This window comes from Ptiloglossa arizonensis, chromosome 4, assembly GCF_051014685.1.
Source record: "Ptiloglossa arizonensis isolate GNS036 chromosome 4, iyPtiAriz1_principal, whole genome shotgun sequence".
NCBI lineage: Eukaryota > Metazoa > Arthropoda > Insecta > Hymenoptera > Colletidae > Ptiloglossa > Ptiloglossa arizonensis.
The window spans coordinates 13,568,157-13,712,335 of NC_135051.1; the positions used below are offsets into that span (position 1 = coordinate 13,568,157).

Sequence of the window (144,179 nt, forward strand, 5' to 3'; positions counted from 1 at the left end):
TTACCTCGGGGAAGACGACGAATATCGAATTTCGTTTCGAAATCGAACTAAAACCTGAGTATGTTGCGGAGTTTGGGGCTGGGGGTGGTCGAAATACATTTCGATAGGAAGCAGAATCTTGTTAAGCCTTAAACATTTCCGTTAGTCGTTCGTTGCTCGCGCACTCGCCGACCGAACGGTCGGATGGATAGTGACACTTTTAGTACCTGTCGTTCTCGGTGCTTTGTGTGCGTTGCCCCCGTCTATCTGCAATCGATTGTTATACTCCTCGATGGCGCTACTGAGTCGGACGACGGACCACCGTAATGGGCCACTTAATCCTGTCCCTTTCTTCTTCCTCCCTTTCCTACATTTTCTATTTTTCCTCTTTATAAAAATAAAAAATGCCGAGGAAAGAAAGAAAGAAAAACGGACACCTCCCTATCTCTCGCGTCTCACTCTCGCTCTCTCTCTCTCTCTCTCTCTTTCTCTCTCTCCCTCGCTTCCGCATTCGCACGCAGACCGACGTAACTGACGTTTAAGCATCGTTACGCAACAAGAATCTCGCTTGGATTTTCTCACGGACACACTCTCACGTTCGCGAAAGAATTTGCTAAAAGTATCGTGTACGAAATGGTTGGGTGACTCGGGTAAGGGGTTACGGGGTTAGGAGCTATCGGGACGTGGGTCGCGGGGAGAAAATTCTTCGTTAACTTACGCTTACAAACTGATCTAATAATTTCTCCTCTCTTATTCTCGTCTCTTTCTCCTAATTTCTTTTCTCTCTTAATCATTTACTAGTCTTGTTTCTTTACAATACATATATGCGGACCTCCCGGTAGCCAAGGAGGTCGGCGCTCTCTGTATAATTTTTTCTCATTTTTTTTTCTTTTCAAAGTTTTTCTTCAACGCACTCGTTCGGTCGTCCCTCGCGTTCGGACCCGTGACTCGTTCGATTTCCCATTCGCTCGGTTCCCTGTCGTCCGTCATCAATCTCTCCCTTTCTCTCCCTATGTACTCGTTCTCTCACTCTCTCTCTCGCACGTTCCCTCTCTCTCGCACGTTTCACTCTCTTTCTCTCGCTCCCTCAACTAGGATCGGTTTGCGCCGAACGTCTATCGCCCGTGGCTCCGAACTCAGTTCCGAAATCGCAATTCGCATGGATTTCATCTCAGCCGTGACTTTTTTGCCTCTCTTCCGTTGTCGTTCCCTTGATCTTCCCCATTCCCTGCGGCCATTTCGTAGCCGCGAAAAACCTCCCGGTATCGTGGCGTTCCCGATTTTCACCCTCGAACCGAACAAAAAAAGATCACCTGTTGAGATCGCGAGATTTCGTGGCTTCAACGACGGTCGCATCAAGGACACTTGGCTCCCTACACGCTTCTACACCGTTCCCGTTTATTTCGTCGGTTCTCCGCCTCTGTCCCGTTCGACGCCTGTTCTCGGCATCCCTGCCCACCCACCCACCCACCCCCGCAAACCCCACCGACTCGAACGGATCCTCGGTCGCGGTTGACGGACTCCGAGAGGTTCCGTTTCTCCGAGGCGCTTCCGGGCCGAGAAAACTGCTCGATCGCGATGGTAAACCTTTCGTCCACCGATACGCGCTACGAGATTCGAGACGGGGCTCGCCGTAGGGCGGGATTCGCGGCAACGCGGGTATCGATCGAGGATCGTTCGATTTCTTTCGAGAGCTGGAGTATCGACAGCCTCTCGTCTTGCGATCCATGGACGAGAAATACGCCCGATCGATGGAACCGAGTAGGTGGTTCGGGTACGAGTCGAACCCCTCGAGGGCCGTTTTAGGTCGCTGCGGGGTGCCGTCAGTGGTTTTTCTAATTCGAGGTAGTTGAACGGCGAATCGATGTACTCGTGCGGGAACTTGGATGGTTGTTTATTTAAAATGGCTCGTCGAAGTTCGGCTAGAAGGCTAAGCGATAGGAACTTTAATTTAGAATTTTCGCTACCTCTATTCATTTTTCATCACTCTCGCTTCTTCTCTCTCCCCCTTCGTTCACGAAATAGTTCTCGAAAAGCAGCCAAAGGTAATTTCACTTAAACTAATTCACTCGATCTTAGTCCCTTCGTCGTTGCAAAATTTCAGACCGAGTAGTTTCCGTTCTGCTTTCAAATAAACAACCACCGATTGGAAAGCAACGATAAACGTCTCCGCGGTCAACGAAATCTATTGCACGATTAACCGTAACTCATTAACGAAATCTATCGAAACAATCGAGCGGACAGAAACGAATCCAGTTGTGAAAACATCACGGCCCGCGAGGGATCGAGTCTTGCCAACGAATAACACGAGACAACCGTCGCGAACCTCGCTTCGATCGGGGACGAACAATTTTTCTAATACAACGCGTTCTACTATCTAAAATCAAAGGAACTAATTCCCTACGTTAATTCGACGAACCGGAGTAATCGACGGCTCGGTCGAGTTCCCTGCAACCAATTAACACAGGAATCGATATTTAATATACACGCGATGATATGTCGATTGCCGACGGGTAGATCGACCCCCCGTCGACGAATTTTCCAAAGGACTCGTAAACTGTACTGTGCAAAACGCCTCTCGAAATCCTCGACCGGAGGGTCCCACGTGTTCTTCATCCCTCGCCTCGCATCAATTTCTTCTCGTTCGTCATATTTTTTTTTTTTTTTTACTTTTTTTTTTTTAAAGTTTAATCGCTCTCGCCTAAAAATCCCCTACCGAAACGTATTGTAGACTTAACGCGCTACGTGTACTACGAGATTATCACACAGAAAGTTTGCTCACTCAGTAATCAGTGTCAACAATCAGTAATTCTTCTCCCCTTTCCCACAAATTTCTTCATTTTTTTTTTTCTTTTTTCTTTTAATCTTCTCTTTTCGCGTTCACGTTTTATTTTCTTCGCATACGCACGCGCTCTCTCGCATAAAAACCTAACTTCTCCTCTCTCGTCTACATTCATCCCCCCTTTTGTCCGACTCTCGTCCGCGTTTTCATTCACTGTTTCTCTCTCTCTCTCTCTCTCTCTCTCTCTCTCTCTCTCTCTCTCTCTCTCTCTCTCTCTCTCTCTCTCTCGCACACTCTCTCTCTTCGTACATACTCTCGTTCTTTCGTTCTCCCACTATTTTCCCATCTCAGTCGCACGTTCTTTTCTTCGAATCGCTCGAATTTTCTTTCCCTTGCGTCCCTAGACTAGAAAGTTTAACGTCGCGCGCTCGTGTGCGCCCAATCCGAAAGGCGCGATTTCTGGTTCGCGATGAGACCCTACGGAGAAAAAAAAGAAACGTTTTATGTATCTCCCACCTTTTTCGTGTCTTTCTCTCCATAACTTTCTCAATCTCTCTCTCTCTTTCTCTCTTTCTCTTTCTCTCTCTCTCTTGCTCTCTCTGTATCGCGCGCGTCCCATATCGCCACGTTATCATCCATAATCGCGTATTTCGTCATAATGAGTTATACCCTAATTACATTTCTAATAGTTTGAGGAATGATTATTCTCGATGAACGTACTTCGAAGTATTTTCAGCTTCTCTCTTTTTTTCTCTCGTTCTCTCGCTCTCACGTTCTCTCTCTTCGTCTTCCTCTCGCGTTCGCTCGCACTTTCTCTCGTATAGACACACGCGCGCACACGTTCTCCGTGTCTCCATTCTCTCGGTATCTCTAGTTCCTCCGCATTCGCTCACCGTTTCATCTCTTATTCGTACGTTTTTATCATTTTTTTTTTTTTTATCACGACGATTCTCGAACTCGATAGTAATAATCGTAATAATAATATATAATCATACAATAATAATTAGTTTATTAGTGTGTGTGTGTCTCTTTAGGTTTCTGTTATCCTCTCCTCTTTAGTGGGTTTTTCTTTTATCCTCTTCCACGGCAGCGTGATACGACCTTCCGCTCGGTTTTGTTTAGTATTTTTATTTTTTTGCATTAATTACCTTAAGTTAATCGTTTATATAATAATTAATAGCTTGCAAGTGTTAACGTTAAATACTATTACTTAATTCTGCTTACACGTGTGTTCCTTACGCGTTTAGGTATGTACGCGATTAGGTATGTACGTATGCTTATTATTCCATTTCCGTCTCTTTGAAAAATTCTACCGTTTCCATTCTTTTCCCTCTCCCTTTCTCTATCTTTCTCTTTCTCTTTCTCTTTCTCTTACGTTCCGTTTCTTTCTCTCTTTTTCCCATATCCGTATTCGAAAAGTCCTTTCGTCTCGTCCTGTGTACTCGTTCTTCGTGCCTTAACCCCGCTGCACGGAACGTAATAACGGCGAGTCGATCGGCTTTCGTTCGTTCTCTTTCTTTCGCAATTTCAACCTCCACTAGTCTCGTACCTCAAACAGGATCGCGCGGACTCGTGTTGTCCGTGAAGTTTTTCGTCGGCACGGGAAATCCCTTTTCGTTCTCTTCGGTTTTCACCCCACCCCTCCCCTCCCCCCGCGCCCGTATGCTCACCCCCGACCCCCTCCAACCACCCCCAGCCAACGACGGGACGGCCGCGTCGTCCTCGAAACGCCGTAACGGGGCTGCTGTACGCGGATCCTTCCAGCGATCGAGAACGACCGTGTTCGTTCCTCCTCGGGAACGAAGACGGGCGAGCCGATCGTCTCCCACGCGGAGACGAGGGGCGTGGGGCGTGGGGCGTGGGGCGTGGGACGTGGGGCGGGGGTGGGCGGGGGGCAGGGCAGAGACGCGGGTTATTACGGCTCCGTTCGCTCCGTCTTGGGCTCGAGCGGGTTATTCGCGATTCGTAACCGTGATCCGTGGGCGGTTCGTCCTTCGCGCCGGGACCCTCGATCCTCGATCGACGGAGACAGAAATCGAAAATGTCTTCTACCTGCGAGTAATCGCGCCGCGATGAACGCTCGGGTGGAACGGAAGCGTCGGCTCTGGCCGCGACTTCCGTTACGAAGACGCTCGCGGTAATCGGCGAGCCTCTGTCTCGCGATGAGAAGGACGACTCGGGATTCTTTTTCTTTCTCTTTTTTCTTTTTTCATTTTCATTTTTCATTTATTCTTTTTTTACTTCGGAAATGGATTTTTCGATCGGACGTTTTCTTCGGTCGGTGCTCTCGAATCGGCGCCGGGTGCACAATCCCCGGCTGCAAAATCATATGGGTCAACTGTTGGCTTGTGTTTACTGGTAAGCGTGTGATCGGATCGAGTTTCGGTTCAGCTTGCGTTTGCTCGAACAAATCCGGTACTATTGACGGGCGACGGTTCTCGTCCCTTCTTCGGGACGTTTTACTGTAATTCTGTATTTCGGTGGTATGCTGTTGATGCTGTTGCTGGTTGCTCCTCTGTCGCAAGAACGACGGAGTATGAGGATTGGCGACTCGCGGGATTACTTTTTAATCGGATCGTGGCGCGATTGATCGTTTTGCGAATATATTTCGGTGCTCGAATTTCCGCGTGGGTGGTTAAAGTTTCTCCTCGGTCGCAATGAGAAATCTTTTCCGAGAAAGACGTATGGCGCGTAAGTCGACGATCTCGCCGAAACTGGCGCGGCTTCGAGCCACGTACGAACGCGTCCCACCGTGAAACCGGAAGGATCGCGATCGTCGCGCTCGAAGAGGCGCGTTCCGGAGAACGTTGAACGAACCTGCGAAAAATAACTCGAACCGTTCTTTTTTTTTCTTCTTCTTCTCCATTTACACTAATATTCCTCGACTCGTTAAATAATTTCTCGATCGTGATAAACGATCGATCCGCGTAACATCGATAAAATCCACATTTTGCCTAATTAAACGCTACGTTTCGCTCGCCGTCGATCCATCGCGCGATGCGTTGGACGAACGGCCGTGGAAAATCGGCCGGAAAACAATTTTCTCGGGCGAATTTCAACGTATCGACGAAGCGTTTCGCGAAGCGTCGATAGATCGAATCTCACTCGAGATTCGTTACCAAATTTCCCCCTGGCAAACGTGGTGTTTCTTGTAGGTGCGAGTAACGTAGGAACTGAAACCGAACGAAACACAAAGAGTTCGCGAGCACGGCGCGCGTTTCTCGGCCGGAAATCGCGATCCCGAGCTTCTCGAGTTTCTCGACTCGACCGCAGGTACGTAATCGTCGTTTTTTTTCATTTTTTTTTTTTCTTTTTTTTTCTTTTCTTTCGAAATTTCCTACACCGTCTCTCTCTCGCTCCCGATTCCACGCCCAACCCTCCCTCCCCTCGCGATTCTAATTTTCTATTCCCCCCCGTGAACATTTAGACCAAAAATCTTTAGGCCAGCGCCGAAGGAGATTACTAATTTTAGGCCTTGACCAGTCCAGTCGTCTAGGAGTCGAAATTTTCCAATTTTCCCACACGCCCCCGCTAAATCAACTTCTTCGTGTTTCCCTTTCGCTCGGATCGCTCTCTCCTTCTCACTTTCTTTCTTGCGCGTGCGTGTGTCCCTTTCGTCTCCCACCCCCGATTCGACTCGACGATCGTCGGTTTCCGGCCTGAAGAGCGTACGCGCCGCGTTCCTCGAGAAGAGCTTCGTTCGTTTGGACAGAAGATAGGCCAGATCGGCAGTCGAAAGTTCGAAACGTTTCGGGCTCGAGACGATTCACCGGGAGTCGTGTAATTTATTAATTTTTCTTCTTTTTGGTTACGATTTTTGAAAACGGATGGGTGATTGGGGCAGGGATGATGGTAATGGTGGTGGTTGTGGTGGTGGTGATGGTTGTGATGGCCGAGGATGACGCGGGGGTGACGCGTGCCGGGTACTCGTCGAATGAAAACAGAACGAACGAAAATAAAAGACAACTCGGGTCCAATGTCTCGCTTTTATTGTCGTAAATAATAAATAAAATAATAATCGATAAATTGATCGTTAAAATTAAAAAATAGTGACTCGTGACTAGGTTAAGACTCACCGCTTACAAAAACGTGTGTGTTCGTGTGGTATTTCTTTTTTGCTTTTCTCTTCGCTGTGTACACTGCATAATACATGCTTAATAATAATAATAATAATAATAATAATAATAATGATAATAATAATAATAATAATAATAATAATAATAATAATCGTCATAATACAATAACTAAATACAATAATAACTAAATGCCAGAACATAGACGAAACGTCTTTGAGGGGTGGCAAGGACTGCGTAAGAGGGGCGGATGGATGGTGGGGGAGGGGGGTTAATCTTAAAATAGAAGGAAAAAGGGAGACGCAAAAGGGGGACGCAAGAGCTTCGGGAGCGGGAAACGGGCGCGTCGCTCGCGATATTCTCGCGACGCAAAAGGGATGGAATTAATGTTTCGAACTAAGGGCGGTTGTCCAACCATGGGTATCGGTTGTCAACGATAATTGTGATTCGAATAAAATAGTCACGTCTAGGTGGAATGCTCGTAACTAATGATAATAATAATTATAATAATAATGATGGTAATAGCAATGATAGTAATAATAATAGTAATAGTAATAATAATAATAATAATAATAATAATAATAGTGCACATAATAGCGAGAATAATAATGATAGGTAATAGTGAAGAAGGTAAGCAGGTTAAGTTACAAGGACTTGCTACCACCCGAGATATATTTATAATTATAATTATTATATCGTAGGATAAAATTATCTACAAACCGTCTAGCGGAAAAGAAACTGTTGCGGTAAGAACGCGTACTTCGGCGTCGGCACTGATTTCCCGCGCTTGCCTGCGTGCGTGTACCGTATACGGGCACGGTACGCGCACGTATGCCCGATGTACATCGTTTGAATCGTGTTCGTGTGCCTCGTGTACGTGTATGGACGTGTACGCGCGTGTGTCTTCGTGTAACAGGTCGGGTACAAGAGGAATAAGGGAGACACGGGTGTCTAAACCCTCTGTCACACAATTTCTTTACGCAATTTCAATTCGCGCCAACATCCGTCTTTCGTTTCATAAGTCTCTAATATATGTACGTGTAATTTCACGCAATTACACGTATATATACTTCCCCAAATTTCTTCATATATATATTTCTATATATATGTGCGTATACACATATGTACGTATGTATGTACGTGCGTATACATGTATATATATATATATATATATATATATACAGACACGTGTATACATACATAGATATGTACACGTATACATATAGGTTTTTATAATAAACTACTTTGTATATGGTTACGCACCGGCTCGCGGTTATTAAATTTGTTTTCTTCTCTTCCCCTTGTTACGCGGTGATTTTTCGTTTCCCTTAGCGTTATCATCCCCCATTCATTCGTTTAATCGTCTAACGCGGTAAGAAAGCCGCCGGTGCCTTGGATACGTTTCCGAATGATCGTTTCGCCCGTACCTTTTTTTGTCGTCCCTGCCACTCGTACTCCTGTCACTTGCGACTAGTCTAACCTCGTTTATATCAACTAACCATTAATAAAAACACATCGTCTTCCTTCTGCGTAATGTCGCGCGGAAATATCGCGATCCCGTGCACCGTACACTCTCGGTTCAATGCAAACGCGATTATCTCGGACTTGTTCGTTTTCGTTTCGTTCAGCCGTCGGCGAGCGAATCTCGGGCCTAAAGAACACACGACGCAACGACAAAGGGAATATTGACCCTTTCCAGCGCGCGGTACCGAAGAATTACGCTTATATTCTTCGGGTCTCGGTTCGGTCGCTCGAACCGCGACACGGTCGTGTACACCGGGTCGCGTTTCGCTCGATTTTTCGATGTTCGCGTTCACGCTCGTCCGACGTGGAACCTCGAGGCTCTCGCCCAGAATTATCGTAGGAATTCTCACCGTAGGATTATACATTAATCAATTTCCGTTTCGATCGAGCCAAAGCATCTTCGAATCTCGAACTCGCCCGTTCGACTTTGCACGGCGCGATCATCGAATAATTATGTACAACTTAAGAGAAAGGATCGAGAGATCCTCGGTCGGTTGTTTCTCGTTCGAACGATGCTGCTTCCCGCCGAAGGCTGGGGAAGTGTCGCGCGCTGGGCCCACTCGGGAAAGATTCTCGTCTTCCCGAGAATGCCACGGCGCGACTCGCGCGCGTCTTCGAATATCTGCTTCGAAGCAACGAATCGTCGAGACTCCGCGCTCGACGAGCGAGCGTCTCGGCGATCTGTGAGTGTCGGAGATACAAAAGAAAAAGGAAAGAAAAATTTGAAAAATGAAAATTGCCACCGGGACGACGCACGACCGGCGACGGCAGTTGCTCCCACGAGGTCGACGCACGAGGCCCCTTTTCGTAAAAGAGGGCGAGAAAAGAAAAGGAAAGAAACCACACACACCACGAGGTACAGCGTGACGAATGCCGTGTGAAACTGGCCATCGTTGTTTCTGCGCGCAAACGGAACGACCCGCGACGAAAGGCGGCACGCCGTTCGTCCCGGGTCGTTCCCGAAGATCCACGAGAAGGGTTCCTCTTCTGCCTCACAACCGGAAGCTGCGGAGGATCCGTCCAGCGGATCTCGCTCCACCGTTAAACACTTAGATTATCGGCTCTTTGGAAAACATGGAGAAACGGTACCGTACGACCTCGTTACCCTTAACCCCGGACAAAAGCCCTGCCGCTCGCTCGTCGTCGCGGCCCTCGAAACTGTTTCCTTATCCTCTACTCCCGAAAACACCGTGTGTCTTAAAATTAGGCGGTAATCGTCAATGCGTACGCAACAAATCCAAATGATTACTCGTCGCTCGAAGCTGTGTGTGCGTGTGCCTGTGTCTGTGTGTTTAGGTGTGTATCCTTGCCGTTCGTTGACCACGCTTTCGTCCTGTTTCTTCGCTTTCTCCCAAGACCGTTGTTTCGATATCGGTGGCGTCGCCGCCGCGGCGAGAACGGGGTTGGACACAGGTTTCGCGGCCTCGCTATTTTAGTAACTCGAGGTGCCGAGACACACTGGGGTGATCTCGGTCAGGAATCGAAGGCACGAAGCATAAAAGTTACATCCACCCCCGTCTCGCGCGGGGACGTTGTCTCGTGATTAGGTCACAGCCTGATCCTTTGTCGGCACTCCTCATCGTCCCCTTTTTTCGGTGATGATCGATGCCTCCGTACATCGCGTGTATCGTTCGCTTTTCCTTGATCACGCGCGGTATTCACACATCCGAACGCTGCGATCTTCCTTTCTTCCTTGTAATCTCCCCTAAACGCTTTATCTCACGTCTCTCTCTCTCTCTCTCCCTCTCTCTCGCTCTCTCTCTCTCTCTATCACGCCCGTTCTGCGATATGTTAGTTTAAGGATACCTGAACGCGCTTCGCGCGAAGGACGTGTACCTCCTGGCGGATGCGATCCTTCCTCGCTGGCCGTTCCTGCTTCTCTCGTTACCGTATTTTGGTTTTACCGGGAGCCGACGAGCGCTGATGAGCCCGCGCACCACGAAGAGCAAGAGCCACGCGACCTCCTGATTCATTCGAGTTGTTCCAGGAAATTCGGGGTCTTGAAGTACTCCGGCACCGGGTCGTCCAGCCTCGAGATCACCTTGTAGATGGCCTTCTTCCAGCTCTGTTCGCTGTCCTTGCCGATCTGGATTGCCTTGAAGAACTCCTTCAGCGTCTGCTCGACGACGTACATGAAGTTGGTCGGTACCTGCAAACATTAAACGAATCGTTAATCTAGTTTTTCGCACGCGAGATCGGATTCGATCGCGTCATCGTCCAACGTCTAATCGTCAGCGATTTTTACGAAAACAAATCTTTTTTCTACTCGTTTCCGTGAAAATTATATTATTTTGCTTTTGAAAGGGCACGAGTTACAAATTACGTCGAATCTTTTTCTTTCGGTATTTTCAGATAGAAGGTCACGTTCGAATCGATAATTAAACAGCTCTCGAAGAATTGTTTCCATGAGTTGTGAAATAAAGATCGCGTGTCGTAAATATTCTTTGGAAACGTATAAAAAGTTTACAGACAAGTTTTCTTACAGTTTTTTCGCAATTGAGAAACTTTCTACAAAAAGGAATTGTCGATAACCATCGATCGCATCATTGTCGATTAACACCTTCAACAAGAGATGATAACTTTTTGAGATTAGAATCTGATGAATTTTCCATAGTAGATCGTGTCGTATTTTTCAAATTTTTGAAGACGAAACAAATCTAACAAAATAATCTCGTGTACCATAAGTGAGTGAAAATAAATGAAAAAATCTTGCGGTTTCTCGAATCAAAAGCTTGCAGAATCAGTCTACATTTTAAAGTAATTGATAAAAAAAAATTATTTTTCCCACTGCTTTATCACCGGATCCGTTTCGTTTTTTATTAACAACGATATTGGCTGTAATAGATACGAAGAATTCGTACAAAATTGGGGTATTGATTTTCAAAAATTAAAAATCACGCAAATATACTGCGCGTAACATAATCGTAAATATTCGAACGATCGGTTGGATAAAAATTCATTCCGAGTTATGCGACTAATTCCGATTAAAGACTACCGAAGAGTTACATTATGCATGTTTTCTGACAAATCCGGCTGTATTTTACCAAAAGTATCCGGATTGGATCCGATTTGTTTCGATCAGATGTTCCTTCTCCGATGTAATAATTGACACGTAACGGGCGTCAAATTAATCTTGTACGACCGATGAATAAATAGGTTCGAAATTCCATGGTTTCTTAAAACTTGACGCAATACCGTGTAAGTAAAACTTGCGAATAGAACAACGAAGATAGATGACCGTCGAACGAGTGAACTAGATCAGAAAGTTAGTAAAGTTGGGTAGTTAACCAGAAATTTTGTGTCTTTGCTTATTAACTAAACTCTGGTAACTTCGATGGAAGATGTCGGTACAGTATTGAATGTTTAGAAAATCTGTAGAAAGAAGTCGTATACAAACGTATAGTGCATCTACTGAAAGGTCTGAGAAAGAGAAATACGAGTGAGAAGATGAAGGAAAAAGATACAACATATTGGAAAGAAAATGGACTTTCAGTGTGCTAGATAGGCACCTTTTAATTTATCGTCATCGGTGTAAGTTTCGTCGAATTTACTGTCTTGTTCTGGTGCAGAGACCACTCTATAGTATTTTATGTGTTTCCAAATGTGTCTACACTCCTTTTAGCAATACGATCCAATATCATCGTTATCTCGATCGAGACGTATCGTCACACTCGTTCGCAGCTTATCGTACTCACCGCGGCAACTACAAAAGCAGCGAAGGGAATAGACTATTTACAACGAGACGCGAATGACGACTTATAACGAGGCGTACCTCGTTGTGTCTTCAGTTTGTTCGAGTTGCACACAAGAAATCTTGAGTACATATCTAAGTACATCCTACCAGTATCAATTCGACAACGGATTTCGACATCTGGTCGATATCTTGACACAATGTTGCAATAATGTTTGCGAATCGATACGTGTCGTTCATACGTCGTTGAATCGGTCCCATCGTTACACTTAACAAAACGAACCTATGGACCGTGTTTCTTATTTCTCACGTAGAATCAAAATAGTCAACTTTTCTAATACAAGTGTCTTTGGTACGTTGACCAATTTCTTGGACGACGAGAGAGCCGCGAAACTCGAAATTCGTAATCGAAGGAGCGTCGATGTAAACAATAAACGATCCGATAATTTCTTCGAGTTCCATCATGATATTTTCGTACGCAAAAAACAGGGAATGTTATCGACTTCAGTTTCTGCTGCACGCGCGTCGATGTTTGCTCGTAAAAAGAAGAAGAAAAAAAAAAAGAAACCAAAATGAAAGCCGGAGCGATGGGGTAACTTCCCGTTTCACGCGAAGGAGCGTCAAAGATTTAATCGACAGACAGTTTGCTGATGGGAACGCAGAAATCCGGGCGTACAAACGAGAAAGATAATTTCTCCGCGTTCATTACGGTCCACCGAAGGAGCCGTGAATCCGAAGAATTAAAGCGATGTTACGTATCGCTTAACGAGCGACGCGAGCGCGCGCTGAGAGTTTCCACTTATAATTAGTACGTTTGGGTTATTAACGAACACGAGTAATTAATTACGCGTCAAGCGGCCCACAATTGTAACCGCCCCGGGAAGAATGGAGCCTCCAGGTTTCAGCGGAGACTCGTTAAATAATATTAAATAGCTGCTTTACGTGAGCACACACGCCGTCACGCGCCCGGTGCAAATACAATCAGCTTCGTTACCAGCGACGAAAATAAATTGCGGCTCACAATGGATAGTAGGAGACCTACGAGTGATCCGCGAGGAAACGCGATGGCCAGCGACGTGTAAACGGAATGTTTACGAATTCGTGTCACTGGAAACGCTCGAAACGGACAAATCCGGTCCGAGGAAACGCGATTCGACCATACGGAGAAAATACTACTCGACTCGAAACTTGCAACCCTTCGTGCTTGCTTCAAAATGACGTGCAGTGTGCGTTTTATCGGTAGGCCCGAAAATACGAGCAGCGTGTGTTCGAAAATGAAGAAGTGGTGAATTAAATTTTTTTTTACGCGAGTCTTTGCTTTCGAGAAAATCTGTGTGAAAAGTTTACGGGGAAGAGATCGAGTATGATTTCTAGAAAATAAACGACATTGTAGCATTGAAAATAGACAGTTCATTCGACGTGAACGTTTCGATCTGGAATCGAATACTCGAGTTTCCGCTGTCTTCGCTCAAAGTCGTATTTTGTTCATTCTTCTTGCTTTTATCAAATTCGTTGATGATTCTAGATTTACACTTTTAACGAGTAAATTATATCGAAGAGGAGTCGATCTTGTTTATGCTACGATTTTCGATGTATATATTTTTATAAGCGAGGAGCGATACGTGCGTATCTATTATACGTTTCGATGCAATTTAGGTAACGCGTTCGTAACTCGTTATTTCTACTTGCGTCGGTGTGCGCGAACCTCGATGATACAGCATCGACCGTTTTAATTGATTCTAATTAATTACAAGATAGTAAGAACGACGGAAAACGGATAATACAACGTGAAATGGACAGACACGTTTGTCAACTCGTGTACGTGTACTTGACGAATCTTGGAGATCGATTTTCTCGAAAACGGAACCTCGTACGAAGATACTTTATTTAAAATTTTCTATTCGTCTCGCATTACGGATCGTTCTACGTCGGTTTGTACCGTTTGTTCTCACCCACCCTGCGCGATACGTCGAAAATATACGCGTACCACGGAAATAAAATGAAATAACGATGATCGAACAAGATTTTCGTCTTCGTTACGAAGATCGTACAAATTCGAGCTACTTATCGACAGGATAATGTACGAGTGTCAAGAATCTCTTACCTCGATGTGGTTATTTCTGTTGTAGTGGAGGTTGAGAACCCGATAGATTTCCGAGTCACCAAGGACCCGAAGTTCATCAGCGCTCTTCACACCCTCCGCGACCGCTTGCCTCGCGTATTTCTCCATTTGGATGTAGTAAAACTCCCTGAAAAAAACACAAGCAAATTAATCAGACGATATAATAATTCTCCGTTACGTTTTATCCTCGTACGCGCAACTTTGCTATGAAAAACAATTTATCGAATTCGTTGAATTAAACTTCTAACGGCACTCGGAGCGAGCTTCTCGGGTCTTTGGAGTTTTCCTTGATATTCGTTAACAATCGATAAACGAAGTCGACGTTACTCGAGAGTTTGCAACTAACGAAGCTTCTGTACACCACCGCTGATTATTCTAGTTCAGTGACAAGAAAAAGTTGCATTTGGCGCCATTCAACGCGTTTGAGACCTACGTTTCCTATTCCTGTCATGAACGTAACTTCGCGTTCTACCCGTTATTTAGGTACCATTTTCTGATCTCTCCGGAATATTTATATCTACATGAATTGTCGACGTTTGTACTTAATATCACGCTTCAGTGCTAACCATGTTTGTACATTAATTTCTTGCACACAACAGGTAGTTCCTTTTCGAACTACGTGATCTTTCCCTCCAAAATATCGCCATTTCGCAAGATTTCAATTTTCATTATTCGTCCCGGTGTAACGAACGATCGAACTTGTGCTCGCGAAAATTCGATCGTCTGTTCCAGCTTCTGGAGGCAAATTTTCGTTTCGAAGCGTTTCTCGAACCGTTTCTCGAGAAACTGTTACTCGTATTACTTCTTTCATTTCGCCTTCTACTCTAAAAGGTTTACCACGTAATAAATACAACGATATTTTTCACCGATAGTCTCACGACACGAATGGGCGTCTCTTCCCCTCCCACCCGTTCGCCAGGGACATCCTAAAGGCGAAGCCTCGGCGAAGACGCGAGATGGACGACCGATCGTGTCCGCCGCGTCGTCGAACGCGTTAAACGGGCGTCGAGGTTTCGCGAACGGATGATTAGAAATGGAAAAAGGTTGAAAAAGATTGCTCGCCGCGCGAACGATAAATCTCGAGAGCGGATGTTAATTAGTGTCGATGCGAGGGCCACCCTCGTTCCTTGGGTATCCAAGTTGCTCGTAGGTAGGTAACGGAAATTTCCGGTCGGCGGGGCCGCGAAAATAATTTTTTCCTTGGGAACCGTCCGCCACTATGCTCGACGTTAATTCTCGCGGAACGGAGAATGCTAATGCACTACCGATAATTAATTAAGGGTCGATACTAAAAGTGGTCTGACGCAAGCGGGAGAAGATGAAGGAGGAAGAAGGGGAGAGAGTCGCAAAGAGGTGTGTACAACTCATCGTCGGCTGGCAAGCGACGCGGTTCAAAGAGACTATTAAGAACGTGTTACAGTGTATCGTCCAAGAAGATCTCGACACCCTCGTCGGGGCAACCGTCGACTTTCACGGCGAGCGAGGAACACACCTGCGCCTGCGCGAGCTCCAAACATTGCGGGATCGCGGCGTCGCGCTTTTTCTCCTTTCCTTTGCTCGGTAAAGGAAAAAATCAAGCGCCCGTCAAGTTTCCCGTTTACGTTCATTAATTAACGCAGTTAAAACAAGCACAAGTCGCTAATTGGCGGGTAATTTGTATAGTAATAGTGACCCGCGTCTCCGTACGGGGAGCCGAAAGGGGGCAGCGCGAAGGGGTGGATCCGCTTCGGTGGATCTCACCGAAAACTGAGGAAAGAGTATGGGTACGACGCGCCACGAACCCGCCACGAACCCGCCACGACGCGTCGCGACGCGACTCGCCGCACCGCGCCGCGCCGCCAGAGAAACGAATGCAACTTTGAACGTCGCGGCCCTTTGTGCGACGTCTTTGCGCGCAGGATTTCAATGCGACTCCCACTGATTAAGAAATTAATTATTTTCTTTCAATTGAAACGCCGAGTTTCCATGCCGGGCTCGTTCGTTTTATCGCGAAAAGGGGGGAGAGAGGGGGCGAGAACGCGGAGCTCGCCGTAGCGAGCAAGGCGCGTGTAAAGCGCGAGGAAAAGGATCGTTTAACGATCCCATTGTATTCCGTGAAACGTTCGCGCAACTATTCCCTGTCTTTGACGCGCCACGTATTCGAAGCTCGTTTCGTTTCCTCGGCTACCGAAGAATTATTTACCGTACCGCGATAGAGGCAAACATTCGAAGAATCGGCGAGTAGCGGCGAGTTACCGTCATTTCGATCGTTCGTGAACGCGAACCGACCCCAAAGCTGGAACGTGCGACGTGCATCGTATTCCGTGAAGCGAACGAACCGAGGTTAATCCTTTGCCGTGCTACTATATTTAACTCGACGAAATCCGGGCCCAACCGGTAAGAGACAACAAGCGCTAAACGGGCCAGAGTGAAAAGCGCGGGAACACTTGCAATGGTGCAGCTACAGGCTTATTTGCTTCGCGCGTTAGAGTTTACGTGGGCGTCGATACTAATTCAATTCTTTTTCCTTTTGTATATTTTACGGTACGAAATTTTATGTTACACTAAAGTGGACCACACGAAAACAATGAATACCTTACGGTCGATTAATTCTACGCAATAGATAAGAAAGTTTGAAAAGTATATTTTATACATAAACGCTACGTTGATACTGGAACTACCAAAGGGGGCAATTTGACTCGTTCGAAACTGAGGGGTTGGAGGAGAGAAAGTTTTGAATATTCCTTCGTCATGGGCGGTATTTTGTTCGAAAGTACAAGTCCAAAGGAAAAGAGACTAAAACCGAGTCGAACGCGAAAGGAAATCGTACAAGAAGATGGCATTTGGTCAACAATGAATACTTATCGAACGAGTTGATAACTGCGGAGTATTTATTGATACTGCGGGTAAAATTCTAAGAAAATTCTAAGAAAAATATTTTCTTAGAAGTTAATCTTAACACTAGAACTACCAAAGGGGTCAGTTTGACTCGTTTCAAACTTTCTTTTAAAATTACTCAATTATTAAAGGTGTCTTTGCCCACAATATTCATCGACAATTATCAAAATAGACGACTAACGGTACTCGTAAATTAATTTGCCCTTTGCCCACCTAACTTCGAAGATACGTACGCGGTCCGATACAAATACTAATACGTTCACCGTTGGTAGTTCTAGTGTTAATAGGAATTAGTCTTTCGAGCGTCTTCGAGTGTAACTTCGTCAAAAGAAACGCAATAATGCGACGCCTAAAAATAAATAGCACATTGTAAGCGAAAAATTTAATTAAGTTGTTTACTGCGACAATTCTTCGGATCTCAAATATAGTATTTCGACCGTTATCTCCTCCATAGAACTATTTCTAGTATACTAGGTTCTTCAATAAGTTTTGTCGTTCGATGAAACTTATCCAACACTATAGTACTACCTTTAGGTTTAATCGAACGATAAAACATATCGAACAAGCTATCGTATAGCCCCGATCTTCGTTTCACGAATCAAACTCGCGAGGTTCACGTTTGGGCCGCGTACAATTCCACGTGTTCGACTCGAGACAATCGTGGTTGGTTCAAAATTGTTATCACGAGTCAGATTCGTAAAAGAACGACAAGGGTTTAATAATCCCCGTCGCAGACCGATCGAGACGTACCCGGTGGTCTAGACTATTGTTCCTCCGCATCATCTTCGATCACACTCGAAAAGGGAAAGCAACGAGTCAGCCGTCATCGGGGCCGGTTACGAGGGGGTAAAAGACGCGGAAAGACGACGACGAAGAAGAGAGCCGTCCTCGTATTTTTCCGTACCGCGAGCGAGCAAGTCGAGCGAGGTAAACACGCGAACGACTTGACGCGACAACCGAGAGAGCCGAGAACGGGTAAGCGGAGTCCGCTACTTGCCCGGATATTTTTCCATTCTTCTCTTGATCTTTCTTTCCGGGGTCCCTATCCTCCTCACCCTTAAACGCACACAGAAGTCGGCCCCAGAGTGGTGGAAGTATCCTAGAGTAGCAAGCCAGAATGGCAGCGAGAATGGCAGTCAGGTTGATCTTGCACTTTGGATCCCGAGGGGATGGAAAGAAGTACGGTTCAGCGGGAAACCAGCCGGTAGTGCTACTGCGGCTTGTATAACTCGAGGTTCCTGAATGCTCGACAATGTGAGGCAACCAGTTTCAACCTTCGGGTCTTGGTCTTCGCTCGGTGCCGTTGGGAGCAATTTTTAAGATTGCTTCCGCCTGGCGGACTCGCGCGCGACTCGTCAAACAGAGAATCGACGAACGTTTTCCATATCCGTTGCGGTTTACGAGAGAAACGAGCCGCACCGTGGACGATGGAATATTCCGTTAAGCTTTTTCGTTCTCCCTTTCGCGGAAGATGTTCGCCTCGTATCGTTCCTCGTTTGCTCCGTGGGTCCATTCGTGGCTGATCGAGCGAAGTAGCTGGTCGTTGCTGAAATACGCGGGCTCGGGGCGAATCTCGAGCAACCTCGAGCAACCTCGAGCAACCACGAGAACCTGGTGGCCCTGGAAATCGCTATCGACGGTTCGTGTAACGAGTAAGACCGCGAGACAGGTAACGACGAAAACAGGATCACCAGCCGTGAGTGGCACTCGTCGATCGAACGCACTCGAACCAACGAAAGAAAACAATGGGATCTTTCGTGCGTCGCGTCCCGATCTATACGTAGCGACCCGAAGAAAGGGCAAGAGGAGGAGTCAGGTGGCAGAGACGCGAGAGGCTCTTCTCATTCGATCACTCCAGATTGGCTCTCTCGCCAATTAAGACAATTTCGCGTGCTCTTATCAGCAGTCAGTCAGAGAAGGTTATGCACACGAGAGGAGAATTGAAAGAGGAGTGTGTCTCTGCAGAATCGTGTCCCGCGCCCTTTCTCTCGCTCTCTTCCTCTCTTTCTCTCTTTCTCTCTTTCTCTCTCTTTCTCTCTCTCTCTCTCCTCTCTCCTTCCCTCCCTCCCTCCCTCCCTCTGTAGCGCGTTCGCGTTTCACTTTCGCCCTTCCTGGTTGCTCTCCCTTTCGCGCGTTCTCTCTCTCTTTCCGTCTCTCTATTTCAACGTCTCCTTGAACCGTCACCAGCACCCACCCATCAGGACCGAGCCACCCCCGACTTCAGCCTCTCGGAGGTAACGTGTATGTGTCACCTGCGTCTATAATCCTTACTCAACCACCCATCAACCGCATTCAAGCTCGTCGGATCGCCGAGTATAGGCGGAATATGGTAGGCAGACTGGGCTAGGTCTGGGCTGGGCTGGGCTGGGCTCGGCTGGGTTATGTACCTACGTAATACCGCGTGGTAGATACTTATATATATCCGCGAAGTGCCTAATTAAAACAGACACCAGGAGACAGAGAGAAAACGGGACGAGAGACGAGGCTGGTCGCATAATAGGGTGTAAGGGCGCGAGGGAGACGGCACTAGTTCCGTAGTCGGTTTGACAAAAAGCCCGAGTGCTAGAATTGCCACTCTTCGACCACCAAGTGCAGAGGAGAAGAGCAACGGTGAGCGAGAAGAAAGGAGAAGGAGCGAGAGGGAGAAACCGAGAAGGAGAGGAAGAGAGAGACGAAAGAGAGACCAGAGAGGAGAGAAGAGATACGAGAGAAGAGAGAAGAGAGTCGAGAGAAGAGAGAGGAGAGAAGAGACAAGAGAGAGAGAGAGAGAGAGAGAAATAAAGAGAGATAAGAGAGAGAAAAAGAGAAAGAGAGAGGCCACCGGGAGGAAGATAGTGAGAGTAAGGGCTAGAGGGTGAGCCGCGGAGTCATTCATTATAGTATTGTATAATTAGGATAATAATAAGCTCTTCAGGGGCTTGGGTTTTCTTGCGCCCCGTTGCAACGGGGCGACGTCGACAGAGAAAGAGAGAGGAACGACAGAGACAGAGGAAAAGAGCGCGATCCTCCTGGAGGGTGCTGATTATTAGCATCTAATTACGAGCTGCTTTTGCCCACCGAAAAAGAGAGAAACAGTGAGGGAGGTGGCGGTTAGAAAGGAGACGAAGATGCGGGGTGTCTTCGAGGAGGGAATAATTAGCTCTTGCCGCGAACGGATATCGTTACCTCGCGTTTTTCGCGATCCTTGCCAACGCGAGAGATTTCCTCCGCGATGGAAAGGGCAACGAACGACCAAGGTCTAGAAGCATTCTTCTTTACCGCGATTTGTACGACTCCGACGGGAACGGTTTCGCGCGCAATTTAAACGAGTTCCGTAATCTTTCGTACACCCTTTCGACGATTCAACGATCCGTACCCCTACCGGGTTCGGATTTCCCATACCCCGTGAGAATACTTCGCCACGGTGGTCGGTTAGTCTTCGACGATTCCTCGAAACCCGTGCATCGATTTCTCGTGCATCTCCTCTCGCACGAAAGACCACCGAGGACCGCTGAATTCTCGAATTCCTTTCTCGCGAGGATGCCGCGCATCGCGACGCGGCCGATGCGACAATGCGAGCTTCAGAGGTGCCGCGTATCGAAGCGTTTAATGGCAATGACGGTTGTCGACGTGACGCCTCCTTCATACGTGATCTTTATCGTCGCGAGTTGCTGTTTCGACGCGTCGCTTTTGTAACGGTTTGCGCGCCGTATAGGCGAGAGCACCAATTAAAAGGGGGAACACCGGCACTTGGTCGTTTTTCCATTTTTTTTTCTTCAATTTTGCGCCGCTCGGTACACACTCTGGTCGATTTGCGGGAACAAAGACGCGCCTATGTATATTTTTCTTCCCCCCCACCACCTCCGTACGAAAATCAATCGTCACCGAGACGTCTTCCGGCGGTTGGCACGCTCTCGAGGTAGACGATACTTCGACGGGCTAATTTCGTGTTACTCGTGTCTTTGAAACGGTCGGGGGGTCGAGACGACTCACTTCCCGGCCCGTTTCACGAAGAATCCCATTTGCATACCGACTCGGGAAAACCACGAGACGGAATCGCGTGTATTTTGAAAGCGCGAGGTGACTCTGGGCGTAACGACGACTCGCGTCTTCTCGTCTTACGGTCTCCCCTTCGTCGCTTCTATTCAAAGATCCACGATCGTGCTTCTTGAGCCAACCAGCCGGCTCCCTTTTAACGGTTATGCCAAGTCGGTCGACCTTCGACAATGCAGAACACCTCAACTCCCCAAGACCGGAGCTGACCCTTAAAATCTCAACCCCTCGCGCGGCTTTCTTGGCGGAACTTTCCCACGGACGACTCCCTCGAAGGGGAGAAGACGCTTAAGGAACGGCCGACAATCCGCCAAGATTCGCAAAGTGTCGGCTCCGGTGTCGATCACCTTGAAACCTTTGTCCCGTACTGCGAAACAGCTGTGCTCCAACTGGGAACGAACTTGGCGTCCTTTTAAACCTATCCCCCTCGAACGTTCGCGATACTGCGATCGATTCACGAGATCGATCTCGGCGTCGATGTTGACGGAAAATCGAAACGACAATGATGAAATCGTAGCTAACAAACGCATCGCTATTTTCCAGAGAGAGGATCTCGGAGGGTAGATTCGTTTAAAAAAAACGCGTTATCAACTGGTCGACAGTGGTGTACCCTGGTGTTCGCGTTGCGTTAATCACGGATAACTAACCAGTGAGACTAATTGTTTATAAAATATTCTTCGAGACTGCTCTAATCTTTATTAGAAAGTATTAACCGTTTTTGGTAATTAGAATTATTTTTCAAGTGTCTTCGAGATTTATCCAAGATTTTGCTAATTTCCAAAAGCATTGGAACGAATGCAACGAGTCAACAGTTGAGGTTAGTCTCAAGAACTTCCATTGTATCGGTGCCAAAGGGTCGCCTGTTACACGGTCAAAGGTTTGGCTACTTTCCTTTAGGTTTTCAGCAAGGTACTATGTTTCATCACTCTACGTTTCTTTATATACTTTGACTTTACATTCTTACGTTCACGATTCATTACGCTACTGGACACGCGAGATCTCAGCGTATTATAACGAACTTTGTATTATAATCTGAATGTACAACGTACGAATGATTAAAGAATATACAATTACATACTTTGTATCGTACTTGTAGGTTAGTTTTAATTTCTACGAATTAGGTCGGGTTAGTTGGGCTAGTTTTACTTTTGATCGTTGCTTATCAATTTCCACGAACACGCGCCATAACTAGTAAAAATTAATACCGTTTCGGTAGTTACGAGTTGTAAGAAGGAAACTCCTCGATCGAAGTAACTCGAAGAGGGATCACTCTTGAGATCCGATCTTGAGCCCCGAACACCGCGATAACGCGTCGCGTAGATTAATTTTTTTTCCATCTTGTACGTTCGGAGAATCGGGAAAGCACGTGGCCGGTGAAAAGCCCGGAGTCTTGGGTCCAGGGAGGTTCAAAGGGGCATTTAATTCGTATCGCGATGAGCGTCAGCGCCGACAACGGTCGTCCGCGTATTTCCTTATTACCACGGCAGCAGGCTTCTTTCATACTGTAATTATCAGTGGGCAGAAACGGGTCCATTTACAGAATACCGGCGCGTTCAGCACAATTAACAGAGAGTCATCGCGGGCGACGTTTACCGGCGCATTCAGCCGCCATCAGCGGAGATAAATTCACGCGTGGCCGCTTTGTGCGACGACCGATGGCGTCACAGCCAGCTGGAAAAACCGTCGCGGCCGCGGCGAGGGTGCGGAAGAAGAAGCTCGCAAAGAATTCGAGAGGAACGTCGTGCCACGCTCTACTTTATCCTCACGGGTAACGGGCACGAGGCGTGAAAGTGCATATAACGAGAGAACATTAAGCATCTGCGCGCGCGTGTTTACGTGTTTGCGGGCGTTGCGCGCCGTCTCGCTTCCTCGCCTCGCGTCGCCTCGCGTCGCGTCGCGTCTCGTCGCTTCGTGCCGCGTCTCGCGCGCGTGCAACCGAGTAGACCTTCCACAGACGCGCGTCCTCTCTCTGGGCAGATCGCGCCCCGTGTACGTGTGTCTACGCCTGCCCGCGCCCGCCCGCTCGCCCGCCCGCCCGCGTCCGCGACCGCCCGCGCCCGCCCGCGCCCGCGCCCGCGCCCGCCCGCGCGCGCCCGCGCGCCCGCGTGTAGGCTTGCGTGGCTCATGAGCGCGCGGATGGATGGGTGAGTACACGCGTTTGCCCGTCAGGGCGTAAACGTCCATTCAGAGGGCGCGTTCAAAAAGGTGTCGCGCAGGGTCTTGATGCTGCACCCTGTGCACCCTTCTTAATTAGTAATTAACACTTTAACGCCATCTGCACTCAGACTTGCAGCGGCAAACGCGACGACGCTCGTCGCGGCTGACGGCGTTGGACGCGGTGTTTCGTTGTAACAGTCGACGACTGGCTGGCGGTACCGGAAAATCGAATAATTAAAATACAAGTTAACAAGTGATTACTCCGTTCTCTTCCGTCGCGGCCACTCAGCCAAAGTACGATGCATTCCGTGAGCGCGGTATTACCGACGCGAGCTTAAGGGTGCGCCGACGGTGTTGTTGATTGCGACCGGCGAAACGGTGGTTGGACTCACTGAAGGGTGCCAGGGGGTGGGGTGGTATCCGGTGCCGCCTTTCGGAAGGGGTGACGGGACGCGGCTCGTGAACGATGAACTTTTCCGCGGTACCTACGGGGGCACCCAACGAACAGATACGCGAATTAGATCATTTTCTCGGGGTGCGCGCCGCGCGTTTAAATTACGCCGGCACGTAATTGGAGTTTCTTTCAGAATACCGGGGAAACTCCGTGGATTGCCGCGACACGGTGCCGTTACGCTCGTCAATCTCCCTCGCACTTGCGGTCGTCTTTCCCGGTTATAAAATATTCGGGTACAAGGTTAGCGTTGCGCGTTGTACTTTTTTATACCCGGTTAACCCGGACGTGGTGTTTCTCGTGATTTCGATTTTATTTCACCGATCGTTTTTGTCGTTTGGGCACCGTGAATGCTCGAAAGCTCGTCGACGCAACCGTGGGTGCGGTGAACGCCTGAAGGCGTTCCAAGTACGTGTTAAGCGAACGCAACTCCGAGGTTTCCGCATGCGACCCTCGTGAGTTTGAATTTCTTTCGAGTAGTGTTTGCAAAATTATAAAGCAACGTTCCACGCGTTTCTTGGCCTACCCGATGCATTGCAGCGGGTAAACGAATTCAACAGAAACGAATGTCTCGTACGAATTATTATTTAACGCATAAACCCTTCAATTTGAACTCTTCCCATATCTATGCGTAATCGCTGGAAAAGTGAGAAATATATTGTTCAACTTGTCGAATTTTTGAGAAATCTCTTTTTTCGTTTACCAACAAGATTCTCGGTTCTCGCGTATTATTTCTCTTTACCCTGATCTTCCGCTTTGACTTGGTTCTTCTTGTGATTTTTCTTTTTTTTTTTACTCAATTTTTTTATTATTTTCGTAGCAAATATAAAACCGTCGACAACACGAGAGTTATCGATTTTCCGTGTTCCACGAGGACAATAGAAGGCTATAGTTATAGAACCGGTGTCTCTCGATAACGAAAGTCAGAGTCAATCGACAAAGTACGAACGCGATAAAATCGCCGTTAAGTTCTATACTTTCGTAGACAGCCATTGATCTTTAACGCGTAACGTGTTTCGGTTACTCGACATGGTGGAATGTTCGAGCGTTTCGAGTACCAGCGACGAGGGAACATAAGAAAACGTGTCTACGAATGGTTCAAAGTTAAAGAAATTCAACGAAACCGGAAACGAACGATTAACGACAAAAATCACGGTTGGACGAGTGCTCTATCATCGAGAAAGACTACGTTCCAATTGTTACGTACTCTTTCGAATATTCCCTCGAGTAGACGTTTACCGTGTGCGTAAAAGACGATCTAACAAAATAATCGGTCAAAGTACATCGAAATTACTTTCGTTCCGTATGAGAAAAAAATCGTCCGCAAGCGAGGTTAAATAGAAGACGTCCGAAAGAAGATGCGAGTTACCAATCTACGGATAGGTATCTCGCAAAAGTTACATCGCCGTTTCGAAAACAGCCGTCCCTTCGGGCAACCCCACAAAAGGGACACGCGTGTCCGTGTTTCCACCGCGTGCTCCATCGTCCCGCTGCTAAGCTACCTTTTTTCCACGAACAAGTTTCCTAAGCTTGCGAGACAATCGTTCGGCGATCGCGCAGCAGATGTGCCCCCGACAATGAGCTCCTGGGCCCTCGCCCTTCATAAAAGAGGGAACTCGAGAAACGGTGGCACGAAAAGGTGGAAGGGAGAAGGGGGCCCCGTAGTGAACACGGGGGTTCCACGACAGGGCATAGACTTAGCGGGCGAAGGTTCCGCGTGCCGCACGCGCCGATCTTACAATGCACACTCTTCGTGTGCCCCTTGCTTTTCGACTCCCCTTACCCCTTATTCCCTCTCTCGCTCTCTCTCTCTCGCTTCATTTTTTCTTTTTTTTTTTTTTTTTACATCTGGTTGCCTTAGACACACGTCCCCCGTATTTTCCCCTCGTTGATCCTCTCTCTTTTTCTCGGCTCTAACTCGTTTTCATTCTCTTAGCCATCGACAGGGGAGCATCGCTGTCGGCAGACAGATAGACGAATAATTCCGCGGGTCGCGGCGCACGCTCGACCGATGCAAATCGCGCTGAATTTATTATGCAAAGCGTATTAGGGCCGAAAGCGACCAAGGAGACTCGTCCGCGCGCGAGTGTTCATCGAAATCGGACCTAATTTGCATACCTTGTCCGACGAGGCGTTCCGGTAACCGATAGTGCGCGCGAGATCTTTCCTTTCGACCCCGGTTTGTTCCAAGAAACGCGCACACTTGGTCAATTTGTTTCGGTACGCGTCGACGAGTACACCAATTCGCGATGATTTCGAGAACGAAACGGATAGTAGATTAGCGAAACATCATCGCGAATCGTTGTCCATCGAAGAAACGTGGATCTTGAGGAAGAAGAGAAAGAAAAAAACACGGGACGGAAGATCAATCGGAGAAACGTAACCCGGTTTCTTCACCGCAGCCACATGGAGACTCTTACCGCGGGGTTTCGGGCTCCCTTAAGGGAGCGAGCGAGAAGAAGAAAAAGAAATCCGGCGAGAGGGGCGTAGAGGGGGGAGGGGGAAGGTAGTGCAGGGCTGCACGATACGTCCAAGCAGAGAGGGGTGGATTTCAAAGCTACGAGGAGTAAGAGAGAGTCGAGGTTCTGGGGTCGGTGGGTGCACAGGCCGAAGCTAGCGAGGATCAGGGGCGAGGAGGAGGAGGGTGAAAGGTTGGGCGAGAGAGGGGGTGGGTGCAGCTGCTTTGAGCGGTTTCACTCTTCAATGGTCCCGGACTATCCCTCCTTCTGCTGCGGTACTAAGCCCCCGTCCGCCTTCCACCTCTCCTTTAACCCCCGCTGGCGTCCTCGTCCTCCTCCACCTCCGCCTATCGGCCGCGATTCGCGTCCTCGTCACACGTCGGCATCGGCCAAGCATTTTTTTATTCGATCGATTTTTTCCCTGGCGGCCGAGCCGCCGCCGGTGCACCGGCCGTGTTGCACTATGCATGTGCAACCTCGCGTGCATAAGGTGCGAAAGCCGGACTAGACCATTTGGGTGTACGGTGCTCCAAAAAGACCGAGCTCTAACGTGGATGCACTTTCAGTGTGGCAGTGGCGGCGGAGGCGGCGGAGGCGGCGGCGGCGGAAGCGGAGGCGGCGAGCTGCTGCAACGCCTGGGGGCTGGACGCTAGAGGGGATGTCAGACGCGGGGGCCAAAGTGCCCGGTCGCTTTGCTTTAAAAGTATTCTTTGATTATGGAAGATCGAAGCTCGGATCGAACGAAATTTTTAATGGTTCAATTACCGGGTTCCGGTACGATGCATCCTCGAGCGTCTTACTTGACCGTGGAGCGAGGAACCCTTTCAACGGGAATTCGAACCCTCGGGGGTCGTTGACCTTCTTGAACCGATTAAAACGTTCATCGATCGGGAATCGCAGCGCGGAAGTCTCTAATTACGGTTGTCGTGAAAATTCGAACCGTCTGAAAATCCACCGTCTACGATCGTTTCCAATTGGCGATCTCGCGGTTGCGTTCCTTGCGAATTTCCTCGAACGAAACCGATCGACGTTTCACATCGGCGACGGTGCAGCCTAGCTCGAGAAGCCTTCGCGCTCTCGTCGTCTAAACAACTACGAGCATCTCGGAGATTTTTCGGAAATTGAATATTCCGCGTTTGTTCAACGATTATCCAAACCGAGCACGCGAGAGCGAAAGTCGACGAATTTCTCGGCTACGTATTTACCGATCCAATCCGTGGAAACGCGTCGGTCATCGACTCCCCATTCAGCCGAGGAGCGAGGGGGACCGTTACCGCGAGAACCATGAAAGAGTCTGAACGAGCGAGTCGGGGTCTCGACGTCACCGACGATTTCTCTGGTATTCTAACCTTAAATTTTGCACATCTGTCCCGAAGCTCCGATGCCTGCTGGGACGACAATGAGGCAGTTAAGTCCTCGGTGCATCGGCTGAGTACACATGGCGTACGGGCAGTGAGAGACGAAAAAGAGGGGAAAGAGGACAAGCGAAAGGGAGAAGGAGAGAAAGAGTAGGACGAACCCCTGGCACACACGTCGACGCAGGGGCAAGTACACCCACGGACTCCGGGTAGCGCACGGCAACACGTACACATCCGAGAGAAGCGTAGGAGAAGGGTTACCTAGGTTAGGGACTCGGAAAACATCCTTTGTCGAATACCCTACCGGGACCGCTCAACCGCCCAGCAACTCGTTCAACTCGCTCAGAAATAATCAATAATTCTTTGTCGTCAAGTTTACCTCCTGTCATGCCACGCTAAACCACATTACGAACGCGACTCGTAGCTCGAAAGAGCCGCAAGACGGAACAGAGACGCGCGACCGATCTAGCTTCTGTATTTTCGAGCGAGTCTCTGCGCTCTGTCGCGTCACTTTGCGCGTCTCTCGTTCGTTCGAACGTCTCGCGGAAGCTTCTCCTCGCAAAATATTTTCCCTAGCGCGGAAAAGACACTCGGTGCATCGACTGGTAACGCTCGTTCCCGAGGAAACCGAAGAAAAAGTTTTGTCCGCCGACTGTTTGCGAATTAACCGACGACGTTTTCACAATTTCTCGCGTGTATTCGCGGGAATCGATGTTTCGTATTCGGGACGATTGACAGAGAAATCGAAGGAGTGCGGAGAACTGTTTTCGCAAGTTTTTCTTAATTTTTAATTTCTTTTTCCATGTTTTCGTTACCGTAGGGAATACGTTTCCGTAGGGAAATTGACGTGGTGCAGAAAGTATCGCGTTGGTTTCGCTGTACGTGTAATCGTTCCTCGAAAAGAACGGCGCCGCCCTTCGTGATTGGTCCCACGGAGAGCGACGAGTATCGTGAGATCGTCGCGCGATCCGATCTACGAAGGACCGTTACGCGTGCGATGAAAGATGGGCCGAGCTATACCGTACGGGGGGAGGGGACACGAGACAGGGGAAAAAAGCAAGAACCCGACCACAGTGAGAGAGAAGGAGGGAGACGGTGAACACGCGCGCAAACCGGCGAAAGAAAGAAAGAAAGATACGAGAGACTCTCTCTCAGGGGTGAGACTCATGGCAGTAGGGCAGTAGGTTAGCTAGGGGCGATAGGCACCCCCCCAACATCTCTAGTGCACATAGTCCGTTGGGTAACAGTAAATAGGATTTGCTAGACAACTGTCGACCACCGGGGGACGGGCCGGAGCTACCGTAAATATTCGACCGGCTTACGTTTATGGCTCTAAAACGATTCCGTCGGGCCCAGGTATACCGGGAGGGGCCTCCTCTTCCATCGAGAAAGGAACGAGGATTACTCGGATATCGGGTTTCGTGTTTTCTTCGAGTTAATTGGTCTTGTAACCGATACGCGACTCCCCGTTCTTCGGAAGCTGACGAACCACCGACGATCTTTTCTCTCGAAACGAGAATTACGGGCTGAGACTCCGACGATGATTTTAAGAGTTTTAATACTCTGTGTAAATTGTACGTTTCTCGTATTACCAAATCCCTGTTTCTTGAAAGCTAGAAGCGAACGAGACGATTTGCCATTTTCAAATCGAGGGTCGCGAGTGGAGAATTCTTCTCAATTAATGCACTTTAGAGTTTCATCGTGCTATAAAAATTGTATACTCTTCATACTATCGAATCTCTGTTTATTGGAAGTTAGAAGTATACGAGATTTTCTTTACTCAAAATTAGGATCGTGAGTAGAGAACTCTTCTTAACAATGTATACTGTACTTTAGAGTTTTATCATGCTATATAAATTGTATATTCTATATATTGCCAAATCTCTATTTATTGGAAGCTATAAGCAACAGAGAAGATTTTCTTTCTCCCAAAATTAAGATGGCGAGTAGAGTTCTTCTTAGTAATTCATACTGCACTTTAGAGCCTCATCGCGCTATAAAAATTGCATACTCTCCATATTTTCAAATCTCTGTTTATTGGAAGCTATAAGTAATCGAGAAGATTTCCCATTCCCAGATCGGGGATCGCGTCTAGAGAATTCTTCTTAGTAACCCATACTGCACATTAGAGTTTCATCGCGCTATAAAAATTGTATACTCTCCATATTACCAAATCTCTTTTTATTGAAAGCTATAAATAATCGAGAAGATTTCCCATTCCCCAAAATGAGTATCACGAGAGGAGAACTCTTCCAATTTATACACACGATACTTTCCAAGGTTCGTTGCTCCACAGAAAATGGATAAACGATCTTCTCTTCGTTTCCAAAGTTCTCGACGAGTCTTCGACTATCCATTCGCAATTGGGCCACGCGTTCGCAGTCACGATCTGTTCTTTCGCGACACCGAGTGTCCAGCGCTTAAAGACCATCGTTGTTCGTCGCACGAACAACAGACACGGCTTCCTACATTTTTCTCCGCAGACACGCTCGAGGTTGCTATTCCTTTAACGACGCCGGCCTACTTGTCACCCGTATGGTCGTGTCGTAAGATAGTCGTGCTTTGCGTACTTCGTTCGCCCGCATGCTTCCAGCGTGCTCAAGAGTCGACTCGGCATATGGGCGATTTACATACGACGCCAATAAGAGTCCCGTTCGGCGGCCATTTGCCCGGGGTTCGCGGCCTCTGTGCCCGTTCGAACGCGTTCTTCGAAAGGATACGATTAGTTCTTCGAATTAAAAATACACGAGCTATCTGAAACTCGCATACGGAAGATTTCCACGAGGCGTTCGTCAGCTTTACCCGCGTCGCGCGCGGACGACGTTCGATCGTAGCGGAGTAAACAAACAAAGTAGCGGAAACAAAGTAATAGGTTGCTCGATAACTTTCGTCGTTCGATAAGAAATTGAGCTATTAGGTTCGTTGTTTTATTTTTCCAAAGAGGGTACTACTGTTCGATGAACGTGTGTGATGTTTCATCCAAGCCTGTCGACTCGTTCGTATATTTACAGTTCTTCAAAGATGAAGTGTCATAGTGTCTTTTTACAATGGAAAATTCGACAAAACTTATCGAACAACCTAGTAGATGGTTCGATAAATTCGGATTCTTCGCGTCTCTGGAATTACCGTTTACTATCGCGGTTCATTTTTCTAGTTACATAAGACACTCGGTTATAAACGAATGTCGATCTCTCGTTAGCCACCGAGCGACGCAAATCTGCATCTACGGGTTGCACGACATTGCATAATCGCTGGAAGAGCAAGAAACGTATCGTTCAGGTCGCCGAATTTTTCTGAAGCCTCGTTATTCGTTTACCAACGAAATTCTCGATTTTACCTATTATTTCTCTCTGCGATCTACCGCTCTGGTTTTCTTTTTACTCAATTTCTCTATTGTCTTCGTAGGAAATGTGAAACCAAGTGTTGGAGATATCCGAAAGGAACACGGAAGACTTCTCGTAGGCGTTGGCGCGTACTCGCGGGGACGATGCTCGATGGGAAAGACGGAAGGTAACGGGTAAAACGCGCGTTGTCCGATCGACGCGTTCCCGAACGCGGAAACAAAGTAGATCGTTCGATAAATTTGAATTCCTCGCGTCTCTGGATTTACCGCTCGGTCTCGCGTCCCCTTTTTCTAGCGTCGAAAGGCACTCGATCGACGCCTGACTGCCGGATAGGAACGAGAAAGTGCAGCCTGGGACCGACGATGCCGAGGGAAGAGTAATATCCCGGGACGAATACCGTTTGATCTGGCTCAGAGCCACCGTGTAAAGGACAGATGCAATTTGCCTGATATCGTTTTACTGACAAAAATATCGAATGACGTGGCGCCGGGACCGGTGACACCGACCCTCTCTCCGTCTTTGAACGGACGACGGATATTATCGGTTGGGCCGTGTTCGTTGTTGAATTTCCTACGAATCTTTTTTCCCCTCCTTCTTTTTTTCCTTCCTCGTACAACTAGCCCTTTCGTTTAACCACTCCGTCCGTGTTCGAACGAGCGCCGGTTTATTTTGCTCTCATTGGCATCATCGAGTCATTCGCGTTCATTGATCTCTCTTTTTAGCTCGCGTAAGGTTCATCGATTACCGGACTCGAACGGGCTCGTTGAATTTTGAGCTAACCGCGTGTTGCTCTATTATTTTACGATTCGCTCGTTTGATGCACCGCGAACCGTAACGTTTCGCGCCGTATCGGCCGCGACGCGAGAAACGCGGACCACGGACCGGTTTCGTGTTCCGGCACGTGGGGAAATTTCCGTTGCTAGCCGCCATTGGTCGAACGATCGAAAACAGAGCCGGAAGCGATCGCGTTCGAGGGAGACTCGCTCGTTTTAAATTCGAAAGTGTTTCGGCAACGCGGAGAGGGTAGGGGGAACAGTTCCGGCACCAAAGAAGACAGAGAGGTGGCAGGGGGAGGAGGTGGCGGAGCAAAACAAAACGGAGAACCTGCGGAGGTTCGTGTCAGGTTCGAGGACTCCGCGAGATCGCGACCGCGAGCGCGGGCGCGCATTGTTTCGCAATCGGTGGGAGAAATTGCTGAAATTTCGACGCGGTGCCGGGCGCCGTGGGAACACCGACGCTCGTTATTGATTGCGAAATCACTTTCTCCGGTTTACGTGTATCGCGTTCGTCCGGCTAATGTGTCTACCTTTCTTTTTCCTTCTATTTTCACCTGGTACCCACCCACCGGCCATCCGTCCCTGTCCTGTTCTCCCCGTCCCGGTTTCTTTTTTCGCGCTTTTCGAACGCGAAAACGCAGATGTGACCGATAGAAAATGGCGCGGATTGAAATGCATTTTGCCCGGCCTGTACGTAGGCGTCGCAGACCCGGACGAGATTTGAAAGCGCGGAGGGAGGGGGAGGAGGAGGAAGGGAGGGAGAAAACGCGGGAGAGGGACACGCAGGTAGGGCAAATGAAAGAAGAGAAGACAGAAACGCCGGTGCGAGCGAGAAGAGAAAGTCGAGGGTGGCGAACAACGATCCGAAGAGAGAGCGAGAGAGGGACCGACGGAGAGAGAGAGAAAGAGAGAGAAAGAGAGGGAGAGAGAGTGAGAGGGAAGGAGGAGGGTTAGCGCGGCGGACGCGGAAGAGGTAGAAGGGTCGTCGGGGGGAAGCGGAGGGGGATTAGGGGGGGGGATGGGATTTCAAACGAAATCAATTCAGAGTCGCTGTCCAGTCGAACGTTACCCCCGCGAGTGGCGGGGTAAATGTTGGCCGAAACAGTAATTTTACGCTCGGTCCGCGCCGATTTCGAATCCCGACGCTTTGCCGCGAAACGTCACAGGAGGCATCGAACCGATTCCCCGTGGGATTAGCGGGAAATTTAAAGTTACGCTCGGCGAGCCGCCACCCCACGAGCGTTTTCTGCGTCACGGGTCACGCGCGAGCGTTCTTCTCGCACTCGGAGCCACCCTGTGCCCGTTCGATCGTTCGTCGAAATTTTCGAGCGGAACGAGCCGCGATCGTTGCAGTCGGCGCGTCGAGCCGAAAAACACCGCGAATCGTCGATCGGGAAAGAAACGTAACCACTGTTTGCCGAGAGAGAAAGATAGAGAGAGAGAGAGAGAGATAGAGTAAGCGTGCGAGCGATGGAGGAAGTGAGAGAACGATATAAAATTAAATCGGTGTTTATCTCGCGAATAATAAAAGAAACCTCCAGAAAAAGTCGTGGCGTAATAAATGGCAGAGGTGTAAGTACTCGCACGAGCTAAGAGGTTTTATTAAAAAATACTTAAGTGCCATTTTAGGAGCGGTGAATAAATGATGCGCCGCGCGATAGAGGTAGAAGAATGGACATGTAGAGCCGAGAGAAAGAGGGAACTCGGAGGGCGGGGGGAGAGACTAATTCGAGGGTATAACGAAGTCGACGGTAATCCATGCACGGACAATTTCATTTCTGCCGTCGTGAACCCTCTTTCTATCCCTCACTCCCTTTTCCTCCAGCATCTCGTTCTCCTTCTCCTCCTCCTCCTCCACCTCCTCCACCTCCTCCTCCTCCACCTCCTCCTCCTCCTCCTCCTCCTGCTCTACCACTGCTGCTGCTGCTGCTGCTGCTGCTGCTCCACCTCCCCTCTTTTTCTCTCTATCTACCTCTCTGCCGCCGGAGCCTGCGCGGTAACTTTTTTGATAAACTGTTTTCCGCGTTTTTCGCCGGTGGATGTAAATTAAATCCTCCATGGAGGCCGGAGGAGGCTTGCATCTCCCGGCTGCCCCCAGGATCCGACCGCCACCCCCCTTTAACTCCCGGCGTCCCTCGCTCGGCTCGCAGTCCCCGGGTCCACCTGCCATCGCGGCGGATACAAAGCCGATTAGGGCGGGATACCGGCTACATTATCATTTCGCATTTTTCGTCCCGAGTGTCCAGGACAACGCTTGCTCGGTATCTCGTCGATGACGAGACGCGCTCGTGAGAATCCTGGGCGTCACGGGGGTTGCGGATGTCGTCTAGGCGAGCGCTTACGCGCTTCCGCGCTCACGCGAAAATCCTACGGACGAGGATGGAAAAAATTACGCTCGACTCGGCCGGGCCGAGCGTCGCCGACGAACCGAGCGGACGCGACGACGACAACGACGACGAAACAACGCTCGTTCGAGAATAAAAATTTATAACGAACGCTCGATGCAGCGTTCGTCGAACCGACGCGTTTTCGACCGTGCGTGTACCCTCTTCCGCGCACGTTCCAATGTGTAACGAGCAAAATTGCGCAATAATAAAAATTCCGACGTCGAGAGTGTACTCGGCCACTCGTAAAAGTTAAACGCGTCGACAAAGTAACCGGAAAGCGCTATTTACGAACGATTACACCCGCTCGAGAGAAAATTACGATTATTGAAAAACAATCGCCACGGATGCGATTCGACGACCGTAGAAATTTACACGTCGATGTTACAACGATTGATAAATTTATATCGGAGAGCAAACTTAAGGCGTGTACGTTTTTATTCGACCGATGTCCAAGCGGCTGCTAAATATTTATTTACAGTTTCTTTCATCGATTTCTTTCCCGACAGGTACTACATTTCTCGGGTCGGATAAAAGTTGAGAAACTTGAAATATTTAGAGAAAGGTAGAACAAACACGGAACGTAATTATTCATTCCTTTTTTGCTGATATACGATAATTTATTCGGTGAAGATCGAAAAAGAAATATCTGCGATTAAGTAAGGACGCTTTAAAATGCTTATTCGCTCGTAGATGTTAACAGGAAAGGGACGGATACTTTTCATCAAAGATCGATCGTCTTTGTTCGATTTTGCTTCTAATTCTTTGCAGGAATCGGATAGTTGCGCGTAAGGTGCAAACAACGTTTCCATCGGCGATTGGTAGAGCACGCGTCTGTTTCAACCAATAGGGGATCTCCTTTCTTCCGTGCATCCGAAATAATACGAACAAAATCGTTCGAACCGAGTGTACAAGCAGGAAACAACGATACAAAGGACGAAGATAACTTTGGAATCCGTAAAGGAATTCAAAGTGTCGGATATACATTGCAACCGATAAGATATATAGCGCAAACTATGACTAATGTTACCAACTATCGTACATGTGCGTTGTGCATCGTTGAAATGAGTATTGTTCGTCCGTGCTCCGCGAATCTGCATTCGTCGCGATCGATCGTTATTTTTTACTACATTTCTCGAAAGAGCTAAACCTAACCCAAAAACCCAAGGTAAGATCTCCAATAAGGGTCGGATCTGACCCGCGTGAACCCCTTGTCATACAATCCGAGTTTCAACTCTCACCGTCTTCGCGAACGCTAAATGTTCTTTTCGAAGACATTGTGCGAAAGTTTCTTTGCAATATTTAAAAAAAAAAAAATACATTTGAACGTACGAGAATGTGACCAAGACTCAACCGTGGTTCTTACGTCTGGCTCGGTTTCCTTACCCCGATTCTCGCACGATATTCTTAGACGAGAGGGTTAATTTCTCGAATTATATTCCGGGGATCGTGTCTCGCGGTAACGATGCACAAAAATCACCGCGCTCGAATTAATTTATTCGAAAGGCACGCGACGCGTGTCCGCTCGCTAAGCAGAGACCCTGCCGCGGTCTAGTCCCCGGTCTTACGGTTTTAGAATTTCCCTCCTCGCTGCGTCTGAAAAATACCCGAGCGCCGGTTTCACGGGAAACAGATACGCAAAGTCGGCGAGTCCGCGTGTACTTAACGACGGTGAAACGGGGAGAGAAAGGGGTTGAAGGAGTGGAATCAGTGTCGCGAGAAAACCGAGCCCGGCTCGGTAATAACCGCTAGTCTCGTCTTAAGGCAGAAAAGAAGATATTCGTGTCAGTTGGCCTCTCCGGCCGCAAACGGCACAAAAGGGATCGCAAAGGAGAACGATCAATATTTAGTTACTCCGAGGCGCGGTCAATATCGCATTTTAATTCCGTAGCGAGCAGCGTCCCTTTTGTACCTGCGGCGGAAGGCGATCGGGGTGCACGGGCAAAAAAAGAAGTCTCCCACCCTCCCCGCCCCCTCCCCATCTAACCGACGCTGAGACGGCGCATTCATCGGACGATGAATTTTTTTTTCGAGTTCGTCGGTGCTTGCACTTGGCGACTAAGTAATGCATCGCAAGTAGCACACATCCCGAGCAAAGCCGCCGAGAGGGAAGTAGGCACGGTGCCAAGTGTTTCCTTCGCGGATCGGCCAACTATTTCCAATATTTCTTAGGGAGAACCTGATATTGTACACTAGCCGGGAGATGTTTCGGAGTAATTTGCGCCCGGCAGGAATGCATTCGGCAAACAATGGGAATACGGATAACGAGCCCTCGGACTCTGTTCATACGGCCAGGACAATGAAATTCTTTATAACGTCACCAGCGTTTTTCTCGAGATATTAAATACCCGCGGTAGGTATGATGAAACTCGGAGGCTTTACGTAATCAGGCCACCGTGCAATGTCGCGTTTCACGGGGATCTAATCAATTGTCGCCGTTACCGGTCTTCCCGTTTAGACCGATAGGAGTCGTAGCGGCGAGAACGCGTTCGTGGCCGACGTGTACTACGTCGTGGGACTTCTCTTTCGGCGATCGCTCGTCCGGAATCCACGCAGGGACGGGTAGAGACGCGGATACACGGGGAGAGACGGGGAGAGACAGGGGAGAGACGGGGAGAGCCGGCGCGGCGTCTTCCGCAGCTCGCCGGAGTCGAAATCACTCGAGATCGCCGCGCGGGCGAACCCACCCCCGCGGGCAAGAAAACAAGGAAGAGGGGCGACGTCTTCGTTCGTCCTTTGGCGTGCTTTCTCTGCGGGCAAGGTCAACGAACCGTTCCGTTCGACCAACAGGACGACCGAAAAGAAGACTCCCTCAGGGGGCGGCGAGAGGGGGCGGTGGCAGGGAAGAGGGTCTTTGGCAGGGAGTGTACCGTACTCATGCTGCAAGTAGCAGCTCATAGTGGCGGATTAGCCTTGCAGTGGCGATGCTTACATCCCCTATAAAGTCCCCTGCCATCACCCTCCACCACCCCCTTTTCCCTCCTGTTCCTCCTCCTTTTCTCTCCCCGCGCGGAGGCTCGCTCCCATCGAAACCCCGTCAGCCAGCCCCCGCCTCCTTCGTTGTTCCTCCCGCGATAACCCTGCGGCCACCGCATTGTCTGCCACCCAGCCAATACCAGTCGTGTTTCTCGTACTTGTGTTCATTATCAAAAAATTCGAAAAGGAACGATGCTGCTGCTGCGGCTGCCGCCTGACTGGCTGCCTGCTGCAACGCCAGCAGGAACCCCTTATGTTACGGCACTGACATTTCGCGAGGGTGGCGAGCCCGTTCGCTCTCTTCCTCGCCTGCCTGATCAGGACTCCCATTCTTTCTGATCGAATCGCGCGGTGGAGGTGTTGCGCGCGATGGAGCCGTCCAACGGCTCGTGGATTTACTTCGAGGCGGTTTCTTCATTCGTGACGAGTCCGAGTAAAGGGCGATCGGCAAACGTCGACTCTGGAACGCGAGTCGCGGACCGTTGCGTTATTCGATTACACTTTACACCGGCGCGCGAAAGAAGAGGAAACCGAGACGAAGCACTGGTTCGAACGGAATCGAAACATCGAGAACGCGAATAGTTTTCCGGGGCTATCGCGCAAACGGAAACGAAAATATCGGTCGGTAATCTGGAGAGGAGCGAGTCGTGGAAGAGATTCTCGAAAAAAAAGGTCCGCATCGAGGGAAATCCTGTGTCGTAAGTGGCTCGTTTCCCTAAGATAAACGAATCGCGTCCGTATCTCCCGCGTCGAGGTTCCCCTCGGGTTATCAGCGGAGAGACGCGGATAAAGAGTTGCTGCGCGAGTATGGCATCCTGGGAGTCCCAAAGATGACTCCGGAGTCGCATACCCGGCAACAAAAGGGTAATCCCGGAGGAAGCCGGGTCACGGGGGACGGGGGCGCGGAGGGGCTGGCAGTGCGTGAAAACCAGGGAGAAAACCGAATAAAAAGAAAAATAACGTTAACCGGAAGTTTACGGCGCTTCGGGTAACTCGTTGCTAGTCTGACTTCCGGCGAGCAGGGAAAGAAAGGGGGAAGAGGGAGCTGGGCGGATTGTTGGCGGCGGCGAGGAGGACCGAGGGGCTGCCGGCACTGCGGCGGCGGAAGAGAGAAGAAGAATGCAAACCAAGACAGAGATTTCGCTGCCGGCTGGTTGTGAACTGAGTGTAGAAGCGAAGGAGGGTGTAAGAGTAGATGGAGAAGGTAGCTAACGGACGAGGAGGGCAAGAGGGTTGAAGGAGGTCGTGGTGTGGGCGGATCGAGAGAGAAAGAAGAGGTGGCAGCGGTGCCTAGGCAGTCGGGGCGCTCGGGTGAGAGAGAGCCAAGCGCCACTAATTAGTGCCAAGAACGTAATTAAGTAATTTTTAATTAAGTGACTGCCGTTTACGCGCACAACCACCGCGTACGGGGTAAGCTGGCTCGATGCAGGGTGCTTCATCCAGGGTTCCACCGCCATAAGCCGAATTACCCTTCTTCCGAAAAATTCGCTTTCTCGCGAGCGCGCGCATCGCGTTCCTTCGTACCGCTCGAAGATATTTCCGCGTCCGACCGCTCACGGAGGTGGAAAATAATCGTCGAATCCGTTGTTCGTCGATTCGGCGTCCAATCCGCGGTATTGACAATCGATACGCCGGAGTCAGACAACGGTCTCTGTCAGCGAACCGTTCGCGTTTCGGTTGTTCGAAACCAACGACGAGCTCAATTATAAGCAACGTGGAACCCAACGCGATACCGCGAACTCGATAATTAGGAATATCGTCGATGCGAACGATGGATGCAATTTCGTCGCGTCGAGTTCGCGGTTCGAAATGAGGAACCCTGGCCGCCTCGGAAAGGAAGTAAAAGTCTGCTGGCAGGGTAGGTCGGTATTGTAGGTACCTGTCTACAGAAGGCCACCGTCAGCAACGGTGGTAGTAGCAGCAGCAGCAGTAGCAGCAGCAAGTAGCGGTACCCAAAGAGTTGCCACTCCATTGTGCCGTGCACTGAGTTTTTAATTAAGGAGCTGGCGCGAATTTCTCGAGATTTCCCAGAGCTATCTATATATACATACATATACATATACATATACATATACGTATACATATACATACATACTTACACACACGCATATATATTTATATATATATAGTGTGTGCGTGTATGTGTAAAATATACATTATATATATATATCTATAACTTTGGCTGTCGCCGTTTACGTCCGTGCGTGTACGTCTTTGCACACGCGCGCGTGCAGGACAACTGTATACAGACACGGGAGAGAACACGAGGACGGGGGCTCCTTTGTGAACTTCAAGGGCCTCGCGGCGGCTGAAGAGATCGCCGGCGTCTTCTTCTTTTCCATTCCTTCGTTCCCTTCGAGGACCAGGTATAGCCATCAGCAAGGCTGCGGCCCGAATATCAAAAACCAAAGTTTCCTCCTTTTCATTAGAGGGTCCTGGTTACGGGGCTACCGCGATACATTTTCCCGTATCCCTGTTCCTTTCTCTTCCTGTTTCCCCTTCGTCGTCGTCTTCTTCTTCTTCGCGTCCCTTTTCCTCTCTTTCCACTTCTTGCCGGTATTCCTGCCATCCCCGACTCTTTTTCATGTTCGATGTATTACCTCTGGCCCTACCCAACGCCCGTTCGCTCGTCGTCTCTCTCTTTCTCGACCGGCCTTTGTCTCAAAGAACTCGTACTTGCTCATTTCGCCCAGGATCCTTTCTTTCTTCCGAGGGTACCGATGCTCCGCGCGGGAGGAGAAGAAAATCGAAAGAGGACTTATCTCAGACGCGAACTCTTGTGTTGTAGAAAGAGAAAGAGAAAGAGAGAGGGAGAGAGAGAACGTCGATAGTGCTCGATGTCAATGATCCCTAGAATGGTGCTTGTTTCTCTCGAAACGAAGAACGTCTAGCCCCGTCGTCGTTGTTTTTTTCCCCGAAAGGGAACATCGGTCCGGTTCGAACGGGACGAGAAACTTGTAAAAATCGCAAACTCGAAGGAGAAACAGTCACGACCGTACGAACGAGAGAAAGATAACGATCGTTTTGTCGCGGTAAGGAAAGTTTGTCCGTTCGAACGGATTCTCGATGCAGTACCCTGGCCTGGATTTTAAAGTCTCGCGTCGTATCCGAGACGACTCGGTACGCCTCGACGCGATCAGGGACCTTGTTCGTTGGAAGAACGTAACGATGCACGCGCGAGCCGCGCGGTAATTTCCCGCGTCAACGTAAACGCGCAAGTGTACACTCTTCGTGAAATTCGATAAATTATAAAGCGACCCCAATTACAGGCACCGGCATCGACGTGGTTTCGCCACGCGTCGCTCGCCGAAAAAAAGGAAAAAAAAAAGAAGAACGAACGTAACGAGAACGTCAAAAGACGAACCGGAGAGCCAGGAGACTCGCGAAACAACGGAACAGCGAGCAGAAACCGGTAAAAAACTGAAAGAGGAACACGCCGGAAGAAGCGGTTGAGGGGAAGCGGGAGAAGTAGAAAAGATTACGAGAGCATAGTAATTACAAGGCTCGCGTTCTTCCGGCTCTACCGCGGAAGCTCACATACTCTACGGGAGAACGGTCCGCTACCTACGAACGCAAGCACGCGTTCGCGTCTCCTCCACCTACTTACGTATGTACGAACGTCTGCATACGTGCGCGAGACGCGCGTACTCGGCCCTCTCTCTCTCTCTCTCTCTCTTTCTCTCTCTCTCTCTACTACCGGCTGTCAACGTTTCTCTCGCGCTTATTCCCGCGTGTGCACTAACTCAAGGCTCGAATTTTCTCCGACCACCCTCTCTCCCCCTTTCTTTTCCCCCGGCTGCAGTCAGCTTATTCCTCACAATAAGAGAAAACCGGGGCTCGGTCGTCATCGTTCGCGTATGGGTGCACGCGCGTGTGCAACGCTCCCGCGACCACGTATGCGCGTGTAGGAACACGCGTGACGCTCGCGTCTAGCCTTCTTGCTAAATGGCCCTCGCCTGCTCGCTGTTTACCACGCAGCCGCCCACGCACGCCTTCCACTGCCAACCTGCCCCCTCCCCCCGTCCTACTCCGCACTTCTCTCTCCTCCTACGAGGCATGCACAATCTTGTGGGATTAAAACACAAGCCGCCGCCGCCGCCGCCGCCGCCGCCGCCGCCGTCGCCGCTACCACCGCCGCCACCGCCGCCGCGGAGGAGCGTAACACACGCGGTCCCGTGCGTGGAGATTGCCTACAGTCACCACGGCCCGTTTGTAGTCAAGATTTCGGTGAACCCGGGGCGACCCGCGGGTTCACTTTTCGAGACTTCGTCTCCCTTCCCTCTCGTTCCCTTTGCCTTTTCTTTCTATCGTCGTTCGATGGGCGGTACCTTCGTCGTCGAAGCTTGCGTATCCGAATGTCAACGATCGTCGACGTTGTACCTTTGTCCATTCAACTTTCTTCTCAACCCCTTCGCAGTTTAGTCCAACCGCCAAGCGACAACGACAAACCGTTTAGATCGTAAACTCTCGGTTCGTTGAGGATACATTTATACATTGTACAGGAGAGGTACGACCAAAATCGTTTAAGTTATCTTATTCTTCTCTTTGGCTACTTTTAATGGATACTAGTACTAGAGTTTATTTTGATTTTAAGGTAGGTGGACGAATTTGTTTGAAATGACTGGCCGTGGAAAAGGAGGGAAAGGTTTGGGCAAAGGAGATACAAAGAGGTATACGGGAAAGTATTGCGTGATGATGTTCAGGGATCGTCTAACTGACTATTCGAAGATTGGCAAGAAGAGGTGGTGTTGAAAGGTTTTCTTGAAAATGTGATTCCAGATCCAGTCACTTACTGAACGTGCAAGGAGGAAGACAGTGACAGCTATGTAGTATATGCATGAAACGTCAAAACAGAACGTCAAACAGTCAAACAGAGAAGTAAAGAAACGGAAGAAGTTCAATTCCGATGTTAACCCTCGTGTCTGTATCCAAATTGTTAGCAATTGTTCGAATTCTGCGCGTAAGTCTGATATAGGCAAAGTGAAAGGTCCCAAGCTGTTTAATCGGGAATACGAACAAACTATTTCATCTGCGCCTTAAGTGATAGAGGTAAAGTTTAGATTGTAATATCTTGGTTCGTGAAAAAACTTATAGTGTTTGTATAGATGAAAAATATGAAACAACCGTTTTTGTTTACCATTAATAGAGAATGGTACGTTTTGCATGTACTAGTTCCCTTTTGATCCCTTTACACTTTCGTTAATACATTGACTGTCCAGCCCAATTTATATAATATTTGAATCTTCCAGAATTTATACTTTGACCAAAAGTTTCTGCAGGAACCATACTCCTACACGTGCTCTGAATAATTTATTTATATACTCTATGGTTCCGTTTAGAATCCAAATGACTATAGCTTTCTGTATACGGGTACCCATGAGTATATCTCGGCTATTACACAAGAGTAACCTCGTTGTCCATTAAACTTTCTTCGTAAACGTTTACTCGAAAAACGCGAGTCGACGTAAAATTATCTAAATTTCGAAATCTTGGAAATCGATTATCGGTACCCAAACGTTGAAGTTGCACGGAGGACTTTTATTTTTTGCATTTTAAATATTCAAGTAGGTGAAGAGTAATTGTTTTTCTAAAGTCGTAGAGTAAAGTGGGTCGCGACGAGTGGTAGAACTGGCAAGGGACGAAATTACGCGGAAAATGATTCGAAAATTGAAAATAACATTTTTTCGTATAATGCTCCGTTTTCGAGGTAATCGAATTTGAAAATTTGTCGGGTGCGCGTGCTCTTGGCTATCTCCCGACGACGGATTTCGCTATACACGACTAATCCCGGTTGTTCTTGTGTTTATAAACATGGCAATAGCGAGCTTAACTACTGCCTATCGGGCTGTTACTCGCTATCGGATTGGATTATCGGTATCAACGAAAACTCTTTTCTGCTAAAAAATAAAATCGTACAGGCCTTTGAACAAGTAAAAGTTCGAAATACTATTGCCAGCGGTACACGCTTCTTTGATTCATCGAGCAACCCTTTGTACTCGAAAACGAGCGTTATTAAAATTGCTAAAATGCGTTGTAAATTAGTATCATTCGTAAAGCTATTAACGTTGTCGTATACCTTGTAATCCGTTTAGTCGAAAGTTATCAAAATACATACGTAACCGACAAATATTCAAATTCGATTATCTCGAAAACGATACCGTAAGAATTTTTCGAGGCCAAAGTATAATTCAATCGTATTATTTTTCCTGGAAAAATTGAAATTGCGCAAACGAAGAAAGAACATCGCGTTACGAAGTAACAATTATTCGATCCATAAGTAATACAAATTGATCAAGTTACAGTCGACTATCGGAGATCGTCGTTACTTATTCAGACAAACCTGATTCTACGAATAAATAACAATCTCGATTTTACGTATTACAGTTCGAACTCGTTGTCTCGCCTAGAAGTACCAACAGGAACCAAGATCTTCCCAACTCGGTAATAACTCTGGAAAAGGGCGATGCGTTGACAGTTCCAGTGAGATGCCATTTACGTGTACATTTCCTAGTGTGTTACAGGCAACAGCGCGTAGCACCTAATTATAGATTGTTCTAAAACGGTGTACCATTTCTCGGAGTCGAATCAAATATTGGACAGTTTACATCCGATTAACGGAAGAGCCGGAGGACTTTGCACGAAACCAGTTACCAGAGAGGGCAAGAATACGAACGAAGGTAGACGCTAACGACCGGTCACGTGCTCGACCGACAGTTAGGGGTTGGAAAAGGAAATTCCAGTTTAGAAAATTACCGCGTCATTACCCTAACCATCGTGGCCAGTGGGGACAGAGTGGGGAACCGGCTGGTAATGTCCACTACGGGGCAGATCGTCGATTGATAAGAACGAGGCAAGGAAGAAATTAGAAAGAGAGACACGAGAAGGCAACCCTCCGTTGAAGAATTATCGAGGATTTCGAGACGATAAGCAACCCCTCGAAAGTGTGACTGGGTAAATTCATCGTCGACTTCATTATTCGACCACTCGACCGGCTTTCGATTCTTCATTTACATCGCGCACCTCTTCTTATTATTACTTTGCCCGTGCTCTAGACACTTCCGCTGCTCGGCCATTAACTCGCGCTCATGCTTATCGAGCCATGCTTTTGGGATCTTTTTACGGTACACGCCACTGCTGCCCCTTTCTTCGCCTTATTTTATCCCTCTCGATTACGGGGTGTGAATGTTTTAACGGAATAACGAACGAGGGGTATCGACGGATGTCCCGATGAAATATACCACATTCTGTCATTAAGCGTCGGTTTAACCAACATCTGGCTAAGAGAAACTGAAAGTGTCCAAGCTGCTACGAAATTAAGCGATTACCAATGCTGTCGAGCCAATCATCTGTATCGTTCATCTTCGTCGATATTGTACACGCGCATGGAACTTACGACAGGGATAGTTTCTGTCGGGAGACATCGATGCACCAATTCCTGTTTAAACGTTTCGCTTCCAAGCACGCCTTTCTCGAAGTTCTTTTTCCCGAAAATGTTATTCTAATCTTTCATTGTCCTTATTCCAAAACTCTCGACGGGAGAAAACACCTGCAGATGGATTACTCGACTTTCGATTTACAATTACAGAACTCGTACTTTCAAACTGCGCGAGTTTTATAAGTCGTAAAGAAATGTCTACTCTTTTATTATATAATATATAATATTATAATATAATATAGATTAATTTAATTTTTCTAACAATAATGTAATTATTAATCTAAATTAGTATAATTATTTTTAATGAAGTTTGTCCTGAATTTTGTCAAAGTTGTTAACGATATACACACGAGCAATCAGATCCAAATCTTATAATATGCCTATAGTAAATTATATAATTATAATATAAAGAAATATTATTTATCCGATCTTTTATTTAATCTTAATACTTTTTTAATATAAATTATAAAACATTTTTTTCCAAAACTATTTACCATTAATATACTCGAGGCATGAAGATTATACCTACAAATCTGCTTATAACTGTAATAATTGTAATTTCACCGATTTTCACCAATTCGATATAACGTCAAAGAAGTGAAAAAGAAATATATTATTTCAAACGCCTCAAGTACCAGAGACATTGTATACATTGCAGTTGTACTCGAATCGCTTCCCACAATATCGTGCAAAATAAATGTATCACTGAATAATTTAGTTTCTCGTATATCTAGTGTATTGTAATAATTGTTTGGATTAAATAACCTCTAATTCTACACGACTAATGTACTAATAACAATACTTTCTTTCTGCGCACACTCTGGGCGACTCGATTACTATTAACCGACTAATCGTCTAAAATCCCGGGAATCGACACCACTCTCCCCACTCCATTATCAAAGCTCGTACTTTTACATAGTTGTAACTATAATATTCGTATAAATAATTGTCCACAATAATAACTTTCTATTTCCATTCAATATTATTATAAATATTGAATAGAATCGTTCGTAATAAACAAAATAACAATTATCGATTCTTTGCTCTTTAAAATCAAAGAGTAGATAAGCGTCGATTAAAATATTTCATTTGTCCGATCGGAATTGTTTCCTCAGTTGCGAGAATTTTCATCCAATTCGAAATACAAAGAATCCAACAACGAGATAAAGATACGCGCGAGGAATGTATTTCGACAGGGGAAAATCCACTCGATAAACGATGGGAATCGTTCGGAGTCGAGTAACCGAAGCAGACACCCGCGAACGTGTGACGGGACACCAGCGGAAACTCGCGCGTCACCGAAACATGGCCGACGCTGTGCTCGAAGTGTTAAACGGAAGATCGTCCCCGGTAGCGAAGGAATCGCGGCTGGATTCTCATTCGCTATCGAGAAACCGTGGCCCCCACGCGACGCAAAATCCATCGTCTGGCCGGTTCTGTGTCGTGTACGGTCGCTGTCCATTATACGACATAAAATTGCTTCCATCCGGAAGATAAGATCTCACGGCCGAGTCGCGTGTCCTACCGTAGGATCTGATAACGAACTAACCCGAGTCCACGCGGTTCTCACCCTTTCTTTTCTCTTTGTCTCCCTTTTTTTCCCCTTATTTCGCGCACAAACAGACAGACGGAGGCGGAGATGCAGGCAGATAGAGAGACCACCGCGTATATAGGCGCGCGAATGCAGCACACGTAACGGGCGCGCACAGGCGTCGCAACCCTGTCATCGACGACCCCAATCATCCCCCCCGGCAAACTTCATCGAACGAAGGCTGTCAATATCGTCGTCGGTATAAGCAGATCCGATGATGTACGCTCGACGTCAACGAGTCTCCGTAAGATATCGGACGTGCTTTCGATTCGACGCGCGCGTGAGAAAATAGGGTGCGAAGAATCGCTTTGTGAAACCTCGTCCTTCTCTCTCTCTCTCTATCTCTCTCTCTCTCTCTTTCTCTCTCTGGTGGACGCGCGCGCGCGAGCCTGATCTCCTTTCGTTCCCTGTTCCCCCCGAGTCCCTTTACTGTTGCGCATTTTCGCTTCGGGACCGATTTTCTCGTTCGCGGGGGAGCGGGAGAGGTTTGCAACTGACGACGACGAAAACGCTCCCGTCGCGCGAGTTGCAAGAATCGTTTCGACGCAGCGGCACCATGCGTGGTATTGCTTTTTTTTTCGATTCCAGGAATCTGATTCCAAAAGGTTATTAATTTCTCACTCTTCTGGACTAATTTTTCTCGAGGAGTACGATTTTGCGAACATTTTTTATATAAAGTCGCGGAAATTTAGAAAGCAACGATGGCAGACATTTATACATTACTTTGAAACATTTTTTTAAGAGTCTACCGATACGTAAATACTTCTATAGCTGTCGCTTGTTTGATTTTTTATTCATCGAAGAGTAGCAATAATTTTCCATGGAACAACGAACATTCATATATGTGTATATGTTTTTATAAATTGTAGAAATCTCGCGTTACGGTAATAAGGTATCGAATAGTGGCAAGTCACGAGCTGTTCTCGTAATAATTATCGTATTCGACGAAGGTCGAGCATAGTTGTAAATTTTTCTCGGTAAATGGCTGTCGATAAGATACATTTGACTCGGGAGATCAAAGGTGGAATCTGTTGTACAAGAGCCTGACGAAGATTGGACGAATCCAATTGACAGATCGTTTCGAAACGACACGACAGAAGGGTTTAAGGACGCGTACGTACTTGCGAAATCTGTAAAAGATCTTGGAATCATATTTATCTTATCACGAGTGTTCCACGAAGACCATAATTTTTCTTTCTCCACGTTCTTGCGTCATATGGCGTAGAAAGTCGGGAGTCGTATGAATAATGATGATCGTAACTACGAACACAATGCAACGTGACTTGGAATTGTTAGTACGAACAGCAAGAGCAACCGAGCTATTAGTTTTCCGTAAAGTACCAATCGGGGATTATTACTTGAAAATAAGGCTTCCTTTGAGTAGAATTTCCAATTTGAATCGATCGAATAAATAATTCAATCTTTCTGCAATCGAAAGAGTACTATCTCCCGTATGAAAATACGAAGTTTTAATATCAATCGGTAGAAGTTAAATGTCTGATAATTTAAAAAAAAAAAAAAAGCAGTAAGCGGAGCTCTAGCGTTACTATACTCCCTATGTAGACTTTTTATCAACCGTGTCGATCCCTCGAACGATTCTCCGATATTTAACCGATCGATCCAAAAATTTATTCCCCTGACAGTTTCTTATCATAATCTTGACCGTAATTCACGGTGTCGGAAGCGATTTGACGATTAAAACGGAGCGTAGGGGGGAGAAGTTCGATCGATCGCGTATTAACATCGCCGATTAATAGTTTGCGTAGAATGCGCAACGTCTCTGCTCTGCGTACGAATATAACGCTCAGCTCACATCGTTTCGACGATTTTGAATTTTATCCAGAAAACTAAAGGAGGAAAGAAGAAAAAAAAATTCTGGAAATCGTGATATCGATCGAGAAACAATTTATACAAGGTCCAAGGAAACCACGTTTATTGACCACAATTTTCAAGGCTTTGCGTCGCGTACGCAGCGTTCATTTCTTAACGCTATGTACGCGGTGTCCTGAAAGCCTCGGCGTACTTTTAAAAAATGACCTGAATTTCGAACATACATCTTAACGATGCGCTGCACGAAGTGCTCGTACAATTCGTGTGCTGGAAAGAGGAACTTTTGGAACTCGAATGGGTCTACAATTACTCGATGGTTTATGCTGTAAAGAATCCTCCAACGCTTCGCACTACACTCTTCGCGTATCATTCTTTTCTCAATAACCATTTGAAATTCGACAGACTGGTTCATTTACGATTCATTATTACTTATTCTTTCACCTAGAATTTGTTACTTTCCACCGTACTTTCCGTATCATTTACTATTTAAATGTTCACTCATCTGAGCGCATATTTCCCCGTTTGGCGGTCACACCCTGTAATTAATACTTTTTCTTCCGCGAATAGTCTCTTCTTCGGGGAACCAAGCTTGCAATGATCAATGTTTCGAGCCATACAAGTTCGTTATTTTCCCCGTTAAACAACGCTCGAGAATATACGCGTAAACCGTTAAGAAATGCGGTCGAAATTCATCTTACTTTACAAAAATATTCGACCATCTTTCAGATTACTCTGTACAGCGAAACGTTCTTGAAAATTCGAAGGATATTTCCGGAGTCGCTGAATAAAATCAACGTCTGCGTTTCGCGAAAGTGGACATCGAGGTTCCGCGATGACTTTAACGTCGGGCTGGCAATGTTTTCGCTAAATTTGTTTCCCGTGGTCGAAAATTCGTAGGGCGTCCGAGTTTCTCGGGTAAGAAGCGTTCTCAGGTCGAAACGTTCGGAAGATTGGGAAAGGATGACCGAGAGTGTCAGAGACCGGGGTGTTCTCGTGACAAAAGTACAACGACGAGCGGGTGACACGGGAAGGGCGAAGGCCGAGGGGCGAGGGGTGGCCGGTACACGTAGCAGCGTAGAATAATGTGGCGAGGCATTTCCGCATAGGAAGCCGTGCATTAGGCTATCAGATCGAGCACGCTCAACGACTGTCGGAGAGCCAGGAGGAAAAAGTGTCCCGGGGTAAACCCTTACGTGATTAGCCGTCAAAGGAGAAGGTCCGTAGGGTGAAAGTGTGCCTAATGAGCCGCGAGATTGGCACCTTCGTGTCGTCCTTTAATCGCCATTTTACGGGAAACTTGTACGAAACTGATATGCAAGGATTATCAAGAGGAAAGTTTCAATTTCTCCCTTTTACGATCGTTAGGGTGGCCGCCGGGGTAGACGTGGAAATTATTTATGGACACCGGCGGCTAGAAACATTGAGATTATAAGCGGCACGGTTCGAAGGGAGGATCTTTTCCACCCCTGGCGGTTAATTCTTCACGAACCGCAACAGTTTATCCGTTGCGGACGGACCGTTCCCACTAGCGTTAATTTTATCACGGGGGCACGGGGTGATCCGAGTTTCTCCACCTCGTTCATGGGGACTCGATCGTTCCTTCTATTGCCCAAAAGGAAAGAAAAGAACGCGTTTTTTTTTTTGCCCCCCGCGGAGAGTGCTCTGCGAGGGAAATTCGAGAAAGACGACCGCGAAGGGGGCAAGTGGAAATGGTTAGGTCGCGAACGGAGCGTTCCCACTAACGTTAATTTTATCACGGGGACACGGGGTGATCCGAGTTTCTCCACCTCATTTATGGGGACTCGATCGTTCCCCGTATTGTCCAAAAGGAAAGAAAAGAACGCGTTTTTTTCTTGCTCCCCGCGGAGAGTGCTCTGCGAGCGAAATTCGAGCAAGACGACGCGAAGGGGGTACGCGGAGATGGTTAGGATGGAGGATGGCCCGCTCGCGGTCTCACTCGTCGAAAGAGACCACCGAAGAACCCCTCTGCCGTGTTTCGACGGTTTGGTCTCTCGTCATCGGGAGCACCGGCTTACACGAGACGTTGGAAAAAGAACGGAGAAGAACGAGGGAGTGGGCAGCCTCGAGGAAGAGGGAGAGAGAGAGAGAGAACGAAGATCCCTCCGGCCGACATGACAAAATGTAGCGAAATATATTCAGCCGGTAATTAGCTTTGTGCTTAACGGCGGAAGCCGGTCGCCGATGCAATTTTTGCTGGACGTTTGAAACTTTCGCTAACACGCTCCGCGGCCGGTTCTCTCTTATCAACCGCTCTAACCGATTCTCTTTCCCGCTGCCTACGATGGAATTGTTTCGAGGAGAAGGAAACAGGGCCAGGGGGAACACGGGAGGAGGAGAGGTGGTCGAAGGGCGACGTACCGGGAACGGCACGAGGGACAACTTGTTCGCAACTGATCCGCGTACCCTTTGGCTTTTCAGTCGGCGCGTACACGTCCGTGATTTTTTTTAATGCTCCGCGCGCGCGCGCGCGTACGCACGCCTACACTCTCATCCTCAAGCTTCGTAAGTCCCTCCCCTCTGCCCTTACTTACCCACCTAACTCCCGACGTCGTCGTCGTGGTCGTCGTCGTCGCCACGTGCCTAATTCGAAACGAATCGAGACGCTTCGCGAGCCCGATTCGCTTCCATTATATCGCGCAGGGTAAAAAATTTCGTACGAAGTTTTCGCTCATTTTCGCGGCAGGATTTTAAGTGTGCTCCTTCCTCGTTTCCGCGCCGGCCGGGGAACCGGGCAGGCCGTGGAGGGTGGGGGCCATCGGATTTTAACGGACCTTTTTCCGCGTTAATTAAATTCTGTGGCTCGCCTCCCCGGGTCGCTCGAGTGCCTCGAATATTTCGCACGAGATCGACGATACGGACCGTCGCTGTGATCGACATATTGAAAATCGATGACAAAGTCGAGCGCGAAATTTTCGGAGCTGGTGTCAAGTTCGCGACAAATTTTACCGGTTTTAGCCCGGATCGAGGTTCCGGTACCCTCGTGGCGGTTTACGGAGAAGAATCGAGATTACGATCGAAGAACGACGCGAATACGTAAATCGCGTTTCGAGATATCGGAGGAAAACAAATTTTCGGGCTACTCGAAACACCTGTCGAGTGTGTACCTCTTTTGCAACCTTCCCGACGCCCGCTTTTACGAAAAACGATCGATTCGTACGAAATTGAATTTCGAGTCGATCGACGCGCACGAGAAATTCTCCCGCGCGAATGGACGAACGGAGAGTAGGGGGAGAGTGACGCGACACGGTTAAGAACGGAGTCGTCTACGCGATAAATGTCGGTGTTGGGTGAAAACTTATGGTCTCCGGGAGGACTGGGCGTCTCTCGCGATAAGAAACCGGCAATAATGTAGCAGCGTGACCACGTGCGGCCTCTTCGACCGCCTTGTATCTCGAATCTGCACTGTACTCAGGCTAATTATAATCAGGCTAATGCCTGCCGGCCGGTATGTGTCGGTACCCACCGCCTCCTACGTTCCATACCTGCGGCAATGTAGCCGCGTTACTTATCCCCGACCGAAGAGGAGTAATTAAGATTCGGACACACCCATCGTGACTCTCGTCTCTTGGGCTCTGACCGTTTCTACGCAGGGAGTGGTCGATCCCGTAGAAAGCTCGTTCTCGTTTGCATACGCGGGAACGTGATCGCGTACCAGAAACGTCTTCCACGATCTCGTTCTTTTTTTCGATCGCGAGACGAACACGCCGACGTGTTCATTTCAAGTCGACGTACCATTTCCGTACGAGGGTTGGAGGTGTAACTCGACGAATTGGCGAATTTACGAGTTCGAGAACGATTTCTCGCATCGATGGTCTCGCGTACGTCCTTCGACCTTACACGAGCGTTCTCGTCGACGGTTACGGATCGTCGGCCGTGTTATGCAAATCACCGTGTACCCGTAACCGTGACAATTTCTTTTTCGAGCGTTACGGGCACCGAACGAACGCGAAGAGCGCGCGAGTACGTCGAAGGAGGGGGATCGAGGATCGTTTCGTTACGAATCCGGATAATGGCCGTTTCTCCGAGCTCGAAAACAACCCCCTTCGTCGACTTCCCGCGCGGGATCGTAAATACTCGACAATCGTACTCACCGAAAATTGGAGAACCACTTGACCAGCTGCGCGGTGTTGTTCTTGTTGAACTTAATATCGGGGAAGTACATCTTGAGGACGGACGAGCTGGGGTACCTGACCCAGAAGAACATTAGCTTCGCCTTCCTGAGATGCATGGGCGTCAACGTCGTCGAGTTCACTGAGGTTAAGGTAATACTCTTTGCAAGTGTTGAATGCATTCGGTGGAAATTTCTGTCGTGGAATTTGGTTATGAAAAAAGTACAGTTTGCTGGACGACTTTCGGAACGTTCTCGCGGGCACCCGGTCGTCCTTTCGTCGATCACGGGAAGAGTACGAGCGGTTAGGGTGACGGAGCAGGTCGTTCCGAAGAAGGACGTTTCGCGATGCAACCTGTTTCTGTATACGCAACTATCTCAAACTTAATCGTGTTTCCTTCGTATCAAATTGGATTAGAAATCGTACAAGCTGTGGATATCGCGAGGGTAGCAGGGGTCTAACGTTCTCGGCGAGGTTGACCCACGATTGGCCGTATCCTCAGCGGAAGCCTTACCGACTCCTTATCGGTAATAGGATCTCTTCGTGTGGTTTCATCGCATTCTTATTTGGCTAATCCGTGTGTTCAATCTCTTGCGAATCGTCTGCGACTTGGACTTGCTCTTAAACGATCAGCTTCCCCGAGGAAGCTCTTCGTCTCTTTCGAAACGATGGAAACCCGTCTCGAGAGTAAGAACGGTACCCAGAGACTTCGACGTCCGACTCTGTCGCGCGAAACTATCGAGAAGAGATCCGGGAATTTACATTCGGAACGAACGATCGCGGAAAATCCGCGCGACCTTCCTCTCGGACCCTCGATCCGCGCAAACCCGTCTAATTCCGTTACGGAGGAAAACACGGGTCGTTTACAATTTTTCCCTGAACGCCCATCGTCGTCGGTGTCACTGTCAACGCGCGAACTCTCGTCGCGCGAGCGAACTCGTCGTTCACGAGCGAACGGTTCGACGAGTGTAGTCGTTCGCGTCAAACGTGCGCTCACCGGGCGTCGCATTTTGCCTTCGCGGTAACGTCGATGGGCGATAACGAGATGCCAGACTGTAATAAGGGTTATTCCGCCCCACAGTCACCCTTACATTATCGAGCTGGTCCTTCCTCGTACCCTTGTAACGCGCGCCGCCCGCGCCTACGCGTCTGCTGCGCGCTTATTATACACTGCGCAAGTGACGTACCGCGAATGTTGAAAAAGAAGCAACGGTTACAGGCACTCGCGGTCCTCGCGATAATTAATCTCTCGGTAAGTTTTCGAAAAAGTCTGACGAAGGAAGATTTCTTTGGTACTCGATGGAAATTTGTGAAACTGAGAATTTTGAAAAAGAAAAGAAACAAGGTCGATACCTAGATTGTACTTTCCAATACCATCGATACCCAGGTTTATAGGCAGTTATTTCTTAGCGACTTATCGAAAAAGGGAAGGAAGATTTCTTTGGTAATCAATGGAAATTTGTGAAACTGAGAATTTTGAAAAAGAAAAGAAACAAGGTCGATACCTAGATTGTGCTTTCCAATACTATCGATACCAAGGGTTACAGGCAGTTATTTCTTAGTGATTTTTCGAAAAGGGGAGGAAGACTTCTCTCATACTTGATGAAAGTTCGTGAAACTGAGAATTTTGCGGCTAAAAAGGGAAAAGTTCGGTACCTAGATTATGCTTTCCGATACTATCGTTACCAACGTTTACAGACACTCGCGGTCGTCGCGTTGATTAATTTCTCGGCGACTCGTCGAAAAGGCTGGAGAAGGAAAGTTTCTTTCCCATTCGACGTAAATCCGACGGAAGCTGGGAATTTTCTGACCAAATAGAAGCAAGATCGATATCGTCCGGATCGCGTTTTCCGATAGCACCGATACCGCGAAAACGAACAGGTCCTGTTCGCTCCTAGATACGTAGGTACCGAAATCACCGTCGAGCGTTTATCGCGTGGCAATTATCGCGATTTAACGAGAATTCGCGAGACTGGGAATTTCCTCCAACCGCGTTGTATCCGAAAGAAGAAACGAGAAAAGAAAAGAATCGTCGATATCGTCCAGATTGCGATTTCCGGTAACACCGACACCGTCGACCGAACGGTCCACGGTCTCCTCGTTTCGAGGTACGCACCGAAACCGTCGTTCCCCTTGTCGCACCGTAACCACCCTCCCACCGTAGCGTTTATCGCGAGAGTACCAACCCCGTTGTTTCCCCACGTTGAACGCAGAACCGGGAAGGAAACTCGGACAGCGTGAAAAGCATATTCGGATACGTCGAAGGCCGGGCACTACCAGTGACAGACAAGGGTGAATCCAGAGGAGAATGGTGAACAGCAGGTTGTGCCGCGGCCATGCGCTCGACCTACCCCAAGAGGAGGGAGTGAAAAAATGCGCCATTGATTTTACATCAAAGGCCGGCTAAAAAGGTGCCAAAGAACGCCGCGCTGCCGATCGAACGACCCGAACCGGCACACACACACATACAGTTGCATTTTCCGACGTTGCATCGTTGCCGCCGCGTTTACACGCCCGCCACCACCACCACCTCCTCCTCCTCCTCCTCCTCCACCTCCTCCTACCCTCACGGTTCCGCGCGACACACGTCTTTTTTTCCCCCGGATCGTAAGTCCGATATTTGTTAGCGCTTTCGGCAAGTGAGAGAAGGCCGCCGCGAGCCACCGAGCCGGGTCATGCGCGATAATCGAGCCGCTGAACTTTTCGCGCTGGTTGCTCGCGTTTACCGACGATCGCTCAGATGCGTCTTGACTCGGTTTCTCCTCGTTTCTTTCCACCTTGGCCGCGTCTCGAGGCAAGAGTATCGGTAGACGATCGGTGCTTCGAATTGCCAACGAGGAGTCTTTCGTTCGGGATGCAACAACGACGAGGAACCGTGCAGCGGGTTGGAGTGCAACAAGAGAGGTGTAAAACACAGGCCCCGATACGAATCGTCGGATACGAGTCGAGCCTGTAGAAACCGAGTTCCCGTGGATTCTCATACGCCGGGAGAAGTAGCGGTAGAAGTGGCTTATCTACGATAAGTCGAGGAGACGCTTCTGATGGGAAGTTCACGGACCGCCTCCTCTCTCGTTTCCGCGGTTAAATTCCGAAATTGCGGGACAGATTATTGGCTTGCGAAGTTGGGTGAGACTCGAGGCAGAGGGGTGGGCCGAGTAGGCAAAGAACTTTCGACCTCGCGCGTTGTTGCCGGACAAACTCTACTCGTAGGTGCAGCCAACATTAGCCTAACTCCGTGGCAAACTAATCTAACATTCGTCCGAGCTTCCTCCCGCCTCCTGCCATTCTCTCTCGGCTTCCTTCTCCTTGTGTCGGCGGGGTTCTCCGAGTTTTTCTCCCGGAGAACTCGACGCGGTTTTTCGAAGTTTCCCAGCTTCGCGGTTCCCTTCCCGAGGTGGGCGCGGGACGCCCGGGGGACATTCCTAAGCATCGTCATCAACTCTTCCGCTTTTCTACCGCTCTTTAACGCTCGATTTTTGCTCGTCGCTTTATCCAACTCTTTAGAACCGCCTAGCCACATACTCTTCCCGATTTAATATCGAAAGTTGGACCGTACTTTCTTTGGAGAACGTCCAGACTGTGTCCTCTCGCGATATTGCTCGCGCATCAAAGTCTAGGTATACCGGGCGCGTTGCTCGCGTCAACGAACACCGATATCGCGAGCGTTCTCGACGAGGGGACATTGTCCAGGACGTTCGCCAATCTCTCGACGATAGACTCTGCTCGACGCTGTATTAGAAAAGGATATTGTAGGCTGAACTCCGTCGTAGCTGATGTCGCCGGTGTTGCAATCGCTGACTCGGTCGTTGCTGTCGATCCTGAGAGGTCCGTAGTCCGGACTGCCGTGCTGGGCAGCCGCCAATAAGGCAGGATGCAATAGAGCCGGCGGATGGGGCAATGGAGGGGAATCCCTGAGTTCTACACCTCCGTCCGGAGGACTCGCGGTTAGGTGATGTGGCCCCGGAGGTGGTACCTGACCCGCACGACCCGTGTGAGGGTTGAAGAACGGCGAGTACGGCGAGAACACTTGACTCTCGTGGAGACTCGGATTTGGTATCGCTACGCTGGTTGGCAGAGACACTGGCAGCATCGGTGGTGGCGCGTGGTAGGGTCTCGGTGGTGGTGGGGGCGGTGGACTCTCGCTGCCTCCTTGCGAACTACCACCCTCCTGCGCCAGAATTCTGGACACGGTCCTCGGTGTGATTCTCGTGTCCGTTACCTGTCGAGAAAATATTAATCAATATCTCGATTCACGATCGTGAAATTCCGATCTTCGTCGCGCGTACACGTGCGCAAATACGCGCACAAAGCGTACGCGCCCCCGTTCAAACTGAACCGAGAACGTACTCTGTATTTATACTTCGAAGGCACACGAGCAACAGGATATAGACAAAAACGACGAACCGCGATGTTTGTACTCAAATTTCTATTTTGCATTTATCGATGTTTTCTCGCGAAAAAGAGTTCGAACAAATATCGTTACCCTTTCGAAACGTTTCTCGGCTTGTCCAACGAATTGCACAGTTTTTTTTCTTTTTATAACATCGCAACGTTTTTCAGAACGTATCCGAACTTTCGCGCACACTCGTAACGTACGATCTTATCGATACGCGCCACGGTGGAGAAACGGAATCGAATTTCGTTCGTTTCGAACACTCGAGATGGATACGCGTTAGAAAACTACCGAATAGTTCTAAGATCGAATCAACGAATCTTGGACGATAGTTGGAAACATTCGCGAAAGGGTTACGAATACGGACGATAAAAACGTGTAGAACAATTACCTTATGACGTTTCTTTTTCGGCGTCATGACGAGCGAGAGGGCCTCGTTCTGTTCCGAATCCCTGACTTCTCTCTCGTCGCTTCTCATGTTACAGTATTGGTCGCGTTGCTGCTGTTCTCTCTGCTGCTGTTCGCGTTTCTGTTGGTGTTGTTGGTGCTGTTGTTGCTGTTGCTGTTGCTGCGCCTGCATGGAGGCCATAGCGTATATCGTCGACGGCTTCGGGGTCTGAAATATTGCACCGCCAGACCTCACGTGCGGGGGCAGTTGGTTCATTTGATTAAGGTTGTTTTCTGTGGGGCCAGAATGAGGTCCGTGGGGGCCACCACTTATGCACCCCATTGTGGGGAAACCCGTAGACTGTGGAGGAGGGGGCCCGCCATTGTGGGGCCCCCGTGGCCCGTTTGGGCCACCGGGTGGTTGTGGCGCTCCTCTGTCGACTACTTTCGTTCTAGGTGATTTTCTTTCGAGTATTTGGCTCGCCAGAAGGAGATCCTTGTTCAATTGTTCGGCGGCAACTTGCGCCGCCTCGCTTTGCGTGCCAAGAAACCTCCTCTGTTGCACGAACCTGGTCATTATACTCTCGATCAGATTCGTCAAAGACGAAGTGATCTCCGTTTTCAGGATATCCGCCAATCCTTCAAGATCCGCACCGGTGATATGAGGACCCAACGAGCAAACCGCGGTGGCGGCTCCTCTAAAAACACTTAACCTCTCTTGGAAGTCTTTATGTTGAAGGGACGTACTCGCCGGTTGCATTTGTGGCGTTTGCGGCGTGGACGGGCCGGGATTGCTTTGACTGTGTTGCTGCGCTTGACTCGGAGGGGGTGGTGGAGAATTTTGTCGTTGATGTTGTTGCTGCTGTTGATGCTGCTGCTGCTGTTGCTGCTGCTGCTGCTGCTGCTGCTGTTGCTGCTGCTGCTGCTGCTGTTGCTGCTGCTGTTGTTGTTGCTGCTGCTGCTGCTGCTGCTGCTGCTGCTGTTGTTGCTGCTGCTGCTGCTGCTGCTGCTGCTGCTGCTGTTGTTGTTGTTGGTGTTGCCTCGCGGCAGCCTCCTGGTGTTGCTTCATTCTCTCCAGAGCAGCGTGTTGCTGTTCGAGGTAGGCGTTGTGTCCGATCTGATATATAGCTGCCGTGGCGTGCGTGTGCTCAGGTGGGACGCCCGTGTGTTTGTACAGTGGTGGATGAGGTCGCGGTGGTCTGGGTGGTGGCGGTTGAGGTTGATGCTGAGGACTGGCGGGCGCATCGCCGCTCTCGCTCGTGTCCGGTTCCATTTGGCTCGAAAGCTCCTTGTACTTTCGTTGCATCGCCGCCAACTGCGCGTGCAGCAGTTTCAGCTGACTTTTGAGGTTATCCTTCTTCTCCTCGCGTTTTTGCCTTATCGTCGAAGGATCCTCCTCCTCCTCGCTCTCCTCCTCGTCGTCCAAGGTGGTGTCGTTGACACTGTGCTGAAGAACGTGATGCACGGTCTGTTGCTGGGGTTGGTAGAGTTTGCGTTTTTTACAACCGTTCACCGTGGTGGTTTGAAGGGCAGGACTGCTTCGCATCGTGCTGACGATATTTTCAACGCGGGCGCGTTTAATTTCCGTCGTCGGCGAGCTGGTCTCGGTTTTGGGAACGATCGGACAAGGAGAGTTGCTCGGGCTTCGTTTGATATTCAACGAGTCCTGCATCTCCTCCTTGACGGAAACGGACCCTGACCTTGGTTGCGTCGGACTGGGTGGCAAACTCTGCTCGCAGTCCGATCCGTCGAGATTGGCCCCGGGCTCCATACCAGCTTCGGCGAAAGCCTCCTCCATAGCACGTGCGGCCGCGGCTGCGTCTTCGGCGCTATCCTCGGCATCGCCCGGCATCACGGTATCACGATCACTGTGACTCGCGTTATTCACGACGTTATTCCCGTCACCACTGTCCTCCCCGCCACTCTGCACTGTTCCACTACGCGCACTATCACTATTCTGTTGCTGATGCTGTTGAGGGCTCTGTTGATGCTGCTGCTGGGACTTGAGTAGATCCGCTGTGGTGTTGTTGTTGTTGTTGTTGTTATTGTTGTTGTTGTTGTTACTGTGTATACTGTTATTGTTGTTCGGCTGTTCCTGGCCGGAGAGCGCGGACAATTTGCGCCCTTGAAGTATATCGCGAAGCATGTGCTGCGTGAGCTCGGCGGTGGCGGGATCGTCGCAATTAACCACAGCACCCGGTTGCAAATTCGCGGCGGGGTCCATGCCGGCGCCAGTCATCCCATGACCGCCCTCTGGCGGCGAGCCACCGGCGTCACTGGCCTGTTTGACCTGTCGTCCGAGCAGCTCGTTCAACATCTTGGCGGGGCCGTAACCCGGTGCCCCGAAGAAGCCGAAAGCCGCGTGGGCGGAATGCTGCTGAGCGGTGGGACCCGTCGTAGCTGTACCTAAGTGACCTTGACTTCCTGCCGCTCCAGCTTGTTGTTGCTGGAGCTGTTGCTGCTGCGACTGCGATTGGTGATGTTGCGACGGCTGTTGTTGCTGCGGATGCGTTGGCCCGGTGCCACCGAAGATCGAACCGTACAAACCACCGCCGTGGAAGGATGGCCGGGAGGTGAAGTGCGGTATACTCGAGTAGTTGTTGCGCGGCTCGCCGGCGTCCACGCGCTGTCTGGTGCGCTTCTGCTTCTTCTGGAGTTGCTGTTGCTTGCTTTCCGTGGTTGCTCCGTAGGGGGCGAAATACTCGGTCTCCTCCCCCGATGACATCATCGGCCGTCTGGTTGGTCGGCCCCCCGAAGGCCTCCGCGTCCCCTCCCCGCCAGGGTTCCTTGTCACCCCTCCCCTTCGCGCTCGAATAGCCCCTCGTGGCTCAGCGCGCTGCTTCTGTACTCTACTACTCTCACCGTTTCCCCTACCACAGCCGCCTTTCCTCCTCGTTCCTTCTACCTTCTCGTCCCCACTCCGATCGTCAACACTCCCCTCTCCACTTTCTTCGTCTTCGGCGGCTCCTTTTCCTTTTCCTTCTCCTTCTCCTTCTCCTTTTCCTTTTCCTTCTCCTTCTCCTTCTCTTCTCCTTCGCCTTCACCTTCTCCTTCTCCTTCGCCGTCTCCTTCTCCTTCTCCCCGTTCTTCTCCTCCTCCTCTTCCTCCTCCTCCTCCTCCTCCTCCTTCTCTTCCTCCTTCTCCGCCGCCTTCTCCGCCGCCTCCTCCGCCGCCTCCTCCGCCGCCGCCTCCTCCGCCGCCTCCTCCTCCTCCTCCGCCGCCTCCTCCTCCTCCTCCTCCTCCTCCTCCTCCGCCGCCTCCTCCTCCTCCTCCTCCTCCTCCTCCTCCTCCGCTGCCGCCGCCGCCGCCGACGACGACGTCGGCAGCCTTCTCCTTCCTGACGAACTCCTGCTTCCTCCTCTTCTCCTCCTTCTCCTTCTCTCGCGCCTTCTCTGCCACTTCTTCCGTCGTTCCTCGGTTTTTCTGCACCTCTTTTCACTATTCCGCGCCCCGCTCCTTCCGTCGCGGAGCTGACGCCAACAGCTGGGACTTCTCGATGACTCGGTGTCGGCGGTTCGTCTTCGTCTCGAAACGACGATTTCTCTCGGCGAAACGCGGCACGTTGTCGGGACTGTTTCCGCTACTTCCGCTTTTCCTTACGTTTCCGTTACGATGACAATTGAAGCCGACACCGCCACTTCCGCTACAGTTTCTACCGTTGTTACGTTTCTTCGCGACAGTCGCTGCGATATTACTCCCGTTGTTGATCGCGAGACGCGAGGCCGATGCTCTTGCGGACGAAATCCTCGTGCTCCCGCCTGGGAGCTGCATCCTTCGAGCTCGCCAAAGGGCTGAGTGCCCCTCGCTCCCTCGTCTCGATTTTCGTTGGCGCGATTCTTCTTATTACCTCTGAAACAGAAATATCGTCGAACGCCTTTTACTCGGTATTCGGAAACGGTCTTGGCGAGCGCGGTCAATGAAAAGGGATCGATATTAGACGCAAAGTTAAACCGTGAACCGTATTTTATTTTAGACGCGCTCTGTATATAGACGCTCGTCCACTTCCGTAGATAGAAGCGTCTGACCGAAGCGTCTGTGTACGACTGTCGTTGACTTCGCTCTTAGACGCAACGCTACCGCTAGAGGCAACTTACTCGCGCTAGGAGAAGGGTTTAATTTAATTTCGTGCTTTCGAGTATTTAACGCGAGTCTCGAGAAACCGGGACCGTCCTACACACGGGGATTTCTAATTCTCGGAAACCTCTAAAACCACGCTCTTTCTTACCCTTAACCGTTCTTTCCGCGTTCTTTTCGATGCGTTTCGTCTCGTCGTCGAGAAACAACCGCCCCCTTTCGTGAACGAATTATCCGCAAATCGTTGCGAGACGCGATACGATCCCCATACGTTGGAATTTTTTCAAGCATCGCCGAATCGCGCGTACGAGAATAAAATGTTTCTTTCGTTGATAGAGCCACGTAAAAGCGGAGGGAAAAGTGTCTCGGTTCATCGCACGATCGCGTCCCACGATGCCGGGAAACGTGGATGAAGATGCCGAGTGTCGAGTGTCGAGTGTTATCGGTTAAAAATACACCGATCGACCACGACGACAAGGCGAACCGGTGTGTTTTAACTTCGGCCGATGTCTTGCCGAGAGTTTCAGCGAAAACTGAAAGTACAGCGAACGTCGGCGGTGAGATTGGTCGAAGAAGAGGGTGGCCTGCGGCCGAGGAGAGACCATAAGAAAATTACTTGCGTTGAATTTCTTATTCGGAGCGTAGGCAGTTCCGTCAAGTCGACTCGTTGTCGGGGATTACGCGTCGTCGTTGATCGATAGTCGCGAGGGAGAAGAAGGAGGAGGTAAACGTTGCAAAAAAGTAATTGATAGCGAATCCTCGGTCATAGACCAGCGCACCATCTGGTAAAACTCGAGGGATCCGTTACGCTCCGCGTTCGACTCCGAATTTGTTCTTGTTCTTTCGTGCAACGCTTTGCGAATTTCGAGCGGTCGAGTGTAAAAAAGAGAGAAAAAAAAAAAATGAAGAATTGTCCCCGGTTTCGTAACGTTACAGCGACTCGAAGCTTCGAGACGAAACGCGTCGAGTAACCGGAATCCACGGTCGTTGTTCCGATACTCGAAAAATTAATTTTCACCGACGATAGAATTTCTCGTTCCGCCGAAATGGAACTCGAGGCTCGGAACGTGGATCGTTCGGAAACACTTTCGCGAATTTCGCGAAACGTTCCGTACGATCCTCTCGTTCGTTGTATCGGCGGAATTCGTGCGCTACGGCGCCACGCGCTCAAGGTTTCGAGATAACCGGGAGAATCGATTTCCGTCGACGACGATAGAATTCCCTTTGATCGTTCGTAGCGTTCGACTCGTTTCTCACGAGGGACTTTCGCGATGGGTCGGTAATCGGCATGCGTTCGACAAATTCATTCACCGACGACAGGGCTCGATCGTTTCGCGATTCAATTGCCGATACGCATAAGTGCGTGGGTACACGCGAGTCGGCCTTCTGCGTTTGCACGCACGCAGTTTGATACGCGCGCTGCTCGGTGTGCACCAATATCACCGCGATATATGTTTGCGTGAATGTGCATGAGATTCGAAGCAACAGCTGAGCAGCTTAAAGCACCTGCGCTCAATAGGCCGACATATTCCATAGTTTGCCTACGCACGAGCCGCCTGCGTTCGAGGACACGAGTACTCGTCCCTATATATCGACAGAGTCGACTAGACGTATGTATACGCGCGGCTCATGAAGCAACAAGGAGGCTCAAAGAGAAATGCGTATATAGCAACACGTGGCAAAACCGGCGAATTGGTGGAAGCACGGAATCGTTGTACTTTTTTTCCTCGAGCCGTGCGCGCGGCTTTCAGCCTCGCTGTTTCCGCCGTTTGCGCGATCGCGCAAGGAAAACGCTGAAACGAGCTTAAAATTCATCGATCTTTCTACTCGCTTACGCTGGATGCGTCTAATCGAATATCGAACGATGTTTCTTCGATCGAAGCCTCGCCTCGCGAGAAACCCGACGAACCGGGAACGAAGATCGGTAAATTGACCAACGATTCATCGATCTTCGGAGAAGACGCTACGATCCCTAGTTTTCTTCCCTTTTTATAACAGAGAAATCGTTTCTCGCCCTTCGTACTCGATTCTCGCTCGATTTCAAAATTTCGAACGTTTCCACGAACGGAAAGATTTCGTTTCGAGATAGATGTAAAATCTATCGATCTCCAGGGAAACAAAACGATCGGTATTCTTCCATTTATCACAGAGAAATCGTTTCTCGCCCTTCGTACTCGATTCTCGCTCGATTTCAAACTTTCGAACGTTTCCACGAACGGAAAGATTTCTTTTCGAGATAGAGATGAAATCTATCGATCTCCGTGGAAACAATACGATCGTTATTCTTCTATTTATCTTTTTCCCTCAAAATCATAAATTATCAAATTGACCGTAGGTAGCTTTCAACTGGTGCAAATTCGTACGTTCCCTTAAAATTTGTCAGATCAACTCGCACATTTATCCCAAAGAGACACACTTCTCGCTTCTTATTTCTGATTCTGTTACTCGCATTCGCACTTCAGCTATAGTCGCTTAAACAATCTTTTGTAATCTTTTTCCTTCAATTTACGTATCAAGTTTATTCTTCGTTGCGAATCAATGGATTCGTTGCCCGTAAATGAACAAATAAGCGAACAGACAAATAAACGATTTATCGCGGAAAAATCCTTGGTTCCCGATTCTCGTTCGATTTCGAGTTTTCGAACGTTTCACCGAACGGAAAGATTTCGTTTCGAGATACCGCTACCCGGCAATTATCTTAGCCAGTAAGGAGGGGTGTGTGGACTCACTCGGTGATCGAAAAGGGCGACATATGGTCACAGGCTCGATAAACTCCGCGATCGTACCTGCCTCGAAGAACGTAACTCTTCGAGGGGGGTACGGGAACTTCTGTCCTTCGTAGTTTTGATCGGTACTTCCCTTCTGCGCCACCATGCGTGGGACGACGACGGGAGAGGGGAACGAAAGGGTGCCCCCTCCGCCGGAAATGGTTTTAGGAACTCTCCCACTGTTGCCCGCGACTCGGAAGTGGCCACGTCGCGCTAATTACACGCGAAAAACGTGTTCGAGGAAGTTTCGTGGCCTCGTTGTCGATACCTGCCCGGCAGATGCGCCATTCAATTCGTTACAATGAAACGACTTTTCGCCCGCGTTTTAGAATTAATTCTCGAGGAATTCGTTTCGATGCACGGGAGCACCATTTTCCCTCGCAATGTTCCCTCGCCCCCGTTTCATACAAATTCACCGCAATGATAATTCTGTTTTTCCGTTCTATTCTCGCGTTAGGTTACGCCGACGAATCGTATCCGTGAAAAAATACGCGATACGCCGAACTGATTCGCGTTCCCTCGCTCGAACGGTTCCAGGTTCATTTTTACGCGCGCACTTCAAACCTTGGCGCGCGTAGTTTCTCGTTTCGATGGTCGCGAATCGAACAAAGATAAATACCACGCGAACGTATCGAAGGTTGAATCGCCGAAAACTCGCGAGACGATCGTTCTTTGTTTCCACTTTCGGTGATTTTCCCGTGGAGCGAAGTGTTTCTAAACTCCGTCTAAACGCGCGAGTTTGATTCTCGAACGATTTCGCGAGTTTCGACGAGCGATTACGAGAGATTGCCGTAATTGAAAAATACATTCGCCGGTAAACGCGCGACGCGTATTTCGACGGGTAACGACACGCGCATCGATCACTTTAGCGCGAAGCGAAAACAGTCCGACGAACCGGCCAACAGCCATTTCCTGTGCGTCATGCGATATTTACCGTTTAAGCAGGTGACTCGATTCGAAGGGGTGATTACAAGTCATACCGGTGGGGTTGCTACGCGAGATTAGAAAATCGCTGGTCGGAGCCGACTCGTCGAGCGTTACTCGCGCAAAAGTCGTACGAAATTGAACACCCCGGTGGCTCTCCATCGGGAAAGAAAGTTCGTGCTCGGGAAACGTTAAAAGAGCAGAGACAAAGGGAAAACGGAACAGAGTGGAGAAAAAGGAACGTTAAGAACGAGAGACGAGGGTGTGCCGCCTTAAAAATTAACCGTTGATTACGGGCGGAAGTTAATGGAAGACCGGCTCGTAATTCCGTCGACTTTTCCCGAAGACTTCCACCGTCAAGGGGTTAGGATCCAAGGTAGCCATTGTTTCGAGCTATCGACGCTGATAACTTCCACCTATAGGTCGGGGTAATTAAGGAGGAGACTTCCGAGCGGAGAAAAGCTCCGGACGAGGAGAGGCGTTCGTTATTCTTTTACCATCGATCGCGCGGTTTCGATCGACGGATCGACCTTGTATGAAATTTCAAAGGGAGAACTTCGAATCGAAATTTTTTAACGAATCCGCGAACCGGGAAGAAAGAAACCTATCCTCCTTGGCCGTTCCGATTCTCTTCCTTCGATGGATTCGTTTGCCCGTTGCCGAGCTTTACCAAAATAGAATCGACGAAAATCGATCCGCGGAACGGACGAAATCACAATCGAGAAACGTTCTCGACCTCGGTTGATCATCGAGCGCGAGAAGAACGCGTCCTCGCGATGATTCCGCGAGCGTCTCGATACGGCGAGCCAGGAAGGGCTACCTTTCGTCGAGACCCGCACCGAAAACGAAACGATACTTGTACTTTGCGGAGCCAACGACTTCCTTCCGGCTACGCACCGCGAACCGTACAAGTAGACGGGCATGTCTCTCCTCACGGTGGGACGTATACACGTCACATGGTGCGCGTACCCCACATGGCGTAATCGAGGTAACGCCGCCACGGCATGTGCATTGGAATTCCACCCCCTATAGGTGTCATGTGGCGAGAGTGTTCGCAGGGGGTTGTGCATGGGAACCCGGCTACGGTCATCGGCCCATGTCCGCCTCGCGATCCCGCACGCATAGCTACGAGCCGGTTTTCCCCTCGATATAAAATTATTGCAACATTCGTTTCGTTATTATCCGCGGATCCACCGGGCACCCTTCCGAGTGACACGCATCCACGGACAGGTAAACACCCCCTCCCTTACGTTTCTCGACGCCTAATCGTCAATGTACGTGTGCACGCGCGCACGAACGGACGTGAAACGGCTCCAGCTGAGAGAGAAAGAGAGAAAGAAAAAGATAGAGAGACACAGAGAGAGAGAGAGAGAGACGCGGAGAGTATATATACACAATGATAGACGCATACGAAAGCAGAGCCACGGCGACTCGTATGCATACACACACGGCTCCACACGCGTTCTGCATATTATCGGGCTGCTCCGATGCAACAAGTTGACCGGGTGTCAATTGATGTGTTATTAATTGGAGGTTAATTGCGTTAATGCGCTGCCGACCCCCGTCTCCCGTGCCGCCCACCCCCGGCCACCCCCCGACCACCCGTAACCCGCCCCCCGGCGCGGCAACCAACCGACTGTTTTATTATTATTTTGCATTCGAATCGTTTCGATTCACTGGCACGCGCCCAAACCAAACTTTGCGAGCGCAAGAGAGCCAGAGGAAGGGAGAAACGAACAGGGAGGACACGAGTGTGTACGTGTACGCGAGCGAGAGAGCGAGAGAGAGAGAACGAGAGAGAGGGAGAGGGTGGGGGGGGGGAGGGATCATTTAAAAGCGGCGGCCTGTCACCGATTTTCATAATTTACAGCTCGTTAAATTTGTTTCGCTTTTTACCTCGCTTTCCGCGATTACGCGACCCAGGGCCATTAATCTACCTTCGGTTCGTTTTCAATGAGTTTAATCGCGTTTCAAAAACAATGTGGGTCAACGCCACGGCCGTGTTATTCCTGGCACGCGAACATGACCTTTCCTCCGTTTTCATTTCGATTTCGGTCGCCATTCATGCCGCGTTTCAGATAATACGCGCGATAATGAGCGCGTCACTTTTACGAGCCGCGCTGCCTCGATGATGTCGGGGTTTTTCAGTATAGCGAAATGAATGGGAAAACCGATCCGACCGCGACCTTCGCCGCCTTACACGGGGGCGTTCCAGGATCTCTGGATTCAAGAGGGGCCAGGAGGCGAGTTTCGGACGTCGTTCAATTCTTTTTCGACGAATTCGTCGCGTTCGAAACGTCACGGAGAGGAACGTACGGCGGGAGATTCGGGCTTCGCTAGAAATCTATCGACCAAGACGTTCGAGTTCAACGATGTTGCAGAGTTTCTTCTTGAACGCACTTTTGTCACTTCTTCCACTGTCAATTTGTGACAATAACGGGGCAAGATTTTTGGGAATACTGTGTATATGATATTTGACATACTCGAGTTCCAAGTCACTGTAGAGATTCGATCGAGTAAGTATTCCATAATGAAATAACAAACGGGGGATATTATATAAACTGAAATTGTCGACTAGAAGAAAAGAAGTGATCTTCGAATACATGACTTCGTGACTGACTTCGTCAAGTTCCAAACCATCGTAGAGATTTGATCGAGTAAGTATTCCATAATGAAATAACAAAAGGGGGATATTATATAAACTGAAATTGTCGACTAGAAGAAAAGAAGTGATCTTCGAATATATGACTTTGTCACTGACCTCGTCAAGTTCCAAATCATCGTAGAAATTTGAACGAGTAAGTGTTCTATAACGAAATAACAAAATGAGGATACAATATAAATTAAAATTGTCTACTAGAAATAAAGAAATGATCTTCGAACATACGATTTCATCACTGCCCTCGTTAAATTCCAAGTCACCGTAGAGATTTGAACGAGTAAGTGTTCCGTAACGAAATAACAAAATGGCGATACAATATTAACTAAAATCGTCTACTAGAAATAAAAAGGTGATCTTCGAAAATACGATTTCATCACTGCCCTCGTTAAATTCCAAATCACCGTAGAGATTTGAACGAGTGTTCTATAACGAAATAACAAAATGAGGATACAATATAAACTAAAATTGTCTACTAGAAATAAAAAGGTGATCTTCGAAAATACGATTTCATCACTTCCCTCGTTAAATTCCAAATCACCGTAGAGATTTGAACGAGTAAGTGTTCCGTAACGAAATAACAAAATGAGGATACAATATAAACTAAAATTGTCGAGTAAAAGGAAGGAAGTGATCTTCGAAGATACGACTTCGTAGCTTTCCAAAAGTCCAGATCGTAAAGCACGAATGAAGAAGGGGGCTCGCGAACTCGAGGGCGATCGCTCCCTCGGGAAGAGAGAAGATTTCAACGTGTCTCTTTTATACGGAAAGGACGGCTGCCCGGAAAAGCGTCCCAAGGTGCGATCGCAAATCTCCTCGGGAGGAATTTCCACGAGATCTCGCCTCGACGTGTTCCCATGACTTCTCTGTGGGAAACGCTAACGTCTAATATTGAAAGCTACAAAAAATCCTGCGGCGCCCTTCCGTCCTCCTTCTGGAAAGGAAGTAGGAACAACGGTCCTTGCCCTCAGCAGCGTAGACGTTGCCTCGAGGAGGGGGACGATCGATGAAATTTCGCGTGGCATTTAAACTCGAGATCTTCACAACGCTCGAAAACGCGTCTCGAAAAATTATCGAGTCGAATATTCGTCCATTTTATCGGCTTTGTATTTTTCTCGTCCATTTTGCTTTTATATTATACTTTCCTGGCTGAGCTTATACACTTACATCCTTTCGATACGATTTATTTATTCTTGCATCGAGCAACCCGAAATACAACAATTCAGCATTTTGTACACTATCGTGACGCCCAAGATTCTCGGTAATAATGAACAAGATTCGTATTCTTAACAAGGATTATCATCGATTCGATCGATTCGACGATGAAAATTTCAACTTTGAGGGTTAAAGTACATTTCGACGATTCGGTCGCGATTCGAATCGAATCGAACTTGTGTTTCTTATACTTTTCTTGCTTTTAACATCGTTCGGATAGAATGAATTATTCGTTTGGAGAATATTCGAGTGCTTGGAATCGTTCAGATTTATTTTCTCTTTTATTGTATCTTCCGTTTATTAGATATTATTCAATTTTATTCTTAAAGAGAACCAGCAATGTGATCGAACATCGAACGAATAAAGTTTATTATTACAATCGCGATAAGTGTCTTTACGATCGAAAAGCACACTCGGTGTTTCGATTTGCAATAATTTGAATATTTAAAATTCGGGAAAAATCTAGAAAAAGACGTAGAACGAAATTTCAGGGGCGCGAGAAATATTTGGTACTTAACGTAGCGCGTTGAACGTATAATAAAAAAAATGATGTAACGTCTTCGCGAGTATATTAATCAACGTGAAAAGTTTCAACTCGAGACACGAGAGGACCGCTCGAGACGATACAGAAATTTTCAAAGCGAAAAAAATCTGCAAGTTTTCTATCTCGGACCCCATATAGAACGTGTCTAAAATAAAAGATTTTTATATCAGCTTCGAAGTTAATCGTTCGAACCGTTTTGTAGTGTACACAAATTTCAAGAGCAGCGTTTCGAGAAAGACGAGTTTAAAGTTTCACTCTTAACGTCTTAACATCTTCGATAATACGAATTTCGGCGAGGTACAGCGAGACAAATTTTCGCTTTCAAACAACTATCACCGACACGTTAATTGTACGCATATGCGATACGTACGAGGCTTCATTTACCGCGTCTTATTTCAATATTAAATATAAATAATGCTTCGTAGCGATTCAATGCGTTCCATTTCGGTCGAATCGGTGAAAATAAAACTATAGTTCGATGGGATTCGGTCTAAAGACGGTCCCTGGGATTCGACGCCGTTGCAAGATCAAGAAGGCCCCCTTGGTAGTATTCAGGTGGTTTGGCCGGGTGGCGTCCCCCGATTTAAATGTCCAGGTATCCCCAGGCGGGATTCAGGTAAGGTAACTTCTCGAGACTGGCTGCTCCCCTCTTGGTCGTTCCCCATCGCGCAAGACGATGGAGAAGGGCGAAGAAGGTAGAGAAAAAGTCTCCTTAGGAACGAGGAGCGCGTGCCAGCTGCCGTTACAAGGCGTAACCGACGTTTCGGCTTCTTGTTGCCATTGTTCGGGCCCCACCGAGGTCGGTCTAACGTCTTGGCGTACAAACGAACCCCCACTTTTCCAACGTCTTAAGAGTCGCGCGAGGCGGCTGCTCGACTCGTGCCTGGGTGGAGTAACGGTTCGCTGCTTTACTCGCCCCGATCGAGCACGAGACACTATTGCGTCTTGGGGTTGATAATAATTAACCAGAGGATCTCCGCGAAGACTTGGAGGTTGGAGATTTCGAGCGTGTAAGTGGATTTGAACGTTTTCCGTGGAATTAACCGCTCGGAAAAGGTGGATACGTAGATCGTGCGAGGTGGAGGAAAAATTCTTTTCCGAGTGTCTTGTAATTAATAACGCAAAGGGAAAGAAAATTTTACACGGAGAAGGAATGTGAAGTAAACTTTCTTGAACACTTCTTCCGAGTGTTTCTCTTGCGGAATAATCGATGTTGATAAATTAATTTGTTCTTTTCTACTTCTGGAGGTTTAGGTTTTCGTTAAATCGAGTTTCAGCGAGGGATACTGAATTTTTGAAATCGTTACAAAGTTATTCGGTTTTTAGTCACTTTTGTGGAAAAACGTCACCGGTACTTGCGTCGTTCTTTTAAACGAAGCGTTATTCGTCTACGTACAGAGAAGTATGTGTATATATATTTCTGTAGAATCGTTACCTTCTTTGTTGCGCAACGTAGTGTGCTCTTGAATTTAAATTAGAAAAATTGAATTACACAGGAAGGTCTACGCTACGCTCAAAGTGTGGACGTTATTGGTAAATTAATACCTTGGAAAATTCTAACCTCTTCGAGGTCGAATTACTTCGTTCGAAACAAGCGGAAATTTAGACCGATATCGACTCGTGCATTTATCGATCTTGCGATGTTTTACACTTGGGAAATTTAATTGCGATCACTTATTCGGAATTTAACGGTCGCTCTCGTGTTACGATGTTTAAAATAAGTTAAAAACGAAGTCCTATACTAAATCCACGAGTGAGGAAAACTTTCACGTTGTACGAAGAAGAAAGGATAAACGTGAATTGTAAAGGTAAGCTGAGAAGAGAAACTCGAGGAAAAGGGCATCGTTTCCTTTTTTTTTTATCGAAAAATTACTCGCGATATCGAGCAACCGCAACGAATGTAGAAACGCCATGGAAACACGGACAAACGAAACGGAAAATTTGTTTCAAAGTGTCGATCTCGAGCAACAGGATATCGGCAGAAATTGCGAGAATTAACAAAAATCAACGCTCAAAGTACAAAAAATACACTCTCGACCTAACGTTACTCCTGCTTACCTGCATTAACGAATATCGAAACACACGATACGTCGATCGTTGAAAAGTCGATGCTTCGAACTCCGATTAACCGACAACTCTGCACGAGACAATGGAATATTAAAAATTGAAAGTGAGAAACTCCTCCCGTATGAAAAACATCGTATTACACGTTCGACAATGGAGAACAATCGGCGTATTATTTATCCGAATACTTCAAAATTTGCCCGTATCTGATACCAACGAGCTACGCGAAAACCGATTTCAATGCCCCGGCGACGAGTTTCGTTTAACAATGAAAATAATCGAACTTTCGCGACAATAAGATACGGTTGGACGAAACGCGAGCTATCGGAGACGCTGAGATTGTCGATACGTCAATGAAATTAACGTTTGGTCGTTACACGTAATACCGCATCGATTAAAATTCCAAACGCACGGAAACCGTTCAAATTATTTTTCCGTTGAAGGTTTCGTCGACTCGAAACTCTCGTATCAGCCGAGCCTCTAACCTCGCTAGACGGTATATCGCCGAATACCTCGCGGTTCCAATAACCAAGCATATTCTTTGCGTAGTTATCGATCGCAACATTCGACATCGTTTACGAACGAAACGCTAAAATTTCCGTATATGCCCCAACATTCACCACAATACGTCTTTCTGAATGTACACACATGTGTAACTTTAAAATTTTAATTTATCGCTTTCTTGTCCAATGCATCTCAAACTCTACACTTTTTTCTTATCAATTATATTTTTTTCCGCTGTTAGAAATCGTTCTAAGCCGTGCAATATTTAGTCAGAAGCAAAACTGTCAATCACAATAGCGTGGGGCGTATACACCGTTTTATATCTCAAACTTTATGCCTTTTTCTTATTAATTATATTTTTTCCACTGTTATAAATATTCTAAGCCGTGCAATATTTAGTCAGAAGCAAAACTATTAATCACAACGATGTGGGGCGTATACACCGTTTTGTATCACAAATTTTACACGTTTTCCTATTAATTATATTCTTTCCACTGTCGTAAACATCGTAAGCCGTGCGATATTTAACCAGAAGCAAAACTATCAATCGCAACAGTGCGGGGCGTGTGCGGCGCACGCGATCCGAGCTAGAAAGTAACGAAAAATCCAATTATTATTTAAAACCGTGTTAATTAAAATCGGTCGACCGAGCTCGTTACGTTTCTTCAATTCCGGAAGCCGAACCGTGTCTTTCCTGTCCATCGATCACTCCAGAAGCTACTCGGTATAAGAGCTACTGCTCCTCCTCCTTTCTTCGTGCCAAGCAAGAGTCCCAGATTTGCGAGTCGAGTAATCAGTGACAAGCAGATCGAGGAGGCTTAACGACAGATTCCCGGTCCTTTCTCTGTTTGCTTTTTATTGGCCACGGGCTACTTTTCGAGGCAGTTATGTAGATACGTTCGCAGCATATTGGCAACCAGGAGCGGCCAGGATTATCGGCATTATTGTCGTTGGCATTTCGCGGCGAGGTCTCCTTATGGCAACGGGCCAACGTGCACTCCGGTTTTTGCTGCGCCTGCTTTTTCCCGTCGCCGGTGTTCCCGGCGGTCCCGAGATTGCTTAATTATATTCAATTGCCAAAGTTCTCGTGCTCGCGCGTTTGGCTCACGACGGTGGTGCGCCTCCACGCCGTCTGGAAGCCGCGGTTTCGCGAAAGTATGCCAGAGAACACCGCGGCGACGCTTCTACGGTTCTTCCAGCCCGTTATTTACGAATTTATCGCCGCCGAAGTGTGTCCCCGTACCGCGAACAGAGAGATAAAGGGAAGACGCATTGCACAGCGAATGACGGAAGCTTCGGTGACCGTGGTCGCAAATATCGTTGTCCGCCACGGAGGGCGGGGGCAGAGAAAAAAAAAAAAAAAACGATGAAAAGGAGAAAACGCGAGCGTTTCGCGTCATTAAGACACACCACCGCGCATCGATCGCGATCCCGATCGCAGATACCAAGCACGAACCCGACACCGTGTCCCGATAATCTGCCTCGGATGGGTACGATGGAAAATAAAAAAAAAAAAAAGGAAAACAAGAAAATAGGACGAGAGATCAGAGCGAAGATGGAAAGTCGGCCTTTTCGTACACAGCGTAACAGATGCGGGAACAGATAGACACGGAACCGAGTCTGGCGAGAGCTCGTCCGTGAGTTTTTCTCGCAGCTGGACCTTGGTCCATATTCCTGGTCCTGGAAACGGAGTCCACGGGACGCACCTTTGATCATCCGGGAAACCAGAAACAGCTGGTTACCGCGAATCAATTTATCGAGCGTACGCCGATGAATTAGACTCGTCTTTGATTAGTCGCGTTGGTCGTTACGACGATTCCCTTAATTAGCGCGGCGTGGTTCCACGTAACGCGAAAGGGGATTTCTTTCCGATTCGCGCGGGACTTTTCGGTGTCTCGAACCGCTGCTAGTATTACACCGATTGAACGTTCGTAAGCGGAACTCGAGTCGGTTTTCCTTGCTCGTTCCCTCTCGCGGGAAGATCTCGCGTTCGTATCGAGATATCATCGGTATTCACGTTGTCCGTATCGACGAGCACGCGTATACTATATTCGAATCGTCTATTTCCCTGCAGCGAGATGTCGGACTTTCGAACGCAAGGAGACGGAAACACGGACGAAGAATTGGAAACGGTCGAGATTCTTAAACGCGATGTTTCGATGGTTCGAAACTATCGATGGTTAATTGTGCAAATTCTTTGAGAAAGCGGGTTTCTCTAGGCTTTGATTCTTTCCTCGAAATACCGAGATCTTTGGGTTCGAAGAGCTACAAGATTCGTAAAAATGGTACTCGGGCGGTTGAAAGACACTGGTAGTTAATCGTGCGTAATAAAAATTTCTAAAGAAGCACCAGTCTTCTACATCCTAACACTTCTCTCGAAATATCGAGAAGACTGTGTTATACGAGAGACCAGACAACTACAAGATTCGCAGGAACGATATTTTGATGGTTCTAGAGAAGCCTTCTGGATCCTAACACTTTTCTCGAAACATCGAGAACTTCGAGTTGCACGAAAGATCGAAGAGCGACAAGATTCGTAAGAACGCTACTTGGATAGTTCGAAGCCATCGGTGAACGATCGTGCCCAATTTTCGAAGAGTCGCGCTCCCCGAGATTCGTATTCGTCGGAGAAACCGGTAAACGTAGGGTAAGAGGGAATCGTGAAATCGGTGAGAAGCGTCCCAACGCGAAACAGGATCTCTTCTTCTTGACGCTACGAAGCTGAACGCGGCACGTCCGCGCGAACCTCCGTGGAACGACGCGCGGCAAGCGGTGGTCCGATCGTTTGAGCCAATCACGCCGTGATTGAGTATAATGGACTTGCGTCTTGTCCCCCAGGGCAGTGGTTCTCGCGGCCACTGGAACGATCCGGTGTTCGGGGTACCGATCGTCGTACGTACCAGTGGTCCGCACTTGGGTTGATCACCCGCGATCCGTAAGTGACTAGGGCACAGGATGAAGGCTGTGTCCGAGTGAGCGAGCGAGCCTGTTGGTATGATAATGAGGAAGGTGACTTCCGACGATCCATATATCGCGGAGAGCGGCCAAGAGAGAAAGACAACTCGATCGGGTGCAACGATAATAAGGACAGAGATCGGTCAGGGGGATCGGGAGAAACGGAGACGCGGCGGGGCACGGTGGTGGATCGAATCGGCCGCGTGTGGGTTACGTGTACGCACAGGGAGCACGGTTAGCCAAGGAACGGACACTCCGATCCCGCGCAACACTCCCCCGATCCTACGATTTAACGTAAGCCTCTCCGGGCTCTCCTCTTCTGCTCTACCTCCTCGCTTCTCCGCCGCCTGCCGCCTGCCGCCTGCCGCCTGCCGCCTGCCTCCTGCCTCCTGCCTTCTCCTCTCCGCCCGTCTCTTCCTTCCGCGGCCCTCGGCCGCAAATTGACATGAGAGACAGGACAGAGGAGAACGATGTGCGTCAGCGCGGTTACGTACGCGCGCGCGAAACTGGCTCGAAGAGCGGAAGACTCTTCGTGGTCTTCGTCTCCTCGCGCCGACCGGGATCCGGTCGCCGCTTCGCACCGAATTACGCGAAAGAGACTCGGAGCCTGGTTACGGTCGATGCAACGCCGCACGGTATCGGAAAGAGATGGCGGCGGAGGGAGAGAACAAGAGAGAGAACAAGAGAGAGAGGGGAGAGCGGATGACCGGGCGAACGAAGAAGACAAAGGGTCGTCTTGCGCGAACAGGCCTCCCGAACGAACGGTGGACGAGCCAATTTTCCCAAACGCCGTCAATTTAGCTAACCAGCTAAATTCGCGAACGGGGCAAGGAGGGATCGGGGACGCGAGAAGCGGGTGAGAAAAAAGAACTAGGAAAGACACGAGGGAAAAGAGGGGCCGAAGCGGTGGAACAACGCGACGCGTATTTGCATGAGAAGCAAAGGTCTGGCTCTCTCGCGGATACGGTGACGCCGGAACAGGCCGGTTCCCAAGTGTCGGGTGAGCCACGGCGCGGTTAATCCAATTGAGTCAATTTGGGTTAACTTGAAGTCGTCTAAACAGCTTGTTTAGGCGACCCATGATGCATGCGTAACCGCCGTGTATCCGGCCCTCTTCCTTCCTACTTTAACGAGACCTTTCCAGACGCGAGACATCGACACCCGTAACGCGTTACCAGCGGGGAGGTGTCTCTCGCGGAGGGACCACTTTCGCTCCGTTTCGATTTTCAGCCGATCTTATCGCGACGACGGGATATTTTCCGATTCGAGTATTTTTAAAAGCTTGGCCGGACTCGTGGTTTCGAATACCTCGAGTGAAACGCTCGAGATGGTACGTCGGAACGATTGTGACGTTGGTTAACGATTGACTGTAGATTTAAGGACTGTCGTTGCATCGAAGGGTCGTCTGTTTCGCGGTCATAGATTTGTCCGTTTACCTTTAGGGACACTATCTTGCGCAGCAACAATACTTTATACATTCTTGAGTATATAATTTTGCATTTACAATTCCCTGCGTATCGTACCAAACCGCATAATCTGACGTTAGATCCGCGGAAGGAACGTGTCGATCGAAGGTTCGATCGAGCGAGTTATTTCGAACGATCGTCCATCCGTTCGATTCGCGTACAGTTCAAAATCCCCGCGTCTTTTCGCGTCCACGGATTCGCAGTTTTCATCGCGAGGAGCGTGCGCGCGCTCGCGCTCGCGCGCGTATTTACTATAATACCGTCCAGTATTTGCAAGCCGGCCGTTTATTTCACGGAAAGAATCGATTTCGATGACTGTCTGCCCGGATGGGGCAAAGGCGCGTCTAGCTAACCACCACCTTCGTGGATGATGTAGTCATTGAGCTCTATGCTGCTCTAGTGCGGAGCACGCGAGTATTTGCTCAGGGTACACACTAGACTCGCCTCCCCAGCTGACGTTGATTGAAGGAATAAGGGAAACGGTGAGCTCTCTCAAGTACCCACCACTACCACCATCGGCAACACCACCACCATCATCAACGTGGGCTACGACCACCAGGCACCGGTATTACGTCCTCCCTGTTGCAACCCCTGCAGACCGACCTCTAACCATTTACTCCTCCACCGTCTCGACCAACTCCATCACCGACGTAGGATCATCGCAATGCGCGCGTACCTTATGCACCGCGGCGGTGCAGCGCGCCGCTTACATCGAAAATTCCTCCTCTTTCAGTCCACGCGTTAATTAAACAGAGTTTACGCGGTTATAAAACGAAACCTTGCGGCAGGACATGAAAGAAAGGGAGCCAGGAGTCGGTTGCGAAGGGGGTGGAAGAAGGGTGGACGCGCAGAAAGAACAGGAAAAAGTTTCCGCTAACCGCGGTCGGATGTTACCAGCCAGGAGAGATAACGCCGAGAGAGCCCCAGATATCGTCGGGCGCTCGTGTCTCGGGATGTCCCGGAGGAGGGCCGCGTAAAAAATAACGATTCCGCGTCGCGGAGGCGAATACGTTCGAGGGTCGTCTAGACGGTGTCGCTGGTTGGCCGAGAAAGGGACGAGAGGGGCTGCGGGGTGTACGCAAACCGCGTATCGAGTGGCGGTAATGTTAACGAGGTTACAATGGGAACACCCGGGGCGCGAGAATAACGGGAAAATAAAAATATTATCAAACGCGAATGTTGCGAGCAACACGGGACAAAAGGGCGCGCGAGGTACCGGAGAGAGAAAGACCGGGACAGAGACGATCGGGGAGTGAGAGGGGGTAGAGGAGGCGGAGCGAAAAGGAGTGGAGTGTAATAAACCTCATTAAGAAATTGAATGTACGCGCTCGCCGTGCCGTTGGAAAATGAATCGATCGCGGACTCGCACGACAGGGGCTCGACAAAAGACCACGCGTATCCCCGAGATACGTAGGCGGGTATCTCAGATCCGGAACTTGTCGACAATGCCACGGAAGGCGATACACCTGGACGATCGCGAGGATCGGAGATCTATTGACCCGGCGCACCTGCTGGGAGAACGTTCGCGGTACCCGACCATACTTTCTCGTGGTCGCGGCGCGGTCAGTGAAGCTCGTCTCCTGAAAGAGACCGGATCGGCTCGTTCGTGTCGCGATCCTCGTCCGGCCACGATGGCGCGATTATTTACATTGCTTCCGAATTAGTAAATAAGCAGCCGGGGAACTCGGAAACACACCGTGACCGCCTCTTTCCGCAGGCGTTCGCTTTGATACACCTTTTATGCCCGGCCTCTCCTCTTTACCGAGACCCTGGATTCCCCCGTATCGTGCCCGCCTAGCCACGGACCTCGCCGCGCCGGAGAAAAACCCCTTTCTCAATGAGAATGCTAATTAGCGATCCGCACGAGCGTGCGAGAGCAAGGCACGATGCGAACAAATATATTTCCCGACATTTTCGTTCGCCTCGCGAGCTAAGTGCGTCTCCTTGGCCGAGCAGTTTCGCGAAAACTGACGCTTTCTTTTCGCGATAACGAACCACCGATCACGAGTCGCGTCGTCGAGCGACTTGCGCGTTAATTGTGCACAATTTGGACGGGGAAGCGAAAGAAAAAGGATCATTCGGCGAATAGCGAAACTTTGACGCTGCTTGGCGAAGAATCGTGATCAACCACTCGCGAAGAATTATCGGTGGAAGTCGGTTCACGAGCACAGATTCCGATGTAAATATAACCGAGGTACGATGAAGTACAAACATCGAGGATCGCGATGAACGCGGACTGGTGAATTTCTATACCGAACGACGAGGAAATTAGTATTCCGGAAGGCTATGATCTAATCGAACGTTGTACCGATCGACCGATCGACGAGACAGGAAAGAAACAAGGAACGTGGTTCTGTCGAGATTTCACGAAACTCGACATCTTTGGTTATCTCTTGTTTTTTCTTCTCGGTCGATTGAATCGATAGTAGGTTTACGGACACTTTTTGAGTCAATTTGACGCGTACTCGTAGAGATAGGTACTTCGAATAGAGAATTATAAAATTAGAAGAATAAAGAAAATGATCGTAGAAAATTCTACGAAGAGAATGAATTTAGATATATATTTGTCTCGTTAAGTGGTTAAAAGTCGGTACAAGTTGTGGAAGAAAAATGTAAACGGTTTTTGTAATTTTCCTCATCGATCCGTAGACGTAGCGTTAACGAACGATTTTATCGCTATACGATAGTAATTAGGAGGCAACCGATGAAAGAAACTCGATCGTTGATTTTTTGGCCGTAATCTATGGAGGAACGAGAGAGACCAAAAAGATACCATTTTCTACAATTACTATTCGAATTTAGCGATTAAATAACGTTAGGTGCACTTACGCTCGGGACGTTACAAGCTGAATATAAACGTAAGGTAGATTTCACAGATACGTGTTATAAACAAAAATTATATCTTCGTAAACATTTTTATCTTTTTGTTTATTTTCTCTTTCCCGGATTTAATTAATTAATTTTTTTTGAAAGAATTTTCAAGTCCAGAGAAAACAAATAGAATTTTTCCGAGGCTTCCATTTTCGAAAGAAAGACGCTCGAAATTACGGAACAAAGTATAGGATCGACGTTAGAACGATCAAATCGAACATTTTAACGGATAATGATACACGTAACAATTAAGAGACCACGTTTCTGGATATCGGGAATAACGTATCGAACATCAGAGGTCACACCGTATGCTTGGCGATACTCTTATCGAATTAGTTCGCGTAACGCGTCGTAGCTTATAAAGTATATCTTACACGTGACGTTACGTAAGAACGGTAGTTATGCCAAATGCTCGTACGGTTTAAAAAGTTACGGTTGCGAATCACAATGGCCGTGACAAACGTCCTCGAACTCGTTTAAACCCATAAATCGAGAAACGAAAATAAAACAACTCGGTTCGAAGAGAGACTCTTCTTCACGATCTTGTGACAATTTGATTACCGTATTCGATCCTAACAAATTTTCATACTCCTTCGAGAAATTTGAGGAATTTTTCTATTTTCCATTTTGATCTTTACACAACCTCGTGACTTTCTTCCATTGATCCGATTAACAGGATATGCACGTTTGTTAATGTTCACACATAATTCTTGAATTTTAAAACATAAATCTTGAGTCTTAATGTTAGCCTCGACATTAATTTTATTTTCTTCTACACGTATTTCTATAATTCTTTCCCTACGAGAAAACTGTTGTATTCCACAACAACGGTACGAATATTCTTATATCTTTATATTTTCTTCTGTACACTAATGGGTCTTCACCTATACGATCCATCAAATAAGTAAATAAACAACATCGAGGCGTACGTCGCGGTCACTGCGATTCGCGATAATCGTAGTCACCACGGTGCGTGTCCGCTCGTCGAGAACTATACTTCGTCGATGTTCGTCGGCATTCTCGAAAAGAAGAAAAAAGAAAAAAAAAACGAAAACAAACTTCGAAAAGAACGACGCTTATAAAACGGCTCTTAAAGGTCGAGAATTCGCTCGACGCGTGTTCGAAAGCGCGCGTTTCCGTTTCTGGTTTTCTCGATTCGCGTCGAGCGGCGTGTTTCCGTTCCCCGGCGATTACAAATCGTTCGCCGGCGAGTGTTTCGAAATTTACGAGGACGGTTATCGATTTCGTTCTCTCTCGCGTCTCTTGAAAAGGGTTAACCGTGTTTGAAGAGCGGAGGAACCGCGACGATGGCAGGATATTAACTTAAAGCGGGCGTGTTTAAATCTAAGGCGTCTAACGGCGTTCCCGTAATAATAGGCCGGCTCCATTTGACAAGCAAAGTGGCTACGAAGACAAATGACTCCTTTGGTGCGTGCGCTCGCAGCCATCGATCGTCCTACGACCTTAAGCTCGATCTCTCCCCCTCCACCGTCACCCCAGTCGTCCCTTTAAACCGATACCTTCGACGTCATTAAGCTCGTCGGCGCGAACTTACCGCGTGGCTCTCATTAAGGTTTAAGTCGAACATAAGTAAGACGCGGCAAATGGTCGTCCGGTGTTAATGACACGTCGTCTTCGTAAATTCAAATTACGAAGCGGAGGATTACACGAAGGGGGAGGGCCAGGGGTGGTGGTACACCGACAGATTCACCGCCTCCGGAAATTCGATCCGACGCGACCGATCGCGTTATCTACGTCCCGACGTAACTTCGCTTCGTTGCGCGATTCGCGATCGAAACGCGCAAATAACAAAGACGCGATGCCTCGTAGCGAGTTAACGCGCGCAGAGAGATTCTTACGGAAGCTGGTCACACGTCCAGTTAATTATCCAACAGCGCCAAGGCTGCTGGTAGGCGTAGGAGGCGTTATGTCATCGTTTCGTGATTTGCTGTGTCGTGTTATTTGTGTTCCGAATGTGCGTATCTACTGTGAGAACGGTTTTAACGAGTTATCGCGCGTCTCGAGCGTTTAAACGCCGCTTCGGGGGATCCGAGAATTTCGGATACACCGAGGGAGAACACGAGTCCTGCTCGTTGACACTTGGAGGTTCGACGATTATTACGGTCGATGGAATTCTTCTTTCTCGCGTTCGTTGCCCGTGTCCTTGAATTTATTCGTCTCGCGTCAATTATTCCTCTGGGCGGCGACCGGGTTTTCTCGGTGGTGTTTCAACCGGTGCGTGTCACATTGTCCGTGAAGCGAGTTTTAACTCGTTGTACGTTGTAAATTAAAATTAAAAGAAAAAATTTAAGTGAAAAATCCTGCTAAAAATTTCCACTATTGACCAGCATCTACTCTTAACGGTACCGGTTTCTCGAGTACTGATAAACTCGTAATAAATCCCTTGAAAAAATCGGCGCTCGTCGAATCCTTTCCAACATGTTTCTATACTTCCAATTACCCTTAACGATACCGAGAATTACACATCGAAGACGACGATCTCTCGAGAATCGATACACTCGTAGTAAATCGCTTGAAAAAATCGACGCTCGTCGAATCGTTTTCAAAATGTTTCTACATTTCCAACGTGGCCTCGAATTTAAAACCACGTTAATACACGATTATTCGTAATCGCTTCTCGCGCGATCGAATTCGATTGACGTCGGGTTATCACGGAATGTAAACAATGTTTAAAAATACGACAACAAACGCGACATCGACGGTCCCGTTCGAACGTTCGAAAGCCCGATTTATCGTGTAATTTTCCCCCGTTGCTCGTGAAAACGTCTGGCAAAATATTAGTAAAAATCGTGAACGCGTGAACGGACATTTTCTTCTCTCGATTTCTTCTCGTCCCCGCTCGTAAAGAAGATGCGATTCTCAGAACCGCCTGTCGCGTTTACGCACTCGAAACTATTTTTTGGGAGCGAAAACGTTGCGTCTGCGTTTTCGAAAAAATGGCCGATCTCTGTTTCGAGTCCGCGGGAACGAAGTTCGTTCGTTGTTCGTCTTGCCGTCCCTAATAGCTTGGTCTACGACGTTCACCTCGTAACCTCAACGGCCGAAACTCTTCGGCATCATGCAAACCGCTTGTGCCAAATTGACCGCATACTGGCTTACCTATCACTGCGCGTGCGTACCCCATTACGAATCTCCGATTTACGAAATAAGCCATTACGGATCAGCCCGTCCGAATAGAGGCGGACAATGTTGTGACACGTTCGCGACGCTCGTGTCTGTGTCCCCACATGTATGCGCAACACATATCCGGGGGTCGGGTCAGTTCTCAGGGCTATCATTGCCTGTCGGCCGGAAGACTCACTTAGACCCGTCTTGAGTTACCCCCCCTCGTCCCTGGCCATCGTCCCTCGACAAACTCACGACCATAATCCCTCCTTCCCTTCCCATCTGGCTTCGTGTCTCTTTCTCTCGTCGCTTACGCGGCTTTTCTTCTCTCTCGATTCTCCGGCCACCGTTCTCGATCTCCGCTCTCACCCCTATCGCTTCTCTCCGACGGGGAGGGGGCCCCACGGACTTCTTTTTCTTCTCTGGTCAAGACACTTGTCTCGCCGGTTACGACGAAAAAATTACGCTTTATTTCCGATAAATCGTTCCACTCCCCCATTCGCGTCTTCCTGTACAGGCGAGTTGCAACTGGTTTGGAAAATATTTCACAAGTTTGACCAATCTCGCCCAACTATTTTCACCCACAATCTTTGCTTCGCCGTTTACCATGAAAAAATTACGCTTTTTTTCCGATAAATCGTTCCACTCCCCCATTCGCGTCTTCCTGTACAGGCGAGTTGCAACTGGTTTGGAAAATATTTCACAAGTTTGATCAAACTCGCCCAACTATTTTCTCCACAATCTTTGCTCCATCGTTTACCATGAAAAAATTACGCTTTATTTCCGACAAATCGTCCCATTCTCCCTTCGCTTCCTACCGTACATTGCATCGAGTTGCAAGGTGTATGGAAAATATTTGAAAAGTTCGACCAATCTCGGCCCACATTTTCCTCGCAATCTTTGCTCCATCGTTTACGATGGAAAAATTACGCGTTATTTTCGATAAAGTGTCCCTCCCCCGTTCTCCATTTTGCATTGTTAGACGCGTCGCGTTGAGTCGCATCGAGTACGAAAGTTTGGAAAACTTTTACGGTACTTGGCATTATTCTTAACTTGCGCGTTATTTTCTACAGAATGTTCCCCTTTTCTGCGACAGTTTTCACATCGGCGATAAGTTGCGTCGCGTTTGAAAATTCGAAACGTTGATCTCGCAACCCGCGTGTTATTATTCCCGCGCGATAGATCGAGTTACAAGGGCAAGTTTATCGATCGTGTTCTCGTAATCGTAACTCGGTAGTGGCCTTCGAAAGGTTTACGACGACAAAGTCGTTCGGTGCAGCGATGGCTACCTTCGTGGTCCGTTTCGATGGTAATTAAGAAACGCAAGCGGGCCCGATTAATTCGAGGCCCCCCCGTGCATCGCATGGCCCCGTCAGCCGAGCGTCCGGCTCTTCATCCGCTCGTTTCGTCGTGGCCGTGACGAAGCCGACGAAGCCGACGTTCCCGGTTTAACCTTCGCTCTCGCTCGATCTTAATCGATCCGAATCCGATGAATGCGATCGAACGCGCCGCGTCACCGACTTTCCTAATTATTTTTATTACCGTCTTGATTGCAATTACATTGCCAGGGGATGATCAAGGGATACCACCTATTTATTAATAAGCGCGCGGGTTCCTTGTTATTTAATTTTCGCGATCGGTGGCCCCGACGCTTCTTAATTTGTATATCATTAGCGGTATTTGCCTTAACGCTTCAGTGTCTTCGTTATTGTGTAGGATCAAACGACGCGAAACGACTCGGAGATTTTTCTTTTTTTCTTTTTATTATTCGCCCGTCCTGTATCGAGCTCGTAATCTCGACTCGTATCCATCCATTCGCGCGAAAACCTCGCTGGTAATCGCGTCACTGTCCCGCGTCGACGGTCTATCGATAATTGAACGATTTAAGTGCCGTCGTACGTTTCATCGCGTGCCTTTTGCCCTGTTCCTTTGACGACGTTCTCGCTCTCGTACCTCGCGGTTCGTTCAAGCCGAGCTCGTGCGTGCTTAATTAGCGCGACCGCCGAGGAAATAATTGATTTCGGTTCGATTTCGAGCGTGTCCGCGCTGATGGCATCCTAGCGGCCAAAGGGGCAAAAAATGCACAATTCTTCGAGCATCGATCGCGAGAAAGATTCACGGTGGAAAGGCGCCGGAGAAGACTATTACCTCGAATCTGTACCGTGAATTTCGAGTTTTGTTCATTTTACCAGGGAACTTTTTCAACGGAAGTTCCTAAATAACCGTTACCGTGGAACTTTTATCGGAAGTGTTCGAAAATACACCGTTCCGTAAGAACGGTTTTCGAAACAGTTCTTACGTTCAAAGTTTCTCCTCCGGTAAAAGTACCAACAGCGTGGTCATTTTTCACAATACCGATCGGAACAAAATCACCGTGTTTTACACTGTACTCGTTCTCCGGATTCGAAAGTTCAAAGTACACCGAACGTGAGTAAAACGACGAAAGAAAATGTTCGATCCTCGAAAATATCTCCCGACTCGTCTCGAAGGAACGAGCGAGTTTTTTTTTCTTTTTTTTTTTTTTTGTTTCTTCTTCTCTGTTTCACGACCGCGCTCGCGAGCTCTCCGTCCCAGAGAATCCTCCCGAGCGCTTTGTCGCTCTAAATACGTAATCACGTTACATTAGACCCACCCAGTGAGCGATATGCGAGCGTCCGTCACGTAGCAAACTTGTTGCGGATTCATAGCACGACGAAGAAGAGAGAAAAACGACGCGCGTGGGAGGCGTATGCGCTATCCGCACGCTCGTCCGTGCACGCGTGCACACGCGTGACTCGGCTGTGCGTACGCTGGTAATTGCACGGACGGGGGCGCGTGTGCGCGTGTGCGCGTGAGCCATTGTGCGTTTCCGTGGCGGATACTACTCCTTTTACCCTTTGCCGAGTATTCGCGCGTGTATCTGCCGCGCCGTGTACCGATCCGCGCGCGAATTTCGTGCATCCGCGACGTTTTCACGGAAGATCGCTGAAATAAGAAAATCTCATGTCCTACGAGCTCGTTCGATGCTTCGAACCTCTCGGTTGTCCCTTTCCAACTCAAAATCTAAAATTATCCGAGTTGTGAAAAGTAAGCTGGATCGAAGACGCGCCAAGTGATATTACAACGTTTCTTTGCGCGTAGAAAGTAGAGACGTGCGAGGTCGCGAAAATTTCGAGTCGAGACGAGAATTTTTTCGGGATCGGGACGAGTCTTCGAGAGTGCGTCGTCGCTCGAGAATGTCGAGAATCTCGACAATTTTCGGAAATATTCGAGAATCTCGAATACGTCGGGATTCTCAAACATTTCGAGAATTTAAACAAGTAATAGGTATATAGGTTATAGGTGTATAAGTATACTATATATCTGTACACAGATGTACATATGTATGTATCCTATATGTATACTACACGTACAGCTACTTACTTATATATCTATATACCCGTGTACCTACACATCTATTCTTTATTTAAGAGAACCTGCAAATTTTCGAGATTCTCGACATTCTCGAGCCACGACACACTTTCGAGGACTCGTCTCATCTCGACCCGAATTTTCTCGTCTCGTGTCAAACATCGAGATCCCGATATTGCCGAGACTTTGCCCAATAATAGCCCAGATAATGTAAATTCGAAGTATCGAAAAAATAAGAGCATCAAGTCGTTATCCGTTACCCGTCCGAAATCAAGATTCGGTTGTCTCGTTTGATCTTCGTCTTACCGATGTCGAGTTAATCCGCTAGAAAAGATCCGACATAAATTTCCGCGTCTAACTGTCCGCCAAATGGGAAATTCTGTGCCAACGATCGATCGCGATTACTCGCACGTGCAATCGCTGACGAATGCTTTACCTCTGGTGCATCGACGTATTAAATTCGATTTGGTATTCGCGCGCAAAGTACTCGACGGTAGTGTATTAATGTAAAGGTACTTACTACAGTCTCGACGCATAATTCTATTCTCTCGCAAGAGCACCACGGAACATTATACGGCGAGCTAAATTGTATTAATTCGATATCGTAATTAATTCGAATAATTTTTGTAATTCACTAGTTTCTTTCCAACGCAACCATACCTTCGAAGTATCGATATTACATCGTTAAACGACGAGTTTACATTTACATTGTAGGATAAAAAATTGGAACCAACCCCGTCAGTAAACACTTATCACGTTATTGTAAGAATTTCCGGTTGACGGTTATTTGAAAAATAAATTTACGTAACTTTTAATTCGCGTTGTAAATCGTAGCTGGTGTATCGACTACTGGGAATAAAAAGCAAAAGTTGGACACTACGTTCCCGCAATTTGTAATGACAAAACTTCGGTACAATGTTCCTACGAGTCGCCTTAACTTTCATTTTTTCGTTACGCGAGATACTTTTCGCGTCATTTGCTTCTAAAATGTTAATACGGAATAGAAAGTTATCGTTATCGCTGGTACACAAGGTTATTCGATAAGTTTCTTCCATTGTAAAAAGAATACTATAACACTTCAACTTTGAACAACTGTAAATATACCAATGAATCGACAGATCTGCACGAAACTACACACATTGATACATCATCGAACAGTAGTACCATCTTTTGAAAAATAAAACAACGAACCTAATAGCTCCATTTCTGTTCGAACGACGAAACTTATCGACCAACCTATTACGACGCACAGTAACAAATCTATCGAGTCGCGATCTCTCCATTTTTTCGCGATTACATTGAATCGCAACACCTTGGGAAAAATTTTTCCAATTACAAGTACCAGCGCGTGCGCGCGGTTGAAATTTTCGAAGAAGTTTCGAACAACCTTTCGCGAGCGGAATATATACGAATGCGTTAAAACCGGTCTTACCGAACGAGCGGAACGAAAGAGGAGAAAAAAAAAAAAAAATTGGGGAACTTCTACGCGAGTGTCCGAGTATCTTGCATCCCCACGAGGGAGAAGCGTCGTCGCATCGGTGAGAAGCGCGAGAAACGCGTAAAAATTCGCCCGCGAACGCGGTTAACTCGCGGACGATAAAATGCTTCCATGATACTTTGTTACGTAGCCAGCCGGCTCGTTATGTTTAGCGGGCGTATTACGAGCGTTCTTTACTGCCTTCGAGTTCCTCGCGGACAGTTTACGGCCGTCGTCGCGCGACTTCGAGTTGGGAAGCGTGTAACCAGCGTCGATCCTCGTCGGTCGGGGTGGTAAAAATGATCGTCGAGGCCGTAAAACTACAGTTAACCGGGGAGGGGATCGTGGGAAATGCTCTCGCGCGACGACCCGAGGAAAATGTCGCGCACGGTTTGCGCTTCGACCTACGCGACCCGTGTAAATTACAAACGTAATTAATTCACAGGCGTTGACTTTCTACGATTAAATCGGTGTTCGTTATTCGTTTTAAATCGAGAACTCGTCGCGAGTAACGAGTCTTTCGCGACGATATTAACGTTAAAAGTGGCAACAGTCAAACGTGTTCTTACTACTATCGGACTTTGTATCTAGCTCGAAATGTAAAAAAAGAAAAGACAAATTTATTTACGAATATAATTAATTTACTATTTCGATAATTGTCACCGAATATTGTAGGCAAAAGCGTCGTTAATGATTCGACCTACGCGACCCGTGTAAATTACAAACGTAATTAATTCACAGGCGTTGACTTTCTACGATTAAATCGGTGTTCGTTATTCGTTTTAAATCGAGAACTCGTCGCGAGTAACGAGTCTTTCGCGACGATATTAACGTTAAAAGTGGCAACAGTCAAACGTGTTCTTACTACTATCGGACTTTGTATCTAGCTCGAAATGTAAAAAAAGAAAAGACAAATTTATTTACGAATACGATTGATTTACTATGTCGATAATTGTCACCGAATATTGTAGGCAAAAGCGTCGTTAATGATTCGACCTACGCGACCCGTGTAAATTACAAACGTAATTAATTTATAAGCGTTGACTTTCTACGATTAAATCGGTGTTCGTTATTCGTTTTAAATCGAGAACTCGTCGCGAGTAACGAGTCTTTCGCGACGATATTAACGTTAAAAGTGGCAACAGTCAAACGTGTTCTTACTACTATCGGACTTTGTATCTAGCTCGAAATGTAAAAAAAGAAAAGACAAATTTATTTACGAATACGATTGATTTACTATTTCGATAATTGTCATCGAATATTGTAGGCAAAAGCGTAGTTAATGATCGAGTAACTTCGAAAAGAAATTCCAAACGAGGCAAATGTCCCTTTTGGTAGTTTTAATGTTGAACCGTGTAGCTGTAATTTAATCGCGATTTCCGTTTATCGTCGTTGCATCCAGTTTCGTTAATTCGTCGATCGATGCGGAAACGGGTTATTTACTCTCGTCTTGTGTTTATTAGGCGATTTCGTTCGCGTTACCGGAGAAGAAAAGATAAGAATCGAACGCAAGAAATATTGCATTTTATTAAAGTAATCCGCCCCGATTGTATTTAATCATCGTGTTCGAAGAAAGGATTTAATTCGTCGTACGGTTCGAGTCCATTCGTTACCCTTTCGTGTTTCTTTTTTTTTTACCACTTATTGTACTCGGTCTTCGAACGAAGAAAAAAGAAACCGCAACGAAGGAACGGGTTAATATTTCATCGACTCACGACCCCTGTAACTGTTCATCGTTGCGATAACTCTTTTGCAGTGGATGTGGACTTTGTTGGTAATCGCTTGAAATAATAAACGGAATTGAAGTTCGTAGGAAGGGGTCTCCGCGATCCGTATATTTCGTTGCGGGTATATTCCGGGCGTACACATGATCGTTGTTTCAAACTCGCTTCGCTAATTTTGGAATTTAATTACATATTCTTTCGATCGATTTCAGACCGAAGAATTTCTAGGACGAACGAGAGACCATGAATATTTTACAAAGGTGAGAACCGTCGCATTGAACTTCAATTTTGTTTTCTTTTTTACAGGCGTGCTGCTCGTCCAAACGATATCGAAGACGTTTCACCCGAGAAAGAAACTTATCGATGATTTCTGCTCAGGTTCGATCAAATTGTTCGTTGCAGAATATTAGAAACGATTGCTTTTTCGAAAAGCTTTTTTCGTTCGAGCAGAAGCTCTCGAGAGTATCGTCGATCTATCTGCGGAAACTTGAAAAAATAACGAAGATACGATATTTGGGGGTTATTTTAAACAGTCCCAACTGACGATCAGCGTGGAGTTCAAACAGGAAGAAATCAATCGGATAGATATAATATTGGATTCGAAGTAGACGTTAAATTCGTGTATAGACCGAAAACAGATCTGATGAAGGAAAAGAGAGAAGAAATCGATGTTAATACCTGTTTTAAACGCGCGAGCTGTTGCGCGGTATGTTCTTATGGTGCATCGAGATATTTTAAGTCGAGGTACTGATTAATTAAGGGGATAGTCGAACGTTTTAGTCGCTCTCTTAATATCGAAGACTCGCTTAAAAATACAAATCTTCAAACATTACGCAATAAAAGAAAACTGCCCGATATTGTGTTTGTAAGTAACGTAATCAAAAATCATATTTCACGTCCAGCAATTATTCAAACGTTCTCCTCGTAAGACAAGGAAAATATTCGATTAAAATATCTAAGAAATCACACTCTATTCAATTCTCTAAACCACCGTACAATATACAGGTCTCAAAATTGTATAAACGGAATGATTAATCGTACTAACTTAGCACACACGAAAACAAATATAATCGAAAACTCCCCAAGAAGTCTAAAACTACCCTTCCGTCACATTCCACGCTAGTTTCATACATTACCAAGCTTTACAAGCGATGAAATTATCTCTCGTAAATTTACCATTTTACTTTTTCCCCGCGTGTCACCTTCTTCCCGTACAGAAACATCTTTTCTCCCGAATAAACGAACAAACGAACAAATATTGATGTCGCTCAGTATTCGTCTTAAAATTACGTTCCGGGAGATCTCGCGCGTGGTTGGTTCGCCATGTTTGTTCTCAATTGGTATCGAAATCTCGTAACTCGGTAACGAGACTCGCTAAAGACTGTCTACCGAGACGATCGAGGGCAAATTCCGCATCGATCTCACGTTTGGGTCATTCGGTGCAAAATCACGAAGCTGGCGCCGGCGGGTGACCCGATGAAGAGAAGGGCGTCGGAGGAGGATGGGGGACGGTCAATTAAGACATGATTTCCGGTCGGTGTGCACAATGATGCGTCGACGGAGACCGGAACACGGTGTTCCGCACCTTTCGAGTGATCGCGAGGCTGCGCGTCCACTCGAGCCAAGCCCCGGTCACGGCTCGCGTCCCTAACCCCCTTCCAGGTGCCCCGTGTCGGTATGCCCCCGCGTATTGCGTACGCGCCAATACGTGCCCGCGTAAACCCACGGATACGTGATTGTAACAAAACAACGGACGTCCGGACGACAGACAGTCGCACAGGTATCGTTCCACGTTTCCCCCTTAGTACGACACTCCTCGGCCTATGTCCTCTCTCTCTCCCTCTCTCTTCCTCTGGTGCGTTCGTTCTCCCTTTCCCTCGAGGTTCCGGCTTTCTCTGGGTCCTCCGTCTCCCTCTCGCTCATTGTCCACCGATTCCTCCCTCCGATGTCTGCAGCCTTTCTACAGTCGCTGATCCGATCACTCTCTCGTCCTCTTTGTCCCTCGGTGGGCGCGCGTCGTTTTTCTATGCGCCTTCTCCTGCCCTCTGGCCGTCCCTATTTCGCAACAGAACGGAACCGAGCCTCGGCCCCGTTTCCTCTGGGAAAGTGGAAGCTTCCAGGCGAGGTTACCTGGTCCAGCGCACACGAGTTTCCGGTCACGTTTCGTAATACGCCGCGGAAGGATCTCGTCGGTACGGGGCACGGGGAGACGCCACGGACGGAACGACGAGGGGACGGGGTTGCAGGATTTTCGGAGATGGTTTATCGGTGGTAATTGGCGGCGGTGATAATTAGGCGCACTCGGGGATGAGGTTTCCAGGGGTTTCGTGGATCGATCGATCGACGAGGAACGCCCGACCCGGCCGTATTAGATTCGCGCCACGAGGAAGCGAATTTTTATTTCCTCGGTTCTCTACCGTCGTCGGCACCGGTTCCGCTCGATGATTCCGCGGATTTCGCGACGGGATACTTTTCGATGTATCGGCTCGATCCGTGTCCCGTTATCAAGATCTGGTTTGTTCGCGGATGCTCGATCACGATTAACGAAGTCGGCGAACGGGCCTCGACGTTATTCCGCTCGAACGATTTTGGGGAACCTGGTACCGAGAGAGAGAGAGAGAGGACAGGAGGATTTCGTTGTTTTCGGAACGGATATTTTCTGGTTTACGAGTCGGGACAGGGGGATTCGTAGTATTTTCACGATAAAATGCATCCTATTGAAATTTATCGAGTACACGAGTCCGCGCGAACATCGTCTTGGTTCGGGACAATCTACAGTTTACCCTGAAGAATCCTTCCATTCGATTGTACGTTAAAAGTCTTTGCTCGAAGATGTACGAAGTAAACTCTAATGCAATGAGAGGGCTAATGGAAATACACGAGTATTTTACTGTAGTAATTTTCGTTGTGGAGGAAGTATGTATTGCCAGGGTGCGATGGGTCGAAAAAGACCCGTGGAACGCACCAGGGTTCAAAGTCAACAGTCTCGTATTGTGTACATTACCGTTCGTATTTGACCACTCGTTTAAATCGAATCGAAGTTTTTATACGGTTGTTGAGGTATAAATACTTACGAAAGGACCACCGATTTATCAATACTGGTAAATATCTTAACAATTAATAGACAAAGATCGTTAAACACTTTGTTCCTCTCTGGTGGAGGTAATCTAGTAAAAAGCTTTCTCGAATTTTCTTCTGGACAGTTTCCAGATACGTTAGCAACTTGAAAATATTTTTGATGATGACTACTGCCATTGCGTTATTAATGTCTCGCGATTACTTTGAATAATTTTTACGCAATTTTGCACCGTATGTAGGATCGTTATCGTGTTCGAAGATGACACATGAAAACGTTATCGATTCGCATATATTATTTGTTCGCAGTTCTAACGTGAACTTGCAAACAAATAAACGACTTCGTTGAATTTCTCGCGAAATACCGGACGTTAATTCGAGCGAGTAAATACCAATAAAATTCTTAGCGCGTAACTTAATAGGATCTCGATCGAATAAACCATGGACTTTGAAATTACGGAGAGTGTTAGAAACGTTTTGCCGTACGGTAATACGAATGAATGCGATGCCCCGCCAAATAAAACAATTTAACCGTTTAATAGCTCGGATCATCGACCAAAGGTTAACTACCGATTGCGTGCACGTACAACGTTCGATACGAGTGAAAAATTTGCAGTAACGTATCAGAGTAATTAAAAACGTCTTACAACCAAAAATTACTTTTAAACGTAACCTCGAATTTTACCTAAAAAGTAAGCTGCTTCTAAAAAGTCGAATAAAGATTCGAGTGATTTCAATTCAACTGTTAAACCTATTATCGGGACACAAATCTCGGTAACGAAACAACGAATATTTTTCGTTGAAATTTGTACAAATAAAACGCGAGTGGAAGATTTTTGCAACTTCGAGATCATCTTTTCTTTTCTTTTCGTATGATAAATCTCGATGCGCACTTTTCGTTGCTTCGTTACAGAATTCCCGCGTTCGGTTACGTTCGATCGCGGCCAATTTCTTTCCCTCCGCCCTTCTAACCGTGTCCAAGTAATGTTTTTCAAACATTTGTACACTCAGTTTTGTAGTCGCGCACCGCCCGATTCCCAATATCATTTTTTGTCGTTCCGCCGGCCGACAGAGAGCACGGAATAAATATTTTCCCGTTCCCGCTTTCACCCTCGGCTGTTGAACGCGCGCGCGCCGAATTATTCTTTCAGAGTCCATTATCCGGTGTTTTCCAACCGTGGCTCGGCCAAAGAAATTTGATATAATGTAGCGTAATAAAAAGTTATACTTCGGCTGGAAAATTGAACCGCGCGGGTGAAATAATTTTTTTTTTTTTTCCACGTGTTATCGCGCATCGACCCCCGGCGAAAATGGCGCGTCCAGCCGCGAGCACCCGTCGAATGGAAGTAATTATAAACGCAATTAAAAATAAAATGAAAAAGGCAAGGGAAAAGAGATAGGAAGAAAGGCGGAGAAAATTCGTTTCGTAGTGAATTCGATGCTCGTAACGACTATCGTATCGAGACACTATCGTGGCCGGAACGGAAGGAACAGGAACTCATTTCCTCCGTGAAAGTGGAAACTTCCAGTAAGGATACCTGGTCCAGTGGATACGCACTTCCTGCGCCTATTTGTCGCGCTTCGGGTGCTCTACGCATCGCAGAAAATTATATCGCTTTTTCGAACACCGTCGGTGACACACCTCGTGATATACATAAATTCCAGCCGACCGTCGTAATTAACCTTCGAATTACTTCCTTCCATATTTTAAGCGCTTCCCATTCAGGAAGACGGTCACAATCGTGGCGGTGCGAGAGGTTAGGTTAACAACAACGCGTAACCGTATCTCGCCCTGTGCACAGTGAGCGTATAATTACCTTTGCTCGCGCGTGCTGTACAATTCTAACGCGATGAAAAGTTTTCTATCATTAATATTGTACTTGTCCACGAAAGATCTTATCGGTTCTTCGTTGAGCTGTCGCGTTAACGCTTGTTAATTAATTATGGAACTTTTACGCGCATTTTCTGTTTCGCACATCTATGAAAGCGTACGAAAATCTCGGTTCTTTCCGGTAACACGGACTGTATTGGGAGTTAATTATCAATCTCTGACAAACTGCTCACGATTAAAACGTCTCGTCCATTTCGAGACGTAATTTGAAAATTATCTCTTGTTGCGTAGAGTGTCGAAGCGTGGCCAAATGTTTCAGAAAATTTTTGTTAACATTCCCCATCGACGATAAACCGTGTTCTTACGAGTTTTCGTATTTCTTTTCGAGGGTTATAAAATGGATATGTTTCAAATGACCAAAGTTCCTTAGAAAACGCCCTCCAACAGCGGCGGTGAAAAAAATTCTATTACAGGAAGTTGAAAAGGTTGAATATTCATAGGCTTGCGAAAACCGATAAAAAGTGACGACAATCGCTACCATGTACCTAGTTGCTACCGCGTGAAATCGATTCCTTGTATTAGAAATCGTTCGGCGAGCCAGAACGTGTCTTCGATTCGTTAAAAACACTATTGACTATACAGACCTTTAAAATAAATTTTTTACAGTCTGCAGAATTTCTCAATGACAAATTTTACACATGTTCGAACTGATTCGATAATATACCGTTTCGATACGTGCAAATGAAACCAATATCGACGAATTCGAATATTATGGAACGATTCGATTCGAACGAAAGCAACGTAGCATTTCAATCGACGAGTACAAGAACGTTACAAGTCCAAAATTAGCCACAAAATGTAAAACATTGGACTCGAGAACGATACAAGAGAACCGTCCTATAATTTTATTTCGGATAGTTCTTTGAGTTTAACGAGTATAAAAATTTCTTTCTTCAAATATCTTAAAACTTGGTTCTTGGACTTGCGTTGTTCTTCGACCGATCGATTCGTTTATCGACAGACGGAAGAATAAAATTTCTTTCGTACCGTTTGTCATTTGAAAATGTTTTTGCATTTATGCGAAACGTAAATGAAGAAAAGAACAATTTGCGGAGGATCTTGGACGTTGTTCGAACAATTAACGAACAACGGAGAAATGTGTTTCCTCGATAGATAAGGATGTCCACGTACGATACTAAATGCATATTATATCAAAGTCTGCGTTCAACCACGTTTCCATAACTATATTCGCGTATCATTCTTTTCGAGAATGTCGGTTATTGAAATATAGAAATATAGAAATTTGACAGACCTATTGGTCCGCGTGTGCAACAATCGTAATCACATTCGAGTAATACAGCATCTCGAGCAAAGATAACCGTTGGTCTAACAGCAAACGTACGAAACCGGTAATATTTGAAACATTTAAAGTCTCTCGTAGCTATAACTTCGGTCACGATTGTTGCACACGCGGACTTACAGAGCTGTCAAATTTCGTTAAAATCGGCAAGGATCGATACCAAAATTCCCCCAATGAAACCTAACGAATTCGTATCTCGTTACTGTGGATTTATTGGAAACAAATTGCAGCGATCTGCGAGAGCCGCGTTCGTTTAGACGCTCTTGGTCTTTGATTGTTTATCACCTTGACCGATATCACGAGACACGTAGCAAAGATGTGAGAACGAATGAACGAATGCGTGAAATACGAACGATTGTGTGAGTGATCCAAGAGTACAGGACAATGGCCGAAGAAATAAAGAAAAGAGGCAGTCGCGAGCAGCGTGGGTCAGAGGTCGGATCGAAGTTTGCGAGTACAGACGCGTTTCATCGATAAAGGTGACGTTAACGCTAGACCAACCCATAGATTTCTGTATATTAAGGCGTTTGTCACAAGTGCCTTGGGAAAATCGATCGAATAAAAAGAGGAACTTGTGAAATTGATTGTATCTACGGAATAGAAAAATTCACGTCTTTCGAAAACGTGCTATGGAATTTAAAGTAAAACTCTTTATAAGAGCAATCGAAACGAATCATTCTGACTGATTGGTAAATCCAGTGCCAATTAATTCCTCCAAACCAGGATTCCTACATTACCTGTAACAGTGTTTGCCCGAACGGAACCATTTTGGTACCACTTCGAAACGGATAACGCAAATCGATCTCAAAATCGTTAGTGTGTTTCCATTCGATCGATGAGGTACCAAGATCGTTCGTCAGAACCGACGAAAAGTCATTCACGTACCTTCGCGAAAGTCTCGGAGTAATTGCCCCGAGCACCAGAAGCGACGGTTTCTTTAGACGCGAAAAGGCGTTTAAATAATAACACCTGCTCGTCGGCCGAGCGTCGGGTAAGGAGTTCTTCAGGACGAAGCAACGAGCGGAGTGGCTAATAAGCTTGTCGGGCGACGTCAGGATGAAGGTGACGGCGCGGAAAAGAAAGAGACAATCCACACTTTGCGCCACTCGAGCATATTAAGCTTTTCTTTGCCCGGTGTCGTCGTCTCTCACTCTCTCTCTCTCTCTCTCTCTCTCTCTGTTTCTCTCTCTGTCTCTCTTTCTCGGTACCACGTTTCCTTCTTGTACTTAGTTCGCGTCGTCGTCGCGGTCGTCTCCGGAACCCTCGGGCGGAAGGCAAAAAAGTATAGGAAAAACGAAGAAAGAGGAAGAAGTGGTAAAAAGCGGTGCCTTCTCGAGGCATTCAGCGCGGGCGGTAGCTTTCTTGAATTCCTGAAGGCGGCGGGGCCGGGAGCCCCTCTTTCCTTTCCGCCGCCTCTTTCGAAACGAGGACCGGAGGAACTTCCGCGTCTCCGGCGTGCACGCGTCACTTTGTCCTTCCTACGGCCGTTCCTCCTCCACCTACGCGTCTTTTCTTTCGCGTAGAAAAGGAGAAGGAGCCGCGCCGTAGGAGGAAAGGAAGAAAAGCGAGTGGAGGACATTCAGGAGGCTCCTCTTTCTCGTGGTCCTCTCATCCTCCTCCTCGTGTCATCGCGGAAGCCAACAGACGGAGTGGTAAAAGACCGCTGAGGGGTTGCCGGAACGAGGAAAGCCCGACAGAAAGGAAAGAAAGAGCGGGAGAGAGAGAGACGGATAGAACGGGCGAGAGAGTCGAGAGAGAGAGGAGGAGGGGGAGGGGCAACGAGCGAGAAGGTAGGAGAGTGTTTTTTCGCCATTGTCCAACGCGCATCAAGAACAAGAAAAGCTCTTCTGACGAGTAAGCGTGCACTCGACATTACCGTCGGAGTTCGAGGCTTCCAACGGGCTGCCTCCTTCCACCGGATACCTCTTTTCTCTTAGTCTTCTTCTATTTACGACGTAAGTAGCACGAGGATCCGTATGCCGAGCTGTGCTCTGATTTCTCTAAGTAGCACTCTGCCGATGGAGAACGACAAAGAGAGGAGAAACGGCGACCACGACGATGACGTAGACGTAGACGACGACGACGATGACGACGTCGACGACGACGGTAACCGACTTCTCTGTACTCCCCGTCGTCCGGAAGAGGCCTCCCTTATAACCGGAAGAAGAAAGCCGCGAACGATGCAGGAAAGTGTTTCGATAGGAAGTGCCTGCATTCGACCGTCTGCAGCTCGGTTCTTTGTACGGTACCGGGAGCTTGCGCCGGGATTACTCGTATGTACGTTGCATTAGCGGCGTTGAAGAGAAGCTTCTGTTCGCGAAAAGGGTACGAATGAATGGAGTATTTTAGCCAATGACCGAACTAGACCTCCCGAGAGCATTAATTTGACGATACGATTAACCCGGCGAACGAGCGGACGACGCTGGACTCGATTCGCTTAAAAATATTTGCGGTGTAGACTGGCCGGGAGCCGCGAGATCGATTCGTAAACGCTCGAGAATTTCCGCGATCCACCGGCAGGTCAATTCGAAGATCCGTTTAGAAGAGTACGTTACGTACGTACCGCGGAGCTATCGATGGAGAAACATTTCCGTTGAAATATACCCGCTTCGGTCGTCGCAACTTGGAACTTTGAATTTCGAACTTCCGAACTGTACCAAAATATCCAACGGGCGTTCGAAAGTCTGGACAGACTTTTTCAAAGTTGGTCGAAACGAAGGTATCCCGCGCGTTGAAAATATAAATTACCAAAGACCTTGGAGCGATGCGACATCGGTTTATTTAATTCCGTATACGTTCCCACCCGTAGCACTTCCGAGATTCTCGAGTTGTTTCGAACTCGCGTACGCGTATCGCAGCCTTCACGCTCGAAAATATTACATTACTTTTGGAATGGAAAAAGAAGAAAAGAACTGCGCTCGATAAGATCGAGAAATTTTTCCGCTCGTACTTTAACACGCACCAGTATTTTTCGTTTTCCGGTTCCGGGTAAAACGCGGCATCTTCCCCGAAGCTTTATCCACGATTCGAGCGCGTCTTCCGCATTTCGTTAGCTTTCTTCGCGTTCGTAAAAGCCCCTCGCTGATCCCTCTCGTAATTAGCTTCGCAACAGACTGTGTACTAGTTTCGCAAAGTATCGTATTATCACTCTCGACGTCTGAAAGGAGATCCACTTCCGGCAGAAGAGGATCCCGCGCCTCGAGACTTCGGCGAACTACTCGAAACGAAGTAACGTCTCCCCAAGCGGCGGAGACTCCTCTTGAATAGAGGCGAGGTGACCCAGTAATCTTTGAAAATAATTCTCCGAGCGTCGGTCATCGGAGTACGCCGGATGTAGCCGAGGCGAACTGGGTCGAAGACGCGGGAAACTTTACGGGGCAGCGAAGTTCTCACCGTGTCGGTTGGACGTCCGCTCTCCCGACCGCGCGTAAACGGTGGCTCGATCGAACACCGGATGAACGAGGAGGCGAGAAAGACAACGACCAACGACCACCGCGACGACGAGGACGACCGAGAAGAGAAAAAAGAAGCCGGAAAATAATACACGATAAGGGAACGAGACGAGGGACCCGTCCTCTCGAAAGTTCGTCACCGTTACGACGAAGGGATTATACATACGCCGCTCGGCGAGAGTGCCCCCTTCCGTGACTAACATCTTGTGGTAAAGTGGCGTAAGAATAAGGTTTATGCCGCTCTCGTTGTAGACGACGCCTCGATGCTCGAGGATTCGTCGTCGAGTCTTCTTCGCCGGAGGAAGGATGGAGATGCAGATTGGAGGAAGATGAAGAGGAGGAGGTGGAGGAGGAGGAGGAGGCGGAGGCGGCGGAGGAGGATGACGTTGGGCTGGTAAGCACTCTCGCAAACGATGACTCCACTTCAGCTCCAACCGCCCACCCCCGAGAACGTGCAAGGAATGCTGGAGTGTCGCCGGTGTATCCACCTTACAAGGGGTGCTCAAATATCCCCTTGCAAGAAATCTACGGGTTACGTCGTATCGGTTTTCGCGCCGACAAAACGACCGAAACCATCCAACGGGGAAGAGTGTAGCCACGATCGCCGGACGTTGAATTTTCCGCGACGCGGTCCCCCGTGTTTATTAGACGCGGGGAACGATAAGGTCGTTCCACCATCGACGGCGGGCTGTGTTTACGCGGTGCGTTAATTACGCTCGTAATGTCGTAATTTCAAACGATCAATTATCAAGAGACGAAGAGAGAGAGAGAGAGAGAGAGAGAGAGAGATCGCGACTCGGGAGAAGGCCGGACGCGAAACGATCTATTAGAAACACAGTGGGTCGGGCCCGGTTGACCGTGCCGGAAGCCCGGCAATTTAAACGAACCGATAACAGGGAAACGAAACCACTCGCTCGCGCAAAAGCAAACAGGACCGGGATGCGCGTCAAAGTCCCGTCCTTGTTACGGTGGCTCCTTTCGAGGCCAATTAAACGCAATTACGCGGCCCGATGTCGTCTCGTACGACGTGCGATAGGTCCTGGTCGGCTGGTCGGGTCTGGTTCGTAGCCATGGACGATATTTCGGACCAGATGTTGCGAGCAGGCTCGAGGGAGACGGATAGACGACCCGACGAAAATACAAAGAGGACGAGGAGGAGGCGGAGGGGTGGGCTGGGTGGATGGAGGCAAAGAGAGCACGGAAGGAAAGACGCGATGAAAGAGGAGGAGGAGGAGGTGGTGGCGGTGGTGGTGGTGGTGGTGGTGGAGGAGGAGGAAAGGAGGAAAGAAAATACGAGGGTGAACCGAAGCAAGGACGTATTGAGCGGCCGAGTTTTCGGAATCTTCCCTTCGTACCCTTCGTCCCTTCACGGGCATTGCTTGAGGAGCCTCGAGTGCACCGAGGGTGCGTGCATTGTACGTCGCCCATCTTATATGCACCACCCACCCGGGCCACCCCCCGGAGCTAACCCTCCCTCCCGTCCACCTTATACTTGCACTCTTTGTTCTTCGCGGTCCCCCTCGTCCTGGCCCTCGTCCTCCTCCAATTCCTACTCCGTGTACATGCTCATACGACTTCGCACCCCTTCGTATATACGTCTACGATGGGAGAGACAAGCTTCAGAGGCTGTCAGGGAGACGCTCGAAGGACAGGGAAAAAGGAGTGTGCGGATTCTCGAGGACGAAGGGGGCTACCGTCTGCGCTAAGGGGGTAGAAGGATGTTTTAAGGAAGGTAGATTCGGGAAGTGAATCGTTATTTTTGTCGCGCTGCCGTCATGCTCGATTTACCGCCGCTCGCTTCGACGGATTTTTTTTCTTCTTCTTCTCCGTTTTCTTCTTCTTGTTCTTCTTCTTCTACTTCTCGCGCGGTCTCGTAACGGAACGGAGGCTGGAATTCGGGTTCGAGCTCGCGCGTTCCTTTCCCGGTTCGGGCTCCGTTAAGATAATATTTCGTTCGCGGGACAATCGGGAACTCGACTCCGGGGGATGATTTAAAAAAGCCCGGGACTCGGTGGCTGCCGAGCGGGTGGAACGTCTCCTTAAAAGAATATCATCCGGTGTCCTGATTCCGCGTGTCAGACCTCACGAGAAGAACGGCGCAGTCAGCGCAGCGAGGCGTGATTAAGAGGAATAATGAAAGAAATCTGCAACGCAAGAAGCGTTCTTCCTCCGCTCGTTCCTGAACCCGCCGCCTTGGTCCCTGGCGCCTGGCGAAAAATGAAATCTTTGTTCTCCGTACCCGACAGCCTAGGCCGCTGGATGGAAAAGCGGGGTAAAACTCGGGGCTGATGCTCGTCCCGAGCGAGGAGGAGCCGTTGGATGAGGGAAGAAGGATGGGGGAGGCGGTGGAGCGGTAATCGGAATAGATAAAGACTTTCCTAGAGACAGGCCAAGGAGAATGGGCCATTCATGCACGGGAAACCGAGTGACTTCGTGGTTGGAGGACCGCGGGATTGTAATACGTCTCCGGCTCCGTCGTGGAGATTACGTCTCTGTGTGTCCCGCGGGGCTGCAATATCTTGCATTCCCCTCCCACGGGCTGTGCACCCCTCCCCGACTCCCTCCCCCTCCCCTCTCCTCTCCTCTTTCCGCTACGCCTTTTCCACCAACCTGTCCATCTCCACGTCCGTTTGCGTCGTCCTCGTCTTCCTCGTTGTCGTCGTCGTAGTCGTCGTCGTCGTCGTCGTCGTCGACGTCGTCGTCGTCGTCGTCGTCGGCGGCGTCGTCGTCATCGACGACGCTTGCCGCGGTCGTAGTCGTCGAGGAGGAAAAGAGAAGGAAGAAAACCCGGGCGAACCGAACGTGGTCGGGGATGGGGGCCGGAGGACAGTGGGGCGAGAAGCAGGAAAAACTGCATCCGTTCGAGTCACATCCGCGAACCCCATCGGGTCTTAAGAAATCAATTAAACGAAGAGAGCCTGGCTCTGTGGTGGGAGGATGCCGCGGAGTGAACCCGGAGAGGGGAAACCGGCTAAGGGACGACGGAGAAGGAGATATGAAAGGGCGAGCGAACGAGAAAGGGAGAAAGACCAACCGAGGAACGAGGAAGGAGGAAGGAGGAACCTGGAGGGGAGAGAGCAGGAGGCAGGCCGCTCTGACAAGTGGATGAAGCGGGGAAAGACGAAAAGACAGACGGCGAAAGACGGAATTCGCAGTAATCAGGGGATCTCCAGATATATATATATATATATATATATACATACATACATACATACATACATAGGACACGCACACGCTTCTCTACTCCTCCCGCCGCCACCCACCCCCTCACGGTTTCTCCTCATCTATTTCGTAGCCTGCAATCCTATCCCTTCCTGGTGGTTCCTCCGGTTTCTTTTAGCTACCGTCCCTGTTCCTCTCTGTTCGTTCCACCGTTTCGAAGCGTTCATCAAGCGGAGGTTCGGTAAGTAGAATAGGAGAGTTCCGGGCATCGCATCCGGGGAAGGAATAATAATATCTCGCGTCGAAGAAGAACCGAAACACGGTCGTTCGAGTGCAACCGTCGTTCCCGTACTTTACGGAACTTTCGATTCGCGGAGGTTCCACATCCGGTGTGGATTCGGAGCCACGAAACCGCGATCCGAACGAACGTTCGCGAACCGTTCAACGAGGAACGAATCCACGCGTTCGCGTTCCATCGCGGCCGAGCATTCCGATCGCGTTCCAAGTCCTGTTGCAGGGACACGAGCGAGCCGTGGGCGAATCGCGCTTTCCTTTTCCGTTCGAGATGAACCGTAAACACGGTTTTCGTGATTTTCGTCACGGGACGGATACGGACGAACCGAGGGAACGTCGCGTCGTAGCGATTAAAATTCCGCGACATCGAATCACCGGGCTGCTAACAAGCGGCACGGGGAAATTGGGCGATAACGCTTCGTTAAGTTCGGTCTCGGATCGGTCTGACCCCTTCTTCGTCGATCGACGTGAATAATTCCAACGTCCCGAGTGACCGAAACGGATAGGCAACGAAACCGGTGGTAGGAGGAAAAATTGCGACGAAAACCCGGAGAGACGCTGGAGACGAAACTCGGGGGAAAGGGGTAAAAGGAAGACTAGCAAAAATAACCGAGTGAAATATCGCGAGAGGATCGGAAGAGGGTCGGAGGGGCCGGGAGAAGGACGAGAACCGTGGTCGAAGCGCGTGCAGGGAAGTGAGGCGGAGGAAAAGGGATAAAAAGTAAGGGGTTGCCCACCCTAACCAACCGCGTCTAGTAAGAAGCATTGGAATCGATATCATTGCAACGTGGGCTCCTCCATCCAGTCTACTCCACCTCCCCCTCCCGCCCCCGACTACGCCACCCGGCCACCTCCTCCTCCTCCTCCTCCTCCTCCTCCTCCCCCCGTTCCAGCCCCTCGTTCTCTCCTTCTACTTCTCCGTTACGCCCGTCATCAAGCCGACTCTTAACTCTTTCCTTCTCCGTCTCTCTTTAAAGGGTTCTCATCGTCGGTGGAGGTCGTCGAGTCGGTAGCCGACTCCTCAGACCTTCTCTCTTTCCTCTCCCTCTCCGTCTCTCTCCCCTCTCTCTTCGTTTTCCCTGCTCCCTCTCCTTCCAGCCCCCTCGAAAATTCCCCCCACGGTTTCTTCTCTCGTTTCTTTCGTTTCTTTTTTCCTCCTCGCCTGCTTCTCCGCGTCTTGCGGCTTGTTTTACTCGCGTCTTCCCGCTCCTCCGCACCGTTCCCACTCCCTCCACCTATCCATCCACCCATCCACCCGTCCACCCATCCAGCCACCCACCGGCTCCCTCGGCGTCGAGTCACCCTTCGAATCAAAGCTCGTTTTCGCTATTAAGAAAATTCCACGTCGCGGACCGATTTAATGCTCTCGCCGGGAATATCGGAGAGGCTTCTTTCCACGGAGACCGAGGCGTTCGAGACAGCCGAGATTACCGCGGACGACGTTTTCCATCCCGAGCTCGCTTTTCTTGCGACGATCGCTCGAGGAGGAAATCACGCTCGCGCGATTTTCGCTCGAACGAGAACCGTGAAGTTTCAACGACCCTTATTAAACTTCTCGCCGCATACCCCCGCGGAGGGTTGAATTTCTCGGATCCGAATAACAGTCCTTCAAGGGACGGGTTACATCTTGAATCGACGCCGGTATTGATGACGTATGCCGCTTTCGGCCCGAATATCGAGCGAAATTGCGATTTCCCGTTCAGAAGAGTCTCGAGCATACGCGCGATCCTTGAGATTTTTTCTCCCCGGCTCGTAACGCAATATGAGATGCCCGTGTGTAACGTTCCACTGTTGCGTCGTGTTACGACTCGACGTGCCTCCCGTATTCGGGAATGTTAATTGTATCCCGATAATTCGATCGCGACTCGCGTCGTTGGAAATTCGAACAACGGCGATCGATTTTTACCCGATTCGTCTTTCCGCGCACGGTTCGTCGCGTTGCAAATTCTTTCACTCGATTTTGAAAAACGAACCTTTCTCGAATGTACCGTTCGATCGATCACCTTCGTTGTTAATATATAGTACGTATCGTTGAAAGCCGAGGAGTTTAATTTCGTTCGATCGCGCCACCCCCTCCCGCTCCGATCGCTTCGAGGATACAATACTTTCGTTTTTCTCCGAATTCGTTGAAAAATTATTTCCACGCGACAACTGTTCCATTCCCAAATTTATTCCACGGGAAAGAGTTCCCGCGATTTAAATCGATTATTTGTATAATTTTTAATCTCGATTCCGTTTCGTTTCACGTATTCGTTTAGATTACGCATTATTGCGGGTACGTTGCATCGTTTCTAGAACGAATCAGGAGGGATCGAGAGCGTTGGTTAAACATTCTTTTATCGAAACGTTTCGGTGTAAATAAAGAACCGTATTACATTCGTTCGATTATACATCACCGTTCGAAACTTGAACGAGTTAAAAATATACCCGAATTTAAATATTCCGATGTTTTCCACGTTGTCCTATCGATAACTAAAATTCTTACAACTCCGCTACGAAAATTACTTTCGATTACGGTTGTCGATCAAAAGTCGTAAAAATCTACGAACGATCCACGATTTGCGAATAAATCGCGCGGTGAAATATCCAGCTTGATCGATCTCGGAATAAGTTTCGAATACCTTTCCGCTGTTCCATCTTTGTATTCCCGATCGCAAATTGAGAATCGAGAAATACAGTGAACGCGAATGTTCTCGATCTTTACCTAATGTAATCCAAACGAAATCCGAACGTATTCCGTTCCGCTCGTCGCGTTGAAGTTGAGCGGACAAATTAAATTTCTGTCTCGTGTCAAACAAATTACGAAGTTATGCATTCGCTCCGCGATGTGTCGTCTCTCCGGTACGAATCGATAAAATCGACGGAGGAGTATTTGTTCGTTTTACAACGTAATTTATCAACGATAATGCAACACCCGTACGGCCGCGAGAAACCAAAGCTACTTCAACAACCTGGAGCGACAGAATCGACCGGCGCGGAGTCTCGTTTTAAATCGCAATTAAATATATATATATATCACATTTGCGAAAACAAAACCGTTGAAGAACATTTAATAAGAACAATATTGAATCACGAATTACCGATAATTGAACAGAGTCCGCCAAAGAGGGTTGCGAGCAGTGTCAACAAGGGGAAGTGGACTAATTGGGAAAAACTTCTGTTTACGTCGACGCGTAAGTTTCTCGACGCACGACCTATTTTTCAGCGACGCGGATTCGACATTCGAACGGAGAAGCAGCACTTCTCGGTCGAGATCGTTCGCGAGATACGACACGGTAGCCGAAGAGGACGACCGTCGCGTTTAGGATGTCGCGGTACACGATCGAAGAGAACGATCGACGAACGATCGATAAAATAATCGAGGAATAATGTGCAGGGTGCACGCGTTTTGAAGCATCGAAGGGCCCCGATAAATTTGTCAGTCTAACGAGTTTCCAAGGAGGCGAGGTCCCTTCCCCACGGGTAGCCACGGCTCGAGACGAAGTTAGAGGCTCGCAAGCAGTCGACGAGCGAATCGTCGAAATCACCCCATCGAAACCCCATTCGGCTGAAGGACGGCGAGCTTTAAGTCATGTTCGCAAGGAGGGCAAAAGAGGGAGCCGGAAGGATTCGGTCGAGAGGGAAGAAAGACTGGAACCCTTCTTCTACTCTGGCTCACGAGAGCCGAACCGCCGTCGGAGGTAAGTAGGATAAAACTGAGTTTGAGCGAACGAAAAAGATTAAAGTGCGCATAAACGTAGCGAGGTTAAGGTAGGTACGATCCCGAACTCGGGGAACCGGTCTCGCGGGAAAAGGTACAGGCCCTGCGTCGCTTCTCGGACAATCGATTCGCGTTTACTAATCGCGGCCCGACGTTATCTCGATCGAGTTCACCCGAAGGTGTCGCAACTCGGGACCTCGAGCACTCGTGTATTTTTAATAACCGGTTTTTCGATCATCATTGCGCTCGGTGACCGGTCAACCGGTGTATTCATCGACTCACGAAAAATGGCAAGAGTAACCGAGAAAAGAGTCGCGGACCAAATGGGACACAGCGGGAATTCAGTTTGTCCAGGAATACGGCTCAAGGATAAAAAAATCCTCCTTAACGATGCCAGATTAGAGTCAAGCTCCGCTGTTACGTCATCAATACCCACCGCTCATCAACGACGATCTCCGAGCCACTCCGAACGCACACAATGTTGCATGCAGCGTATTGGTGAACCGTGCTCTGCTTAAATCGGAGATACTTTTCGTGTTTCTGTACGATAGTCGAAAGTTAAATGCGCATTAAATTTTCCACGCGACGAATTACTATCGAATACACGTAGGGTCACTGATTGTCGAAGGTTATACTTTGTGTATTTTTGATCGTGGAAGAATAAGTGCGAGAGTACGACACGAGTGAACCACCGTGCTGTTCCAATGAGGCGGTCGTAGAAGAAAGCGAAGACGTTGAGACGTGGCCTCTGAATCGTTTCTTTTCCTTTTGGAGTAGATTTATCCTTTCTGTTTGAAGAAACAAGCCACTAAGCAGGTGCGTTATTTCTCCCACATACACGAGTTTAGCTTTGTTTTCATGTAAAACACTAACCGGTTAGGAAACACCAATAGCCGATTATCGAACAACGGTAAATTTGATAAAGATACATATATCTTTTACAATTTTAATCTTTCGTTAGAATTTTTATTTTGACACGAAAGTGTAATCTGATAGAATCTGTTCGATTTACGTATCTAAAATAACACCATTCAAGTGGCGTTAATTTTCTTGCTGTGAAATGAACGGTTCTTTCTACAAAAGTTAGAAATTTAAAAAAAAACGGTCGGTCAAAGTTGGCCCTCACTGTAGATTCGGTTGCAACCGGTACGACGTCCTTACTCGCAACGACGTTGTGTACTATCAGATTTTTCCCTCGGAGCGTTTACCGCAAAGACGAATCGAACGTAAACACGAAACGAAACGAAATCGGCTCGGGTTCCTCCGAATGACGAAAACACCGAAATTGCACCGTAGCGTGGGGCTGCATCAACGATCGATAAACCCAACTTCGCGAGCGCTGAAGGGTCAGAAGGGTCCACGAAACTCCGAGGGCCGGTCGCGTATACGCGCGTTTAACCTAACATTCGGCAGATTGAGCGTGCCGTGTTAGCGCGCACGTCTTCTATGTCCGGGGACGGCTAGAAGCATGCCAGGTGGGAAGGGAGGGGGACAGGGACTGGGAGAGACGGGAGGGCCGGTCAGGGGGCAGTCAGATAGAGCGGGACGTTCGAGGAGAACTTTTTCTACACGGCAATTTGGCAAACCTACATGTACGCGAACCTCGGTTTCGAGGACCTTCGAAACTTATGTTCCAACCCCCGCGGCCGATGCCTTTTTTCTCTCGCGAGTGACGCACGTAAACGGTCCGCGGAGCGTAATATGGCCATGTTAAAAAACTTACCCCGCGTTAATGCGCCATCGTCGGGATATTCAGCCCAGCCTCCGAGAGCGAAGAACAAACGCGCGGATCCCGACTGGTACACTGTGCTTTGATTTCATTCGCTGACCGTGTTCGCCGCGATCCGAACTTACTTTCGTTTTTGGGACATCGGTCCCGAGCAACCTGAACATTTGACCCACCGGAGCCTAACAAAGGCACCCGGGATCATCGATGACCCATTTCTTAAGACTACTTTGCCTTGGACTCGGGTCACGCGGTTGCTTGATTGTGGTTTGCGATACACCGGCGACCGGACGGGACGAGTTTTCGTTTTTATTATTATTGAGTTTTTCGTATGTATCTCTCTGGATTGTTATGGTAACATTGTCATCGTTGCGCGTGTCGCAATATTTTACCACGTTCTATTAACGTCCTATCGTAGACGAAGACGGGCTAACAACTGCAGAAACGTGTTTGGCAGTTTCGAGATTTCGAAAAGGTGCAATCTCTTTATTTCGTTTCTTGTTCGCGTATTTATACATTTTATAATGTCGCGCAAAGGTCAAAGCAACAACTTTGCGCGCGACGCGCGTCGCGCTGTTACGTTATTACCGTTAAAAGGCAGAAACGGATAAAATTTGATGGGTATAAACCGCGAAACCAAAAAAGCAACGTACAGAGATATTTTTTTCCGATGGTTAGATTTGTGAAGAATTTAATTCCATAATTTGAAATCGGTCAAAGAGTTTTTTTATTTTCGATTCATCGAAACATTCATCCGCACGAAAATTGTGCCTTTCGGTACAAACAAGGTTAAGAGAGTCTCGCGTACCGTACGAATATGGTAATCATCAAGATTGAAAATAAAATCAATGTGTATAAGAACCGTAGTATTACGTAACCCGCAAGTATTCTACAGGTAACGTTCTCGGGCACGCGATACTGGATCTCTTTAAACTCGTAACGCAGAGTTTTCAAAAAAGTTATTCGAATTCGATGTCTTTCTTCTATCATAGAAAATGATCACTGTTCGCGAAACACTCGCATTTACAGATCGTTTTCGAAAGTTAATTATGAATTACCTAGGGACACTCGAGAAGTCTCCCTTTACCCTTTAAAGCTAAAACTCGTAGATACTTATCAGTTTCTCTAGAATTAACGTTGCTCAGAAATGAACAAAAATAATTACACGCGTGTACATTGTTAAAACAATCTCGTCCGATCGATTTTTACGCGAAATTATTTCCGCGCGTAATTTTCCTACGTGTCGAATTTGAGCCACCTACTCGTAAAAATTACCAAGCTAGGAATCGTTGAAGATCCGATTTCAGAGTTATCGATAAAATGCAACGAACCAGTCGGTGGAGTCTTATGTAGCGAAAGCGGCAATCAATTATCGCAGCCGAATTAACGCGCCGCTGCGTCTGCGGAATTACCCTTGGAAAAAGGATCTCTATCCGGCAGGACGTGGAAGTGTCCTTCTCCATCGCGAGCGTCGGCGCACACCGCACGGTGTCGTGTATGTAAGAACGAAGAAACGAACCGGGGCTCCGTAACGACGGAACAAGATAATAAAATTCAAATGGAGAAATAAATAAGCAGTGGGGACCCTCCTTGAAGCATCCTCTCCAGGAGGGAGTGCGCCACCAGACTCGGTTGGGGTGATATTCTGCCCTCTCTTGGTGCGTCTTACTTGTCCGATGCAACCCTTATTTTCAACCTCGGGGCTCGGCCCTACGATACCTCGCGGATAAAGACGAGGGACGCGGAGACACGATCGGATAAAAAGTACGTAAGAAGTACACGCCGAGGGAGAAGTTTGTAATTCGCGGAGCTGGGTACATTTTAAAAAACAGAACCATTGAAAATTTCATGTCGAACGACGGACGTCAAACGGGACGCGAACTTGTTCCTCGAACGTAATACGGTAAACTTGACGAACAAAGGGAAGTTTTGTTTTAAAAATATTTTTACTTGCCGCGTTCCCGATGCGAACGAAACAGTATTCGATACGAGTTACAATGACCGAAACTTGGGAATAAACTGCTCACCGTTTACTACTTCAATTTACTTTTCTTTTCTCGTTATTGAAAACAAACATTGCGACCGCTTTCGTTGCCGTTATTATGTTTTACTCTTTCGCGTTAACCAACGGATTGTAATAACTTTTTATGCTTCGTCCAAAAGATAGGCTAAGTCGAGGTTACGTTTCGAAGTAGCTTTCAGGTGTATCGCCCTTTTGCTAAATTACACTGTCTTCTAAACCGCGTTACAAAGAAAATAAATTGAAAATCTAGTCTGGCCAGTTTCCAATTTACGAATTACCGCGTATTTTGTTTCTATTGTCAGTACTACGCGCTTCCGTTTCGATAACATCGTTAAATTTGAACGCGTACAATGGCTCTTCCATGTTGAATCGCGATGAATGAAACTAGTTCTCTAATTAGCTTTAGAAGGGTACGCTCTAGGGGTGTTTGAATTTTCTAGAAATTGAAATCGATTTTGGTTCGATACGATTAGAATCGATTCGATTGAAATCCAAGAATTTGAAAAATCATTTTTCTAGTTACCAACTATATTATATCTCGTGTAAACTTTGAAATCTTTAAAGTAAATCAGCATATTTGCACGTAGAACATTACACGGAGCAGAATTAACCAGAAATTAAGTCGTAAATTACGATTACGTACTTATTAGCAGTTTATTCGGTGGTAATGGATTTAAAAATAGTAAATCTTGCAGGTGGTTGAGTGATATACGACCTCAACATTATCTGTTTTTGAGAATAATCGTTCCACTGGAACGAAAATTTTCTGTAATTGTCGGATACTGTTTCGCAACGACGCTTAACGAGGGATAAACAATCGTATATACTTTCTAATCATTCTTTGGAAATTTCCAATTAAAAAACAGAAACTCCAGCAAAAATGCTTTCATTGCAAAAAGAAGAACAAAATCCACGATTCGCGAGAGGCTGGTGGAATCGAAGATCGACTCTTAAATAAAAGAATCGATTTAGAAATCGATAATCGTTCGAAATTAATGAACTTTCTAGAATATATTTTCCACTCGCGTTGACGATACGTTCTTCTTTTTGCTAGTGTATTTATCCGTACGTACATTATACTTTATATTATAAATCATGTGCAACAAAAAGGAACAATTTTTTCCTAATTCTCATAAGTATTTGTAATTTTTCTACTTTCATTTCTTTCCTTTGTGTGACTCGCTTCAGGAATATACTATACATACAAAAATGATGAAGAAAAGTTTGTACAAACGTATGTCCTATCTGCCCCTTATTTGCGCAAACCACAGTAAACCACTATATCTCATAAGTAAGAAACCATTCTGTTAACAAATAATACTCGACACCTTTCGTACAATCATTTGACCATGCAGAAGATAACCGAATCAACGACAGGACATCTACAGATTTTCCTAGAAATACAAGATGGTCGCTTTGATCATTTCCTGCAAGACATTCATTTATACGAACCATTTTCATTGTTTTTGAGCGTACAATCGATTCCTCGACCGGATCCCATAAATTACATTCTGTATAACGTTCGCGTTAAACAGAAGAAGATTCGTAAACCGACGAGACGTCTAACGAATAGCTCGTTTAAAACCGATGTTTGGTCGATTCCGTTTGACTCGATTTGAAGGAATAAAACACAAGACCTGATAAAGTATAAACAAAAAACATTACACAAATTCGTCGTAGTACGTTAAAATTTCCGAGAGATCGCGCTTGAACATCTTGGGAGAATAGAAAAAGATTAGAAAATCGCCAAGGTTGTCTACGTTAAGAAAGATTCGATCGAAGTAATCGAATCGACCGCGAAGAGTTTCACGAGGCTCTTTGGTCAACAAAACTGAATATCGTAGAACGCGTCGAGAATGATATTTAGACAGAAGTAAGATAAAATTACCGAACGAGTTCAAATGTCGTTTCGATCCCGAGTATTCGCTCGGGAAATGGCGAAGGTCCAGATTGCTAGGATTGAACGACGATCGAAATTTCCCAGCATCGTCGATCCCCCGTTCGGGTTTTCGTACAGGGGCACGGTTCGAAACATCGATGCAACCGGCGTAAAAAATCCGAGTCAGATCGCGTTCCTCCTGATCGCGAGCCAGACGCCGTGTATTATGTCCTTTTTCACGAGGTCTTACTTATAACGCGGCCCGGTGGCGCTAAAAAGGAATCCGGTGAATCGCGCGTTCTGTAATATTATGCGAACCGCGAGGCCAGGCCAGAGGCTCGAATGGCTCAGTACCACGTATATGTGTTCCGAAAGCTTATCAAAGCTTGCATGTGTTCCGTTCGGGGATTCGCACACACGGCCCACCCCCTACTTCGAGCCACGTGAGCCGTCGCTTGGTATATCTTCCAAAGCCCCTAACCTTCTCTCCCTCGGCTCCTCCGTCTTTCTCTTTCTGCAGGCATCTCGCGTTCCACCACCGCCGCGGTTCAATTTAAACTTTGCCCCTGCCCGACCCGAATGCCGTATTAAGAATATTTTTTAAGGTTACGGGAGAATTTATAGCTGCGTGACCGTTCGACGAGCCCGTCGCCCCTTTTTTCCTTTGCGTTTCAAATTTCGATGTTCCCACTGTGCGAGCGAGTGTGGTTACTTTTATCGAGTACGCGCGTCGCGATGTTAAAGAGGTGCGAGAGAGACGGCGAAAGAGAGAAACGATCGAGACGACATCTGTAGTGGCGAGTGGAAGCGATGGGAGTGGACGCGCGCATCCGGGAACATGGCGATGATTCCGAGTCACGTGTTGGAGATATTGTGCCGCGTTTGGTAAATTTTTCCGATCTATGTAAACTTTCATACGAATGTCACGAATAGTTTTCCCGGAATCATCGAAATTCACTCATCCGTGTGCATTAAACGCGGTGAAATTACGTAAAATCGGAGAACGAGCAAACTTTATCCGCACACTGTTTATCCAGATGAACTTTTATCTCGTCGACTCTTTGTTCGTGACAAACACCGCGAAAGGAATAACGATGAAACAAATCGTTCGTTCGAATCGAACTGTTTTATCTAGGTAATTGTGTTCGAGTTTCTTCGAACAATGCCGAAATTTGGTACAACTTTACAACGTCTTGTTCCATTTTAATTTACCATCTTACCGTTAAACGTTACAAAATTACCGACTACGGAAAATATATTTCACTACCTGGAAAAAGATCAAAACGCGAAAATAGCGCTACTTTTGTATCGCTCTAGAAACATTGAATAAAAATATATTCAATTTTAACGAAACATGGAATGATATCCAACGGAGCAAAAAAAAAAAAATGAATTTAAAATAATTAAAAGAAATCCGATACGATTGACTCGCATCCTAGAAAATTTACCGATTGGCGAACCGATACGTCGCGCGAACGGACGAACTCGTGAAACGGTTCGGATCGCGATCAAAAAGAACGATAATTCTCCTCGCGGTAAATATCGCAGGATGTGCTTTAAGCAATACGCACGAATTCGTAATTCCCGTGGAGACGAAACTCGATTAACCAGAACTCTCACCCTCGACCTGTGTTTTCCGTAGGAGAACCGCCCTCCCCCTCCCCGTGCCGCGCGCACCCTCTCGCCATCACGCCTTAACCCAACCTACCCCAAACCCGTACGAGGGAAGTTTCAACTCCAATTTGCCATTTCGTGACTGCAGCGAATCTTGCATTTTTCTTTCCCGAACAAACGTCTATCATTCTATCACGAACCGCGAAACTTTTGTTCCCGTGTCCCGTCCCACCTTCCACCTTCCAGCTCGCGCGGATCGGCCCGTATCATCCGATATTTCCTTCGGGCGAGATATATTCTTGTCGGGCCGCGGGCTTCCCCCACCCGTACGGTTGCACAGGCTATACAGGCTCGGAATCGACATTATCTTTTACTTTTTAGCCAATCGGTCGGCGCGCGTAGCCACGTTTACGCTCGCACTCCAAAACTCTCTCGGTCGGTGCCGACGAAACGGTTGCATTTCGATCGACCCTCTTTGTTTGTTAAACCACGTCATATATATAGATCCTTCGAGCCCCGTTTTATTTTCTCAGCTTTCCAACCGTCGTCGCGAAGCACCGACTTCCACCGAACGAGGATTTCGAATTAACCGAATTTCATCCGGTGGCTCCTACCAGCTACCGTATACCACCGAGTCGGTTTCGTCGTAAACGGGGTACCTGTTTCCGAATTTCACACTCCCCCTACCGTCGGTCGAGCGATTCCTCGGGATCGCGAGCGAGCGAGCGAATGGAGTAGGGGGAGGGCAAGGACGGCCGAGCGGACGATCGTGCCGCTGTCGGGGAGTCGACGAAATAAAAACGCGGAACATGGCCGGGCGATCGAGCGACAGGGTGCACCCGTCGGAGGGCGCAAATTCGAGGGAGAGCGAACGATCGACACGGAACGCGCTCGCGAGGCGAAACAGAGAGGGTAGTCCCGCGGTGGACGGGAGAAACCGGTAGAGGGAACAGGACGGACAGATTCAGAGACAAGAGCCGCACCAGGGAGGAAGGGAGAAGGCGGAAGGTTCCTATTTGGTCGTTAGCCAGTTGGCTAATTTCCAGTAGAAATCATGAAAGCGGGGTCCACACGAGGGCGACTGGTAGAAGCGGGCAGGGGTGGCCTCTGGTCATTCGATGATCCACTCTGCCAGCGTCGGGCCGCAGTCATCGCTTTTCAATGATTTTTACTCCCTTTTCCGTCCATTCAATGACCGCGCACCGGTAGCTCGTTCATCCTGCACCACCCAGCAAAGCGCCGGGCTTTTCGATGATTCTCCTGCCGTTGCCTACACCGCTACGTTGCCGTGCAAGCTTTCCAACGTAAGCCCTCGATTGGGGTAGGTTAGGCCGGGCTGGAGTTCTTTCTCTTTGCCTCTCCTTCCCCTCCTGGGCTCTCCTGCTCACCACTCTCTCTCTCTTTTTCTCCTTCTTTCTCTCTCTTTCTCTCTCTCTCTCTCTCTCTCTTTCTTTACCTCTCTCTCTTTCTCTCCCTCTCGTACGCGCGAACTCCCACTACCCTCCTCCCCGTCCCTATCGTCCGCACTCGAGTTGCTTTATACATATCTGTATACTCTTTCCCTTGTTCTCTCTTGCTCCTACGTTGCCTGTCTGAATCGACTCGCCTCGGTTAGGGTTACCGGCATGTCGACGGCTCAAATCGGTATCCGAACACGATAGGGCGTACTAGGGCATCGTTCCCTATGGGTACGCGACCATCGTATCGGAGACCCGAGTCGAACAGGTTGCACCGAATCGCTCGAATCGCCGCGGCCGGTTCGTCGAGGAGTTCCGTTAATTTGGAAGACACCAGGTGACCTGGAGAACCTCTCGATTGATAGTCGGTTGTTGTATAGTGGAAGGTGGAATTTTAAAAATCGAAACGACAGAGTACCACTTCGCGAGGTTCCCCGACTTCTTTCCTACGCGTTGCCTCCGAGTTTAATTACAATCGAACATCCGAATTGGCGCGATTTAAAATATACTCGTCGTGGATATTTAACGATAACTGAACGTTCGCGCTCCGAGAAACCGATATTGTCTACGTAGGAGTCGAAGCAACGACTCTCGTATTCCTTCGTAATTGTACTTCGAAATTGACGCGTACGAACCTCCTCGATGAAATTACGAAGCACGGTTTAAATGTTTCCATTTTTATCGTTTAAATTAGTTGTACTCGTTTCTCGCGTAATTATTAATAAACGTTTCTCGTACGATGGGTTCCAAAGCACGGAGTACACGGTCCAACGTTACGCTCTTGAAAATAATACATTTCGTTCTTTTCTGTTTTTTTTTTCCGTCGACACGTCGAAATAAATACACCGTTTCCGTGGAGTTTGTTTTTTTCAGCGTCGATAGTATAATATTTATAAAATGCCCCTCGGTCGAATCCTTCAGTTACGAATGATCTTCTTTTTTCTTTTTACTCGTCTCCGGTGAGACGGTAAAACGATATTTTGATATTGTAAGTTGTAGTCGAAATTTCAAACGAGTTTTCCAGCCTCTTTTTTCCAAATGCGAAACGAGAGAATTTCGTAATTTACGAAACGTATCTTTTGCGTATAGAAACTTTCGTTATAAATGGCAGTACACTGGCATTCTTTTCACGAGCAAAGCACGGCACCTTACTCGTCGTTGTTTTTCTTCGATAAATTAAAAGAATTGTAATCAACGTCGTCATTCGCTAACTCGGAAATTTTTTCGTTCATTTTCGTGTTTTTGACCCGTTAATGTACCGTTTCGATATACAAGAACATATTCCTTTCCTTGTTCGCTAATACGGAATTTCTAAAAAAATATAAAATTCCTTTTGTAGTGCTCCAACTAGTGTTTTTTTTTTTCATACGAAATCCATTTTTCTAGAGAAAAGAGTATCGGTGTACGGTTAGCTAATATGTTTCGGGTTAAACGGTTTATCTTAGTCGCTCGATCGAACGGTTAATTTGGCCGTTATTACGAAACACATCGCACACTTTACAATTAATTTAATTGCGTCGACAAAATCGTTACCGATGTACACAATTGCAAAAATTTTTAGACGCGTCTTTCTCATATGTTGTCTATTTACATTTAGCTGCATTCCTATTTCTTTTGTCTCTATATTAAAGAGATCGTGCCCGTAAATAAATAAATAAATAACAATGTAATAACAATTGGAATTTTTCCAAAAGCTAATTTTAAAGTACCGATCTAATATACAGAGTGTTCGCGAGTTGAGCGATCAAACGATGACAACACGTACTGTGACCAGAATTCAGACGAAAATGTTACAAGAACGTAAATCCACAACAGCTTCGTTCGAGAGTTTTGACCAAAATATTCCCTTGCGGTTAATTCTCCGTTTCAAATTGACAGTCACCATTGAGAGTGCAAGCTCGAGACCGTCGAAAAATCGAATCAAGCATTCTATGAATTTCGTGTCGAACGTGTATAATTTCCCCGAATACAACATCGATACCATCGATCGGTTTCTGTCGCGTATTTTTTCTCGTTGGATACATTTCTCCTCGCGTGTAAAAATAAGATTTCTTTTCTTCGACCTACCTACCCTCGATGATAATCAAAGCTCAATCAATTAATTCTATTCACATTTGCTACCCAAGTATTCGGCCACTTACACTCCATTGGAAGTATACAAAATATATCGAAATAAGATTTTCCAATATAATTTTCACCGCTATTTTTGACCTCTCGCCCTCGTATGCAGACAATAATTAATACGACAGACAATATTTACTTACTTACTTACTATAAATAAAAAAAGAATAACCAATGTAGGACGATCGAAAAACGAAATCGAAGAGTTCAAAATTTGAAAAGTAATTATGGAAGTAATTATGGTATATGGTTCCCTATCTGGAAGGAAATTCGAGAAGATACGTTGAAAAATTTGTTGCTCTATTACCCCGAATCGTTGACACCGTTATTATCTAATATGGAAAATGTATAAACGAACAAAGTATTTAAAAATTTTCATCCATCAATTGGCAAGACTTTCACCAATATTGATAAATCGATAATCGTTCCATTTGGATATATTTATATTTCGGCAACGATGCGAAATTTACAATCCGATTCCAAGTGGTCGAATGCTTACGAACGGTGATGTACCTGATTTCGTACCTGATCGATGTACCAGGAATAATTTTAACCGATTTCTCTAATGGTAACGATAACTCGATCTTTAAGAAGTCGAAGAAGGAGCGCGCAGTTAACCTCTCTGGGAAGAAATTAAGCATTAACCAATATCTAAAGTTGTTTCGCGTGTATCCATACACAATTACCTTGGAATACTATTTCTACATAATATCCTCGATAAAAAAGGGTCATTTTGTGTCGCGAGCGAGTATCGTTTGCAAAATTACAACCGCTCGTCGTAGTCGGTTTGCAACAGTTTCTGCACAACATGGACGACGATTATCATCTCTAAACCTTCTCCAAACATTAGATACTTTTAACATCGGTGCAATCTTGGGAAAGTTTTTCGATCCAACACGTCATCGTAATATATACTTTTTCGACGATAAAAGATGTCACGATAAATCAGATCGGGTGCTCTCGTATTCCTTGGTCCTTTTGCTCTAATATAAATTTGTTGACAGTTGTTACCGAAATAGCTTGAGGATACAATCGAACGGAAGAACGTATTACGGTTAATTGACACGAAGCTGTCGGAAAACATTCCGAAGCAGCATTATCGAACGAGTTCAGAATTCTTTCGGACCGAATTCCTGTTAACGCCATTCACTCGATATTCTTTCGATAAAAGGCAGAATGAATTTTTTCGTAACCGAGAATAGAGTCTAACGAGCAAAGAACAATCCACCATACTTCCATTACGAAATCTCTGCCGATATTCTCTTGCAGGTACCGAGGTATCGCAGAAACCAAATCTTGTCATTTTACTCACCGATACCGAAACAAACTATCAATATCCCTGTTACATCCCTCAAGGAACTATGAACAAGCAGATCTTGAAAGGTGACTCGTAACCGTTGCAGCGCCTTGTAATTAATTTTCGATCGCGCGTTAAAAGCCACGATAAATAGACGCCGAGACCGGGACCGTGACTTAAATTATGAATCCCCGAATCGGCATCGTACATCCACGGCATCGAGATTTCCCGGGTTATCGACTCACTTGTCCTTTCCTTGATGACAAACGTAATGCCTTTGAGAACGAACAGAGTGAAATCGAGATTAATGGAAAGCCAATATTCTAAAAACGAATCGTGCCTCCACCTTTACCGAGTCTTCGTCACGGGGTAATTGTCCGAGCGAGACGAGAGTCTGACAAAACTTGTACAATCGAGATCGCGACAAGGTCCGGTACGATCCACAAAAATACGGTTAAACTTATATTTCGATCACATCGACGTTTATTAACAATTCGTAGCTTGAAAACCATCCCAACGTCGTTAATTTATCGTTGAGAACGTAGTTTCTGGGTACGCAGAAGCATCCCGCAAAATCCAATCCCGTCACCCGAAGAATTTGGAACAACGAACGGAAATACGAAGATCAAGGAAGATCCGTTCCCGTCTCGATATCTTCGTTCTAAAAATTCCGTTTCGTCCCTCGAGCCGCCACGGAGCCAGGTTCGCGGGAAACGTTCGTCCCCTGTTTCATACGTGGAACCGTCCTATCGCGATTCGATCGTTGAACTCGTTGGCAGCTCGGGCAAAACGGGATATTCCGTTACCCGGGCATCCTCCATTCGGTATAACCTCGTCGCGCGACAGTACCGAAAACGAATGCCCGCGCGAGCTCGTATCTTCGAAGAAGAGGGTGGGTGCGGTTACGGTCGCGGCGAAGGAAAAAGCCACGGCTCGCGGGAAGACACGAGGCACCAGCCGGCTCTAAAGCCCGTACCGGGCGAACAAAGAGAAAATATCAAACCGTAACATCCTCTCGTCGTCACGAAGAACCGATGAACATCTCCGTTCCTACCCTTTCGCATGGAAAACTCGGGGCGCATAATGCCTGGCAGCAGCCGCCGCCCACCCTTTTCCGTAGTAGTCGTCACCTGAGCATAGACGCGGGACGCGGCGTTAACCATTGAGCGCGGCCGTTTCGCGGGAGAAAAAAAGCGCCGGGGCTCGAAGAAGAAGCGCGACGGGAGCGGAAAAGGAGACGACGGCCGAGGGCGCGAGGAAGCGCGGAAGGGAGCCGCCGGAAAGAAAGAAGAGACAAGAAACCGGCGGATCTGGAGCGCGAACTGCCGAGGAATTTTCACCAGTCGCGTTTACCGTTACTTCAATAGACACGACGAATATATACTACAGAGACGGTGAATGGGTGGGGAGGGGGTGTTAGGTAGAAAGGGGGACAGGGAACGGGGATGGACCCGGTACTTGCGTCCCCGAGGACGGCGAAAGTTTTGTCCCGCGACGACGCCAGGCACGACGTTCCGCAACGCTCCGACATCCGGACGAGAGTTGTTCGGCCGCGCTTAGAAACCCGTACACATTGTAAGGCTTTCTTAATGACGGAAGAAATTCTATCATATACACATCCGTTTAGGACGCCACGGTTGCAGAGGGAGCGTTTTGTCTCCGGGGGTGTGGAAGCTAAGGATCGGAGTCGAGTATAGGCGCGGTCGGCGCGGGGGAAGGGGCGCATCATTAACGGCCGTGACGACGTGTCATTGGCGTCGAACTTCGCCCCGTTCACGCGCCGGGGCGAATGCTTCGGTTAAGGGGTTGCCGCCGATCGACTTTAGACAGAGAACCGTGCTGGCCTCGCGGAGCATCGGTCGGGGATCGAAATTTCCAGAGGCTGCGCCGAACCGAGGGACTTTGCCTTCGCGACGCTTTGTTTTTTCTTTTCTTCTTTTTTTTTCTTTTTTTTTTTTTTGTTTTTTTTATTCTCACTCTTTTTTCTCTCACCTGTTCGCGCGCGAGGTTCCTCCGACGCACTTTAACGTTGTAAATTTTCGATTCAATCATTTTTTGGAAAGTATGTGTAGCGTTTCACGTTGAAGACTTGCTGCGACACCATCGTCAAAGTGTTCGAGGATTTATCATTTCGAATAATGCGCGGGACCATGTGCCCTCGTCGATGAGTCAAGATGGAATTCGACGCCGGGTATTTTGTTCGGTACGGTGGAGTAAACGCGTCGCTAAATATTACGCGGAACCCGCGTGTTTTCGTACGATCTGGAAAAAAGTAATTTCTCGGTACCAAGGAGCCGAGAGATCGATCTAGGTATCGACGAATACGCGCGCGAATAGTCGAGGTAACCGGAAAGACCGTTCGAAATCCATTGGTTCGCGAACGAATCGCGCGCGAGCATCGACAACGAAAGAAAAAAGGCAGAGAGGGAGACAGATAGATAGATAGATAGATAGATAGATAGATAGTTGGAGAGAGAGAGAAAGAAACAATAAAGGAAAGCCCTTGAAACCGGTTCTGGTTGTCTTTTACCTACGATCCTTCCCCGATCGGCGTGGAATCGAGAATCGCGCTCGTCCTTCATCAGGTACACGTGACACGGGATCGTGAAAAGCGGAGCGACGACGGCGTCGGCGTCGGCGTCGAATACGTGGGCACGTTGGCTACCAATCGCGAGGCTACCGAACCCGCGAAAAGAGGGCAGAGCTGACCGGCGAACTAGTATACGTAAAATCATCTACCGTCATCGATTCCCTCCCGGCGTCCAGCCTTTTGTAGGTGGACGAAAAGGGGATGGGTCGGGGGGTCGGTGTAGGGGGTTCTAGTGGGAGGAGGGTGTCGGTTTTCCGGCCGTTGGCCCTCGGGTGCACCAGTCGTCCCCGCCGTCGGTTGCACCCTGGCTCATAGTTTCACCCTTCACCTCCCGAGCCTCTCTTGCCACCCCGAGGTCATCAAACACCCGACGTCAGCCTGGGCAGAGGCGGATGGGCTTCGAACCGGCCATTTTTTGTCTGGCCAGTCAGTGAATCCCAGGGATCAGTGAATGTGCGCGCGGGGGAGGAGGAGGAGGTGGTGGAGGAGGAGAAGGAGGGGGCGGCGGAGGTGGCGTAGAGTAGACGTCGGGGGTACGGGTACAGAGAGGTAGAGGATAGTAGATGTAGGGGTGAGTGCAGCAACCATCGATCAGCCTCGAGGCTGGACCGCGCAATGATTTTTACCCCTTTGTCCCACCCCCCCTCGGTTGCCCCACGGGCCACGTTGGCTATAGTTAAACGCACACAGACCCGCCGCGGTACGCGCGTGGCGATGCATACGTGGAGTGCACGTACGTGTCGCGTATGCAACGCACCAGCACACACGCGTCTTGTCAGCCCACGTACGCGCACCACATGGATACTGGGCATCTATAACTTTTTCTCGTCGTACCTCTCTCTCTCTCTCGATCTCTCTCTCTGTCTCTCGTTCTCTCGTTCTCGCGCGTTCTCTCTCTCTCTCTCTCTCTCTCTCACGTTCTCTCTCGTTCTCTCTCCTTTTCAAGCGTTTCTCTCGCTCGAGCGTTCTCTCCGATATCTCCTTCTCCGTCCATCCGTGTCTCTTTTTCCCTCGATCTCCGCTTCTGTCTTTCGCTCTTTTTCCCCCGCCGACCGTCTCTCTCTCTATCTGGCTTGCTCTCGTGAGTTCTGGTACCACGGAAACGCGGCTCCTCTTTCTCTTTCTCGTTCGAAACCTGCCAGAGGCCGCCTGGCCACGCCCTCCACCCCCGATGCACCCCTCCAGCCTCCTTCACCTCCTGCCCTCCGTCCGTCACGAACCATCCTCGCCCATCCACCCCTTTTCCTCTACCTGCCTTTCTACTACGCAGCATCCGTACGAGTCTGCCCGGACCGGCCAGCGCGCTTTTTTGCATTATCTCGTTTTTGCAAAAATATGCGGACGCTAATCCGCTGGGCTAATTCGTCCTCCGCCGTCGTTCGACCACCCTTCGCCGCCCCACGCGCGTACGCTACCCGGCCCTTCCATCCATCCAGTCGTAGCCCCTTGTTTTTCCGCTCGCTGTCCTTGAGCGTGTTCGTCTCTCGTTGGAACACCGGTCTAGGATAAATTCGCGCCACTCTTTGACACTTCGAGGACGGTCGAGCGCGATCGAGGACCAGACGCGTTTACGAACGTCTCTCGCGAGTCTTCTCCTCGCGCGTCGACGAGGCTTCGATCCTGCGAAGAATCGACCTTCCTCGAAGCGATAAATCGCCGCGCCGAGAACGCGTCGCGCATACTCGAGCGAATCGCGATTAATTCTCCAGCAATTTCAAATTTTAAAGGTTCCCTTTAAATACGAAAACGTTCAGCCGTGCGCGGCAAGAATGTCGAACGGTGAATTTTTTAAACGAGCCCGATCTACGCGAGTTTTTTTACGCACATTATACGCTCACGTAACGTCCCACCGCGCGACTCGAGTATCAGCTTATCCGTTATTCTTTTTATTAATTTCTGGAAAATGTCGGCTCGTACGCGCCGGAGGTCTATTTGTCCACCGTTGTCGGTTTTACTTCGTTCGGTGCCCGCGTCTTTCCGAACCTTTGATTTTTCCCGAAAAAAAAAATGGTTACCGTGACTTTTTCCCCGTAACTGTTCCCCGTTCTTCGTCGCGTTTCGATGGACTGTATCCCGAGTTCTCTTCGATCCGAAACGTTTTCGAAAACGCTCGGTAACGCGGAAGGACGCAATTTTGGAGAATTCGAAGGATCAATTTCTAAAACATCCGCGAATCGATAGCACCGGCATCGGGCGTGTCTTTGATCCGTCGGCGGGGGAAAAAAAATCGTTGTTACCGGCGCAACGAAATATTAAACGTTACCCGGAATTACATCATCGGCCCCGTCTCCCATTAATCCTGCCCCGCGTTGTACGGGGCGTCTGTTGTCCGAGCGTGCAAACAACATATCATCCGCGTTTCGCTGCACGAAAGAACCGGCCGCGCGTTGGTCAGAAGTAACAAGTATTAATTAAAAAACCAGCGCCGCCCAGGAAACAAGGCATTAACGTCGACAGCGACCGGGCAAAAGTGATATCCGTTCCTCTCGGTCCTCGAGCACCGGACAGGATCCACGGATTACACCTCCCTCGGGGGCGGTACCTACGGGTCCCGTCCTTAATCCGTTAATATCCTTAGTCGGACGTCACCGAGGCTCGTTCTACATCCTTACCGCGGAACGCGCGCAACCTGTCCTCCTCGTCGAAGCTAGCTCGCGTCCCGGCTAATAACGATAATAAGCGTCGTCCGCGGAAGCCTTGGCTTGGAAATGATTTTTCATCGCCACTCTCGATTTCTCTCTTTATCCTATCGGTTAATTCCCGGCCTCTCCGTCGGGTACACGCAGGCCACGCATGTCCGCGCCGCGTCGCGCCGCGTCGCGCCGCGCGCGATCCCACGCCGCCGTGGACCACCCCCGCGCCTACGTCTATGTCTCTTTCCCACTCCCGCCTTCGTTGTCCGTGTTCTTTCTCTTCGCCTCGTTCACCTCGGCCACCCCCGCGCGCGCTACCGTTCGCCTCGGTCGACGACAACTGCGAAAAAGAGGGACGACGGTTAGGAAAGCGCGATGGGAGCGGAGAGGAGGTCTGCTGCCGCGAGAGGAGAGCGGCAGGGTACGCGAAAAGGAGGGAGGGACCCGAGCGGGAGGAAGAGGAGGAGGAGGAGGAGGTGGAGGAGGAGGTGGAGGAGGAGGAGTGAGAGAGGGGTGGTGGCGGACGACGCGGCGGGAGGGTCGGTGAAAAATACGCGGCAACGTGACATCTGCCACTCTTTCACTTGGCCGGCTTGGGCCGCGAATCGCGATCGCGGAAAGAGATTATTTTATGCAGGAAGCTCGGCCGAGCGTGGCCTGTGCATTATGCAGAATTCACGACGGCATTCTGAATTCGACGATGGTAGGACGACGAGAAATTCCTGGTTGGCTTCGCGAGCGCGCGAGCGAGAGCAACCGCCCGCCCGCCCGCGCGTATGCGTGTATACGGACGCGGGCCACGGATAAAGCCGAACGGCGCGCGTGTACGTGGATATTCGGGTGAGGCGCGCGCGGTTCGGTGCGTGCGGATACGCGTTTCGGCTGGCGCAGCCTCGTCGAAAAAGTCTGCCGGACACGCATCAGCGGACGCGAAATGACGGGAAGAATGAGGCAACGGTTGCGCCCGCGGGAAACGCGTTACGGCTCGGCCGAGTAACCAGCCGGCGATACACTTTAAACGGTCTTCCTTAATTACGGTGAACGCGTCGCGAGCACCAGGCCCCGAGCATCGGCTACTTGGGCCGGGTATCGCCGAGTTTCCGTCGCCCGACTCTTCAAACCTGGTGAAAACTCGTTTCTCGATGAAAAGTCTCGCGACTACGAAATATACGCACGGCGACCGCGCGTTATCGAATTTTTCGAGGTTGTTTAATCGATACGGGGCCTTACACGGGAATGCGCGTGATCACCGGTAGGACTTTTCTCGATGAAAAGTTATGCGATATAGAAGTGTATATAGGGCCTCGGTACACGGATACTGTAGAATTTTACTCGTGGAACGAATTTAAGGGTACAGAGGAAGGCACGGGGCCTTATATGGGAATGGGCGTGATCGCCGATAGGACACTTCTCGATGAAAAGTCACGTGATAGAGAAGTGTATATAGGGCCTCGGTACGCGCATACTGTAGAATTTGCGACAAATTTAAGGGTACGGAAGGGGGCACGGGGCCTTACACGGGAATGGGCGGGTTCATCGGTAGGACTCTTTTCGATGAAAAGTCACGCGATAGAGAAATATTCATAGAATGCTCACTCACTACCGAGATTTTCGTGAAAATTTGTCAGTACGGAGACGGGCACGGGGCCTTACACGGAAATGCGCGTGCTCATATATAGAACCCTTCTCGATGAAAAGTCACGCGATAGAGAAATGTACACAGAGTCTCCATACGTGGATAATGTAGAATTTTTCTCGCGCGACGATTTTGATGATACGAAAAAGAGCACGGGGCCTTACACGCGAATGCGCGTGTTCGCCGGTAAGACCCTTCTCGATGAAAAGTCACGCGACAGAGAAATGTACACAGGTACGCGGTTACTGTAGAATTTTTAACCTCGGTACGCGGTTACTGTAGAATTTTTCTCGCGCGTCGATTTTGATGATACGAAAAAGAGCACGGGGCCTTATATGGAAATGAACGTGCTGACTGGAGCTTTCTGGATGAAGTTACGCGACGACGAAGTATCCACGACCCTTGGTACGCGGAACTATCCAATTTTTGTCGCGCGACGGTTCAGTCCGTGAAAATAATATTACACATCGTTGCAAAGATACCGTTGTAAATGTATGGTCAAATACGTACATCGTACGAGTATCCGTGTTTAAAAAAAAGTATTAGAAAATTTCATCCGAGCGCCATGGAGTGAAATGGTCCATTTTTGGAATCGCTGGTTCGGACGAACGCAGCGTCCTAATCGACAAATGTTCATCTCGATAGTTGAAAATCGTTTGTTCGTCGTCGTTTGGTAAGCGAACCTCTGCGAAAATGGGCCTTGACGAGGGAGGGAGATCGTTCGAGTGGCATCGATTCTGACGAATAACGAGCTAATCGCGATGTTTTCGAGACGAGGGTTTCCCTAAACTCGAGGCACAGCCATTACGAACTGAATCGCATCGACGTAATTTCTCGATGCATGTGCTCTCATTTTTCTATTATCCTCCATACCTTACCATCCTCGCGAGCCAATTACCAGACTCTGAGACAGACATCTGCGACCAGGATAGCTTATACTTTTTGCATTGAACGTATAAAACACTTTCCTTGGTTCGATGCTCAATACTTCTCCACGGTGGTCGTTGGTACTCGGTGCTTCGAATTTACATTTTTTTTAAATTCTTTCCGTTGTTACGTATCGAGCGACTCTTTGTATACGAACGAGATAGATCACGGTGCGAGCAGTTCCAATTAATATGTCCCCAATTGGAAATGGCGACGATAAACGCGTGACAAGTTCTCGGGCAGTAGTGTATTTGGAAACTTTTGAGTAACGTTATCATCGAGTAACATCGACTCTACGAACTTATCGTTCTTTGCCTGGTTACTTTTTATAATGAGTATTTTTTCCTTGCAAAGTATTTCAGTCGGTTGGAAGAGCAATAATTATGCGTTTAATTTACCTCGAAGTTATTTTATTTCGGAGCGAAACAAATATACACTTTAAGTTTATCGGTAACTTTTAATTTACGTCCAACAGATTCCTTGCTTCGTAACAAATGATTCTACTTTTCTTTGTTCTTCGAATACGATTTCTTTTACACGTATTCGAATAAAATATTTCCAAAGATTCTACAAAATTTTAATTGCACGACTATTGTTCTTTGAGCGATACATTGTGTGACTAAATATTACTCGATCACCAGAGGGATAAATGAAAGTAGCGTAAGTCGAATTTGTTTATGCAATGAGAGAAATTGTTCGTGTGGCAAGAATTTGGTGGCTCGACGTACAATGGGGGTAATTCCGAAACAAATGCAGCGACTCGTAGAATCCATTCCAGGGGTTATTGCATAATCTTTGTCTCTTTTGAATTTTTATAGTAGATACTTGTTTTGCTTTGTTCCCTACATATTCTAATAAACACACTTTCAAACCGACTGTTACTCGATTTACTTTGTCGTTCGATATTAATTCGAAAAATCACTTTCCCGATATATTAACTACACTGATAAATACCAAAGTTTATATTCAAAATATCCATAAATTTCTCAACAAATTCTACGCGCAGAGACTTCTCGATAAAAGTCACAATATTTGTTCTGCTCGAAGATTTTTAACAAACATAGGCCACGATTTTATCCCAAGAATCCAGACACACGAATCGTCGCGCAAGATAAACGTACACGGTGACGAGAATGATATCCAAACTTTTATCGAGGTAAAAATTCCACCTCTTAACGAGGAGTTCTACCTACAGTTCAAAATAGACAACCTTTCACGATTCGAATTTCTTCTTTCGCGCGACAAAAGTACGATCGATGCAATCTCGTCGAATAAATACGTAATAATCGTGAGTTTGGCAATATTTCTTAAAACGTACGAGCACATTCGCGACGATTCGAATCGAAGTGACACTTGAGCACTATCGTTCGAGCATAACTAGCATCGCGACCCAATTATTCGACTCCCGGGAGGACATCTCCGACGTGTAATTGAATAATTCGATTAACGCGTTAGACGTATACGAATAAGTGATTAAATGATTTCTTTATCATCGAAGGATAGAGTTTATCGTGCGTCGAGCCACGAAGCGACGAGTATTGTCGTGTTGCGATGGCGACGAAAATTGTTACCCGTTCCTGGGGACAGTTTCGCGATAAGAGAACGAATTTCACGGATTGCCGCGTAAAATATGAACGAGTACTTGACGGCGGATACGATTTCCAAGCGCGACAAAAGCTCTTTTTTGCCCATCGTAACGAAAAGAGAGGAGACTTCCTGGGATGCGGCGCGGCCGAACGCGTACGGCCTCTCCGCATGTAAAATTCACGACTCGATTCCGGATTCGGCCGTGAGAACGCGCGTCGACGCGGACCGATCGTTGTTCGATCGAAACAAATGGGAAGAATTTTTTTCGAGCGTTGTCCACGCCCCGCGTTAAAAACGCGTCGGAAATTAAGCGGCGCCAAAATGGAAAATGCATTATTCGGTTTCTGCATCATTTACGACGCCCTCGCAGCCACCTCGTTGGTAATGAACGACTCCTAATTCCCCGTGGCTGCCGCATACTTGTACGGAACGACTAGGTCTGGTCTAGATAGCAAATTGCGTTAGTCGTGCTAATTATAATCGGTGAAGGAATGCATTATAATACGAGAGCGCGGAGTTCACGCGTGCGCGAGTTTTCCATTGAAAAATCTCAGAAACGAGCAGTTTCGCCTATTGGGGAAGAATCGATTAATACCGATATCGATTTTGAAACATTTGAAAGACGTAGATTGCTCCGATAAATGTCACTGTGAGAGAAAATAGTAACGGATGTTTATGCGAATTAATATCGTGAAAGAAATTTTTGTCGATGTCGAGAAATCGTTCATCGTAGCTCTCGCGTTCGAAATGATCAAAATTTGTCCGTAATATCAAGTAAACCTATGTGGATGTAAATTCATTTCTACGTGCACGTAAGAGTCTGCGCAGTAAAAGCAAGACAATAATTCTAAATTTATCTTCCGTAATCGATTAATTATAATCGAATCTTGTTCGCGGTTCAAGAAGTACGACGAGAAATTGAGGAAAGAAGGTTTAGTATTCGCGGTAATTATAAATTTATGTATTAGGAAGAATTTTTATATTCGATATTACGATTGAATCTTCAAAGGTATTTGTTATTATTCTGTATTAAAACTTCTGGAGAAATAGTTACATGTTTTGCTTCTTCGAAGTAAACTTCGAAATTGCGTTCGAACCGAATGGAAAGTTTAAAGTAGACTCGTTGTAAAATGTATCCACCGACACAATCTTTATAAATTTTTCTAGTTTGCAAGTAGGATAAACTAGCAGAAGCACTATTATCGTTTATCACCGTGGAATTAGATATTGCGCTTCTTTAAATAAACCGGTTAATGAAGGAAGCGATTACTTAATCGATAATGTTTTTATTACGCGATAAATAATAGTACTTGTAAATATTACAGCGAAAGTGCCGTGATTAAAATCAATTTCGAAACTGAGCAAACGTATGCAAGTGCTCTTAAACGCGATCGGTTGAAGAATTTTAAATAAAAGCATTTATACTTTATGAAGGAGGAAATGAATGTTATTGTAACAGAAACTGGAGTCCAACCCTTTCCACGAAAACGTTTACAATTTTCAGCCGAGTTTAATCTCTCGGTTATCGGGTATCTCTGTCTTCGAGTCCAAGTAGCCCAAAGAAAAACCAGACGATAAAAACCTCCCGAAATCTTTCTCGATGTATCTTTAATCGTGACCTGAAATTATAGTTGTGAAAAATGTAACATTCGAGTATTTTATAGGTATTCCTACAATTCGAACAAGCTCGAATATTCGAGTATTCGATATTACGATTCGAATATTTGAACATTCGATTTTCACTGTTCGACTACTCGAGTATTCGATTACTACCATTCAAATATTTGAGTATTAAAACGTCGCCATTCGAATATCATTGTTCGAACGTTCTTATTCGTTCGATTCAACGGAACGCGAATCTTTTAAAATTAACCCTTAACTGGTACGGTATTTATTCGATCACAGATACGTTATTTTGTCAGAAACAAAACCGATGTTATTTCATCGCTCTTATTAATTTACTGAGGAACCGAATAACTTGAATTTTTGACAATACTAAAATTCACCGGAGCCTATCGGACCTTACCTTATGAATTACGGGTTGCACGAGGTTAAGTTTTCCTATCCTTGAAAGGGTCTCTTTTACAGCTGGTAGCTCAGGGTGCGCAAAAGGAAGCTGATTGAACGTTATACCGAATATGAAATGTCGTAAATGAGAAGAAAGTTTAAAAAACGTGGAACTTGAACAATCTGGTTTACGGTCCGCGTCGCGTTAGCGGAACTACCACGAGTGTTCAAAGTCTCGATCGCTTCCCGGAATGTTCGAACGTTCGAGTACCGTGAGCGTTGAAATATTCGAGTACAGGGAAAATTCTAGCCGCAGTCTCGACCCTAATTCGAATTCGAAACCAGGATCTCCCCCTCTGGAAGGCGTTCGAGACCGCGTACTTCTCCTTAATGCCGGCGATGATCGCGCGGCACGGCGTGAATGGAACACTATAATTACTATACATAGCACCTGTTATTATAGTTCCAGTAGGAAAGCGTGGCGAGGACCCTAACGGCGCGACTCCATGGGGTATTTAACGGGAGGTTCGCGTGGCGGCCACGTGCCAAATGGTCCAATTTGATGGACGACAGTTGCGTTTTCCAATTAAAAATTATAACAGTTTTTCCCTCGTTTCTTCTCTCTCCTTCCCGCGAGCGGATAACGTAATTAGAACGCGTCTTCGAGTACGCGGGAAGAGGGCGGACCGTTCTCCGCATCCGCCGCGGCTGATGCTTTTGATGTGCACGCTCGGAAGGGTTTTCGGGAAACGGCCTCTTTTTCCCTCTCCCTTCTCTCCCTTCTCTCTCACGCGCGCACACACACACACACACACTCTCTCTCTCTCTCTCTTGCTTTCTTTTTTCCACTTTTATTTCTTTCTTTTTTTCCTATTCTTTTTTTGTAACGCGGCAGGCGGCAAGCGCCCCGATGGAAGCTGTCAGTCACAAATGCGAGCCGGGCGAAAACCGCATTGGCAGAAGTCAGGTTTTAATTGGCGACGCACGACCGCGAGAGAAAACGCGTAAGTAATGTCTATAAAGCATGGCCGCGATCCTGGCTGGTCCCGTGGTTTCTTGTACTTTAATCTTCCGTTGAATAAAGCACGCTGAAAAAGCACCGCCTCCCAACCTAGTTTCGTGTAATTTGAGGTTAATAAGTAAGGAGCTCCTTTCAGAAAGGAAACGGACTTTTCTAAGCTCTGTTAACGGCCCGAAGAATCGGCTCGGAAGTGTATTTAATTTCTCTGCTCCCCCCCCCCCCTCCTCCACCCTCCCTGCTGCGCACCTCCTTTGCACGTCCCCGTTAATCGTCCACGGAACCGCGAACGTCGATGTCACTTAACAAGTTCCCATCCCCCCTTAACGTGGGCCCCTGCACCTACCGTGGGAACAGAACTATCCACGCAAGACGTCCGCGGGAATCTGTCCTCATTAACTTGAATCCCGTTTCATTATATCACGAGTCCCTTAATTACGCGCGAGACTCGCGGGTACTTTCCTTACGGGCGCGCACGTGTTCACCACCGAAACGCAAATTCGATTTGAAGATCGGCTTTCGTCTAACGGGATGCTCTCTATCGTCGTTGCAATTACTGAAAATTGCATTCGCGTTGAATTATATCGAAAAAGAGAGGGAATCCAGGGCTAATCGAGTTACACGATGAAAACCACTGGCGGTCAGCTAGCTTACCACCGGGGTTTGCATTCTCTGTATCCCGAAGCCAGCCCGGGCCACGGAAGGGTTGAAATAAATCGCGATGCCGTGTTCGAGCTAACTTCGCGCATGGTCGCTTATCTCGTTTCAATTTGCGCGATCGTTGTGTTCATCGTCGAGGAACGACCCTAAAACGACGAATAAAGAAAACACTCCCGATGTTTCTTTGCAACCCGAGTCCAAGAAAGCCATGGAAACCATATTCCGTGTTCCTTTACCGAATCGATTTAGAAACTTTCCAGTTCCTACCGTCGTTTGTTCGCGCGTTCCGTCCGTTACCGGGAAACAACTATGAAAAGAAAAAGAAAAGAAGCTTTCTTTCTTTGCGACTCAAGTCGAAGAAATCCGTAGAAACCGTATTCCACGTACGATTCGGAAAGTTTTCAGTTTCCAGTTTCTATAGACGCTCGTTTGCGCGATGTGTCTATTATCGAGGAACAATTGTGAAGACAAGAGGAAAGGAAACATCTGCGAAATTTCTCTGCGACTTAAGTCCAACAAATTTGTTAAACTCATATTCGACGTTCAATTCGTAAAGTTTTCAATTTTCAATTCCTATCGACGTTTATATACGCGTTTCTATAACCGTGCAATAGTTGTACGAAGAGAAAAAGGCACCTCGAACGTGTCTTGGACGAGGAACAATTATGAACAGAAGAGAAAAAGAAACACTTGCGAAATTTCTCTGCGACTCGAATCCAAAAAATATGTAAAAATCATATTTGACATACAATTCGTAAAGTTTCAAATTTTCAATTCCTATCGACGCAACAGTTATACAAATAAGAAAAAGGCACCTCTAACGAGTCTTCCCAAATCGAGTCGAAGATACCTCGAACGCGTTTCCTCTATCGTTTAAAACAACGGTAGAAACTATCACGAAAGTTCCTTTACCGATCCCCGATCGATTTCGAAAGTTCCCACTAGCTCTCGGAGCTTTCCGCCATTGTTGGTGCAACACGCGGGTGCAGGTACCTCGTATCGTCATAAACGCCTGTTGCATAACCCGATGATACCCGGCAGATTAACCCCGGAGCTATTAACAAACAAAAAGAAGGTCGCGGTGGGTGGGGCAGGGGTGAGGACAAGCGCGAGTGGTGGGGAGACAACAACAAATTTCGAAAGAGGAAAAAAAAATCGATGCGGTTCCCCGGGCAAACGTTTCAGCGAAATAATATCACGCGCGGAGCCGCCAATATTTGCGCCGAGAAATAAACAGGCAAGTATGTTTGCAATCAACGCGGTTTGCAATCGGCGGACGGACGCCGCGGCGCGTGTTTGAACTGGGTAGGTGCGCGCGGCGGTGGCGGCGGCGGCGGCGGCGGCGGCGGCGGCGGCGGTGGTGGCGGCGGCGGCGGCGGCGACGACGACGACGACTTTTCGATTGGCAACGCTCGACGCCTGGGCACCGCGACACAGGAGCGTGTCGCGAGAACCGGAAGTTAGCTCGCAGCTACTAAAGCTCCGGTACAAAAGTTTATGAGTTCTACACAGGATGGGGTTGAGTGGGTGGTGGTCAGAAGGGCGGCAAAAGGGGGTAGTTGGGCAATGTGCTGGTTCACGGGGGTGAGCGGCTGGCGGCGTGGGCGAGCGAACGGGGGGTTAGGGGGGAGGGGGTGAGGACGCGAGCCGAGGGCTCGGCAGGGAAGCGAGAGCCACCGGGTAGTAGGAGGTGGAAGAGGAAGCGCGCAGGGGTGGAGGCGGAGGATGGTAGCGGCAGCAGTAGCAACAGCAGCAACATTCGAGGAGGAAGATAGACGCAGGCGAGCTTTGATGTACGAGCTTGCGTCGCGAAAAGAGAGGGAACGAGAAGGGAGCGAGGAGGAAAGAAAGAGAGACAAAATTTTCGCCGGCAAGGGGATGAAATACGATTTTATTTGCCGCTGGGGCTCCCAGGCTATCCTCGATGGGGTTGGCAGTCCAATTGTCCAGTCAGCTACTGTCCAGTACTGTGCGTCCAGGATAATGAATAAACTTACGTCTTTTTCAGAGAGACTGGGAGGGAAAGGAGAGAAAAAGAGATAGATGGGGGAGGGAGATTGGGTGAGAGGCGGTGGTGGGTGGTTGGGCGGGTACACCCACGGGGAAAAGGGTACAATTATTATTTTTATTTCGTGTTTTTTAGATGATAACCGGACGCGAGCGTGTTACGGTATTTGCGAGCACGTAATGCGTTATAAATTTTCCATTCGCCGCTGCGACGGTTTCCAGGGGAACGCTTTTTGCGGGATTCGGCCGCGCCTCTGGCGGAACGATGTATGTTATGGAAGTACGTAAAACAAAATTCTGAAGAATAACAGAGCAGGAATGCTGCGGGTAGATAAGTGAATCTCTGAAAATATTGAAATACCGATACGAGGACGCCGGTAATAATTTTTCGGAATTTTGCGTATCTCTCGCCGGAATATTCTAATGCGCTCCGTGCTCGACTAACCGCGAATGCTTTTTCCCGGATCGAGGCTGTTATTACGAAAACATTTGCGTCGGTGATACGTCGGATAGGGGAGATTAGCGTTATTTCTTGAGACGAACGCGATTTAGTTGTAGAAAATGATGGCGCGCGCGCGCGCGCGACTCGACGATGCACGCGAAAAAAACGACCGGTTAACAGAGGCCGTGAATCAACATTGACAGAGGTACGGACAATTTACATTATTTGTGAAAACCAATTGTACACGGGCTACGATACGCCGTGACGTATAGTTCGAACCGTGCCATTGATTTCGTCGATTAAAAAATAAATAGAAATAACGATACGAATTTAAATTTGTTGTTTCGAAGTCCATCGTCGGGTAATAAAAAGAAGATGAAAACTTGGGCGATTCCTTCGGCACTTCTCGAATTTTGCTCCAAATTGGATACGTCTCGGTACCGCACCGGAAGATATTACAGTTTATATCGTTCTACGTACACGAGGACGTACCAATTGTAAATAAGTAACGTTCGATTATTTCGAGTTTGGAAATAGAAGAACTGTGTTACGTTTTCTCCGAGGCTCGTTTTTCTTCAATTTAAAAACACGCGCATTATTTTTTTTTATATTCCGCGGAATATGAATTTCGATTAATTATAAGCAACGGATAACATTAATGATTAAAAATATGACGAGGTCGACTCCAAAATAACGCAATACCATTGTACGGATATGTTTTATAATTTTTGCAAAATGAAAAATGCATTTATTTAAATGGAAACTATAACGATTATTCGTATTTGTAATTATTTATACATCTTCCCTAGGCTGTGACCGATATGACTATAGATTTTTTTTTCGTTAGATCGGTATTTCGTTTCTTCTTGTATATAATTTTTGTGCACGAATCGTATTGTTATTTTGCAAGTACGTTTTATTTTCTCAGCCGTTTCGCGCAAAATTTCTTTCGTTTTCGTTTTACATCGAAAAGATCAAAGTATAAATTCGAAAACACTTTACAAACCGATAATTCTGACGACCAAGAATCAAAAAAAGTATTTCGTCGATATAATTTTGGTTCCTCGCGCGACTTCTATTTTGCCTCGAAATACATAAATGGTAAGCATCCACCTTTATTTTCTCGTACACTCGGTAAATTTAACCCCCGGACCTCTCTTAACCGGATACTTTTCTCCCATGTTTGCACCCTCTTTCTCAATCTTTTGCGGTCCATCCGTGTTTGGGAGATACATCGACGCGAAGAACAACGTCGTCTAACTGACCAATATTATCTTTCGCAACCGCAACATCACCTTCCTTGTAAAAAAGTACGTAATTTTAATTTGGAATTTCGGTAAACAGTCGATCGCTTCCGTCGAGTCGCGGTTCAAAATCCTGAAAAGCAAGAATCTTAAACACCGATAAATACTTTTCATCTTCCTTCTTAATTTACAGCAGTCCCTTGCTTAATTGCCTCGAAGAGAAAATGGCAAACATCGAGAGGATAGAATCAAACCATCGAACAGTACTCGTAACTACGGTACAGGTACATCGACGTCGAATTAGACGCGGAATACGATTCCTCTCGTCCTCGTTAATTACCTCGCGTCCAAAAATACTTAATTCCAGGCGCGCAGCGTTGTTGCTTCGCGATAAATTTAACCCACCAACCCCTTACGCGAGACGTAGCGACTTCAAAGGGTCGAATTATCCCGTGTATTAGCCCCAGAAAAAATCGCGGAACTTTAAGGACCCTGTGATCGAAAGGTGCGAGGCACCGGTGTTTCCCTGCCCTCGAATGGCGGTTCCGATCGTTTCGGGCAAAAAATTGCTCGCGACGGGGGACTTCCTCGAACAAGGAGGGTCGCGTCCATTTCCTCGTGGATCTTTGTTTACGGTCGCGCGTCTCGCGGCGGACCAGTGACATTACTCGAAGGTGCGTCCGTCACTTTATGTGGAAATTCGCATTAGCCCCTGGAGCTTTTGTCGAAATAAAAGTGCAACGTGAAAAAAAAGGCAAGAGAGAGAGAGAGTGGGAGAGAGGGAGAGAGTGGGAGAGAGAGAGAGAGGAACGAGTGGATGGAGAGGGGTAGAGGCAGAGCGCGAGGAGAAGAGAGCGGGATCGCGGACATGTATACGGGATAGGCAACGGTTCCGTTCAGAGCGCATGCACCGACTTCTCCCTCTTTCTCCCTCTTTCTCCCTCCTCGGTGAGTCCCTCTCTCTCCCTCTGGCGCGCGCCATCATCCACCCCTTTCTCTCTGTCCCTCGCACGTAAGCGTCGGTGAGATTTATCTGGCGATGCGAGATCGCGAAACGCGGGGAGAGCGTTGCACGCGTGCAGGTGCATGTGGGGGGATGCACATGCATCGTGGGGGACCGGTCGCGTGTGTGGGTGGGCGGGCGCGCTGCTCACCGGGGAGGGGAAAGAGTGGACGAGGGAGAGAAAGGAAGAGAGGCAGAGACTGCGTGTCCGGCGAGCGTCGAAACGAGACGGAGAGGATAGGGTCAGATAGGCCGTTGGGAGGAAGACCGGGTAGAGCAGGGCCGATCGGAGTGCAAGCGGGACAGCTTCCAGTCCGTTTCTCCCGAGCGTGGAAAGGGTGAGTCGGATGAGGAACGAGAAGGACCGTGGAGCGCCGGACCAGGGAGGCGGCGGAGGCGGCGGTGGCGGCGGAGGCGGCGGAGGCGCGGAAGGACGATAACGGCAGAGGCGAAAGAGGAGGGTACGAGCATAGAATGAGATATGCGGATAAAGTGGTCCCGAACGGACGGGCACCGGGTACCTCGGGTAGAGAGAGCTCGAGGAGAGAACGAGAGAGGGACCACCGGACGAGAAGGAGCGCCGGATAGAAGGAGGAGAAGGCGCAGAGGGTGCAGGAGAACCGCGGGAGAGACGGAGGACGGGATCAGGGGGAACGGAGGGACACAGAGGGAAAACGTTGGTACCGAGCGGAGTCGAAGCGAGACGAGACCGGGCGGAAAGGAGACGGAGATGCAGGCGGCAGTGCGTCGAACGAGGAGGGGCAGGAGCTGACCAAAAAAAAAAAAAAAAAAAAGGGATGGACGCTTCAATTCATTGATCGCCCCGACGGTCCGAGCGGCGACGCGCGGGGTAAAATAAAAAACGCGGCTAGGCCAGGAGGGTGGGGGCGCGGTGCTGCCAGTAGCACAGGTGGAGGTGGAGGACGAGCCGAAGGGCGTTGCGAAAAATCTCCGCGCAAAAAGTGCGCACACCACCACCCTCCGCCGCCTCTCGTCCTCTCGTCCTCGCGTCCTAGGAGCACGCTCGCTGGAGAATGGAATCTGGCAAGGGGGAGAGCAGCCCTGGGGAGGGGGAGGGACAGAGGAGATGTGGAGGGGGAGGGTAGATGGGGCGGCCGAGCTGGTGGAAAAAAGCCGAGGAATTTACGTACGACAGAAAATCAGCAAACTCGATCTAACGCGTACTCTCTTTTTCTGGAGCGCTGCATACGTGTCCGAGCGGGCGCGGATCGGTGCACGCTCGTTCGTTCGTTCGTTCGTTCGTTCGCTCGCTCGCTACCGTTTTCTTCGTTTATCGCAATTCTCGTACTGTCAGCTAATACGAGAGCGTACGCGCGCGCACCTATGAACTACGGGGCTGAAAATCTTTTTCGATCTCGATAATCGAAATGCTGGATAGCCATTGTTACCGCCGATCCGTTCTCGCTCCCTCCGCACACGTTTTTTTTTTTTTTTTTTTTTTTTTTTTTTCACCTACGTTCCTCTTTCCGCGCGAGCGCGCGGACGCTCGCGCGATCGCTTCTTCGGCCAGTCGCTTTCCACGGATGAATGTTAATCACGGGCTGCACAGTGCAGTAAACAACGTTTAACGGGGAATCGACGCTCGATGCAGAATATTTTAACGATGATAAACGCGACAACGATAATCGCCCCGCTATGTGCGAGTGGCTGCTCTAACGACGAGAATTATACCCACGTAGGGAGCAGTCGACCGAGTTCCCGCGAATCGCGACGATGTTCGGTTAGAAATTGTCATCGGTGGACAAATTAGCCCTTTGAGGACCGACGATCGATGTTTTCGACCGATAGGAAGTGCGTTTCCTTATAAATTATTACGACGTGGAAACAAAACACGGTCCAGAACGCGGAAAATTGAATCTCCCTGGTTTTTCGTACAAATTGTTTCACGAACCCAGCTCTCGAATTACATTCCATGCGCTTAGTTTGTTTCTTTTTTCATCTCGTTGGCGTACAACACGACAACAGAACGAACGTAATGTTATTTCGATTTTGAAAATTATTTTCTATGTATATCGCGATTTGAGAATTTTAGTATAAGGGATGTTTCGAAGAAAACTAACATTCGACGCAAACTATGAATTTCAAACTAGTTTCGTTGCACGTTATTTATAAGGATGTGTTCCATGCTAGTTGTTCGCTACGAGATCCACTAGTTCGATAATTCAATTACTCTAATCAGTTAGAAAAATATACTTTCAATTTACATGGATTGTGAAAATATATCTTGCGTTTGCGTTTCAACAAGAATGGAATTATCGAGACACGAGATTTTTTTTTTAAATTGTTTAAAAGCTGAACATTGAGAATGGAACAATGTTAGAGTAGAAATGGAATAGTACGCAATGAAAAAACGTGGCAAATATGTCGACGAAAAAGAATTTCAATATTTTTTCATTTTTCGATCGTCTTTCTAACGCATTGGCAACTGTAACCGTATACACTTTCTTTATAATTCAAAATATTGAAAGAGGTATTTCTTAAAAATTTCCAACAGTAGCATTATTTTTGTCAAGTTTGCGCCAAATTGAATAACTATTTCAAGAATTTTGAACAAGGGTGTACCAAGAAGCAAAACCGAAAAGGAGGACCAAATTATTAATAAATGACTGTGCTTAGATTTATATTCTACCGATTGTATTTCTCTATCTATAGTTACATCTGTATGTTCGTGAAAAGATGACAAAATTCCAGTAAAGAAATGCACCTACTGTAACTTTATCGAATTTCAAAGTTAACGTATGAAATATCGTTTCGGAATCGGTCGAGCCTCTCTATCGAGTATTCCATCCAAGCTAGATTCAATTTGTCGATCGTGATCTATTTTTCCAAATTCGTTTAAAATCAATGTTACAGACGAATTCGCCCACTACTCGTACGATCCGAATTGAAACAATAAAAATACACGTACAATTTAAGTCGTTCGATTAATGGAGTAACGGTCGTATCAAGATTCTTAAACGATCGAAACGTCGAATATTATTTTACAATTCGCGACTTCTTAACGAAGAAAACCGATATACATATTTTATTCTTTCATTTGGAACCCTTTGATCGGTTTGTACCACCGAATTTCAAGAAGCGTTTAATATCTACGTCGAACGGAACGTCGATCCCAAAAATTTCTCTAAAGAGGTTTAAACAGTTTAGAAATCCTATTATCGTTGCGTTCGATATTACAACAGCGAGCAGTAAAATGGTGCTCGAAAGAGATAATAAATTCGATCGTCCCGTGCGAGCTAGACTTCGATTAAACCCACTTTATCGCGGTGGAACTCGTTACCTTTCGTTAAAGTTTCCAAAACGAAAAGACGATTCTCGACGATCACTTTGTTACCGAGAAAGAAGCGACTTTTTCGGTGAAAATGGCGGTTGGCTGCGCACGAAGTGCAACGACGAAGGTATTCGTAAAAACGATTCGCGAAAACTTGTACCGGCAGCCCGTGATGGAAACGTCGAGCGAAATTCTCGTTTCCTCGTTATCGCGAAATCCCGTCGATAAACCGCGATATTCTTTCCTCGAGGAGGGGGGAGGGGGGCAGGTGATCCGTGGGGTACACCTGGCCGGTCGAGCGGGTTGAGATTCCGTGGTCGAAGAAACCGCTCAAAGGTGGAAACGACAGTCTTGGAAGAGGCCGAAAAACGCACAATATACCTATTTTTCGTTCCACTCGAGCGGCTGGGGCCGCGGCCTAACCCGGGAACATCTGTATTTTGGGAAAGGCCTTTTTGCATTTCGGAGACAGATGCAAATGAAAGGGTTCTTCCCGGATGGAAGAATGCAAAGGAATCGCGGCTTTGCTCGACTGGGCCCTTTTGCGAATCCTTTTCAGCGCAGCGGCTCACATTCTACTCGTATATGATGCATCTGTCTCGCAAACAATATCCTGCGATTTCGCTCTCAAATTCACTCGTGATTTGCCGCGGTCATTGTGCTCTCGCTTCTCTGCATCCCTCTCTCGGAATTGTGTCTTGCCGAGCAACTCTTCGTTACCCCTTGTGCAACTCTTTCGGTTCGTAAAAACCGCGGAGAGCGAGCGAAAATACTTCGCGGAATTGTGGCGATCGGATGATAAATTAACTACGAAGCGTCACTCCGGGGTTCGGTGGGCCAATGTGTTTTCTCGTATTTGTATCTTTGGTGAACAGCCGACATTTGTGAAACTAACGATAAAAAATATTTGCGACGTCGACCGTTCCGATGGAAGACACGTCGGCTTCGTTTTCTCGTTCTCGAGAAATCGAAATAGAGAGTTCGTTAAATAAATGTACCTGGGCTCTTTCGAATCCCGATTTGTATATATTTTAACCACTACGATTATGTTGCTCCATTTACATTTCGTTTCACGAATTTCTTCGTCGATCGGCACATAATCCGAGTTATGGCGATAATACAATATTTATGTGTCCGTGTCGTTTAATTGAATTAAACTCAGCGACACTTTGGGCGTACAACACCATCGATCGCACCGTTGACATGTACCTCTATCTTTTTGCATGTCGAAGTGGCAGTTTTAAACTATAGATACTGTACGTAGCAAAGAATATAGCAAATTGCGTGCGTGTTATTGCAATTCGATTCATCGTGAACAGTGATATTTTTGATCACGTGGAACGATCCGAGAAACAGTCTTTTATAACCATTGTTTTCTGTTTCTATTTAACTTTTTCCATAGGAACAGACGTAAGAAAGCGTGGAATTTGTGCGTAGCATGCATTTAGTGCTCATCGTATGCACCGAGACAAATATTTGTAACTGTTCCAAAAAAATCTGACAGACAAAAATTTTGAACGGTACAAACAGCGAAAGAAGAAAGATCAATCGCTTGCATTTTATGCGTTTCTTCTAAATGTGGTACCTTAGGGTTAACCCTTTGGGGACGTAGCAGGTATAAATACAATTATCGATTCGAACCAGACAAATTTATAAGTGTAGGCGTGGAAATGGTATCGATATGAAAATTATTTATCATTTTTTGAAATTAATAATAAAAGGTTTCCAGATGTACTAGCAATTATTCCTTACATATTGGTACAATTTAATATTGTCAGAAACGTTCGTTTATCGCCCAGAACGAGAAACTCAACGTCTCTGTTCGAAGATTAACGTCGTTGTTCGATTAATTGAAAAAATAATAATCGCGTTCGAGGTAACGATTTTAAGAAGGTTCTGTAAATTACCAGGAAAATGGACGGGAATAACAAACGCGTCGAAAGGGGGAATAGTAAAAATACGAGTCGCGACATATTTATACAGACGTTTAAATATTCAGCAGCCGCAGGAGTGAAGGAAATTGACACTGTTTGTACAGGAAATGAAATGTTGCGTTTGTAGACGAGTACGGTATACTCCTCTCTTGTGTGATTAATTATTTCTCTCGTGTAAACTTGATTCTAACACGTGTTTGCCATGTCTCTAAAAAAAAAAAAAAAAAGAAAAAGAAAATAATTATAAACATCCGAATTGGTTACTTTTCCGCATGCATTATTCGCGTTGGAGAACAATTTTAAATTTAACAATTGGTTCAAATCGTTGTAAGAAATGTTCCGCATAAATTGACCGGTCGTTGCAATCTTAATGACGATTAAAACGCGTAAAATTTGACTGGCAATTTTGAGCCGAGAGATAAATGCCCGCGATAGCGAGAATTTCCTGTGCATTTCCTCTTGGACAAATTAATTTCGAGCAATTTAACCGGACCGCTTTAATTGATTCTTTTCAAAGGGGAAGTACAGCTTGTGGATATGTTATTTTTTCCCTTTTGGGGCCTCATCTTTCAAGTGCAAGGGCGATTCGCGTGCCCCGACAGATGCGAGAAGCTTGGGAGTGGCGGGGCACCCCCGGTCAGGGACGCGGAAGAACCATCAGGTAATAATAAGGATCCCCGAACGCGATTCTTCGACCGGCGCGTGCATTTTAGTCTAGACGTGACTTATTCAAATGTGTGCCCATTCGGATGCAACTTTCCTCGTTGATCTCGTATCTTAATATCCATGGATACTTGTTGACTCTCGGAAGGTTCGAAGGATTAAAATAATTAAAAATTATCATTACGATGAGTACAACTGCGCGTTGAGACTCTAACGAACCTGGACAATATACGAAACAATATTGCACACGAGAAATTTGAATTTGGATTCTCGCGAAATTCTCAAAAATCTAAACGCGAAACAAGAAGCGAAAAAGAGGATAGTCGTGCGCAACGAATTTCCATTTCCTTGAAAAATTCATTCCGAAATTAAAATTTGACGTTTGTGTTCCGAAGAGCGTCGAGACGAAACGCTGTTAAAACGGACAAATTGTCAAAGTCTTCGAAAGAATCGCATCGAGATCTATCGAGGTCACGGTGGACCGTTTTATTTTCCAGCTTCTTGGTCGAACTCTGCGTCCGTCTTCTTCGCGGATCGAACGAACGAAAATTGATGATCTTTCGGATTGCTGGTCGAACTATCCGGCAAATACTTATTACGACGTCTCGGTTTCTTCGGTGTAATATCGGCTGAAAGCGAGACAAAAGGTGCACGTAGCACGACGAGCCTTGAAAAAAATTGGGAAAGACAGTGGCAACCGGGCTTTCATTAGCGTGTCTACTTGGGAGATTAGTACGCTTTACCGCGTGGCTCTGTCTTTGTCTCCTTTCCTCTTTCGTATTTCTCTTGAGAAGAAAGGCATGCACTCAGCGGCTTGCAGCTTTGAGGATGGACTCTCGGACTTTGCTTGGTCTCTATCGAGCCGGAGAGGGAGACAGAGTGAAAGGAAGCCGGGATCGGGGCTTACAGAGGATTCAACTGGAACGCGATATTTTCGCAAGTTATCAAACGTCCAAGTTAAACACTTTTCAGATGTTTGAAAATGCTTCGATCGCGAGCCGCGGTGTAATGAATCGGGAACGAGAAACGAGGCGTTCTGCGCGTTCGACGGAGACGTCTGTTCTCCGTTCTCTGTCTACACAAGGAACCTGATCGCGAAGAAATTTTCAAAAGTAACATTTCTTACGAACTGTGCTCGAAACCTATCCGATCGACGTATTCGCAACGACAGGGGTTTCGGGACTCGAACTGCTACTCTGTTGCGCTTGTGCTCGAGGTTCTACTCTCTTGAGAAGGTACATTGCTTGGAGATTGCAATTGTCAGCGAAAGATTGGAAGGATCGGGACGAAAAATCGGGACTTTGAGATGACTCTTGACAACGTTTTATCAACTCTGTATTTTTGAACTGGCTGTGGACCGTCTTAAATCGTGGAGTGCGACAGCAGGGCACTTGTCATTTTTACAAGAACACCTTCACTATTCTAAGTGAAGATATTAGGCTTTGATTTGTTTCGTTTACACAATAGATCTTCCTTTCTCTTTTGTTTTTTTTCAAAAATTGAACTCTTCGTTAAATTAACCCTTTGCAACATGGACTCTTTGTAAGCTCTAAGATCCAAAGACGATGTTTTCTTACGGGGACGTCTGAGAGCTTCGCGAATTAAGCGATTTATCGTTTAGAGCGAGTATCGATTAATTTATGGACGAATATTCGAGACGTATTTTCCCAATCTTTGGAGACATACTGTATATCGTCCGTGAACACAGCGAGGAAGACTTTGACATACCGATCTAATTAAAAATTGTTTCCGTGCAAATCGTTCAAGAGATCTAGGATGAGATTGGACAGTGGTAGGGACGAAACATTACCGATGGCTAATGAACGTCAACGGTTTATTACAGATACCTTCTTCTCCGTCTGATCAACAAACGCGTTAAAGGTTCATTACAGATACCATCTTCTTCGTCAACCAATCTTGTAATTTTTATCCAGTTTCTGGACTTGGTACTCGAACTGAAAAAATACATTGTTCTCGTGTCTCCGACTATTCTTACCCGTATTCGTATAAATTAGTTATCTCGTTGAACGACCCTCGAATCTTCAGGGGCCTCCTCGGAGACGATCCGGGAAGATTTGACTTCGATCGACATCGCGATCGGGGTCACGCGCTCGATCACCGACGCTGAATCCACGACTCGGCGGGCCCACCTTAGGTGACCGTGGGCCTCCTGCGAGACGTATGGGGAGGTGAGAGAGAGGGGGGAGGTAGGGGGTCTACGTCACCGTGAGCGGCAGCTGCCGGTACGTCATACTTTTTCTTTGTCTCAAAGGACCCTTCTCTTCAGTCGGTGCTCTTTGGGGCACGAACGGGGGCCACGCGCCCGCGGCAGATGTTCCGTGACGCATGCCCCTTCGCTCCTGCGTATTACGTACTTATACTTGGAGCCCGTTCGTGCAAGGCGCGTAACACGCGACCGATCGATCGATGCGTATGCACGATTCTCGACGCGCGCCTCGAAGAATGCGAGCTCCGATTGAAGGAGGGCCGACTCTTGACTCTTTGATACGTTGCACGCATGCGAACCAGCTACTGGCACCCGCGAGCCTGCGTCTTCCGCGCGGGGTACCTCGCGAACGCGACGCTCTCTCGCGAGTCTCGCGAGATTTTACCCACGAACGTTCCAATCTTAACCCTCTCGCATCGTATACCGGGCATTACTCGTCTTGGAGTTTCTGGGCCTTACTTTTCAGCTAATTGTGACATTACTTCTGAGACTAATTACTTTTAAAAAAATTTACTTTTAAGCCAAGAAAGTTTTCTAACGCTCGAAGAAACGTTCTTCGAGAAGATATCGTGCACTATAAACACGGACTTCGCGGTGTCAACTTGTCGATATGTTTTGACACACTGCAGTTTTGTTTTATATTTTTATATTTCTATAAGAAGAAAACATATTTTACCGTATTTTAATCAGTGTGTATAAGTGAATTGAATTTTTAGTAATAGAATTTTATTTATTTATTTCATTTTTTATATACGGAATTTTATTGAATTTCTTCACCTACAATATCGTGTGAGACTAGTGGTAAG

The 144,179-nt window shown here is 47.7% G+C and overlaps 1 protein-coding gene and 1 pseudogene across 1 annotated transcript; one reads left to right on the forward strand and one right to left on the reverse strand.

The window, feature by feature from the left end:
* Nucleotides 1–6,733: 6,733 nt before the first annotated feature.
* Nucleotides 6,734–59,818, reverse strand: LOC143145276 (uncharacterized). Its single transcript, XM_076308493.1, has 5 exons — nt 56,756–59,818; nt 55,720–56,190; nt 51,954–52,108; nt 14,154–14,298; nt 6,734–10,507 (listed from the first exon to the last, which is right to left on the reverse strand). The coding sequence occupies exons 1-5, from the start codon at nt 59,477–59,479 to the stop codon at nt 10,328–10,330; spliced, it is 3,675 nt and encodes a 1,224-aa protein (XP_076164608.1). The 5' UTR covers nt 59,480–59,818; the 3' UTR covers nt 6,734–10,327.
* Nucleotides 41,603–41,815, forward strand: LOC143146056 (histone H4-like; annotated as a pseudogene).
* Nucleotides 59,819–144,179: the final 84,361 nt, after the last annotated feature.

Bases quoted from the DNA above. Each gene is read 5' to 3' on its own strand.
- LOC143145276 (XM_076308493.1), bottom strand. From the start codon at position 59,479: ATGATGTCATCGGGGGAGGAGACCGAGTATTTCGCCCCCTACGGAGCA. The intron at 52,109-55,719 runs ATATCCTTTTCT...ACCTCAGTGAAC, and splicing joins ACGACGGAGTTCAGCCTACA to TCGACGACGTTGACGCCCAT. The intron at 14,299-51,953 runs GTGAGTACGATT...TGTTTTTTTCAG, and splicing joins AAGTGGTTCTCCAATTTTCG to GGAGTTTTACTACATCCAAA.